Genomic DNA, 144,179 nt, shown 5'->3' with positions numbered 1-144,179 from the left:
GGCACGTGTGTTTACTTTGTGGTTGTTTCACAAGACGATCAGTTATGCCTCGTAGACAACAGCGAACATCTTTTGATCAAGTATCCGAGTTCGACAGAGGAAGGATAGTGGCTTACCGAGATTGTGGATTATCATACAGAGAAATCGCTAGTCGTGTTAGACGAAACCAAACAACTGTAATGCGGGTATGTGACCGTTGGATGCAGGAGGGTACGACGGACCGACATGTTCGATCGCATTCACCTCGGTGCACCACTGCACGTGCTGATAGGCAAATTGTGCACATGGCAGTGACGGATCGCTCAGTGACATCCCGAACCGTAGCACAGCACATTGCGTCTATAACGCATCATCCAGTGTCTGCGCGTACCATTCGACGCCGTTTACAGCAGAGTGGTCTGTCCGCAAGACGTCCATTGCTTCGTCTACCATTGACGCAGAACCACAGACGTCTCCGTCGCCAATGGTGTGATGACAGACGGATGTGGACGGCAGAATGGAATGACGTTGTCTTTACTGACGAGGCACGCTTCTGTCTGCAGCACCACGATGGTCGGATTCGAGTGTGGAGACACCGTGGAGAGAGGATGCTGGACAGCTGCATTATGCACCGCCACACTGGTCTTGCAACGGGTATTATGGTATGGGGTAGTATTGGATATTACTCTCGCACGCCTCTAGTACGCATTGCCGGTACTTTAAATAGCCGGCACTACATATCCGAGGTGCTGGAGCCAGTTGTCCTTCCTTACCTTCAGGGCTCGGCCACAGCCATATTTCAACAGGATAATGCGCGACCACACGTGGCACGTATTGTCCAAAGGTTCTTCGTCAATAACCAGATTGAATTGCTTCCCTGCCCGGCTCGCTCTCCGGATCTTTCGCCGATAGAAAACATGTGGTCCATGGTTGCTCAACGAGAGACCCAGATTACATCCCCAGCTGCCACACCAGATGATCTTTGGCAACGTGTGGAAGCTGCTTGGGCTGCTGTACCCCAGGAACACATCCAACGTCTCTTTGACTCAATGCTGAGACGTGTGGCAGCGGCGATCTCCAACAATGGCGGCTACTCTGGCTACTGATTCTGGCAGGAACCACATGTCACAGACGTCTGTAAACGTAATCATTTGATACTTGGTCGACATGTTATCTACAAAATAAATCTTGTTGTGCTACCTCTTGTATTTCTTGGTGTTGCATTTACGGTGGCCAGCAGTGTATTATAGTTCCAGAAAAAATATTCAAGAGAAACAGCATCACAAATTGGTTAGTCCACCTCTGGATCTTCCACAAGCATTGATTGGTAGAGTTGTTTGGTGCCCTCCTGAGGGATATTGTAGCACATTCTGTACAATTGGCGCGGTAGATCACCAAAATCCAGAGCTGGTTGGAAGGCCCTACCCATAATGCCCCACATGTTCTCAATTGGCGAGAGGTTTGGTGACCATACTGGCCAAGGTAAGGTTTGGCAAGCACGAAGACGAGCAGTAGAAACCCTCGGCGTGTATGGGCACACATTATCTTTCTGAAATGTAAGCCCAGGATGGCTTGCCACGAGGGCAGCAAAACGGGGCATAGAATATCGTCGACCCTCCGCTATTCTGTAAGGATGTAGCAGATGACAACCAAAGTGATCCTGCAGTAAAAAGGAAAGGCCTATACCATCATTCCTGGTTGTCAGATTGTGTGGCTGGTGAAAGTCAGGTTAGTACTCCACTGCTGTGCAGGGTGTCTCCAGACACATCTTTGGCCTAGAATCTCATTGACTGGAGTGGAACTGTTTCGCTGATGAGTCCTGCTTCGAACTGAGCCCTGATGACCAGCATTGTGGGCAACTACGGTATAAAAACGGAAAGCAGTGTTCAAACGTTACATTCGTGTGGAGTTTTTCAAGGACTTTTGCGCCTCCAGGTGGTATCGTAGGGCTTCTTGATGTCAAAAAATATACCTATTCAGGGATGCCTGTGCATAAAAGCCTATCATAAAGCAGCTTCCATTTGGGGTAAGTTATCAAAATTTGAGTCATACTTTCTGGAGCCACACTGAAAGAGACTAAGGAGCTGCCTGAATTCCAAGATCGAGACAGGGCGGTGGTTGACCATCCACTCTGAGCTCCTCTCCATGTAGCTAGTGAGGGAAACATTCTGATAACTACTTGGGCATGTACGAGTCTCCCTGGCTTTCAGGAGAGGAATTAAAATGGCTTCAATTCAGAAGTCGGAAATTGCCCTGGATGGGCAGGAATTGTTTTCTCTGGCCTGTGAGGCGCTGTAGCAAGCTGTAATAGACACTATTGTGACCAGGTGACATCTCATGAGCTGTGGACAATGCTGAACCCATCAGTGGTGAAACTGACGTCCCCAGCTGCCTCTATCAGTGACCACTCTGTTGTGATGGTCACTCTGGCTAAATATTCTGATTATGTCTGGGCAATGTCAAACTGGCTGTCTGGAGTCTTCTGTTCTGTATTATAGCAGCTACAGGGCATATCTCCCAGAACCTTCTGATGATCTCTCACAGACTGTACTTTCAGTGGAACAGTTTATGGCATTCATGAGCTGTTGCCATGACCTCTTCTTGCTCTCTCGACCTCGTCTTGCTCTCTCTAATAATTCAACATTTTGCCCTCACCATCCAAAAGGCTGAGAGGTTGTCTGTAGTTAACCAACCCTTGAAACTTATGCAGAATCACCCAACAGGTCCTCATTGCAGTGTGGCATTCATCACTCTGCCAAGGAACAGGCTGCCTTTTTAGCCAGCCCAAGAAGTGTGGAATGGACACTTGAAAGGCACAGTGGATCATTGTAGTAAGGTTATCAGTCTAGTTCTGTCACGGTATTCAGACACAGAAAATTGTCTCTACAGTATCCAGTTTGCCTCATGGAGCACCCATCATGGTGTTTTTTCTTTTTTTTTTTCCAGCACTACTCTGTCTAGAAGGTGAATCCAGATTGGGAATTGATCACTTGAGTGAAAGTCATTGATTGCTTCATACTGAGCAGTATGTGCAAGGGTTAGAGAGCATGCCAAGAGATTAACAGCAGTTATCAACCCTTTTAACAGTTCTGATATGTGTGCTCTGCCTCCTGTACAATGGACATGGATGTGGCAAAATTATAAGACTCTGTATTCCTCTAGATTTGAGGTAGGTGTTTGCAGAGCCCCAAGGATCATCATATGCATTAAAATCTCACATAGGGGGAAGCATTGCATGAGCTGAGTGATGAGTTCATTAAGAGCCTCTGTTCATTGAGAATCTCATGTGGAGGCAGGGAAGAGGGAACATATTGCCAATTATGACAAGCAAGCACTGATATAATGGCTGCTCATAGGCTGGTGGATGGGGTGAGATGCAAGGAATGGTACATGCTGTTCACAAATGCAGTGACTCCGCCTTCAGTTGTCTACACTACGGATGTAGCCATGAAGCTCAGAGACGTCAGGTAATTTAAAATGTGTCTGCCAGAGTCTTATACACTTTTTTCTTCCTTGAGCTAGAAGTCTTAGTTCATTCTCACTTCTGCTGCACCCATTCATGATACATTGCAGTATGAAATCCATCTTAGCATTGATATTTTCCTTTGTCTTTTTGCTTACTGTTCCTCCATAGGGGGAATTTGCTGCAAAAGGTGAGGAGGGTAATTTGAAGAACTTTCTGGTTCCCTCAGACAGTTGTCAACCATCATAGCATTGTACCTACAACCATTATCTGATTTATCAGACAAGACCAAGGTCACATGGTCAGATAGTTTCGGACCTAACCATTTTTGCCTGTTGTTTTTCACTCCCAGCTTGGATTTAGGGAACAGTGGCAACACTATTTTATCAATAACATTTTTCTGTTTGTCTTTTTTTAGTCCTTCATAAGGGTGCTTTATTCATAATGACAGTGTGTTCTGTAGCCACCATTGTTTGGCTTCTGGGAAAGCCTACTGGTGTAATCAGTGATGCAATTCTGCAGGTAGATTTACAGCTGCAGGTTCTTGTCCTCTGCTTGGCTCTCAATCTCTGGCTGCCAATGCTAGCCTTTGCTAAAGATTGCTTCACTCACAAGGCAAATGATTTCATGAGTGTAGGTAACTGTGTAATTTTGAACACTTTCTTTGCTTCAGAGTGGAAGAACTATATAGCCTTTATTTCTTCGAATAAAGAACACTCTTTTCTGCAGACTGAATGATTTTGGAAGCAGTTTACACACTTGGGTGAGGCAATGTATTGAGAGCTTAACTGTGGGCAGCTGAACCACATCTTTCACATATAGCCTGACCTTTGCAAACGATGGTGGTGTGACTGAAATGTTAACATTCCAAGCAGTGCATAGCATTAAAAATGTAGTGCCTAACTTCAGGGTGGATAAAACCTGCTGCAATGTACTTGGGAAAATTCACTATGAGGAAAGTCAGAGTAAAAGACAGTGTCCTCTCCATGTTGCCATTTAATCTTTTCATGGAATTCTTTATTTCAGTGAAACTTAAGCTTCTGTATTCCTGGTGTAGGTCTTTCACATCGATATTAATTATATTACTACAGGTTACAAATCCCTTACAATAATTTAAAGCTGTGTGCAGCTCCCCTCTTGAGAGCATACTCTTAAGGTGATAAGGTATTTGACAGCTTGTTTGCATGAGTAGCCATCATTTTCTCACCCAGGCGTGTACCATTATGCAGCTTATTGATAGATCACAATTGCCATGCAAGTCCCTCTAAAGCTTGATTTATGCAGAAAGGTTACAGCTTCTCACGTGTACATTTTACATGTTTAAAAATGATGAAAATGTTATTCAGCACAGAATGTGGTCTGTTACTGGTGCTGATAGACATTTCTCGTGACCTAGCAACATGAGGTAGTCTTGGGGTTTTGGTGATAACAGATCATTGGAATCATTGCATGTGTTAGAAAGAAATCTAGGCTTCATGAACATCCCACAGGTAGCTAGGGAAATAAAGATTTGCTCAGACAGAGCACCACTTGCTTGTGTAAGCCATCTACAACTGACATGCAACAGATTCTCCAGAGGTTGCCTGCTAGCAACCATTTCATCTCAACAGACATCCACTTATTCAGCACATTCCACACCCCAAAGTTGAAGATCTTTTTTTATCATGGTTAAGGCAAATCTTTCCTTCTCATCCCATCTGATAAGTCTCCCCTGACCTGCAGTTCTGGGTGACCTTCCCAAAATATGCCCCTTTTACTAGACCTCTCCAGTCCTTTTCCTTCACCCCTCTTCCTTCCCCTTCAACCCTTCTGCCTGAAGAAGGAGCCCCTGGCTCTGAAACATTGCCTACTTATAACTTTCTTTTGTGTGTGTATTCTGCCACTGCATGGTGAATAGATTTTTTTATCCATCCAATTCAATTATTTTGTCAAATATTGATTCTTTTCATTGTTATAAAGTTCCTATCGGATACACTTCCACAATTACTGGAGGATATCGCACTGGACACAAGGCAGTCTGTATGATACAAACATGGCAGATGCCCACACATTCTGCACAATGCTAACAGATCTTCTTAATATAATATTAGGAAACAATGACAATGACAGAGGCAATGAAATGCCATTTAAGGGGAGTTGGAACGCCCATACTGCCTGCTTCATTTTCAACAAATCGTCAGTATTATTTCTAATGGCCATCCCGTAATACTGCTGTAGTTCATCAATCATTTTGTCTGTCAGTCTGCCTCTTATGGTTTTACCATCAGAAAGTTTCTTGTCTCTCAAACTTTGTTTCAACATCCTCAACTTGGTGCCCATCCTCTTCTGAACATGACCATAAGGCTGAGAAGTTACTACACTGTTATATGATTTTAAGTCTCCATCACCTAAGAACTTAAGAGTAACACACTCCCCTTCCATTCACAGAGCAAATAAAAATTTCAGTAGTTGCAGAGGCCTCCATACCACCAATTGCTCCTTGATAATTTATGTCACAGACATGCCCTTCTTCATTCCCTGATTTACACTTATAACAATGTTTGGTTAAAATCTGGAAATCTATTACCTTTCTAGTACCCACACTGGTCACAATAGCAACAGAATTCTTAGAACTATAGCCGCACTTCTGCCAAGTGCCATCAAAAGCTACTGGTATGTCCAGAATGAGAATTTCACCCTGCAGCAGTGTGTGCACTGATATGAAACTTCCTGGCAGATTAAAACAGTGTGCTGGACTGAGACTCGAACTCAGGACCTTTGCCTTTCGCCGACAAGTGCTCTATCAACTGAGCTACCCAAGCACGACTTATGGCCCATGCTCACAGCTTCAATCCTGCCAGTACCTCATCTCCTACCTTCCAAACTTATCAGAAGCTCTTCTGTGAACCTTGCAGAACTAGCACTCCTGGGAGAAAGGATATTGCAGAGACATGGCTTAGCCATGGCCTCGGAAATGTTACCAGAATGGGATTTTCACTCTGCAGTGGAGTGTACGCTGATAAGAAACTTCCGGGCAGATTAAAACTGTGTGCCGGACCAAGACTTGAACTCTGGACCTTTGCCTTTCATGGGCAAGTGCTCTACCAGCTGAGGTACCCAAGCACAACTCATGACCTGTCCTCACAGCTTCTGTGGGCAGAAGAGCTTCTGTGATGTTTGGAAGGTAAGAGATGAGGTACTGGCAGAACTGATTCTGTGAGGATGGGCCATGAGTCGTGCTTGTGTAGCTCAGTTGTTAGAGCACTTGCCCACGAAAGGCCAAGGTCCCGAGTTCTAGTCTTGGTCCGGCACACAGTTTTAATCTGCCAGGAAATTTCTAGTGGTATGTCAGTCATACCATCATTTATTTCAACAGCCTCATTTGCAGCAACCTTCACTGACTCACATGCAACAGATTCCACAGCAGCTCCAATAAATCCTGCATACTTGTCAATTTTACAAGGTGAGCATGCCAGTGTGTTCTTTGCCAATAGATCTCAATCCATAAAACCACCTAACATTTACTTCAAATAATTACCTTTACACTTATCTGAATTCCAAAATGAAAGAGTATATTTACAATTGGCACAATTAATAAGTTGCCTAGCTAGTCCATTTGATACCTCACTGTCTTCATGTAAACTAACTGGCCCTCCACATATTTTGCAACACACACATTCATCTAACACCCTTGTAGGATGTGTAAATCTATCAGAATATAACCTAACCTACCATTTACATCACTTTTGTTTTCAGAAAACTGTGTAACACGTCGTTTTATTTTAATCTTTGAAGCACTAATGGGTGTTTCTCTAGATGCTGACGAGTTTGCCTGTATTTCATTGTCTGTAACTTCACACTCCACATGTTTAATGCAGTGTTTCCCTTTATTCGAAAACTATTACCATGTAACCCAAGTTTCTTAAAAACACTTTTTATTGGCGCCATACTTTACTTTTTGAGAGATTTACCAATCTATTCATTACTTTTCCTCGGAAAAACATTAGCACTTCGACATACAACGCATGTTTATACTATGAAACATTATCATCCTGTTTTTGACAGTGTTACCAATACAAACACATAATTTAACCTTTATAACACAGCAATCCACAGCCTCCTATTTAAAAAAAAAATTACCAATTTTATTAGATCTTGAAGTAATGCAGGTAAAAATTTTAACATTTTCAACTGGTGTAGATTACACATAAAAAAATAAAATAAAATACTTTGCATGTGAGTTTGTGTGTGATGTATATATCATTTTATTCGAAAAATTGTAAATTTTTATAAGGAGATAAAAATCTGAAAATGTGAAAAAAATTCCGTTCCAACTCCCCTTAATATGGGCCTATGGTGTGATTAGTCCAAATTAAATTTGTCTGCCCACAATCTACATCATGTATCAGTGCTCAGGATCAACATTACAAGTGTGTAATGTAACAGTCATAATAAAAAAAACATATGCACCATTGCTGAGTAACATGTTTGCTTACATTTGGCACACTAAGTCAGATGTTTGTGAGGACTCCTCTAATGACGGTGGGACAGTAGGCTGTGGCTTTGTTATCTTGTTACTGCCTAATCAAGTCCCATACATTATATAAAACGTGAGTTTGGTAAGATGTATGGCCACCTGAACTGTTCATATTGTGCTGTGTAACTTACACTTTCATAAAAATGAAGTATACCATTGAAAAAAAGAATGTGTTGTTTAAAACATGAATCCATTATATCATACACACTATTAATGCTGAAGGCAGGTTGCATGTTCATCATACACACAATTCAGACGTAACTGGATCATCAAGAATTTAAGGTTAGTCAGGATGTTTACTAAGATCACAGTAGCAGACACATTTCTGTCACATATCGTACGAATGGTATCATCAGTTGATATTTTCTTGCAATCGTTACGGATTTCAGAGAAAAGGCAGAAGACATAAGAAACAAAATAATCCACATTACACTTGACCCAGTGGTTCAGAGTAACAGTAAAGAAATTTGAGGAATCAACAGTGACTGAACCATCAAAACTGCATGGAAGTAAGTAGGTATGAACATGGCCACTGGTGCAACCATGAACATGTTGCATCTGGCAACAGTGTTGCCCAGTGACTGCAGGATCCTGTGGTGCTGCATGACCAATAGCCTCAATGGCAGCATCAGCACTAACCACTCTAACACCAGAAGAAACTCCAACAGGATCTCCAACTGCCTCACTAGGATCAGCAGCAATCTCACCAACAGCAGATGCAACTAGTTCTGGCCTAATGGCCTCAATATCGACTTAAGCCTTAATCTTCCTTCCTTTGCAACATGTCCAGCATCGGCACCAACCATACCAGAAGCACAAAAAGTTAGAAGAAGCACGGAACAGCCAAACCATTTCATTAGCATGCTGTTTCAGAATGTACAGGGCTAAAGTAAAAAATTACATGAACCTAAAATCTTATTAAGTGATAATCTAAGTCACAACTCTGTATTTTTTATCAACGAACTCTACTTACAGGAGCCAAAAATTTGTACAGCTACAATTGTTCATTTTCAGATGATCAGAAAGTCTTACAGGGAAAGATGTGTAAGCATTTATATTAGAAAACACCCTAATTCAAAAGAAATATAGTTTTACAAGTTGAAATGCACAGAAAATTTTTTGGATACTGTAGCAGTGAGCTGACAATCCATTGTATTGTAATTGTTTGTACACACAGATCACCTGCAGACAATTTTCCCTTATTCTTAATAAGTGTAGAAGATATCGTAAATGATCTGAGGTATAGGGTGATTTCAACATCAATATTAAAACTGTTAGTGCACAAAAGGATCATTTGATAAACTGGTTCATATTGTGTAACATGGAAGTAATAGTACATGAAGTTAATAGGTATGGATATAGGCTACATGTTGAGGTATGTACTGGACTCTAGAGTAATACACAGACACAAAATTCACATACTTTATGTTACCAGCTACACACTTGTATACACCAACAAAGACTACAATACTGGTGATAAAAACATAGAAAAGAACAGAGCAAGGGTACAGTGCACCAATTTAAAGTAAGATACTAATGCCAACTTAATTAACACATTGACAACAACTTCCTGGTCCAAGACACAGACAACTTGGGATTAGGTATCTCGGATTTTTTAATAATCCCACAGGTACGGCAAAACACTGGAATGTCGTGGACTATTAGCTGAACAACTGATATCACAGCAGATTTATTATTCTGGATGGCCAGAGGCAGCTCATCCATAACAGGCTTAAATAAAGGTTCAGGCTCAGAAATGCTTCCAGTATCAGAATTTATATCAACTATCATCTGTTGTGTTTGCTCCCATAGGTGAGACTTCACCATGGGATGGACAAGACAGAATGGCACAGGACATATGCAATGTGATATGACTGAATGTGGGTCACAAATAACATTTTTGTTTTGTGAAATAAGAGAAAACAATAAGCAGATTACAATTATCAAATAGGCATGAGCATCTACTCTCCATGCTGACTGCTACGCTGAGCACCCAGGTGTGATTTTTGGTAATGTCGGGGATCTTTCCTCAATGGGAGGACTGCAACAGGGTTCACTCAGGCTTGTGAAGCCAGCTGAGAAGATACTCAAGAGAGCAGTAGTAGCTCCAATATCAAGAAACCTGTCAACATATGGGTGAGTGGTGTGTTGACCACATGCCATTTCATACCATGTCCAATGATGCCATTGGCAGAGGATGACATTGCAATTGGTAGGGCTTGATTGGCCGATGTATGGCAGAGTGAAGAACTTTCCCCTACCTTTTTATCTGTCATCAGTTACGGGCATTGCATAGGTTTCAGAGATGGCACTCTTAACACAAGAAATGAATGACATGGATCTGCATGTTCCCTATGAAAAGTACCTTTCAAATCATTTACAAAATACATAGCATTTCCTTCCTTTTATACAATTGTGCTCTTTTGCCATGATCAGTGTTAATTATATTTCTCATGCATATAAAATGTCTCACATGAATGAATGATTCTTATCAGGTATTAACTTTGGTCTTGTGGGAACCATATTGTGGTTCCAAAGAACTACTCTGATCAATCTAAATGTGGCATGGGATGGACAAGACAAAATGGCACAGGAGATACGCAATGCGTGACGACTGGATATTGGTCACAAATAACAGTTCTATTTAATGAAATAAGAAAAAACAATAAGCAGATTACAATTATCAAATAGACATGAGCACCTACTCTCAATGCTAAACAACAAAGAAACAAAAATATGGATCCACATAGGAAGTGAAGACCTGCACATTAATATGAAATTTAATATTTTGAAAGTACTCATTCCATGACTAGTACAGTTAAACTAAGTCTAAAGCTAAGAAACATATATACCATTAATCATAATCTGAATCACATATGCAGGAAGACAGTTCCTAATGATGTCTGGTAATAACAGATGACTTGTGATTCCACTACTGATGTAGCTAATTTAACCTTGTATTTAAGACAGTCTTGGGCAGAACCCTCCTGTCATGGTCACCCCAACTACTCTACAAATGTTCACATGCAATAGCATTGTTCAGTGAATAGTGTTCAAAATAATGGCTCAGTCAGTACACTGTGTCTACTTATATACAAATTCATAACATCGACACTAGCATGCTGAGTTTAGTGAGGAATAGTATTTAGACTGGTCAGAAGACACATGTTGCGCAGTTTTGGCTCTTGGCCAGCTGATAACAGAATTAGCATATGATTAATACCATCACAGCAATTTGGCAGATTCCTTTAATTGAGTTCTCCATGTATGCGAATCAACTACCTTTTTCAACTACTCTAGATCTTTTCTTCATCTACCACCAGTTCAAAGGCAATGCAATGGGCTATGCATTTCAAAACTGACTCACTCACTATGCTGTCTTCTTGCTTGAACCTAACTAAACATTCAGCTTGCCATTAATTATCTGATGGCATTTTCTAACAAACTTTAATTCATAGTCACTGGCAAAATGTATGTGGACACAGCCATCATATGCACTGCTTGGTGCCTCCATGGGAAATGTAGTCAAGAAGTAGTTCCCTGCTGCATACACTTTGTGGGAAAATTATGGCTTGACAAAAAGGTAAGTGCAAGATATAACTGCTGTTCATTGCTACATGTGATCTGCTGTGTGTGCCGGATTAAGTATCATCTGCCACAGTGTTAGCTCATCTGCTATAGCAGATAGGTGGTGTGCACAAAAATTTATTTGTGCATTGCATACAGCCCCCACCCCCCCCACCCCCCCACCCCCCGATGGATATGGTGGCCACACCCGGTGTTGATCAGCACTCTGTGGTGAGTGAGCACTCTGTAGTGGGTAACAGCTTGTGTGGTGATGGCAGATGCAAGTGGCATTGTACGTGGCAACCTCTAGATCCCATGGTAAGGTAGCTGCAGGGTGACCATCACAATGCCAACTGAGGAGGGATTGTAGAAGTGGGTTGGGTGGCCTGCAGAGTGTGTGGTGGCATCCTTGAGCCGAGGTATGTAGTACAAGGCAGATGACCCACCGTGATACCCAAGAACATGGAATAGCATGCACCACTGTGTGCCAGTGGCAAAGGTCTCTGCTGTTGTAGCCTCTTGCTGGAATTGTGGGCCATGCATTACCAAGTGAGTGAAAGCTGGTGTAATGGTGTTGGTAGCCCACTACTCAGTGTTCGCCATGTAGAGCTGAAGACATGCAACCCAGGTAGGATGATGGTGTGTGGGTCCAGCACCTGGAGCATGGTGGCAGCAGGTGCTGTGGGTGGCTCTGCCGAAGTAGGCATCTGGCCGACACAGCATCACAGATCACGTGTAGAAACAAACAGTAGTTATGTTTTGCACTTACCTCTTTGTCAAGCCTTGGTTTTCCCAGAAAGGTATACAGCAGGAAACTTCTTATTGACTGCATGTCCCATGGAGATACCGAACAATGCGCATGGCGGATGTGTCCACATGTGTTTTTCCAGTGACTATGAATTAAAGTTCATTATGAAATGCCATCAGACATTTACTGGCATGCTGAGTGATTAATTAAATTGAAGCAAGAAGACAGCATAGTGAGTGATTCAGGTGCAGCACGGCACATGCGGCAGGTGTCGTGGGTGGCTATGCTGAGGTAGGTGGTGGTGGGAGCAGCAGCATGGCTCCCAACCTGGTGTCCCATGCATTGCCTACTGGGTCACCAATAGTGGTTGAGATATTGATGGCAGCTCGATCTCGACATTAGGTGATTCACAGGGGCTGGGAAGGTCGAGCATGTAGGCCAGCCTTAGACTGTCGATGGAGACTGTATTCAGGTTACTGTGGAGGTGCACAGGAGAAGTCTCCTCTCATCCCTTGTGCATCAGGAGTGGATTGGAGAACTGTGGGTGGAGAGGCAGATGGTTGGCGTCAACTTGAAGCATAACATGTGTACACATGCGGGATGGGTCCTTGTGCATGAAGGACTCACACTTGCCATAGCACTCAAGGATGCTAGGCAAAGCCATGCCAAGCAGTTGTGTAGCTGTTGAACAAAGCCTGTAACATGGATGGTAGTCAGCAGGGACTGGTGCTCAATAAGTGTCCTAGAATAGCAAGTGAATTCCCATAGAGAACTTCAGCAGCAGACATATCTAAGTTGGCTTTGGGGGGCCACACAAAAACGTAGGAGAACTAGCAGCAGGGTGGTAGACCAAGTTGTGGTATGGCATGTGAGGGCATCTTTTAATGTCCTATGAAATCTTCCCACCCTTCCATTAGAAGTGGGGTGCTAACTAGTTGTAAAATGCATGAGCATCCAAATGTTGCAGCTAGAGTTTTAAATAGGCTGAAAGTGAACGGTTTTCCACAGTCTGCTGTTATGTGGAGGAGACGCAAAAAGCATGAGACCCAAGTGTCCATGAAAGCTGCAGCCACCCACTCGCTGTTTTACTATTAATAGCAATGCCAACCACAGTCAAACTTAAAACATTACCTTGAGGCAAACCATTCTTTTGTTCAAAGCAGTCAGAGAGGATATCTCTGACTCCATATCTGAAATAATGTAGTGAGAGCAGGAATTGTATAAATCAAGAAGTGTTCAGAAGTCACATTCGTGAAGCTTTTAGAGGATTTTTGCCTCCAGATAGTATCGTAGGCTTTCTCAGTGTCAAAAAATATACCTATTCAGTATATTCAGGCAATGGTATGGGCTCTGGCCACTGAATGAACCTGCTGATGACAGTGGGTATGTACCTGTGGCAGTTTGATAGTGTTAGGGATTCAAAAAGGTCAATATGCACATGCGAAAACTGGTGGTCAACGGGAGGGAAAGGGATGATGAGAGTGCAGACGTGGTTACCTTCTTTGGCACATTGACAAGGGAGACAAGAGTATGGACAGGTGATGCAGTCCCTTTCTACACTGATCCATATGAAGAACTCTCATACAAGTGCCATGGGTGCCCCAACACTGGGGTGAGACAGGCTATGGAGGTGCTCAAAAGACAACCAGTGGAAGTCAGGAGGTAGGTAGGGGCATATATGTTTCATGGGGCTGTCTCGGCAGTCGGAACTCATGCAGAAGTAGCACCAGATGTACAGTACCACATCAGGAACTGTGTACAGCCATAGGTTGAGGCTGCTGCTGGGTTCACTGTACAACTTTTGTAGTTCAGGATCAGCTGCCTGGGCGGCTGCCAGGGTGCAATGGTGCATGAGCGACTAAGTAAGACAGTTGGTGACAATGTTGTTGATGCCTGCCATATGTTGTATGTCAGTCATAAATTGCACCATATATTCCTGCTGGTAGAACTGCTAAGGGGAAATTTGGCTGCTGTCTTTTTGGCAGAAACCTGTGGTAAGATGGTGGTGGTCAGTGAATACCATAAAGACACGTTCTTCAGTGATGGGGGAGAAGTATCCTATCACCTCAAACATGGCAAGGAGCTCATTGTCATAAGTGGCCCAAAGCTCCTGCAGCTAGCTTCATAGAAGAAAATGCCAGTGACTACCATGAACCTCCGACACATTGCTGAAAAACAGCACCAATGGCAGATTGCGGGGGGATAGATGTGTGGGGGTGGCTAGAAGGGCAGCATTGGAGAGGTCTTGTTTTGTTAAATCAAAGCTGTCTGTTATTTGCACTGTGCAGGGTACAAGTCTGTTCCTCTAGCGCTTGTATGCCAGGTGCATTCCTCAGGTGACATCGACAAAAATTTGAAATTCCAAGAAATCTTCGGTGTTCTTTGAATGATTTGAGGCATGAGTATTTGGCAGTGGCACAAATCTTCTGATGCAGTGTCCCAGGAAGTTGATCTACAGAAAACCAAAAAAAAAAAAAAACACTTTTCAAGGTTGATAATCACTCCCATCCTCTGGAGGCCATTGCACGAGTAGATGAGGGTATCACCCAAGTACGCAAAGTGACCTGAGGTGCTGCACAGAATGTTATTGAGGAAGTGCTGCCAGGTCTGGGTGGCATTGCAGAATCCAAATGACATAAAAACGCTTTTGAATAGACTGAAAGGCATGATTATCACTGTCATTTCCATATCTCTGGGGTGACCGGAATTTGCGTGAATGTTTTAGTGCTGTCTGCCATGCTGAACACAATACTACCCAACAGGTTGTCACTGTAGCTGTGCTATAGAGAATCCAGATAACAGTTTGGAACTGCATGGTGTTGAGGATGCACAAGTCACCGCAAGGGTGCTGAGTTCTATCCCTTTTGGAAACTAGGTGCAAGGCAGAGGCCCATCGGCTCTTTGAGAGGTGCAACACCCCAGCAGTGATGGCTACCTCGATTTTGGCCTTTGTGGCCCAGTGGAATAGTGGAAAGAGGCAGGTTTGCAAGGAAATCAGGGGTCCGAGAGTCATTGCAGTGTGGTGCGTGTATCATGGTGTACATCTGGGGGGAGGGGGGGGGGGATTGCTGGAAGGGCAGATGAGAAGGGGAAATTCAACAAGGAAGTCGGCAGAGGAGCCAGATTAGTTGTTTGATGGAGCAAAGAGTAGTGGAGTAGGACTGACATGGAATGGAATGGTGGGAGGTGGCATCGACAATACAGTGTTTTGCCAGGTCAAGAAGAAGGATACAGTGTGAAATAAAATCAGTGCCAAGGATGAGGTCCATACCGTTAGCCACAGTCAAAGTCCACGGGAAGCCTCTGCCAAGGCCTAGGATGATGGGTTAGGTGTGGGAGTAGCAGTTTGTGACTGCTGAGCCACTAGCTGCAGTGGGGAGTAGGGAAGAAAGTGAATGGTGGCCAGCAAAGGGCAATAACTGGTAAGGGAACATGGATAGGTCTGAATCAGTGTCAATGAGGTAGGGTATCAAGGAGAGTGGGTTACCACAGTGAGGGGGGGAGGGAGGGGGTGCATGAGTATTATACCAGGGGGCACAAGGGAGGGGTAGCTGGTGAGCAGGTGTATAGAATAGCCATGTGATGGATGTCTAATGCAACTGGAGGGATGTGGTGCATGATGAAGATGACTTGGAGAAGTGAATTTGGAGGTAATGACAGGAGAGAGGAAGTGGAAACTTTTTGGCAGAGAGTGTGGGGAACGTGGGTTAATGTGTGTGTGTGTGTGTGTGTGTGTGTGTGTGTGTGTGTGTGTGTGTGTGTGTGTGTGGCCAGCATGGGAGCACATTGCACAGCATAACCTGCCATACAGAGTGACTGCCCACCCTATTAAGATCCATGTCTCACATTTCGTGATGTCCAGGGGACCTTCATAGATTATGGTAACTTCAGTTAACTATTGTTTTTGAATAAAAATGTCAGTCCTGTTTGTCTCATTATGTATTTCTTTCAATTACCTTCTGTACTGAAGATGATGATGAGTCCCATACTTCTTTACAGAGCATAGGGGAGCTTCTGTACTACACTGTAGCAATTCTTTCTGTGTATGGTTCGAGTTTCTTCGAGTTATGTTGTTTGGTAGTGACACATCATGTGAAAGTTACTTTCATCCTTCAGTTTTTTGCAACAATGTATTATCCTTTGAAGTCTCTGGCAGTTAGCCTTAACCCTTTAACTGCTCTGGACGTATTAAAAGTGCACGCCTTTGTACCTGTTCCTGTGCGCTCTGAACGTGTTTACGTGTGCCACCAATCCTTCTACCTGGTACTCTGAAAGTGTCTATATGTAGACACATTCAGAGTACCAGGTAGAAGGACTGGTGGCATGTGTAAACACATTCAGAGGACACAGGGACAGGTACAAAGGCGCACGTGCTAACACGTCCAGAGCAGTTAAAGGGTTAATAAACAAAATTACTCAAAGTCAGTAATTGAAAGAAAATCAGTCAGAGCAATAAAACTTTGTGAAATGTGATGCCAACACAGGATTAGAAAAGCAATAAATAATGAAATAGGATTAAAAGACCATGCTGTAAGAAAATGGAACTATACACAATGTTTATGATGAGAACACATATGTGACTGCCTTCACATTATAACGAAGGTTTTCTTATGTGGTAGACTCAAATTAATGTGACTCTCAGTTGGTGTGGTATGAATGGATTTTTCAACAGAATGTCATGGTTTGAGCACTCTCAACGCTGGATTCCAAGCCTTACTTAGCTGGAAACTGCTGTATTTATCATGTAGATGAGTCTCAAAAGACGCTTCTAAACACAACCCCAGAATGTATTGGCCTGTTTTAACAACTTCGTCCTGTGTTGGTTGCTCCTACGAAGGAAAATATATATAGATCACACAGTTCAAATGATGCAGGAAATATATCCATGGCACAAGCTTTACATAGTTAAAGAACAGCCAATAAATTCAGCTCTCCAAGCAATACAACATGAATTATAGTGGGAGCAAATTATTAAAACAAGTGGAAACATTTCATGATTGTACCCATCAGGCTACATGATGAGCTGATAAATAAAGACAATAGTTTCTAGCTAAAAAGAAAAAAGTTTGAGTTATGCAGAAATGTAGGACAATGTGATGCCGCACTAACCATATGAATTACCTTAGAAGACAGGATGAAGACAGGCAAACCTACATTTATAGCATTTAACAATTTAGAGAAAGCTTTTGACAATGTTGATTAGAAGACATTCTTTGAAATTCTGAGAAAGAGAAATTTGTTGACATCCATCTTCTTCCTCTTTACATACACCTGCATTAATTGGAGACCCTCTTGAGGTTTCTATCTGTACATTCAGGATAATCTGAGCAACTTCTATAGCAATTCTGATCCAATTTTCACTAATAGATAGCTCAATTTATGGTGAAGGTTTATGTATATAATTTATACACATTTTGTGAAAATTAGCTGAACCATGTGAAAATGATGGCAATGCCTCTATCAGTGAATGGCAGAACTCCTTGGAATCATGTATACATAGTGCACTGGCTGCCTGGTTGCAACAAATGGCCAGTATGAGCTACAGCTGCTGGGAGGCCAATGTGAGCTAATGCCAACTTCCTAAATGACTTGTGATGCAGGACATAACAGATATTAAGCTTACAAGCTTCACTGCCATGAGCATTCACTCCAAACTCCTATTAAAAATGGAACACATATTTCCTAAGAACTTTATTGGGGTGTACTGCTTTAATTATTTAAGTTACATGAAAGTTACGGTACTCAGTTACGTATTATTGTTCTTTATATTTTTATTATAATTCTATGCTGAAGACAGTAGACAAAATTATTTCTGTGCCTATAAATACTTAGTACTACTCATGCAAAGCCCAGGCAGGTCACTAGTCAAACATAAATGTAAGTGGTAGGAAGAGTTTTCTGAAGGTATTTGTGTGGAGGTAGCTTTGTACAAAAGTGAAACATGGACAATGAGAAGTTCAGAAAAGTAGAGAGCAGAAGATTCTGAAATGTGTTGCTACAAAAGAATGTTGATAATTAGTTGGCTAGATTGAATAACAAATAAGGCGATACGAAATTGCATTGGAGAAAAAAGAACTTTCTGGCACAACTTGCCTAAAAGAAAGGATTGGTTGAGAGGACATATCCTGAGGCATCAAGAAATCATCTGTTTGGAAATGGAGGGAAGCTTGAGGAATAAAAATTGGAAATGGAGACCAAGGCTCGATCACAGTAAGCGGGTTCAAAATGGATACACACTGCTGTACTTATGCAGAGATGAAGAGGTTTGCACAGCATAACCTGCCATAGAAAGTTGCATCTTCAGTCTGATGACCTCAACAGCAACACCTTCAGCTCAACAAATAGGGCTTATAATCCTCCTATGAAACACATGTTCAGCAAGATCTAACAGAGATGCAATTAATACCATTTCCCCATCAATCTTGGTGATTGCAGAGATGTGTTATAAGCCTAACTTCCGAATTAGATCCTCCAGATGCAGCATAATTCCAGAAGACCAGATTGATGGGAAGGATGACACTACCTCATTCATCCACAAATTGAAAGCATGCTAGCAATTAACAACAATGTGTACACTGTAAATATGATCACCATTGTAGCTCATGATAGCACACACAAAACCACTACCTGGCTAACTCACAAGCGTTTCATTACACTGTCGACTGAAATAAGTCACAGTGCAGAAAATTTTCTCACAGATTCAGGCACCTTACTTATGGTGATTGTAATGCTCACATTATAGCATGGAGGTGCTAGGCAACAGACTGAAGTGATGTGGCACACTTCCATTAACAGAAGGCCTACATCTTGCATAGTTAAATGGCATTTCACCCACAATGATAGCACCACTATATCAGATAAACTCAGTGATAATAAATAATGCCAAATAAGACTTCACTTATTGCAAAGGTAGGCAGAAAACAGGTAATCTCGGAACAGCAAGTACCAGTAAAATTGAACTGTATACCGACAACCAATGACGAAATATAGCCACTGAATTTTGGTGAACAAGCAGTCAGATTTTTAATTTTAATTGTACAATAAAACCAGGAGCAAAATTCAGTGCTGCTATGTCAATGAGTCAAGAAGAAATTTCCTCATTGAGCAAAAAGGACTTTTCCATACTCCTGGTAGGATCAAATGATGTTGCTAGGAACGAAAAAAACGATCTCTTAATCTCGCTAAAAAGAAAACTGTATGAGCTGAGAGGAACAAATATTGTTTTTTCAGTGCCACACCATTATGGCTTCATAGAATTGTCTTGTGTAAATAAAGAAATTGAAACTGCAAATAAAGAGATGCAAAATATTTGCAAGCAGTTTGAAAATGTAACATTTGTGAACATCAGCAATTTAGGGAAAAGATTTCATACAACACATGATTCTCATCTAAATTTACTTGGAAAAAATGTAATAGTAACAAAATTTTAGAACTAGTAAATAAAATCTCAAATGTGCAGTGTGATGATAGAAAAGTCATACCTCTCATGGACAGGAAATGTGTGTTACCTGGAGACTCAAATGTGAAATCTGCTGTCAGTGAAGCTACACCTCTCCAAGACAAATGTGAAATTTTATTAATGCAAGTGAACACCTCAAATGTTAACAATTCACAGAAAGGCACAGCAGTTGTGGAACAACAAACACCAGAAATATGTGAAACAGCACCAGCACCATCATTATCATCAGAAGCAGCAACAACAGCAATAGCAACAAGAACAGCAGCAGCAGTAGCAGAACCAGCAACAACTGGAGCAGCAACACAGCAATGCTTAAAGAGGAGCCAAAGGAAAAATACATCTGTGTCATTCAGTGATAATTTTTTATGGTTTCAAGTCAAGAAGAAAATAAAAATACGAAAAACCAGCCTGCTACCTCACAGATAAGTCACAGCAACATCTTATTTTTAAACATTCAGGGTCTTGAAAGTAAAGTTGAAATTCTGGAGGACCATTGCCACAGAATAAGTATTCTTTCTTATGTCTATCTGAACATTGGCTTAAACCAGAACAAATACAATACTATACACCAGAAGGTTACAAACATGGAAATAGTTTTTGCAGGTCTTAGTACCGTAATGGTGGTACTGTTATCTATGTTTCAAATGAAATAGAGTGTAGAGCACTAGATATTAGTTGGGCATGTGTAGAGAAACACTTTGAAATTATTGGGATCATATGTGATATAATGAAACGTATCATAGTATTTATCTACCATTCCCCTGACTCAGACGATAAAACTTTTTTAGATAATTTAGACAATGTACTCTGCTACATAATGAAGTGGAAACAATATGTAACTGTAATTGGAGGAGACTTTAATTCAAGCTTTGATGTAACATGTAACAAACCCAGTGTAAACACGTTACTGAATATGCTAAGGCAGCACAACTTCCATAATGTAAATTCAGAACCAAGAAGACTAAAAGCATGCTTGGATAATGCTTTTGTCAACTGTGCTCATGATATGTACTCCAACAAGGTAAAGGAATTTGTTTTCTCAGACCACTCCATGTTAACAGTAGGGTTAAGACATTTTATAAAAGAGGATGAGAGCAAGGCTGTACAAAAGTTAACAAAATCTAATACCTTAATATTAACAAAACACAATCTCAGAAAACTAACACACCAGCTGAGCATAACAAACTGGGACAAATTATTTCAAAACTGTGATTCCAGTGCCCAAATAGTTTATGAAACATTCCACAGTTACTTAACAGGTACTTTAAAAGCCCATCTTGTTCAAAAGAAATATCATAAAACAAGAAAGGGTAAATTGTGGTATACCAAAGAACTGGAGAATCTAAAAAAATAAGCTACTGCTGTTGAAGTGCCTTGCCAAAGTAAACAGTTCTAATGAAATTAAGGATCTCGAAAAAACCACTAAGATCTGTACAAGAAAGAGTTACAATTGGCAAAACAAAGATACAACACAAATCTCATAAACAACAGTAAAAACCAATGCAAAACAGCCTGGTCAGTAATTAATACTGTTAAGAGTGAAGTCAGTACTCTGACAAGACAGTCCCAATACCAGCAGATACATTCAACAAATATTTTGTAAGCTGCACTGATGATCTCGAAACGTTGATCAGTAAACACAATGTAACATGTATAGATTATCTTAAGAGTGCAAACATAAATCATAATAGGGTCAGATCATCATTGAAACACTTTAAAGAGGTATGCCAACATGAAGTTCTTAAAATAGTCCAAGAAATGAAAAATTCATACAGTACAGATATTTTTAATATGTCAAACAATCTATTGAAAGAAATCATACATTACATTGCAGCACCATTAACATATTCTATAAACCTGTGTCTTATAGAAGGGGTTTTTCCTGATCCTCTCAAACTATCCAAGGTGACTCCAGTCTTTAAGAAGGGTATCAAATCAGGTCCTGCAAACTGCAGACCAATTTCACTAATTCCAGTACTAGGAAAAGTCTTTGAAGGCAAAATATATCAGCAGATGTATGAGTACCTAGAACTAAATGATATGTTAAGTGCATCACAGTTTTGTTACAGAAAAGGAAGGTCAGCTATACATGCCATAGAGCTCTTAGTCAGAGACATTTTAGCAGCATTCGAGGACCTTGCTCACACACAGGTAACCTTATGTGATCTGAGCAAAGCCTTTGACTGTGTTGACCACTCACTTTTGCTCTCTAAACATGAGTACTATGGAATATGTGATAAAAGTTTAAAACTCATCAAATCATACCTCAATAAAAGGAAGCAGGTGGTGAGTTCAGGAAGTTGTCTGTCAAACACACTCGAGATTCAACACAGAGTGCCACAGGGATCTAAATTGAGACCACTTCTCTTCCCTGTGCACATAAATGACTTACCAGGAAATATAGATGTAAAGACATATATGTATGCAGATGGTACAACTTATCTATCTGTAAACCATGTATTTGATAACCTTGTAAGTGGTTTGCAATTGGCAAAAGAAAATGCAACATCATGGTTTAATGCAAATAGTCTGCTATTAAATGAGGAAAAGACCCAGAATATGTGGTTCAGTCTATCAAAGACTACAAAAATAGAAAAACAAAAGACAAAGTTTTTAGGTGTCATACTTGACAACAGTCTAACATAGAACTCTCATGTTGATCACATAGTGGTTAGGTTGTCAAGAGTTATATATTTGTTGAAGAGACTGATGTGTTGTGTGACATTTGAGTACATAAGGACAGTGTACTTTGCCTTTTTTCAATCTGTTTTATGGTATTGGTTAATACTCTTGGGAAACAGCAGAAAAATAAATGAAATTATGGTGATCCAGAAGAAAGCAACAGAGTAATGGCTAAGGCAGATAATAGAACACATTGTAAACTATTGTTCATTAAATATAGATTTTAACAGTTATTAATTTATATATTCTTGACAGCATTAACTACATACTTGCTGAACTACCTAATTTAAGTGTAACAAATCAAGTCCACAGCTCGTGGTCGTGCGGTAGCATTCTCGCTTCCCGCGCCCGGGTTCCCGGGTTCGATTCCCGGCAGGGTCAGGGATTTTCTCTGCCTCGTGATGACTGGGTGTTGTGTGATGTCCTTAGGTTAGTTAGGTTTAAGTAGTTCTAAGTTCTAGGGGACTGATGACCACAGATGTTAAGTCCCATAGTGCTCAGAGCCATTCTTTTTGTAACAAATCAAAGGCATGACTACTATACAGGAATCTGTACTTCTCTGCTGTTGCCACAAAATAGATTAGCTAAAACTTACAATAGTCATAAGTGTATGGCAATTAAAGTACATAACAAATTGTCTAAGAGTGCGTCAATCAAGCCTGACAAATTATTGAAAGAAAAACATACATAACTTCTTGTTGACTAATCCATTCTATTCATTAGAAGAATTTTTAGAAATGCCCAATATCAACTTAAATAAGTAAAAATTTATTTTGTAAAATTAATAGGTTAAGTGAACTGACAAAGGCTATTGCATGTAATAATGCTGAATGACCAATCTGAATCTGGTTAATATTTCCATCTGTTCTCCATATCTAGTTCTGATATGTGACTGGGGATACTTGAAAAGCTCACATGGTCACATCATTATCACTTCCTGAATAACTCTGATGATGAGCTCACCTCCTCCACTCCAGATACCTTGGCTAGGCAAATAGAAAAGTGACAAAGCTAAGTATGAAAGTTATTTGATACAGTGGAACCTCAGACAGCGAGCATAATTCATTCCAGAATCTTACTCATAGTGCAAAACACTCATTAAGCAAAACAATTTAACCCCTAAAATTAATGTGAAATAAAATAATGCATTCCATGCAGAAAAAGTACTAAAAGTTTTATCTTATTCATGTCATTTATTCAAAGAAAATTATACATACAGTATTATGCACTTTGGTTATAATAGAGGGAAACATTCCACATAGGAAAAATATATCTAAAAACAAAGATGATGTGACTTACCAAATGAAAGTGCTGGCAGGTCGACAGACACACAAACAAACACAAACATACACACAAAATTCAAGCTTTCGCAACAAACTGTTGCCTCATCAGGAAAGAGGGAAGGAGAGGGAAAGACGAAAGGATGTGGGTTTTAAGGGAGAGGGTAAGGAGTCATTCCAATCCCGGGAGCGGAAAGACTTACCTTAGGGGGAAAAAAGGACGGGTATACACTCGCACACACACACATATCCATCCACACATATACAGACACAAGCAGACATATTTAAAGACAAAGAGTTTGGGCAGAGATGTCAATCGAGGCAGAAGTGCAGAGGCAAAGATGTTGTTGAATGACAGGTGAGGTATGAGTGGCGGCAACTTGAAATTAGCGGAGATTGAGTCCTGGTGGATAACGGGAAGAGAGGATATATTGAAGAGCAAGTTCCCATCTCCGGAGTTCGGATAGGTTGGTGTTAGTGGGAAGTATCCAGATAACCCGGACGGTGTAACACTGTGCCAAGATGTGCTGGCCGTGCACCAAGGCATGTTTAGCCACAGGGTGATCCTCATTACCAACAAACACTGTCTGCCTGTGTCCATTCATGCGAATGGACAGTTTGTTGCTGGTCATTCCCACATAGAATGCGTCACAGTGTAGGCAGGTCAGTTGGTAGATCACGTGGGTGCTTTCACACGTGGCTCTGCCTTTGATCGTGTACACCTTCCGGGTTACAGGACTGGAGTAGGTGGTGGTGGGAGGGTGCATGGGACAGGTTTTACACTGGGGGTGGTTACAAGGGTAGGAGACAGAGGGTAGGGAAGGTGGTTTGGGGATTTCATAGGGATGAACTAACAGGTTACGAAGGTTAGGTGGACGGCGGAAAGACACTCTTGGTGGAGTGGGGAGGATTTCATGATGGATGGATCTCATTTCAGGGCAGGATTTGAGGAAGTCGTATCCCTGCTGGAGAGCCACATTCGGCATCTGATCCAGTCCCAGAAAGTATCCTGTCACAAGTGGGGCACTTTTGTGGTTCTTCTGTGGGAGGTTCTGGGTTTGAGAGGATGAGGAAGTGGCTCTGGTTATTTGCTTCTGTACCAGGTCGGGAGGGTAGTTGCGGGATGCGAAAGCTGTTGTCAGGTTGTTGGTGTAATGCTTCAGGGATTCCGGACTGGAGCAGATTCGTTTGCCATGAAGACCTAGGCTGTAGGGAAGGGACCGTTTGATGTGGAATGGGTGGCAGCTGTCGTAATGGAGGTACTGTTGCTTGTTGGTGGGTTTGATGTGGACGGACGTGTGAAGCTGGCCATTGGACAGGTGGAGGTCAACATCAAGGAAAGTGGCATGGGATTTGGAGTAGGACCAGGTGAATCTGATGGAACCAAAGGAGTTGAGATTGGAGAGGAAATTCTGGAGTTCTTCTTCACTGTGAGTCCAGATCATGAAGATGTCATCAATAAATCTGTACCAAACTTTGGGTTGGCAGGCCTGGGTAACCAAGAAGGCTTCCTCTAAGCGACCCATGAATAGGTTGGCGTACGAAGGGGCCATCCTGGTACCCATGGCTGTTCCCTTTAATTGTTGGTATGTCTGGTCTTCAAAAGTGAAGAAGTTGTGGGTCAGGATGAAGCTGGCTAAGGTAATGAGGAAAGAGGTTTTAGGTAGGGTGGCAGGTGATCGGCGTGGAAGGAAGTGCTCCATCGCAGCGAAGCCCTGGACGTGCGGGATATTTGTGTATAAGGAAGTGGCATCAATAGTTACAAGGATGGTTTCTGGGGGTAACGAATTGGGTAAGGATTCCAGGCGTTCGAGAAAGTGGTTGGTGTCTTTGATGAAGGATGGGAGACTGCATGTAATGGGTTGAAGGTGTTGATCTATGTAGGCAGAGATACGTTTTGTGGGGGCTTGGTAACCAGCTACAATGGGGCGGCCGGGATGATTGGGTTTGTGAATTTTAGGAAGAAGGTAGAAGGTAGGGGTGCGGGGTGTCGGTGGGGTCAGGAGGTTGATGGAGTTAGGTGAAAGGTTTTGTAGGGGGCCTAAGGTTCTGAGGATTCCTTGAAGCTCCGCCTGGACATCAGGAATGGGATTACCTTGGCAAACTTTGTATGTGGTGTTGTCTGAAAGCTGACGCAGTCCCTCAGCCACATACTCCCGACGATCAAGTACCACGGTCGTGGAACCCTTGTCCGCCGGAAGAATGACAATGGACCGGTCAGCCTTCAGATCACGGATAGCCTGGGCTTCAGCAGTGGTGATGTTGGGAGTAGGATTAAGGTTTTTTAAGAAGGATTGAGAGGCAAGGCTGGAAGTCAGAAATTCCTGGAAGGTTTGGAGAGGGTATTTTGAGGAAGAGGAGGTGGGTCCCGCTGTGACGGAGGACGGAACTGTTCCAGGCAGGGTTCAATTTGGATAGTGTCTTGGGGAGTTGGATCATTAGGGGTAGGATTAGGATCATTTTTCTTCGTGGCAAAGTGATACTTCCAGCAGAGAGTACGAGTGTAGGACAGTAAATCTTTGACGAGGGCTGTTTGGTTGAATCTGGGAGTGGGGCTGAAGGTGAGGCCTTTGGATAGGACAAAGGTTTCGGATTGTGAGAGAGGTTTGGAGGAAAGGTTAACTACTGAATTAGGGTGTTGTGGTACCAGATTGTGTTGATTGGAATTTTGAGGTTTTGGAGGGAGTGGAGCTGGAAGTGGGAGATTGGGTAGATGGGAGAGACTGGGTTTGTGTGCAATGAGAGGTGGTTGAGGTTTGCTGGAAAGGTTGTGAAGGGTGAGTGAGTTGCCTTTCTGGAGGTGGGAAACCACGAGATTGGATAGTTTTTTGAGGTGAAGGGTGGCATGCTGTTCTAATTTGAGGTTGGCCTGTAGGAGGATGCTCTGAATAGCCGGTGTGGATGTGGGAGAGGAAAGATTGAGGACTTTTATTAAGGATAGGAGTTGACGGGTGTGTTCATTGGCTGCGTTGATGTGTAGGTGAAGGATTAGGTGGGTGAGGGCAATGGATTGTTCAGTTTGGAACTGGTATAGGGACTGATGGAAAGAAGGGTTGCAGCCAGAGATGGGAACTTTAAGTGTGAGGCCTTTGGGGGTTATGCCAAATGTCAGACAAGCCTGAGAAAATAAAATATGCGAGCGTAATCTGGCTAGGGTGAAGGCATGTTTGCAGAGGGAATGTAAATAAAACTTAATGGGGTCGTTGTGGGGGTGTTGTGAGGGTGACATGGTATTAGAAGGTGAAAGTGTAACATGAGGTTGAAATGAAAATGAAAGATAAAAATATATGGGGAGAGATAAAGGTGAACTAGAAAGCAACTGGAGATCTGGTATGGAAAAAGGCGAAAAAGTGTTGGTTAAGTTGATCCTGTGGTGAACTTGGGTTGGTAGACAGCGATGTGCATAAAGGTTAGGTGGTTGTGTTGCCGCTAAAACACGTTAAAGGACGGAGAAATTCGGGAAAATTTCGAAAAAACGTGTAAATGTATTAAAAGGAGTGGTGTTGTGGTGAAAGATTACGACCCTTCCAGGAATTTCTGACTTCCAGCCTTGCCTCTCAATCCTTCTTAGAAAACCTTAATCCTACTCCCAACATCACCACTGCTGAAGCCCAGGCTATCCGTGATTTGAAGGCTGACCGGTCCATCGTCATTCTTCCGGCGGACAAGGGTTCCACGACCGTGGTACTTGATCGTCGGGAGTATGTGGCTGAGGGACTGCGTCAGCTTTCAGACAACACCACATACAAAGTTTGCCAAGGTAATCCCATTCCTGATGTCCAGGCGGAGCTTCAAGGAATCCTCAGAACCTTAGGCCCCCTACAAAACCTTTCACCTGACTCCATAAACCTCCTGACCCAAACGACACCCCACACCCCTACCTTCTACCTTCTTCCTAAAATTCACAAACCCAATCATCCCGGCCGCCCCATTGTAGCTGGTTACCAAGCCCCCACAGAACGTATCTCTGCCTACGTAGATCAACACCTTCAACCCATTACATGCAGTCTCCCATCCTTCATCAAAGACACCAACCACTTTCTCGAACGCCTGGAATCCTTACCCAATCCGTTACCCCCAGAAACCATCCTTGTAACTATTGATGCCACTTCCTTATACACAAATATCCCGCACGTCCAGGGCCTCGCTGCGATGGAGCACTTCCTTTCACGCCGATCACCTGCCACCTTACCTAAAACCTCTTTCCTCATTACCTTAGCCAGCTTCATCCTGACCCACAACTTCTTCACTTTTGAAGACCAGACATACCAACAATTAAAGGGAACAGCCATGGGTACCAGGATGGTTCCTTCGTACGCCAACCTATTCATGGGTCACTTAGAGGAAGCCTTCTTGGTTACCCAGGCCTGCCAACCCAAAGTTTGGTACAGATTTATTGATGACATCTTCATGATCTGGACTCACAGTGAAGAAGAACTCCAGAATTTCCTCTCCAATCTCAACTCCTTTGGTTCCATCAGATTCACCTGGTCCTACTCCAAATCCCATGCCACTTTCCTTGATGTTGACCTCCACCTGTCCAATGGCCAGCTTCACACGTCCGTCCACATCAAACCCACCAACAAGCAACAGTACCTCCATTATGACAGCTGCCACCCATTCCACATCAAACGGTCCCTTCCCTACAGCCTAGGTCTTCGTGGCAAACGAATCTGCTCCAGTCCGGAATCCCTGAAGCATTACACCAACAACCTGACAACAGCTTTCGCATCCCGCAACTACCCTCCCGACCTGGTACAGAAGCAAATAACCAGAGCCACTTCCTCATCCTCTCAAACTCAGAACCTCCCACAGAAGAACCACAAAAGTGCCCCACTTGTGACAGGATACTTTCTGGGACTGGATCAGATGCTGAATGTGGCTCTCCAGCAGGGATACGACTTCCTCAAATCCTGCCCTGAAATGAGATCCATCCTTCATGAAATCCTCCCCACTCCACCAAGAGTGTCTTTCCGCCGTCCACCTAACCTTCGTAACCTTTTAGTTCATCCCTATGAAATCCCCAAACCACCTTCCCTACCCTCTGGCTCCTACCCTTGTAACCGCCCCCAGTGTAAAACCTGTCCCATGCACCCACCCACCACCACCTACTCCAGTCCTGTAACCCGGAAGGTGTACACGATCAAAGGCAGAGCCATGTGTGAAAGCACCCACGTGATCTACCAACTGACCTGCCTACATTGTGACGCATTCTATGTGGGAATGACCAGCAACAAACTGTCCATTCTCATGAATGGACACAGGCAGACAGTGTTTGTTGGTAATGAGGATCACCCTGTGGCTAAACATGCCTTGGTGCACGGCCAGCACATCTTGGCACAGTGTTACACCGTCCGGGTTATCTGGATACTTCCCACTAACACCAACCTATCCGAACTCCAGTCAACTCAAAGCAATGCTTGAAGAGTGATTTAGTGCAGAGTTTTTTAATCTGTTGGTCCATAGGCTGGAGTAACAGAGTGGTGTTGGGAGGCAGAAATTGGATCTTGATGAACTGAAATTCTTTAGGGAGGTGGTCTTGTAGGCCTAGAGATTGGGAAGGAGTTTTGTCCATAACAAGCAAGACATGGAGTGGCAGTTTCATATCAAGCAAATATTTTTTCACCAAAGGACCAAACACTTCATCGATCCAATCACAAAAAAGATCGCATTTCACCCAAGCCTTGTTGTTGGACCTCCACATCACATTTAACCTGCTCTTCTGTGCTTTACACTTTTTGATGGCTCGTGGAGTTTCTGAATAGTAAACAAGCAGTGGTTCAATTTTCAAATCGCCACTTGCAATTCACAGAATAGCAGTGTGAGATAGTTTTTCATTGGTCTATGACCGGGCAATGCATTCTCCTCTGCTGTTACAAAGATAAGCATCTTTTACCAGAATACATCCATCTCATCCCAATTACAAACCTGTTGTGGCAGATAACCCTCAGAATCTATAAGCATCTTGAAGTTGCTAATGAAGTTCTCTGCTGCCTTTGTGTCAGAGCTGGCTGCTTCACCATGCCTCACAATGCTGTGGATGCCAATTCTTATCTTAAGCTTCTTGAACCACCTACAGCTTCCCTTAAACACTTCTTAGGCCACTGAAGACCCTCGTGTCTTCTTAACAAGATCAGAAAAAATCATTCTCATCTTCTCACAAATGATGTTCTCGTTAATAGTGTCATGTTGCAATTGCTTTTCATTTATCCATAAAGAAGCAACCTTTCGACATTATCCAGAATATGAAACCATTGTTTAGATACTTTAGAAACTCTTGTAACTCCCTTTGAAGCATCTATCTCCTTAATATTGTCCTTGGATGGTTCATTGATTTGGTGGAGGGGACCAAACAACATGCTCATTGGTCCCATCAGATTAGAGAAGGATGGGGAAGGAAGTCAGCCATGCCCTTTTAAAGGAACCATACCAGCATTTGCCTGAAGTGACTTAAAGAAATCATGGAATCCCAAATTAGGATGGCCGAATGCAGGTTTGAACCATTGTTCTCCTGAATGCGAGCCCAGTGTGCTAACCAGTGCACCACCTCACTTGGTTCTTGTTATAACTGTGAGTGACTGACAAGCAGTGCACGGCAGAGAATGGAGATGCAAAGCCACCAGGCAGCCGCGGGAGGTATCACCAGCAACAAACAGACAGGACAGATGAACAAGTAGAGGACAACAGACACTGCGATCAACCAGGACACAACATGAGGTAAGCAAGCAAGAACTGAGGAGATAAACACAGTGAGACAACAACAATGCAGGAACACCCCAAACAACAGTATGAATCCTAACACATGGAACTGGAATGCAGTAGGCCGAGATGCACACGCAAACTATGGCGAGTACCTGACTGGCAGGGTAGTGCCATGCAGCTGCCTAAATACATGACTGCGAGAAATGTGATTGGCTGTGGACTTCACGTGGTATGGAGAGTGGCTTTCTTGTGTGGCGAAGCTCATGGCGCAGGCACGCGCCAGAGCACAGAGACCCCTAGTGGGTATCCAGGTCCATCCTCTCTGGCACACATTCAACTTCCACACCTTCCAACCTTGTTCTACAGGATAGTGCAAATAGATGATGTAGACTGATTGTATGTGTGTGCTAAATCAGCAATGCTCACACCAAGTTTGAGTTTTTCAGTGATTTCACGTTTCATTTCCAAGGTCATTTTCTTTCTCTTGCAGTTGTCTTCTTGTGGCTTTAGCCTCAGGGACATTTCTAAGAAGGTTACTAAAATTTGCACACGAGAAGCACTGTGTGAACACAAGTTTAGAAAAATGTGTGATCACAAGTTGCACGAAGATGGTAGCAGAAAGAGAGCTAAACCCAGCCTGCTGTACGTACTTAAGCCATTGTTCATATGTTGCTGCCAATAATGGAAGCTGTTCATATTGTTGAACATTTCCCCCATTATGTGCGAACGGCTGGTGACGTCACACTGAATCATCATCACTCATCATGTGAACCGTCACTCATTAAGCAAGTCATTTGTTTACAATTTCTTTTGTTCATTATGCAAACTGCAAATTGTGGGAGGTACTCATTAAGGAAGGTTCCACTGTTTGGGTAAAAGAGGAAATGACCACCTTCTTGAGTGTATGGCATATTATTGGTTCATGGATGCAATGACTTCAAAGAAACAAATTCATCAACCTGCTTCATCTTTTTTAAGATGAAATTGGGTAGGAAGTATGTTTTTAGAAATTTCCTTTAACAATGGAAGATAGTTCAAAAAATGGGGAATGCAGATCAGAAGGTGCAGTAAGCTTATTTCATCAAAATATGAGGTGAATTAAAGGCAATGTAGATGAAATGCTGCTAGATCTTGACAATGACGTTATTTGTATCACAGAACATCGTTGACACAATAAAGAAATACTAATGCTCCCTTTGGAGGAGAATATCGCATGTGATTTCTGACCAAAGACTCACCCTATGATGCTCTCATTGTTATTGCATTAGCTAGACTTTATTGCTGGATATTCATTTGTAACGAGTCTTTGTACGCTTGGAGAAATTTATAAGTTAAGTATAGCTTCTGTTTACTGTACTTACTTGTTCACTAATCACTTCTGCTCCTGTCCAGCTTTCCTGCGACAACAACTACTGCACCACTCTGTGTCTCACCTCTCCTTACCATCTGTATGAAGTAGTATGCAACAAAGTGACACTGTCAATATTATACTAGGCTAACTATATATTTATTATACTACATTAAACTTTATGGCTGCTCCCTTTTAATTCCTTCAGCACATCCAGCACTTACTATATCTGTGCCCAATGCACATCTTTTCCCCTTACTTGGCTTTCTCCATGCTTCTAGCCTTCCTTAAACTCTAAAAAATATGTTTCTCTCCAGTATTTATACTGACTATGGCTACTGTCATCTTGGACTCTCTCCTCATATTGCTTAATCTCACATCATCTCTCAAGGGCCTCTTGCCTTGCTCGTGCACATAGAACTTCTAACACTCTTTTCCATACTTACAAACTAAAAATGATACTCTTTCTTTCTTAGCAAATTATCTTCAACATATCACCTTTAACACTACATGGTCTCAACCCATTAAACTGTTATGATTGACATCCCATCTGTCTAGCTGGTGTTTCTTTTTAAACCTTTGTTTTGAAACAACTTTCAGAACTTTGACCTTGCAACAACAGTTTCCCTTACACATTCCCAGCAAAATCGTCCTCACCAGAAAACTAAATATAGCACTGCCATTCATAAGACTTGGACAAGAAGTCCCATTTATTCCTTCCACTGTAACACTCATTACAGATTTAATTCCCCTCAAAATGAATGTTTTTCTAGTATTCCTAGTCACCCAAAGCAACTTCCTGATGCCTGGTGGCACTATACCATGTGAATTATGTCTCAATGTATTTGTACATGGTTTAACTGGTTTGTCCCATATGTCAGACTTTCTCGTGACAGCTCTACACTGCCAATAGCTTTCTATTGCTGAAGGTTAACTTTGGCATGATGTTCAGTCAGAACATTTCATTTGAGGCTCACGATGTATCCTATACCCAGTTTGTACTCATCGCATACATCAGATTGTGGGTATGCTGTAAACAGTTCACTGCAAATCTCAGCTGATTGCCTGATAAGGCTCTTGCACAGTACTTCTTTTCACACTATATTCAGAACCTCTTGTGTGGACTTGAGATGTTACAGCCTGGAAATGGCTAGCAAAAATTTTAACAACAGATATGGCTGTGTATGCATGTCCTGTTGCAATTATAGCAGCTGAATAGGCGAGTGTTGCGACAGCCAAGAGGGCTTTTTTTTGACAGCTGTAGGGTCCATGCTGAGATCAACAAGCTTTATGGTGTCATGAGTAGGTGGTGGCACCTTTGAGGTATGATGACTGGCAGAGCTCAGAGTATGAGAAATCAGTCCTTTATGGTGCACTTTGAAGAATATACATCAGTGCTGACTTGACTGTATAGAGAAAATATCAAATACTGGAAACTCTAATAAAAACTAAACCCAATCAGTGACAAGAGAAGCCACTAACATGGTTTCAAAGACAAAATTAACATGAGGGTGTGAGTGAAGATGCACCATCACTAGGAGATTTAGTTTTCAAGTTATTTAATATTAAATGCTTTAGATATAAAGTAATCTTTAAAAAATTAATAACTCACTAATGCCTTCAGCAATTTATGCAAATGTAAAGTCTATGTATAGGTATCAGTGAGTACTATCGAATTGTTATAGTATATTTTTTGTGAATATTACGTGTTTTAAATAACAAGCCAGAATGTACACTCCATACTTGAAAATTTGAATTTTTTCATAAATAACACATGAACAGTGACAGCACTAGCAGCATTAGCAATTAGGGATGTATGACTATAATTAATTTTAATTGTATAGTTTTATTGAATTTACAACAAGGCAAAATAGTGTCCACATGAACAAAAACACTATTTGTGATCAAACCATTAAAGATACAGAGAAACTACAATTGGCATTCAAAAGCTGGAGAAATTTGTGTCTCAAATTCATGAAGAAGACATATACCAGGTGATCAAAAAGTCAGTATAAATTTGAAAACTTAATAAACCATGGAATAATGTAGATAGAGAGGTAAAAATTGACACACGTGCTTGGAATCACATGGGGTTTATTAGAACCAAAAAAAACAATGTATTGCTAGATGCGTGAAAGATCTCTTGCATGCGTCCTTTGCTGATGATCGTGTGCTCAGCCACCACTTTTGTCATGCTTGGCCTCCCAGGTCCCCAGACCTCAGTCCATGCGATTATTGGGGGTTACCTGAAATGTATCGTGATCGACCGACATCTCTAGGGATGCTGAAAGACAACATCTGACGCCAATGCCTCACCATACTCCGGACATGCTTTACAGTGCTGTTCACAACATTATTCCTCAACTACAGCTATTGTTGAGGAATGATGGTGGACATATTGAGCATTTCCTGTAAAGAACATCATCTTTGCTTTGCCTTACTTTGTTATGCTAATTATTGCTATTCTGATCAGATGAAGCGCCATCTGTCGGACATTTTTTGAACTTTTGTAATTTTTTGTTTATAATAAAACCCCATGCCATTCCAAGTATTTGTGTCATTTTGTACCTCTATCTACATTATTCCGTGATTTATTCAGTTTTCAAATTTATACTGATTTTTTGATCACCCGGTATATAACATCAGATTTATAGTTTTAAGTGTGATTTTGGAAGTCAGAAGTGTGTGAGCTTGACTCACATTAGTTTAAGAGTAAAAATAATGGTGGACATTTTCACCCAGACTGGAACTTTGCAATCATCTGGCAGTCTAGGCTGAGATCGATGATACAGAATGTATATGCAGCTGAATGTTGACTTGTATGTGTATCAGAAATATTTTTGTTGTTGTGGATTTGTAATATTTTGTGTGTGTCAATTGTAAATGCTGTACAGCATTTTCAATGTGTGGATCCTGAAAATTTCAGGTTAGGAGACTTAGTCTAAACTTTAAGAACTTTTCTGCAGTCAACTTTAAGGGTGATCGGCACTAGAATTTTGTCATTTCAGTATTATGGAACTTCCACTTTAGATTTGTGGTAAAGCAACTTTAACTAATGTTCATGTATTTTCGGATGTTAGCGGAAACGTATGATGTTGGTCAGTTTGTTTAACCTCCCACACAGACAGTTATTATTTCAATAAGAAATGATTTTGAATTGTGGGAAGTGACACCATGTTTTTCAGCAATAAACTTACGAAAATTAAAACACTGAGAAAAGTGAACATTATTCACCACAAATGTCTGCTTGCATATATTGAACATGTGACTGAATTTATTTAGAATTAAGGTGACAGATGCATTGGTTTGACCCTGGGCAGAAACATAGCCAACATTTTAGAAATCCAACCACACATTAAGGAGTGTTTTTTTGCTTTCCAAGTTTTTTATTCATGTTGATGGACATGGAGGTTCATTAATTGGTGGAAGCTCCACCATTCCTCAATTATTTATCTGTTATGAATTAGTAAGGAGAACAAATATCCATTTTCAAATCATGTCAGAAAAACCTGTCATTGTCATGATGCACATTGTTCACAGTATGGTAGGCAAGGTCAAATCCAAATAGTATGTTTACAAGGCACCCAAGGCTCACACCGGGCTAGTCCTCAGCTGCAGTGAACCATTCAGGAAGTTCATGTTGTGTCTGCAATGCCATTAGCGCCAGTGCAAATGGAGTCTTGCATTTCCGCTTCACAAAAATCTTCTGCTGTAGTACACAGGCAGAAGAACAAACTTTTTGTTGAATTAAGAGTTGCTCAAAAGTCAGTTAAATTTCAGTTAGACATGGGTGCATCTGTTTCCCTAATCAATAAAAACCCGTATGACAGGATGAGTTTCCCACAGTTTCATAGGCCTACTTCCATTGTGCTTATAACAAACACAAAATAAAAGTACCTGGCGTGTGCAGTTTGCCAGCAACTAACCATGATGTTACAAAATATGTTTCAATTTATGAACTCAAGTTCTGGAAACAGTGCAAACACTTGTGGTTTGTTCAACCTGTGCATACAAGACAATGTGTTACAATTTGGAGTGTCAGTGCCTCATACTAATGTTTCCTACTCGTGTAATAAGTACAGGGACCTGAGTACATGAATCAAAACATATTTTGAAACATCATGGAAAGTTGCTGGCAAATTGCAAACACCAAGTTTTGGACAAGTTAAGGATTTTGAAGCACACATTACAGTTAAAGACAATGCACAACCATGATTTTTTCATATAAGGCCTGTCCTGCATGCAATACACAAACCAGCTGCTCAGGAACTGCAACCATGGAAAGACAATGGTATTATACAAACTGTTTCTGCAAGTCAGTGAGCATCACCTTTGGTCATTCTCAAAAAATGTTTGTTTCAGTGTGCCCATTTTAAATCCATAGTAAACCCACAAACTGTCGTGGATTCCTCTCCCAAGACCAGAGGAACTAATGGACAGATTGGGATAGGGCAGATTTTTCTCCAAGATAGATTTACGTAAGGCATATTTACACTTACCGATATTTTATGATCACCTCTCTCCCGGGATTGCACCAGTTTCAAAGGCTAACATTTGGAAATGCTTCAGATCTTGCTATTTTAAGTGGTTCCTGAAACATTAACAACAAAATTCCCTTCTTGTACAAACGATTTAGATGATATTGTTGTCGTGGGTTGCACATCTGCTGAACATTTAGCAAATTTGGACAGCCTGTTTCAAGTTCTTTTTGCAGTTGACTTAAATTGAAATAAGAAAGAGTGATTCTTTCATGAAGAACTTGAATATTTAGGACATATTATAAATGGACAGAGTATTCATAATGCTGATTCGCACTTGTCTGTGATTAAAGATCTGGCAGTGCCCACACCATTAAGGATCTCCAAGCTGTTAAGGTGGAGCTAGTATTTTATATTAAATTCATTTCAAATGCTCGGTAAATTGCTGGTCTGATGAAATGGCTGTGCCAGAAATGTGGTCCTTTTGTCAGGTTGCAAAAACGTCAGGATGCATTCCAACAATTGAAGGACCCATTATTAAGTTACTGTCATGTGATTCATTTTTAGCCAGCTAAGCCTTCTGTGTTAGCAGTGGATGCATCTTCTTATGGGATTAAAGCTGTGCTCACCCATAGAATTGGTTCATCTGATAGGCTTATTGGGCTTACCTCAAAAACTCACAACAAAGTGCAATGTAATTACAGTCAACTCAAAGAAGAGGCACTCACCACTAACTGTGGTGTTACCAAGTTCTATCAACACTTGTATGATCAAAAGTTCTATTTGATTACAGGTCATCAGCCTTTAATGGCCCTGTTCAATCCTTCCAAGCCTATCCCACCATGGAAAGCAGAAAAATTGCAATGTTGAGCCTGATGTTGTCTAATTATCAGTATGAGCTGTTGTGCGGGCCCATTGTGCAACACTCAAATGCTGAATTGTTGCCTTGCTACTGATCTGTAACAACATAGCATTTGATTCATCTGCAGAAACATGTAATTAAATTGATACTCAGGATTATGAAATTCTTCAAAATTTTCTTCTCAATTTTCGGTGTACTGCTGCAGCAACTGCTTCCAACCCAGCTCTTTGGGTAGTTTTTGCAATATGTTTACTGTTGGTGCCCATTTAGTTTAAAAGAAATTTCCCACCCAGTGGTGTGTCACTATTTTTCACACAATCAGGCTCTATCTGTGCGGTCAGGGGTTCTGTTACTGCATTCAGTGAATTATGATCCATGGGTTATGATTTCTCACTCTCTCCAGCAGAACGTTTTGTCTTTGTTGCACCAGGGTCATTGAGGCATAGTCTGGAAAAAACAATGCACCTGTCATCATTGTACTTGGCATGACATGAATGCTCAGGTAGAGCAAATGACCTCTCATTGTAATATTTTATGTTCTCTTGGGCCCGCACCATAGTATTCTTCGGTATAAGATATTATGGAAATGAATGCTTCAAACCAGCTGGTTTGGAGCATTCATTTCCATAATGTTTGATTGTAATGTTTGTGTAGAACATCAATCAGCTCTAACGTAACACTTTTTGACTGGCCACATCCATCCAGACCATGGCAACACATCCATGTTGATTTCATGGGTCCATTCTGGAACATACAATGGCTGTTGTTGGTAGACCCAAATAGTGAATTTTCTTTTGTTGTCCCTATGGCATCCACCATAACTGTATGTAGAGTATTGGAGTATAGTCTGTGTCTTCTATTTTTGTCTTGAAGGTGTTCTTGAGGGCCGTGTGTCAGAGAATGAAACACAATTCACACCAGCCAATTTTTGGCTGTTTTTTGTTGCCAGCAGCACGCACCACTTAACTACTGCACCTTTTCACCCTAAGTCTAACAACAAAACTGAACAGTTTATCCAAAAGTTCAAAAGTCACATGGAAAAACTCCGTTCCTCCCACAAATGGGAGCAAGCCTTAAAGATTTTTCTTTCCTCCTACCATTCCTTGCCACATGTTTGGAAATCACTGGCAGAATTATTACATGGCTGTCATCTTGTGCCCTGTTGCCTCTTCCCTGCCACAGAAACAATCTGTTCTGCCAGATAAGACAAAGTTCCAGCCACAGGATGAAGTCTTCTTTAAAGTTTTTGGTAAGAAACAGTTTAGGAGCATGATGTCATCATACAGGTCTTGGGCAATCATTTTACATCATTCAAGGTTCCATCTGGCTGCATCGGTGTCACCAGAACCAGCTGCAGCACTCTTAAGTCAGTGGTTCTGCCGCAGAATTTTTTTCCACAGACCCAGCATGCCAACGCAGTCTACAACAGCAGTTATATCTGTCTCTCTGCTAGCTGCAGCAAGCACCATCCAGAATGATGTCCATGAAGATCGACATACCGCCGCAGCCGATGCTGTCACTGTCGCTGATGTCAGTGCCCATCTTGTAGGCTGAGCTGATGTCCTTGGAGGTACTGCCCCCAGACAGCCATCACGCCAACCCAGGAGATCTAGTTGTTATCCACCCAACAACAGTGTCTGCATCAGTGGATGTGGGCATGCACCCTGTGGCCAGTTTTTTGACAAGTGTTGCAAGTCACTCACAAGGTGGATACCACGGTGCAGATTGGGTGCTGCAATCAGTTCTCATTCCACTCTCTGTTTCCTCATCTATGTTCACATTCAGCCCTGCCCCACCACCACAACCACCACCATCACATGACACAGCATTACATGATGATAGTGAAGAGGTTTGGGGAGGAGGAATGTGGTGTCATCTGAAGAACAAGGTTACAATGTAAGGTTGGTAGCTTGCAATAGAACAACAAGTAAGCATAGTCGCTGCTAGATGCAACAACAAATGAGAAATTTGGCATAGACATGCCTTCTAGAGTTCCATACTCCAACTCTGGAGAATGCTTACTTATGTAGAGTGGAGTACCACTCAGCCCAGTCTGTAATCACTGCCGAAAACAACAGCATTGTCTTACCGCAGTACAAGTAGTGTGAGGGTTATATTAGACAGACTATGCAGCATAGTTAATAGACACTTGTACCATGAGAGAAGAGACTGTTGCCTTGTTCTGTATCAAATGATACAACAGTATTCAGACATAGTAACGAAAATAGATGACATTCCTGTGGCAAAGGGTTGTTACAAAGTTAAGTATTTCATCTCGTTCAAGTTATAATAAAGTGGGGTATTATTTTATATGTATTATAGTACTAACTCAGGCTCCTTCAGAAGTAAATTTCATCCAGCTCAACATTATTAGCAATGAACCATGCACCTTGCATTGGTGGGGAGGCTTGTGTGCCTCAGCGATACAGATGGCCGTACCGTAGGTGCAACCACAACAGAGGGGTATCTGTTGAGAGGCCAGACAAACGTGTGGTTCCTGAAGAGGGACAGCAGCCTTTTCAGTAGTTGCAGGGGCAACAGTCTGGATGATTGACTGATCTGGCCTTGTAACACTAACCAAAATGGCCGTGCTGTGCTGGTACTGTGAACGGCTGAAAGCAAGTGGAAACTACAGCCGTAATTTTTCCCGAGGGCATGCAGCTTTACTGTATGGTTAAATGATGATGGCGTCCTCTTGGATAAAATATTCTGGAGGTAAAATAGTCCCCCATTCGGATCTCCGGGCGGGGACTACACAAGAGGACGTTGTTATCAGGAGAAAGAAAACTGCCGTTCTACGGATCGGAGTGTGGAATGTCAGATCCCTTAATCGGGCAGGTAGGTTTGAAAATTTAAAAAGACAAATGGATAGGTTAAAGTTAGATATAGTGGGAATTAAAAAAGTGCAGTGGAAGGAGGAACAAGACTTTTGGTCAGGTGATTACAAGGTTATAAATACAAAATCAAATAGGGGTAATGCAGGAGTAGGTTAAATAATGAATAAAAAAGTAGGAGTGTGGGTAAGCTACTACAAACAGCATAGTGAACGCATTATTGTGGCCAAGATAAACACGAAGCCCATGCCTACTACAGCAGTACAAGTTTATATGCCAATTAGCTCCACAGATGATGAAGAATTGATGAAATGTATGACGAGATAAAAGAAGTTATTCAGGTAGTGAATGGAGACGAAAATTTAGTAGTCATGGGTGACTGGAATTCGAGATTAGGAAAAGGGAGAGAAGGAAACATAGTAGGTGAATATGGAATGGGACTAAGGAATGAAAGAGGTAGCCGTCTGGTAGAATTTTGCACAGAGCATAAGTTAATCATAGCTAACACTTGGTTCAAGAATCATAAAAGAAGGTTGTATACATGGAAGAGTCCTGGAGATACTAGAAGCTATCAGATAGATTATGTAATGGTAAGACAGAGATTTAGTAACCAGGTTTTAAATTGCAAGGCATTTCCAGGGGCAGATGTGGACTCTGACCACAATCTATTGGTTATGAAATGTAGATTAAAACTGAAGAAACTGCTAAAAGGTGGGAATTTAAGGAGATGGGACCTGGATAAACTGAAAGAACCAGAGGTTGTACAGAGTTTCGGGGAGAGCATAAGGGAACAATTGACATGAATGGTGGAAAGAAATACAGTAGAAGGAGAATGGGTAGCTCTTAGGGATGAAGTAGTGAAGTCAGCAGAGGATCAAATAGGTAAAAAGATGAGGGCTAGTAGAAATCCTTGGGTAACAGAAGAAATATTGAATTTAATTGATGAAAGGAGAAAATATAAAAATGCAGTAAATGAAGCAGGCAAAAAGGAATACAAATGTCTCAAAAATGAGATTGACAGGAAGCGTAAAATGGCTAAGCAGGGATGGCTAGTGCACAAATGTAAGGATGTAGAGGCTTATCTCACTAGGGGCAAGATAGATACTGCCTACAGGAAAATTAAAGGGACCTTCGGAGAAAAGAGAACCACCTGTATGAATATCAAGAGCTCTGATGGAAACCCAGTTCTAAGCAAAGAATGGAAAGCAGAAAGGTGGAAGGAGTATATAGAGGTTCTATACAAGGGCAGTGTACTTGTGGACAATATTATGGAAATGGAGAAGAATGTAGATAAAGATGAAATGGGAGATACGATACTGTGTGAAGAGTTTGATAGAGCACTGAAAGACCTGAGTCGAAACAGGGCCCCGGGAGTAGACAACATTCCATTAGAACTACTGACAGCCTTGGGAGAGCCAGTCCTGACAAAACTCTACCATCTGGTGAGCAAGATGTATGAGACAGGCGAAATACCCTCATACTTCAAGAAGAATATAATAATTCCAATCCCAAAGAAAGCAGGTGTCGACAGATGTGAAAATTACCGAACTATCAGTTTAATAAGTCACAGCTGCAAAATAATGACACGAATTCTTTACAGATGAATGGAAAAACTGGTAGAAGCTGACCTCGGGGAAGATCAGTTTGAATTCCGTAGAAATGGTGGAACACGTGAGGCATTACTGACCTTATGACTTATCTTAGAAGAAAGATTAAGGAAAGGCAAAACTACGTTTCTAGCATTTGTAGACTTAGAGAAAGCTTTTGACAATGTTGACTGGAATACTCTCTTTCAAATTCTAAAGGTGGCAGGGGTAAAATACAGGGAGCTAAAGGCTATTTACAATTTGTACAGAAACCAGATGGCAGTTATAAGAGTCGAGGGGCACAAAAGGGAAGCAGTGGTTCGAAAGGGAGTGAGACAGGGTTGTAGCCTCTCCCCGATGTTATTCAATCTGTATATTGAGCAAGCAGCAAAGGAAACAAAAGAAAAATTCGGAGTAGGTATTAAAATCCATGGAGAAGAAATAAAAACTTTGAGGTTCACTGATGACATTGTAATTTTGTCAGAGACAGCAAAGGACTTGGAAGAGCAGTTGAACGGAATGGACAGTGTCTTGAAAGGAGGATATAAGATGAACATCAACAAAAGCAAAACAAGGATAATGGAATGTAGTCGAATTAAGTCGGGTGATGCTGAGGGAATTAGATTAGGAAATGAGACGCTTAAGGTAGTAAAAGAGTTTTGCTATTTGAGGAGCAAAATAACTGATGATGGTTGAAGTGGAGAGGATATAAAATGTAGACTGGCAGTGGCAAGGAAAAGCGTTTCTGAAGAAGAGAAATTTGTTGACATCGAGTATAGATTTAAGTGTTAGGAAGTCGTTTCTGAAAGTGTTTGTATGGAGTGTAGCCGTGTATGGAAGTGAAACGTGAATGATAAATAGTTTGGACAATTAGAAATAGAAGCTTTTAAAATGTGGTGCTACAGAAGAATGCTGAAGATTAGATGGGTGGATTACATAACTATTGTGGAGGTATTGTATAGAATTGGGGAGAAGAGGAGTTTGTGGCACAACTTGACAAGAAGAAGGGACCGGTTGGTAGGACATGTTCTGAGGCATCAGGGGATCACAAATTTAGCACTGGAGGGCAGTGTGGAGGGTAAAAATTGTAGAGGGAGACCAAGAGATGAATACACTAAGCAGATTCAGAAGGATGTAGGTTGCACTGGGAGATGAAGTACTGGGAGATGAAGAAGCTTGCACAGGACACAGTAGCATGGAGAGCTGCATCAAACCAGTCTCAGGACTGAAGACCACAACAACAACAACAACAACAACAACTTCCCTACAATGATGACCATAGTGGTGATGCTGGAGTACAGCAAATTTTATTAGTTTTTCACCTATGATTTGCATACAACAATACTATGCTACACACAACAATGCAGCAATGACAAGGATAACAGAATGTTGGACAGATCGTGCAAAATACTGACCTTCAGTGCTATCTGTGAAATTTTCACCAGCTCAGACACAGGATTAAAAAGTGAAAGTGTCACCCCAAAGTGTCATGTGACCAACACTGTCAAAGGTATTACTGGATGTGATTAATAACCACAACAACAAGACTTACTCAGTCATTTTATTCCATACAATCATCGTGCATTGCAGCAACAAGATTTTATTCTTGCAGTGCATCTGGTTTCTAATGATGGGCACTTGCTCATGTTATCCGTACCATCCACGCCAGTCACTGGACACACCGACCTGTTCACTGTCAATTACAGAGCCCAAATGGTTGGGCACGAAATAAGTACCATGGTTCCTTCTGCATCACAAACACCGAAGAAATTTTGTCCATTGAGCTTGTGCCCATGCAACAGGAACACAATATCTGCGAGGTTAAGTTCAGACACGGAACGATCCCCAAACTACCAACTTTCCAACCCAACCGTGCAGCCACATGGTTCCACATTGTTGAAGTGATCCTGCAGAGCCATGGCATTACAGACAATATATAAAAATCTGAAGCATTATTGAGCAACATTTCCGAGCATGTGCAGTTGATCAGAGATGTCGTAAGCACATCACACATTACATTATGAGGCACCTAAAGGTGCAATCCTACAATGCTTTGTTAAAACACCAGAACAACAGCTATGTGAAGTTATATACAAAAAGAAGATTGGCCCACAAACACTTTTGCAATTTTGAAGAAGTTGGTGAGCAATATTGGACCCTAGCATCATGCCAGACTTGTTCGTTTGGATGCTACGATTACCTCCCTCAACTACTGTCAGTGCTAATTATGAGGGAACAGGACCCAGACTGATATCAAGCTAAATTACACAGACAACAAGAAGCAATTTCAAAACACAACAATACTTTGGATTTCAAACCAATCGCCATGCCATAGCAGCCACATTGCAAAACAACTCTGGACAACAAGCCAGCACAAGTGTTGCCAACAACAGTCAACTGCAGGATAACGAGCCACAGACACATGAAGACCTCCCTCCCATTGTAAACAATAACAGTGCAACAACTGGTATGGGTGCGCGGGCTCATCTTTGCTGATTACACACATGCTTCGTTAGCAGAGCATGGAACTGTCAACTTCTTACAAGTTCCTTACCTCCGACAGTGGCCCACAATGGATGCACAGGACTGCCCAATGAAATCAAGATGCCTACTGGTACACAATGAAAAGAAACACCAAAATAGTTTGGCTATTTCTACACCCGAGTCCCAACTCCACGTCTTTGATCACATGTCAAGGAAGCAGTTCTTGGTGGATTCAGGATCACCAGTCACCTTCATCCCAGGTAGAGCATCACTGGCGGTAGGATCTACACACACACAACTGAGAGCAGGTAATAATACAACCACATGACAATTTGGAACCGTCAAATTAATGGTAAATCTTGGACTGGCAACAAAGTACACATCGCAGTTCATAATAGCATAAGTGTGTGAACCAACCTTAGGAGTGAATTCATTCACCATTTTTACCTTGTGCCACAGCTAGTGACAAAAGTATTTAGGCAGACCAATTCAGGTGATACTGTATACGAATATGCTGATTGCACAGAAGAACTTCACACACCATATCTGCAAACTTCTACTCCAGCAGGCAATCTGAATCATGTACTATCAGACACGATAGAGAGATACAAAGCAGTCAAGCACTAAAGAATTCTACTATTCCAGGAGAATGCAAAACTTAAAAACTTAGATACAGACAGCAGAAGAAGAATTACAGAAGGTGAAAGGATAGCTCACAAAACTATAATGCAAACAGCAACAGCCACACACTTCAGCATCAACAGCAAAATCATACATCACAGCAGCCAATTCAACAGCTGCATTTGAGCACACCATGCTGAGAGCAACAGCCACACTCCTCGCAGAACATTCAGGTCAGTCAGTGCAGTATTCAAAATGTGCAAGTGCCCCCATTGTGTGTTACTCGTATCAAACAACCACTACACAGACAGAGGCCACAGCGGGGAGTCAAGTACAATACTTTGCATCATATACACACTGTACCCAAACTGTTGGTGCACTTTAAAGTGGTGCACTTAGTGCCAGGTAGACTGCACACAGCTAAAACTGTTACAGATGAGCAACTGTGCTCAGCAGTAGTGCAGCCATCAGACAGTTGGTGAGCCTCATCCACACATTTAGTACAGCAAAAAGTCAGTTCTTATAGACTTCATGTTGACTATTGGGCTCTCAATGCACAGACAAAACTCAATATATATCCAAACCCGATTATCTAAGACATTAAATCACTAGTATGTGCCATCATTTTCAGCATAATAGACTGCAAAAAAGCATGTCCGCAAATTCCTACAGCAAGTGAAGACATGCCGAAACAGGCTGTCATCACTCCGTTTGGATTCTATGTATTTTTGTTTATGTTGTATGGGTTAAAAAGTACTGCACAAGCATAGCAGCACTTCACTGACAAGCGTTTCATTATTCCAGTTTCCATTTTGCTTGTCTTACCTAGAGGACATCTTAGTTTTCTTGGCTTCCCTGCATGAACATGAAGAACACCTTTGCAGGGTTTTTAATACTTTAGAGCAGCACAGCATGGTAATAAATGAATACAACTTGGAGTCATTTTCTTAGGATGCCTATTAAATTAGGCAGGTGTCCACCCCATGCAGGAATGTACAGAATTTCTGCAAGCACTACCTAGACCTCCCAATTACTAGGAACTGAGGAGATGTGTAGGGGCAGTGAACTTCCACAGGCATCATTTACCTCAGGCAGCAGCACTACTGGTACTGCTCACTGTGCCCCCCACAGGAGAAAAACAAACAGGGGAAACAACCACTGAAGTGCTCCCAAGCAATGCAATGCACTTCTGACAACATCAAGCTATGCTTACAACAGGTAGTCACATCCCATACCTGATACTTTCTCTATCACAGCTGATGCAAGTGATACAGCCATCAGTGTGGTGCTACAGCAATTCATTGATGGCAAGCAACAACCACCACAGTTTCCATTCACAGAAACACTCATGCACTCACAACACAAATGGTCACCGTTCGATCGTGAGCTGTTAGCAGTATATTAAGCAGTATGCCATTTTAAGGCTGAAGTGGAAGGCAGACAGTTTACTATTTTTACAGATCGCTACACACAAGCAGAAGCAATAATAAACCCAGGCAGTGACTGTTCACCCAGATGATTTCAACATCTTGACTCCATCAGTCAGTTCACAACAGATGTGCAGCACATCGAGGGAGCCAAAAATGTGGTGGCCAATTGCCTGTTGTGAATCAATGCATTGCCCATTTGCATAGATTATGAGGAGCTTGCAGCAGCATAGGAACAAGACCCACAAATTCAAGAGCTTTTGCACAATGTGACACCAGTCTCATGTTCACAGGCTTGGAGAAGCAGATTTGGTGTGACATTTCACGGGGCAGAGCCCATCTGTTGGCACCTTCGACTACGTGGAAACATGTCTTTGCTTGCGCTGACTGTCTCACCCAAAGGGACAATCCTGAATGAAACTGGTAACAGACTGTTTCACGTGGCCAGGAGCAAAAAAGTGAGTGAAGTATGTCAGCAGAACAAAACAAGATGCCTCCCCTGCCCTAGGCCAGTTTGACATCCCTACAAGCAAACTACAACATGTTCACTTAAACTTGGCTGGGTTCCTTTTGGAATTAAATGATTAGAAATACATTCTATGACTGATTAATTGCTGGGTAAAGGCAGCACCACTGGCAGATATTACCACAGAATCAATTAGCATTCATACAGCTGTGGCTTCTAGATTTGGATGTCCGTGCGGATTACCACTGACCAGGGCTATCAATCTGAGTCAGCCCTGCTCATGGAACTATGCAGGCTTTGTAGTGCAAGGCCCTTTTGCACCACCACCTACCACCCCCAAAGCAACAGGTTGGTAGAGCAATGCCATTGCACTCTTAAGGTAGCTTAATGCCACTGGGGATAATGGTGCAACACATTTCCTTGGGTGTCATAATTCAATGAGGACTTGCAGGCATCACTAGCTTTAGTCATTTACAATGAGCATTTGCATCTCCCAGCAGAATTTTATGAACCTATCGGACCACCGAGCATGTCAGAGTAACCACAAGTAGTCAGCAGAGTATGAAAATAGTCAGCAGAGTACGAAAGCACATCGCATGGACCCACAGACCACTGCCACAACCACACAGCATACCAAAAGTTTTTTTTGCAGAAGGCCCTCGTGCATTGTGATTATGTGATATTAAAGACACACACCAAATGATTGACACAGCAACCCTCATATTCAAGGCTACACTAAGTTCTCCAAAGGGGAGACAACACATTTATCATTTTACTGCATGATGAGCCTACAATGGTCTCCGTTCATCATTTGAAACCAGCCTAGATCCTCAACAATGATCCACTCACACATTGGTCAGACAGACACTGTTGCGAACATGCCAGAGGAGCGTCAATCCCCTTCACAGCACTGCATTGAACAAGAGGTGTTGCCTCTAGCTTCTGCCCATACCCATGCATCCAGACGATAAACAGCAATTCTGTTTCGGCCAACCCAGCCATCCATAATGGACTATAGAATCACATTCTGGACTAAGTGAACGCAATGTGCTTTTCCCCACTGAATCATACTACATACTATGGAGCAGGGGGGGTGGGGGTGGGAGCTCTCTGGGGACTGCAGACTGCAAAGCAGTCAGAAACATTGCAAATGTACAACCCCTGACAAAGTAACCCCTCATGCATCCTCCTGAGGTGGGTTAACACAGACATTCTTTGCTTCCAGAGGTCTGGCTCTAACTATTGGATTGTAAATACAGCTTTTAACTGGCGCAGTTTTCTTAGCAAGATAATGTCTTTTATCAACTGCTGTTTCCATTTGCTTACTTCTAATACCTTCCCTACAGTGATAGCTACAGAAGTAATCCACTGAATTATTGATCCATACCACTGATGTAATTTGTAACAGAATTTTGGAAAATATAATGTGATCTTGGAAACAGCTGAAATGCAGCTCCATAGCCCACAATAGTTTATAAAAAGAGTGTCACTATTTATTCATTTATACATGTTTTGGCTATGGCAACTCACAACCAAACCGTCACCTTCCAATTTCACCACTTCGAGCTATGCTATCAGTATGTCTCCATGGTCGCAACTGATGGTGATGTCTCTGATTAAGGCAGAGCAGCTGTATCATGGACTTCTACATGCCCCGCTTGTGTAATAAGATGTTTAATATGAAAACCCCCAGGTGAGTAATATGATGCCTGGATGTAAGTTGATGCCAATCTTAAAAAATAAAATTACGAAATAATAATTTTCATCACCTGTTTTTTGAACAATGCACTCCATGTTTCCCCCCACTCTCTTTAGTTGTCTGACAAAAAAACTGCTAGCAGCAATGTCTACATCTATATAGATATTCTGCAAACCACTGTGAAGTGCATGGGAGAGAGTACATCCCACTGTACCAGTTATTAAGGGTTTTTCCCATTCCATTCATGTACAGAGTGTGGAAAAATGATTGTTTAAATGCCTCTGTGTGTGTTGTAATTAATCTTATTTTTTTGATCACTGTGGGAGTGATATGTAGGGGGTTGTAGTGTATTTCTAGAGTAATCGTTTAAAGCTGGTTCTTGAAACTTTGTTGGTAGACTTTCTTGGGACAGTTTCCGTCTATCTTCAAGAATCTGCCTGTTCAGTTCTTTCAAAATGTCAAAGACACTCTCTACGGGTCGAACAATTCTACAATTCTGTGACCATTCATGCTGCCCTTCTCTGTATATGTTCAATATCCCCTGATAGGCCTATTTGGTACACACCCCACACACTTCAGCCATATTCTAGAGTGGGTGGCATGAGTCATTTTTAAGCAATCTTCTTTGCTGACTGGCTGAATTTCACTAGAATTGTACCAATAAACCAAAGTCTGCTACCTGCTTTACCCACAACTGAGTCTATGTGATTGTTCCACTTCATGTCCCTACTAAGTGTTACACCCAAGTACTTGTATGAGTTCACAGATTCCAAGTGTGACTCACTAACATTATATTCATAGGATACTATTTTCTTGATATTGTGAAGGGCACACTTTTACATTATTAAACCTATAAAGCAACCTGCCAATCATTGCACCACTTTGGAATCTTCTCAATATCTGATTGAATATTTGTACTGCTTCATTCAGACTGCACTTCATTGCAGATAACTGCATCATCTGTGGAACATCTGTGCTTGCTATTAATATTGTTCACAAAATCATTAATATACAACACGAACAGCAAGGGACCAATCACACTTCCCTGGGGTATGCCTGAAGTTACTTCTACATCTGTCAATGGCTCTCTGTCCAAGATAACATGCTGTGACCTCTCTACCAAGAAATCCTCAATCCAGTCACATGTTTCATCTGAAACCTCATATGATTGTACTTTTGATAGTTAAGTGTGGATGTGGTACTGAGTCCAATGCTTTCCATAAATCAAGAAATACTGCATCTACCTCACTGCCTTGATCCATGGCTTTCGGGATGTAATATGAGAACAGTGCAGGTTGGGTTTGACATGATTGTCTTCGAACTAAGAATGTGGTCGTTTAAGATTCTACAACAAACGGATGTCAAGATAATTGAATAGAAGTTTTGTTGATCACTTCTACCAACATTCTTGTAGACAAGTGCAACCTGTGCTTTTTTCCAAGTACTGGGTAGTTAACAAAGCTGCAAATTGGGTATAGAATCTGATGGGGAGTCTATCAGGTCCTAAGGCTTTGTTCAATTTTAACGATTTCAGCTGTTTCTCAACACCAGTGACGTTAATATCTATTTCACTCATCTTTTCAGTGGTACAAGTATTAAGTTGGAGAATATTCCAGGGTTTTCCTTTGCAAAGGAACATTTGAAGACAGAGTTAAGTGTTTCTGCCTTTGCTTTGCTACTCTCAATTTCATTTCCAGTTTTGGCCATCAGTGACTGGACACTAACTTCAGTGCTAATAACAGCCTTCACATGTGACCAGAATTTCTTTGGGTTTTGTGAAAGATCATTTGATAATATTCTGCGACAGTCATTGAAGGTTTCATGCACTGCTCTCTTGACTGCCAAACACATTTCATTCGGCACATCTCTGTCTATAGCCATGTGTTTTGTTTTATACCTATTATGTAGTAGTTTCTGTTTCTTTAGAGTGACTGTATACCATTGAGGATCTCTCCCTGAGGAGAGGACTGTCCTACTAGGTACATGTCTATCTAGTGGATGGTCAACTATTCTTTTAAACTTGAGCCATAGTTCCTCTGCATGCTTCTGTCCTGCACTCATTGAGGTATGACACTATTCTTTCTCTGTCTAGTTTGCTGAACATAAAAATATTTCTGCTCGTTTTAGTTGCCCTTTGTGTGGTGTCACTGCCAGATACCACACTTGCTAGGTGGTAGCCTTTAAATCGGCCGCGGTCCGTTAGTATATGTCGGACCTGCGTGTCGGCACTATCAGTGATTGCAGACCGAGCGCCGTCACACGGCAGGTCTAGTCTAGAGAGGCTCCCTACCACTCGCCCCAGTTGTACAGCCGACTTTGCTAGCGATGGTCCACTGTCTACATATGCTCTCATTTGCAGAGACGACAGTTTAGCATAGCCTTCAGCTACGTCATTTGCTACGACCTAGCAAGGCGCCATATTCAGTTACTATAATTACTATCTTCAAGAATGTATTCAGAACAGATAATATTGTTAATCATGTACCGTCAAGAGCGACGTTCATCATTAATGGATTAAAGTAAAGTATCAAACTAATTACGTCCGCTTTCTGAATTCTCATTCCTTGTTATGTTCCAGACCTCACGTCAATATAGTTCTTCCCTCCTCACGCCAGCGTGCGTGAGCTAAAATGCGTGCATTTCGGCTTCCACTCATAACACGATGTTGGCTCTTCTGCTAACACAAAACTTTTTGTGTCTTTGTATTGATTGGTGCTAAAACTAACTCATGGTCACTGATACCAGAGTCAATGTGAACAAGCTCAAAGAGGTCAGGTTGGTTTGTTGCCATTAATTCTAATATATTTCCATCATGAGAGGAGTTCTGAACTATCTGTTCTATGTAGTTTTCAGAGTTGGCATTTAGTAACATCTCACAGGATGGCGTGTCATGCCTAACACTATCAAAACTATATTTACCACAACTGATTGTTGGATGATTACAGTATCATTAGGGAACTTATGTACAAGCAAACTGAGGTTATCCCTAAGTTTTTCAGTTACACTAGGAGGAGAATATGGTGGTCAATACAAGGGGCCTGTTTTAATGTTTTTCCTGCCTTTGATACTTAATTTTCCCAAACAATTTCACGAGCAGCTTCAATTTCTATCTTGGTGGATTTGAGCTGCTTCTCTACTGCAACAAATACACCACCTCCATTTCCCTATCCTTTTGGTATACACTTAAAAATTTTCCTCAAAGATTTCACTACTGTTAACTTTATCTAATCTGTTTTCTGTGCCTAATATTATGCAATCTTTAGTGCTTTTTATGAGCACTTCAAACTCTGGCTTTTGTTGCAAATGCTTCGGCAGTTAACCACTGGGGTTTTGATACTCTCATCTGCAAGAGGCAAAAAAAATTTAGTGCCCCTCACACACAGTCAGCTACTTAAGCAGCTGCCTCTAATATGTAGTGCACATTTCCCATTTAGGGAGGCCCTACAACTCTCAACATTAGGCCTATATCATAAGCCTAAGAAGTCACAGCATATCTTGTCACAGAACCCTCAGAGGCTCTTGTTCAAGTCTTCCACTCAACTAAGAAACAGGTGGCCACATCCTGTACTGTGAACAATGCTGCAGGCAGGGAACTTCATTGAAAGTCCTTGAGCAAGGCTGGTATTTTCAACCCTCTCTGCTAGTCACTGGAATGATCCAAGTATGGTCCCATAGCCTCTACAACAGGCTCATTTGTTCCAATGACTGCCAGAATAGCCTCTTCAGCATGCTGAATGAGGTCTCCAGGCATACACACTAAGCGTACCTGGTGTTCTGTGCCATCCCCTGCTGCCATATCCCAAGGATACCAGTATTTGTAATACGACTGAACTGTCGATTATTAATAGACCTCTACCATTTTGTGTTTGCATCCTCTTGGCATGGTACAAATCATGTTTCCTCAGAACAGGTGAAAAAAGTTCCACTGGCTTAGTTTCAAGTTCCAGTGAAAGACGACACCGTCCCTGTCAACACTGTACAGGACCCCTAGACCCAACATGCTTGATAACTAGGAAAATAGTATTATTTTATACAGAAATTCTTTTGGTATGCACGCACGCGACATTTTAACATGCTGTTCTACTTATGGGCTATTACATATTCCATATTTAACTCCCGGTATATGAAGTGGCACATCGTTTACAGGAAGTCAACCAGCGAACGCGCGAAACAATCATTTCCTCCAGTTGTGATTCTGTAATTTAAGTTGCTTTCATTGTCGGCTAAGTGAATTGTTTACGGTAGGTATAAGGGAAATCTGATGCTTATACGATGCAAAGAGTGATGATAAATTATACGACCGTGTACATTATTGACGAACCATTTACAACTGCATTTGAAGTTGATCTTAAAATCGCTTATCCAAATTTCTATAGACACAGTCTGCACATATAGTGAAAACGTAACCAATGTGAAGGCCGGCGGTTAAGAATACGATCAAACAGCTCAAAATTGCATCAATAATATCACGATCATCTCGAAAAAATGGATTCAAAATCTGAAATTTTTATGTACGATATTTGCTCCGATCACTTCGCTGTGCAGTGTGCACTTTCTCTGAGACATTGGTTTACTGTTAACAGCAGAGCAAGTCATTTCGTGTGGAAAAATAAATTTGTTGTATGGTCGATCATTAAAGTCGTGTACAATATTATATAAGAGAATGATACTGAATATTACGAAAAATAAGTTGCAAACACTGTCCCATTTCGTCGTATGTTTTTTTATTGACATTTGTAGTTGAAGAAGCTCACTACCAGGTGGCAGTATAGAAAGTAGTTCGTTGATGATGTGTGGTACATCTGTTTCGTCAAACAAAACAAGATAAATACAGTGCACTTTGTTGTCATTCTTACACGGAACAACTAGAAATGCGGGTATAGTTTTCAGTCTTGTTGTTCATACTTTGTATTCTGTCGAAAAGTTATTTGACGATATGTTTGGAGCTACGTCATATGGATATGACAAGAGCATTCGTAAACATTAAAATTACTGAAAGTGTGAAAGCTTACAAAAATTAACGTCTTCTGTTATTTAACAGGTAGACAGATCGGACTAGCCGATGAGCTCCTGGTTCGTCTGAGAGCCTTAACATCGCAAGTTCTACAATGGCAGAAGGGTAACCAATACATTTTGAAAGCTTATCAACATTAGCCAGTGTGCATCGGGTTACTCGTTTCAAAACCATAAATAATATTTACTTTCAGATATTAATGTTTATTACAGTGTACACTTTGTAGATGGATTCTGATGCTGCTGATAGCACTAACTTTTTATAGTAGTGTGAATTCGCCTTCCTTTGTAACATTTTATGAGGATGTTATTGCTACGAATTTGAATGACAGTGCTGTCCATTTCGTGTCCGTCACTGTTTTGTGTGTGTGTGTGTGTGTGTGTGTGTGTGTGTGTGTGTTTTTTTAAGAAAAACAAAGAAACGTTATGTGCAATAAGGTCGACAGAATTGATTTTGGTTGTTGGTTCCCACCTCCACTTCTCCTTTTGCTTCAGATTCTCATCTTCACACACATTATGTAGAATATATTATTTTTTTACACTCTTTATTCTGTAGGACATAAGGAGGTGAACATGATAGAGCCACAATAATTAAAATGTCTATAATGTACCATTCCATGACATAAGTGGCAATTATTTCTGTTTCTATTGTTGTGAGAGGTGGAGGGAAACAGAGAAATGTGACATGTTTATTATTATTTTTCCGAGAAAATGATAAAAGGCAACAGTCATAGGTTGGTATGAATGTCATGTACGTTAGTAGTGTTATTTGGAGTTTGTATTTCTTACCTTTCCCAAGCTTTGGGTGTAATGCCGACCGTAAACAATAGGGTGACTTTGCATTTGTTGCTTCGACAAAAGTATTATCAGGTGCAAGAATTGTATTGTCTCTCACAAAAGCCTTCTTATTCACCTCGGACCCTTAATCAATGTCCAGGTCCTTAAGTAAGCCATATCATCACTCATCGAGATTTAATAAACACTTCTGAAACCATAATGAAAGGCAGATTTTATAAGTTAAACCTATAGGCATGCTTTTTCTGTTATTATTGAAGAGGGCATTTATTAGTTCTAGAAGACTTGCTAAGTCCACCTCATAGCCATACCTGGGTGTAATATGCTGAATTGTCAAAATTGCTCTCCAAGATGTTTGAGGGAGAAGTCCTATCATTTGTTAATATAAAAATTCAAAAATTCATGTAACCAATTTTTATTAGGTCACTCTTTTTCCTTTTGCTGTTGCAGCTATATGTAATTTTTTTCTGTTGGCGTTCTTATTTAGTTACCACTGTTCACCCATGAATTTGCAATAGTGAGCAGCTGGAGAATGTAGATTCTGAAAGAATCAGTTTACTGGCTATTATTTGTATTTGAACTCTCTCTCAGCAGTGTAACTATAAGTTTTTCTGTTTTATACGACACATTATTTGATTTAAATATCTGTTGTCAAGATTTATTTATCTAACTCTTGTTCACAATTTTGTAGAGTTACTTTCTTGTGTTTCTCGCCACAACACAATATGTCCACATTTCTCAGATTTCATTAACATTTTTCAGTTAAGTTATGAAACAATTGAAATGTCACAGAAAGTGGGAGAGCTAAACATGACTTGGTGTGACATGTGAATATGACTTTGTGTGACATGGATCACCAACAGCATACAAAATGTTGGAATTAATCTCTCTCTCTCTCTCTCTCTCTCTCTCTCTCTCTCTCTCTCTCTCTCACACACACACACACACACACACACACACACACATGCATAGACTTCACATATCACAGAGTACAACAAACATAAATAAGAATGTATGTCCCACAATGCAGAAGGGTCAGCTCTGTGTCTCCATTTGATGTGAATTTGCACTTTGTCAGGGTGGAAATCCGTATGGAGGATATCGAGCCGTTGTTGTCTCAGTCTCCCATTAGATTGTTTACCACCCACTTTCAACGAAAACCCTTATTTTGTTATTATATCTTGGTCTGCTCGAAGTACATATCCATGCCACAGCAGACGGTTCTTGCTCGTCTTCCCAACAACAGGTGCCACTCCATACTATCTGCAGATTTCACCATTGGTCATGTGACCATGACTATCAGGCCAGATGTACACCGAAGCATTTCAATTTCCATTGTAGCAAGTCATTGGTCCAGTTCTTTTGTTGCTGTCCGACATTCTGCACTGTACGAGGCAAAGGGGTGGATTGCAGAGCGGTGTATTTCCAACTTGAGTTGGTCAGGGACTTTCATATCCCAGATCACATCAGCCATTGTCCACCATTTAAGTTACACATTGCTAATGTGGTTTGTGATGTCAGGAATGGGGAATTTGTCAGTAACGATTTTTGAGCCATGGTACTTGAAGTTTGTCGTTGCAAAGTTAATACTATCTGTCTTGACAGTGTCCTTATTATTTACATATGTTGTTGAGTATTTAGTTTTATTTGTTTTGAGGGATAGACCAGAGTGTTCAAGGTGGTTATTCCATGTTTGAACATATCACTGAAGGTCATTCTTGTTTTCAGTAGTCAGTAGAGCATCATTGGCATACAGCATGGACGGATACTGAGGAGAACCTCTTAATGATCTGTTTGCCCAGAATACATTAAAACTTGAGGCTAAATTGTATATTTTTGTTGTATCAGTATCAGGTCTCACATTGTCATTCCGTAACAGATTTAGATTGATAACCACACTGAAAAGAGAGATTAGAGTTTAAGCTCCGTCATGATTAGAGACAGCACACAAATTCAGATGGTATACGCTTGGGAGAGGATATCGGAAGTGCTATTCAAAGGAACGATCCCAGCATTTGACTTAATTACTTTTTCAGACTTCCCTTAATGTGACATCGGAGAGAGGTGTGCTGACAGCGGTGTGCCCAATAACAGCTCTGAACACAGGAGTGACATCATCTCATCTTTTCAGACAATCCCAGTTCTGTGTACAAAATTACAATGGACATATGTCTGTGGAGGCTCCAAGGCGAATGAGCATTGCTAGATTGCTTTCATCATCATTATACGAGCCCAGCACTATGGACAGGAAAAACCGACCAGTTAAAACTGATAGTGCTATTTTAGTTCTGAATAATGGTGTTTTTTGTTTTTTACTGATAACCGAGTTAAAAAAAAAAACATTTTTATCAATTAACCATAGCAGCAATGCCAAAATTTTCATTTTTAAATAAACCTTTTCTTTAAAAAAAAAATTTATTAATAAATTCTGCATTGGTGTGAAATATAATGTAATTATAGAAAATAGTGAAAGCCATTAGTGCTGTTTTAATAACGATGCCGACAGAAATGAGCAACAAACACCTGGTATAAGATTTGCTAAGCATTGCTGACACAAGAAAGTCCCAGTTGCCGTGTGTCATGGCCTAAGGTACGTGTGTACTTGTAGTGTGCAAGACTTGCACCCAACTGGACTACGCAGTAATTTCTCGCTGTCGTCGCCAGATGTCCATTGTATTACAGAATGGCACCAATCCTAGTATGGAAATATTTTTATGAAGTGACATAGCAATATACAATTGTGTCACATTTCAATGAAATAATAAAAGAGGAAGGAAATAATGGCAACAGTAATAAATTAAAAACTTAACAATAATTGCCCCTTAGTATACAGTAAAAATACACTCCTGGAAATTGAAATAAGAACACCGTGAATTCATTGTCCCAGGAAGGGGAAACTTTATTGATACATTCCTGGGGTCAGATACATCACATGATCACACTGACAGAACCACAGGCACATAGACACAGGCAACAGAGCATGCACAATGTCGGCACTAGTACAGTGTATATCCACCTTTCGCAGCAATGCAGGCTGCTATTCTCCCATGGAGACGATCGTAGAGATGCTGGATGTAGTCCTGTGGAACGGCTTGCCATGCCATTTCCACCTGGTGCCTCAGTTGGACCAGCGTTCGTGCTGGACGTGCAGACCGCGTGAGACGACGCTTCATCCAGTCCCAAACATGCTCAAGATCCGGAGATCTTGCTGGCCAGAGTAGTTGACTTACACCTTCTAGAGCACGTTGGGTGGCACGGGATACATGCGGACGTGCATTGTCCTGTTGGAACAGCAAGTTCACTTGCCGGTCTAGGAATGGTAGAACGATGGGTTCGATGACGGTTTGGATGTACCGTGCACTATTCAGTGTCCCCTCGATGATCACCAATGGTGTACGGCCAGTGTAGGAGATCGCTCCCCACACCATGATGCCGGGTGTTGGCCCTGTGTGCCTCGGTCGTATGCAGTCCTGATTGTGGCGCTCACCTGCACGGCGGCAAACACGCACACGACCATCATTGGCACCAAGGCAGAAGCGACTCTCATCGCTGAAGACGACACGTCTCCATTCGTCCCTCCATTCACGCCTGTCGCGACACCACTGGAGGCGGGCTGCACGATGTTGGGGCGTGAGCGGAAGACGGCGTAACGGTGTGCGGGACCGTAGCCCAGCTTCATGGAGACGGTTGCGAATGGTCCTCGCCGATACCCCAGGAGCAACAGTGTCCCTAATTTGCTGGGAAGTTGCGGTGCGGTCCCCTACGGCACTGCGTAGGATCCTACGGTCTTGGCGTGCATCCGTGCGTCGCTGCGGTCCGGTCGCAGGTCGACGGGCACGTGCACCTTCCGCCGACCACTGGCGACAACATCGATGTACTGTGGAGACCTCACGCCCCACGTGTTGAGCAATTCGGCGGTACGTCCACCCGGCCTCCCGCATGCCCACTATACGCCCTCGCTCAAAGTCCGTCAACTGCACATACGGTTCACGTCCACGCTGTCGCGGCATGCTACCAGTGTTAAAGACTGCGATGGAGCTCCGTATGCCACGGCAAACTGGCTGACACTGACGGCGGCGGTGCACAAATGCTGCGCAGCTAGCGCCATTCGACGGCCAACACCGCGGTTCCTGGTGTGTCCGCTGTGCCGTGCGTGTGATCATTGCTTGTACAGCCCTCTCGCAGTGTCCGGAGCAAGTATGGTGGGTCTGACACACCGGTGTCAATGTGTTCTTTTTTCCATTTCCAGGAGTGTAGAAGGTAGTTGATCTGCTGCTTGTATCTACATAATGTGCCTCTCTATCTGCTCGTAGCCCTTGAAAGCTGATAAATTAACATGACACACAGAATTCTTCAACCTCTAACTTTTATTTTATTTGCCTCATTAATTTAATATTTTTATTTTACACTTATGAGGCAAACATTGTGATTACCTGCTTAATAGCTTGTTTGTCCATCTTTGGAATGAAATACATCACTGTTTCTGAGTATCGGTGATTTGACAGTTTGTTGGTAGGTTTGTGGAAGTATGTGGTATTAGATGTCTATGCACAAATCATGTGGTTCGCATAAATAACGGGCCACTGGCGTGCGTATGTGGTGATGGTGCCTGATAGGAACCCAGATTGATTCCATAGGATTTACATCATGTGAATTTGGTCACTTTTATATTGCTGGAATATAACATCGCCATCGGGGAAGACATCAAGCACAAATGGATGCGGTGGTTTGCAGATGTCAGCATGTCTTTGATTACTACCACAGGTTCCATTCAAATGCAGGATAGTGACTCCCATAGTGCAATACTGCTCCCGCCATTCTGTGTCCAAGAGCGCAATGCATGTTTCAAGTCACCGTTCACTTCGATGATTTTGGAGATGACCATTGACGTAGTGTAGCAAAAATGTGATTCATTAGAAAGGCTGACAAGTTTCCATTGATCGACAGTCAAATCCCAGTGGTCCCGTGCCAACTGCAATAACAATTGATGATGTTGTTGGGTCAAGATGGGAAAACATAGGGGTGGTCTGCTGTGGAGTTCCATGTTCAACAATGTACAATGAACAGTGTGCTCAAAACACTTGTGCTTGCACCAACATTGTGCCCCGTTGGCAGAGATGCCACAGATCACTATCTATCCTACTTTACAGGGCAGACAAAACTCCAAACCACATGTTCTGTGAAAAGTCATGGATGCCCAACCATTTAGAGCCTAGTGGTAGCTTGACTGTCCTCCTATTTCATTCTGTAGATGCTCACAAAAGTAGCATGTGAATGGTTGACCAGCTTCGCCATTTTCGAGATACTAGTTCGCAGGTTCTTTGTAATAATAATAATTTCCCCTTTGTCAAAGACGCTTATCTCAATGATTTTCCCCATTTGCAGCCCATCTCTTCGTTAGGGTGATCCCCCATCCATATCTGCTCCACTTGCACACTTTCGTTACTGCATCATGTGCCCACAATGCCACCAGATGGCATCCAATGTCACAATGGGCACTGGTCATAATGTTTTGGCTGATCAGTGTGTGTATCTTGAAAATGAGAGAGTCAGAATTGTTCAATCTTTGTTCAGTTTCTACATTAATTACAGGAAATAATAAGAATAAAAAACAAAAAAAATCATTTGTTTCAGAAATAAGTAATTTTAAGCAGTTTTAACAATTAGGTTAAACAAGTGCGGAAAAAAAGATATAATCATAAACTGATAGTTTCAGTGGTGACTGCCATCCCGAGCCAGCACATTGGCATGATGATGTCAGGTGCCATTGGGTACACGACACGATCACTTCTGGTTTGAATATCCAGTAATTTTGCACCACAGTGGTTACATTTCTGATGCATTATTAAAGCCAAAGATTGTGTGTCATTGTTGATGTCTCTTTAACAGTGTCTTTCAACAAGATAACACAAGATCTCTTGTTGGCCTTGCTGCCGTTACCTATCTCAGTGCAGATGGTGTTAGACTGTTACCCTAGCCAGCACATTGATAACATCTGGTCATGGGCTTCAGAGAGACTGTCACACAACCATGTGGCAGCCTCTATGTTTGATGAACTCTGGCATAGCATTAATGCAACGTGGAATGACATACCCATATAAGGGTCCAAGTAAATTTTAAATCAATACTCAGCTGAGTTAGAACCACTGTTGCTTCCAGAGGTGACAGCTCTGTTTAACAAATTTGCCACCTGGTATACCTCGGACACAAAAACAAATGTAATAAAGTAGTCTCTCTATTATACTATATGTGCACAGTAGGTAACATTTGGTTATTTGGTGTATCCTCCATAGTGTTGCAAATTCAGTGGCCTGTAGTGTCTTAGGAGATCCTCCTGCTTTCCTCTTCAGTTTGGTATCAAGATTATTATATGTTTTAGATGCCATTTTTCATGCATCATTTTGACATGTTGATACCATTGTGTTGTTTTCAGTATTTTTGTTTGAGTATCAGTTCTTATGTGCTTATTCCATAGAGTAGCTAGTTTGCCATCGAGTGCCTCCCAGTGTGCCAGATACGAGAATGTTCACCAGATATGGAGGGTAATAGGGAAATAAAATCAACAGAAAAGACCAAAATTGGCATCTGTTGCCCTGCTGTGTTGGTTTACAGAAGGTGAAAGGAAGAAAACCTTGAAAGACCACCATATGAACCGTTGGCTTTTAAAATCTGTGCATATGTTCAAGACTTTTACTTGCATTAATTCCCACAGTGTCTCATAAGGTACAACAGAGTGCAGAAGTGTTTTCATACAGCCTTTACTGAATTGATAAAGACCTCGCATTCATAATTGAAGAAGATGTTGCACAGGGGCTGCTTGGATTTCAGTTCCAAAATCCAGCAGGAAAACAACTGTCCCATATCAGTGTAGTAATTGCATAATGACTTTTCTGACACTATGGATACAGAATCAGGTAGTGTTATGTGCAGCAAAGAGATAATTCTTGCTGTATCATCTTAGGAACTGTGTTCACTTTAATGGAGAGAATCAATTATGATACCCTTCCTAAAATGGTTCCTCCTTTAGCATTTACTCTAATCCAACACTCATATGTTGCATAGGGAAGACCCCGAGCAGATGGTGAACTGTCACATATTGTGGATACTGGAAAGGAATGAACTCATCATTCTTTTCCAAAGTGGGTTCAAGAAATATCATTCCATATGTTTTCCTCCTCCTCTCAAAGACAAATGAAAATGATTATTTGCTCAAGTGAGTGCCTAATTCATGTCAAAAGAAACATCACTGGAAAAACAGTAAAGCAGATGCTACATTCAACCATGAAACTAAACACACTGTGTTGTACAATATCCAGGGAAGTTGTTACATCTTACAACAGAAAATTTTCCTACATATAAACCGCCCATTAGCTACAGCCTACGAAATTGACAAAACTTATTACCCTACATATTTACGCAGCTTCTCAGCTGAAGATTCTGTGGCGGGATGTCAGTTTTATTGAAATGCTTTCTTGCAGAGAGATCATTGTACCACTGATTAGGAGACACTCTTAGGCAAATGTAGACAAGAATGAATGTATTGTAAATGTTGCTCACCTTTGCTGTGAACAGTATGAATGATTCAGTGAAAAGTGTTTGTGGACATTTTTATAATTGGCCCCTCTTTCTACAGTCTTTCAGCCAAATGGTGTGTGTACATTCCTCATTTGATTTGCTGCTCTTACATGGGCCATGTTTGCAGGTAAAATTACAGGGTTATAAGTTCCATGTGCTACGTAAAACAATTTTTTTCACATAGACCTAAACACATTTCAGCATCGTTGTGCTGTTGGCAGTGGGTTTTCAAATCTGCAAAATGTGAACATGTTTTAGGTGACAAATAATCCACAAAATGGCTCTGAGCACTATGGGACTCAACTGCTGTGGTCATTAGCCCCTTAGAACTTAGAACTACTTAAACCTAACTAACCTATGGACATCACACACATCCATGCCCGAGGCAGGATTTGAACATGCGACCGTAGCAGTCGCACGATTCCGGACTGCGCGCCTAGAACTGCGGGACCACAATAATCCACAAAAATTAGGCCTAAACAGTTATTGTTTGATTTTGTCATCACCTTACTTTCACATTATAGGATTATGCGGGACCCTCTGTACGGTATTTGGTACATTAAAATTATGTCTGTCCTAATTTTAATGAATGAGAACCATTTTTTAATGACACCATTCTCTATTTTTAACGAGTCAGTTTGTTTTCTGTGTTTTGTATTTGACAAAAGGCTTGCATGGCTATGACACTTGTGGAACCTTAAAATTAGAAAGCCTAAGACATCCATAGGTGAGTTATATCTGACATTTCAAGAAAGGGAGAAACCGATCAAATAAAGATTTCTTAAAAAAAAAATTCATAATAAAGATTTATAATTTTCTAGAACACATACATTATAAAATATTAAAATGTGGTGACTAACTTCTGTTGCTAAGCAAAAGAACAAGTAAAGAACAGAAGATTGCCGAAAGTTAAATTTTGCTAACTAAACTTTGAACTTGCAAAAGTTTGAACGTGAGGAAACAAATATAAGTAATAATCTATCACTCATCGTAACATATGTCAGCTTATAACGTATTGAAAACCATGCATCAAATGATGTCGAACTTTTTCCCGCATATTTTTCTTATATTCTCTTTGTGTCAGTGTCCTCCTTGTATAATGTTTTAATCTGCATTGAAATTATTGTTCTTATACATGCGGTGTGATGTAATTGTGTATACTTGTGGGCCAACTACTGGCCTTTATGACAACTTTGTCCTTTGCAAGTACACACAGCATGTTTAGAGGTCATGCTACATGCTCAGTAGGTCACAGTCAAATCAGACTCACTGGACACACAAACATTTCCCAACTTTGATGAGTTACTTGGAATGGCGTTGTATATAATTGACTGCAATCTCATTAAGCTTGGTGTTGTAACTGCGACCAGGACGGTCGCGGGGTTGCAATGACGGAAAGTACGGCGGGACCTGCGGAGAGGCCTGCGAACAACACGGCTGAACAACAGAGTCACAAGGAAACAAAGACGTCCGCTTGTACACGAACCAGGAAGTAAGCAGTCTAGTGCAAAGCGAGGTGTAAACCGACATAAGCGAGATAAGACTGACTGGCTGAGTGAGAGGCCGGTGCTTAAGTACGCTATTGGGGGCGCCGCTATTGGTCGCTGGGACCATGTGTTCCACTGTGGCGCCCTCACACTAAAAGCGGGCCAGGAGGCGCACGCCGCCACAGCGTACGGCGCGATGGTGCAGAGACCTCTATGGGTCTTCGACGTCCATGACGTCTAACGCGGTTCAAATTCCGCAGTGCGTGGCACCAGATTTGGTACATTTGTTTTCCTATATTATTGCTATTTTTATCTTAATAATAATTCTCCTTAATTAACATATTTGTGTCATTTTGCTTAGTCAACTGAAACTAGTCATCACATTTTAATATTTTATAATGTAAGCAGTGCAGACAATTATTACAAATAAAATTTTCTTGTTATTTTTTGATATATCCTGAAGTGACTCACTGGGAGGTCTGGGTTGCTGACATCTTATGAAGTGTTCATGTGTGTGTATCATAAGCCTTAAGGCATCAAGGTAGTCAGCCAACCATCTGTAAAAAAGCATAATCACCATTTGCAGATTAGGCCGTAGGCCTGTTCTGACTGGACGACTGCTGCCTTAGAAGGCAGTACGACAGGACTGATCTGTAAGGTGCAGTCAAATGAAAATGAGATGATTGAAAAAGGTAAGTAAACTGTTTATTATTTCAGAAGTAATCGCCATAACTGTTAATAAAATGGTCAGTGCCCATATGGAAAGATGTTGGCCATAAAGGCTTCCCAACGAAACTTCGGCAGCATAGTCGAACCAACCTGGACAATATGTGGGCTCTCCCACAAATCTTCCGTACAGTCCCAATCTCTCCCCATACAATTTCCATATATAGAGCTGTTTGAAAAGAAGAAACAGATTTCAAACATTTATTGCTTACAAACTACAAAAAATAGAAATACAATTCCAACATTCTTGGAAAGAGGAAAGTTCAAATTTTCATGAATTTAGTGCAAGCATCATGTGTTACAAGACAAATATCAAAACAGTGGCTCATTTCCTGCCACATACGAAGCAGCTGGTCTCTCGTTATTGAATTCACATCTTCAACAATGTGATGTTGCAGGCATAGGGGGATAAAAACATGGTCTTTTACATAACACAACAGATAAAAGCCACAAGATGTGAGTTCTGGAGATGTGGGAGGCCACCGGCAATGAAGTTCACCTGTGTGACACCACTGAAGGATGTTGAATTGAAAGAGGAAAAGCAGAAGATGAACTTAATTGCAGTGGCCTCCCAGGTCTCCAGACCACACACCTTGCAACTTTTTTATCTGTCGCTTTACTTAAAAGACCGTGTTTTTATCCCCACTATGCCTGATACCTTTGAAAATCTGCAACATTGCATCATTGCAGCTGTGAATTCAATAACGAGAGACCAGCTGCTCTGTGTGTGGCAGGAAATGAGTCATTATTTTGATATTTGTCATGTAACATATGGTGCTCTCATTGAATGCATAAAAGTTTGAATTTTTCTCTTTCCAGGGACATTGAAATGGTGTTTCTATCATTTGTAGTTTGGAATCAATAAATGTTTAAAATCTGTTCCTTCTTTTTGAATAGCACTGTATTTGGATCCCCTGAAGAAAGACATTTGTGGCCTTAGGTTTGCTTTGGATGAAGAGGTGTGGGCATGGTGTAGTCGTGGTTCCATAGGCAACTGCAACCATTTTTCAATGAAGGCACTGACTATCATGACTCACAATGGGATAAATGTATTACAGTTATGGCAATTACTTTAGAAATAATAAACCATTTACTTACATTTTTCCATCTTGTTTCGTTTTCATTTGACTGTCCCTTATTTTTTAGAAATGTGCTTTGTGACCATGGTCTGTCCCCTTGAACAATTCCAAGAAATTTTTGTTCTGACTTACATTAATCAAGTATAATTTTATAACTGTTAAGTAGAATTGCTGCTGGAATTGTAACAAATAAATCTAATAACAAGACAATTTAATAAACGGTCTTTCTCTTTTATTGATTTATTCGCTTAAACTAGCTTTGAATGTCTTGGATAACATTGTTATACATTTCCTTATGTCCTTTCCTGGCTTTTTGTGTCAGTTTATGGACTAAAAAATTGAGAATCATACTTCATGTAAATAAAGGTCGACTCAGTTATTCACCAGAAAAAAAACTAACCAGCAGACACATCCAAATGTTTTAAAATTCTTTAGTATGTAGAATTCACACTAAGGAGCCCAGTACAAAAGAAATGCAGTGACAAAACACAGCAAGGAAGTTTACATGAAAAAGGTAGCCTACTGTTCAGTATTTTGTATATTAAGCGTTTGAAAGAAAAGTACTAAACTGAAAATTACATGTAGACCCTAATCGTTTTTCAAAATATCGTTGGATGTGAGATCTGCCAGTTTCACAAAACACCGTTTTTCTCAGTACCCAAACATGGTTCGGCACCACTGTGCCATCATCAGTGGGTTTTCACATTTTTTTTTTAATTTTTTTTTTAATTCTGCAATGTGGACATTTTTGTTAAATGATTATAAAATTATGTGCATTTTTAGTTCAAACAACAGATCATTTCTTTTGTAAATATCTTTACATTTGGTGTGCGTGAATTTTCTGGATCACTTGTGTGTTAATTACTACAGGTAGCCTGTCATCTGCAATCAAACAATGTTGATGAGAAAATTTTTTGCTGGGACTTAACCTATCTTCTAGAATGTAATTCAGTTTTTCACAATGTTTTCGCACCTATATTCATTTTTACTTACGTTTTCGTGTGGCAAGTACTTCCATTCTCCACATAATGCTGAGGTGTTGTGATGCACATGTAACTATAACAAATATTTTTCACAAATAACGTAGTAAAACACTTTTCCCTTCACCAGAACACAGTGTGATTGTGGTTTGTTATGTGTACTAGCCCAGTCAGTGTTTATTTGTTCACCAGAGAGTTAGGCACCAAATTTGAATTTTGTTTGCATTTTATCTTGTGTGTGTGTGTGTGTGTGTGTGTGTGTGTGTGTGTGTGTGTGTGTGTGTGTGTGTGTGTGTGTGTGTAGACTTTATCCGTTTGTGCTGTTTTTATTTGTAAAGTTCCTTTAATGTGTTAAATAGTGTGCGCTTGCAGAGTGTAGTGTATAGTGTACTCCTTTTAATTCCTGTTTTCCTTCTGCTATTTTGTTGCCCAGCCAGGCATTCCCCCAAGTCCTTTTTTCCTTCTGCTATTTTGTTGCCCAGCCAGGCATTCCCCAGCAAGCTCGACAACAAATACAGGAACACCTTAATGAAGCTACTCTCAATATACAGTTTAATAAAAATTGCCTAGCTAATAATGTAATACCAGGTTATATTAAGAATTCTGTAAATAGCATGTCATCTGCACCAAATAAAGTGAAAAAGAAAGTGGAGATTTTGTGGCTAAAGCAAGAAATTAGGGAACTCTGTGCTAAAAAGCAGGCACTCAACACTGAACTTTACCAAACACATTTAGATTTGGCCAACAAATTTACAATACCATCTCGCTTTGAGGAAATAACAGAGAGAGAAAAGGCATATATTCAGAAAGTAATGCAAGAAAAACGAGAGAAACACAGCAGAAAACTCAACAGAATAATCAACAGCACAAACACACCTAGTAAAAACAATCTCAACCAACAATATAAGTTCCATAACAGAAAAGTTAACCTAACTGACATAAATCTTACCAAACAAGAAAAGAGCCTAGTAGAAAAAGGGCCAAAACACAACATTAACACATACATATCACACAAAACAGTAGAAAATCTTATAACGGAATCAGAACACATCATACAGGAACAAGAAAGACTGAGCACACCAAATTTTAATGCAAACTTGACAAGAGAATTATTAGCTGCAGAAATAACACAGATAATCAGCAAACACAAATCCACAATTCTTTCTAATCAAAAAACGTCAGAGGAAGTCACAGCCAGCAAACTTAAACAAAAATTAAAACAGAACAATGCCACAGTAACAAGAGCAGACAAAGGGAATATTACTGTAATTATGGATGAAAAAGAATTCATAGAGAAAACACTAGATTTTCTCAAAGACAACAATATCACAAAACTGATCTGTGACCCAACAGCAAGATACCAGAAAAACATTCAACAGACACTGAGAAACATCAATAATACATTCTCAAAAGGACAGGTAAAGACGATGACACAGAAAAATCCAAAAGCACCCACCCTAAATGCCCTACCAAAGGTTCACAAGGATAATATCCCATTAAGACCAGTCATTAACTTCCAAAATGCTACATCCTATCACCTAGCCCAACAAACAGACACACTACTGAAAAAAGTATTCATATTTGATAACAACAGGAATCTGGAAAACTCGAAGGAATTCATAGACAGAATCAAGAACATACACATACTGGACACAGCAACCCTCATATCATTCGACGTCACATCAATGTACACCTGCATTCCAATAAGTGAAACAATCAACATCATCACACAAAGATTAAAACAGCAAGGAAACATACCAGACACACACACATCAATGAAATACACTACTGGCCATTAAAATTGCTACACCACGAAGATGACGTGCTACAGACGCAAAATTTAACCGACAGGAAGAAGATGTTGTGATATGCAAATGATTAGCTTTTCAGAGAATTCACACAAGGTTGGTGCTGGTGGTGACACCTACAATGTGCTGACATGAGGAAAGTTCCCAACCGATTTCTCATACACAAACAGCAGTTGACCGGTGTTGCCTGGTGAAACGTTGTTGTCATGCCTCGTGTAAGGAGGAGAAGTGCGTACCATCACGTTTCCGACTTTGATAAAGGTCGGATTGTAGCCTATCGCAATTGCGGTTTATCGTATCGCGACATTGCTGCTCGCGTTGGTCGAGATCCAGTGACTATTTGCAGAATATGGAATCGGTGCGTTCAGGAGGGTAATACGGAACGCCGTGCTGGATCCCAACGGCCTCGTATCACAAGCAGTCGAGATGACAGGCATCTTATCCGCATGGCTGTAACGGATCATGCAGCCACGTCTCGATCACCGAGTCAACAGATGGGGACGTTTGCAAGACTACAACCATCTGCACGAACAGTTCGACGACGTTTGCAGCAGCATGGACTATCAGCTCAGAGACCATGGCTGCGGTTACCCGTGACACTGCATCACAGACAGGAGTGCCTGCGATGGCGTACTCAGCGCCAAACCTGGGTGCACAAATGGCAAACTGTCTTTTTTTTTTCTTTTTTTTTTTTTTTTTCTTTTTTTTTTTTTTTTTCGGATGAATCCAGGTTCTGTTTACAGCATCATCATGGTCGCATCCGTGTTTGCTGACATCGTGGTGAACGCACATTGGAAGCGTTTATTCGTCATCGGCATACTGGCATATTACCCAGCTTGATGGTGTGGGGTGCCATTGGTTACATGTCTTGGTCACCTCTTGTTCGCATTGACGGCACTTTGAACAGTGGACACTACATTTCAGATGTGTTACGACCTGTGGCTCTACCCTCCATTCGATCCCTGCGAAACCCTACATTTCAACAGGATAATGCACAACCGCATGTTGCAGGCCCTGTACGGGTCTTTCTGGACACAGAAAATGTTCGGCTGCTGCCCTGGCCAGCACATTCTTCAGATCTCTCACCAATTGAAAATGTCTGGTCGATGGTGGCCGAGCAACTGACTCGTCACGATATGCCAGTCACTACTCTTGATGAATTGTGGTATCGTGTTGAAGCTGCATGGGCATCTGTACCCGTACACGCCATCCAAGCTCTGTTTGACTCAATGCTGTACCCGTATCAAGACCGTTATTACGGCCAGAGGTGGTTGTTCTGGGTACTGATTTCTCAGGATCTATGCACCCGAATTAGGTGAAAATGTAATCACATGTCAGTTTTAGTATAATATATTTGTCCAATGAATACCCGTTTATCATCTGCATTTCTTCTTGGTGTAGCAATTTTAATGGCCAGTAGTGTAACAACCATACTCAAGACAAGAACATCACAAAATTATTTTGTATTCAACAAAGAATTTTATTCTCAACACCAAGGACTGCCAGTGGGATCACCAATCAGTGGCCTCCTAGCTAACATATTCATGAACAACCTGGAGAACAGGATCTTCAGACACATGATAAAACCAAAGAACTACAGAGTCATATATTGGTACTGTTATGTCGATGACATAATATGCCTGATTGATGAACCACATACACACATAGAACAGCTACACAATGAAATAAACAACTTACACCCAAAAATTAACTTCACATTAGAAACAGAAACTAACAACACACTACACTTTCTAGATCTCACGATACAAAAAACAAACAACACACACAACTTCACAATATTCAGGAAACCGACAAACACAAGCACTACCATTCACAACCTATCATACCACCTATTGACACACAAGCATGCAAACTTCAGATTCATGCTCCACAGATTAAACAGAGCACCCATGAACAAACAGAACTACACACATGAACTAAACACAATAAAACACATAGCAGTAGAAAATGGTTATACTACCCATATGGTAGACAAGTTAAATAAAAAAATATGCAAACAGTCCAAAAATGAAAACACCACACACACAGAAATCCCCACCTAGCACAGAACAACACAAAACACAAAGAATGACCGCACACAAGACACAACAGAGCAACAACACACACACAAAACGAAATGGCACATACTCACCTACAGTAACAAGATTGTTTACAAAATAGACAACATATTAAAGAAACAGGGAATCCAGATAGGATACGGGATGGAGAACACAACACAGAAAAAAATCAGAACACAAGAAACACCCATGAATAAATTTAACAGATCAGGAATATATGAACTCACATGCAACACTTGCCAGTCAGTGTACATAGGACAAACATGCAGAAACTTCAAAACAAGAAATTCAGAACATATCAGAGCTTTAAAAAGCAACAGCTCCCATAGCACATTTGCTGACCACCTTGTAGCCAACAATCAGTACCCAACCACAGTAGTAACAGACCTAAGAATACTAAAATCCAGCCACAGCCTATACAGCAAACTTACCATCGAGGAAAACATTCATATACAGAAGGCAATAGCAGAAGGAAAACAGGTCTTAAACAAATACACTACACTCTGAAAGGGCACACTATTTAACACATTAAAGGGACTTTACAAATAAAAACAGCACAAACAGATAAAGTCTACACACACACACACACACACACACACACACACACACACACACACACACAAAGATAAAATGCAAACAAAATTCAAATTTGGTGCCGAACTCTCTGGTGAACAAATGAACACTGACTGGGCTGGGACACATAACAAACCACAATAACACTGTGTTCTGGTGAAATGAAAAGTGTTTTACTATGTTATTTGTGAAAAATACTTGTTACAGTTACGTGTGCATCACAACACCTCAGCATTATGTGGAGAATGGAAGTACTTGCCACACGAAAACGTAAGTAAAAATGAATATAGATGCGAAAAACTGAATTACATTCTAGAAGATGGTTAACTCCCAGCAAAAAATTTTCTCATCAACATCGTTTGGTTGCAGATGACAGGCTACCTGTAGTAATTAACACACAAGTGATCCAGAAAATTCATGCACACCAAATGTAAAGATATTTACAAAAGAAACGATCTGTTGTTTGAACTAAAAATGCACGTAATTTTATACCCATTTAACAAAAATGTTCACATTGCAGAATAAAAAATAAAAAAAATAAAGAAAAAAAAAACCATTGATGGCACAGTGGTGCCAAAACATGTTTGGGTACTGAGAAAAACGGGGTTTTGCATAACTGGGGGACCTCACATCCAACAATTTTAACTGCAAACACAGTAAATACAAGGAGCTGCAAACCAAAATAATGGATATTTCAAAATATCGTTTGCTGATGTGCGTGTGATACTGCTGTGAGCCGTGTTGCATACATTGTGGAGTAGCAGGTCTTCAATTGAAACTCCATCAGCAGCAAGTATTTGTTATCACATATTTATTATTTCTGGAAGATTATCAAAATTCCTTATATTTGTAATATTTATATGTTCTGGAATAACAAATATTTGTATAAATATCAGCACTGTCCATCCAGGAGCTCAGTTCTGTTCCATTTGTATTTGGGGTCACTAATAAGTGTGCTGTCAGTGCCAAGTGTTGTACTTTGTTGAAGATCCTCCATAATAGTTTGGAGTTAATTGCTATTGCAATGAGATATTGTTTGGTTCATATGCTGGGTACTTCACAATATCTACCTCACTGTGGGCCTAATTAGACAGTGTAAATGCTGACACCGACTCAGGGAGCAAATGGAATACAAACAGTACATTATTCAAGAGGCCCGTATATTCAGGAGACCAGTAGATTCCAAGCCAGCAGTAAGTCAGCTGCACACTAGGCATCCATGAATGTTTTCTGAAGATGCAGGGCGGGATCCAACAAAATGAGTGAAGGAATTCGACCGAGTTGCCAAATACAACACTTGGATGACATGATGTGTTTGGCAAATGTGTACTTTTACTTGGATGTCACAGCCCAGTACTGGCTTGAGAACAGTGATGAGAAGTTCAACAGCTGGGACAAATTCCAGGCAAAACTGAAGAAAACATTTGAGTGACAATCAACAGCAAGTCTGTTTAGCAGAAGAGTTGAAGAACATGGTCCAACATGATGGTGAAACAACACTGTCTTTCATACTGACTGTTTCGGTCCTTTGCAACATTCTCAATCTGAATATGACAGAAGCCAATAGGATCACCATGTAGATGAAAGGAGTTGTGGAGCACATGTACCAGGCTCTTCTGGTAAAGCATGTCACAGCCACGGAACAATTCATCATGTTGGACCAGTGCAGTGAGGAAATGCAACAGAAAAGAGTCCTGAGTGTGGTCCCGGTCGCAGTTGTGGAAAACCACTATTACTTCACCTTTTTCTTATGCCAGGTAGTAGGAGAAGAGCTGTAGCATTTTATGACAGCCAGACATGTTGAACCTTCTTCTTCTTCTGTAGTGGTCAATCCAAGGATTGGTTTGCAACAGCTACAATGGCAGCTTGTCTCCATTCTGCGTGTCTTTCATCTTTTCTCTTCATTTCTTTATATGTGTTACATCCCACATCTTTCACGATTTGATCCATGTACCTTAGCCGTAGTCTTCTTCTTGGTCTTTTTCCCTCGACATATCCCTGTAAGATTGTGTTAAGGAGTCCTGATAGATGGCCTGTAAATTGCACTCTTCTATTAACAATGAAACTCCAGAAGCTTCTCTTCTCATCTGCTCTTTTCAGAACCACTTCGTTTGTGACCTTGTTGATACATTTTATTTTGAGCATGTGTCTGTAGCACCATATTTCAAAAGAATTTAGCTTCTGGTCTTCCTCTGTCCTGAGAGTCCATGTTTCACAGCCATATGATTTCAAAAATCACACACATATGATTTCAAAAATCTTTTCCTGATTTCAAGGCTGATGCTCTTAGATCAGGGGCGGGCAGCAATCCTGCACGTGTGCGGTGCACTTGCACGCGTGCAGTGAACAGGTGTTCTGAGTGCACACAGGGGCAAGCTGGCCACCCGCTTATCTCCCCTCCCCACGATACCTTCTGTCCGCTCCTTCCTCTGCAATGCGTTTTGTTTCCTAGCTTGCTTTATTGAATGAAGCAATAAGATTAGTAGGAGTGCTTGAAAGATATCGTGGTTTGAAAGAGTACCTACTACCTACGATACGTTTTATTTAATTATCACAGGTGGAGTGGAACAAAATAAGGTTAGTAGGAGCACTTGAAAGATGTGTTTTGAAAGAGTACCTATTACCTACGATACATTTTATTTAATTATCACAGGTGGAGTGGAACAAAATTTCTACATACAGACAAACACAAACAGTTACTTAAATTTTCATCACTGTTGTTTGCTCTTAACCGACACTTACTAATTCAGCAAATGGTTTTCCAGCTCTTGCTATATTAAGCACAGTCTTATAACTTGCATGTACTGCTGGGCTATTATTGTTGTCGTCCTGAAAAATTGAAAACAGTGCTCCATAAAATGTTAAATCAGTTAAATGAGAGACATGACGAAAGGAAGTCGCAGATCTCTCGTGACCACAGCAACTACGACAGATTCATCTAGTATCGCCAGATCGCTTTTCTTAAGCTCAGTCAATTTCCCCATCCGCTCAGAATCCGACAATAAATTGTACTCGTCCTCGTGAAATTTGTTATAATGGCCTTCAATACTAAACTTCCGCTGACCAGCGAGAATACTGCAACATATTAAACGTTTAGAATTTTCACATTTTTGCACAAAGAAAAAACGATTCTCCCATACTTTTTAAAAGATAGCAAATCTCCACTTCTCAGTTTCCTTGTTTCACTCTGCATTTTCCGGTTCTTGAAACACAACGTTCACTACGTAGTGGTCGCTTCGCATCAACGTCCGCAGCTTAGCCTGGCACTACACTGCAGCAACCTGCCGGCTGTTGCCCACTGCCCCAGTCGACGATTGCATGCGAGCAGCACACGTGCAGAGCTGTGCGCTCATGAGCCGCGTGCAACGTTTGCCCACCCCTGTCTTAGATGTTAAGATGTTTTTCTTCTTGTTAAAAGCAGCATTTGCTTGAGCAATTCTACTTCTCACTTCTGCCTTGCTCCTTCCATCCCTGGTAATATTACTGCCCAGATAAGCAAATTTATCAACTTGTTCAAGCAGTTCATTGCCTACATGAACTTGGACTATCACTTGATCTTTTTCGTCGCATGCCATTACTTTTGTTTTTGCTTTATTAATTCTCATATCATATTCTTCCCCCATAACTTCATCCATTCTATTCAGTAGGACTACAAGATTGTCTTCACTTTCAGTTAGGACAGCTACATCATTGGCATATCTTATCATATTTATTCATTGGCCATGAATTACTACACCTGCCTGTGAATTTTCCCTTACTTTTTTCAGCACCTCTTCAATGTATAGGCTAAAGATAATGGGAGATAGTACGCAACCTTGTCGGACACCTTTTTTTTATCTTCACCTCTTTTTGTTTTGTCCGTCCACGGATAACTGCTGTCTCGTTTTTGTACAGGTTCCATATAATTTTTCTATCTGTATAGTCTATTCCTACTTTTTTGGGTACCTCAAACATCTTATCCCATTTAACATTATCAAAGGCTTTCTCTACATCTACGAAAGCTATGTACGTTGTCAGGTTCTTATCTAGTCGTTTCTCTATTATTTGTTTTAGAGCAAATATTGCTTCTCTGGTTCCTCTATCTTTCCAGAATCCAAACTGGTCTTCGGAGAGTGTAGCTTCGACTTTTTCTTCTATGTGTTTTAGGATAATTGAGGTTACTATTTTAGAGGCGTGACTAACTAAGCTGAGCGTCCTATAATTTTCCCATCTTGTAGCATTTGCCTTCTTTGGAATCAGGATCATAATGTTTTTCTCAAAGTCTGTAGGAATTTTACCCAGCTCGTACATGTTGATAACAAGATTATACAACTCCTGATTCAGTTTTGCTCCTCCAGATTTCAGAAGTTCAGCTGGGATATTGTCTGTACCAAGCGATTTGTTGTTTTTCAGTTTTTTCAGAGCTAGTTCAAACTGTTCCTTTAATATAGGTTCACCTATGTTGTGTGCATCTACTTCTGTTTCTTCTTCCATGACGTTTTCAGATAGTTTTGGTCCGCTGTACAGTTTTCCTATATATTGTTTCCATCTTCTTGCAACTTCATCGTCGTCATCCAACATATTGCCATTTTCATCCATCACAGCCCTACACTTGTTTCTTCTGTCTCCAAAGAAATGTCTGACACATTTATAGGCCTTGTCAATATTTCCCTTTCTCATGCTGTCCTCAGCTGAAATACAGAGATCATCAATGTATTTTTCACTTGCTTGTTTTGCCTCTCTGTTGATTCTGTTTTTCAGACTCTTGTATTTCTCTTGGTCTTCCCTCTTCACAGAATTTTTTAATTTCCTTCTTTCTTCCATCATATTTAGTAGGTCATGTTGAACCAAGTACACAATAAATAGCAGCCATGAATGTAGAGCCCATACATAATAGAGGTCCTTAGCACCAATATCCAAGACCAGTCGATTGACCATGTAGAATTGACTTGGCCAAATTGAACTTGTCAAACAACCCCAACACCTGATCGACATAGGTAGAGCCAACTCCTCTGCCTATTTTAACGCCTGCAGGAAGACACACATTTGCAGGATGGAGGACAACACACTGGTCCCTTTTCACTGTGGATGCCATGGACATGTCCACTACTGCAGAGAGAAAAGAAGTGTGTTCAGTGGCTTACACCACAAAATGACAAGCAACAAAATAGTCGTATTCATCCCAGTCAACTGAAGACAATTATAGTTTATCTATGGGTCAAAGCTTATCACCATACTTTGCATAATGTCACATCTGAACATGCCATTGTCATTCCCAGACACCCCACACAGGTATCAGCTTCTCAGATAAGCACTGAATTCAGGAAAACTAAGCAAGGCCACCATCTAAGGAGGTGAAGGCACCACTGGTGAAAATTCTCTATGGATGATAGTTATCAAGATGGCAGTAAGTCTCATTGGTGGCCAACTTGATCAGGTACTAATTGACTCAGGGGCTTCTTTTTCTGTAATGTCAAATGCTTGCTGTCCCCATCTGAAGAAGACTGTGTTTCATAATATGAAAGTGACTGTACTGAAGGTCACAAATGGGAAATAATACAGTCAACAGCAACATGTATTGGAAGAATAATTTCCAGTGAGAGAATATGACCCTTTAAATTTGTTGCACTTCATGGAACATGGCAACGTCGAGGACATCATTCCTTGAATGGTTTTGTAAGTGCTACTTCTCTGGAGAATGGAAAAGTTGTTGATGTTGAGTGTTTAAGTACTGCCACACGTGCCATGGTAACACTGAAGGACATATTGAACATCAGTGATCTAAGAATTATGATGGTTTCATTGGAGGTATAAAGTGTGATGGAGCTCTAAAAATATTTCAGAGGTCAGTGCCTATTTATAATGTTAGATATATGAAGTACCTAGGTGATGGGGACTCAAAAGCCTTCAATAAAATTAATGAGTTCGATGGTGATACCTTGGGAACAAAACTAGAGTGTTGTGGACATGTGCAAAAGAGGAGGGCTGCTAGATTGAGGAAGCTACGATGAGAAATGAAAGGAAAATTGCTGTCTGATGGAAAATCTCTGTCTGGCTGTGGCAGATTGACAGAAACTGAAATAGACCTCCTTCAGAGTTATTATGGACTGGCCGTTAGATGAACTGCACCTCTGAATGATGTTACAGCAATGAGAAAAGCTGTATGGGCCACCTACCTTCATAAGTTGTCCACAGATGACCACCCTGTTCACAGACTTTGCCCTAAAGGAGCGGATTCTTGGTGTGCTTACCATGTTTGTTTGTTTAGATTCTAATACGTAGCCCTTTGCTTCTTGACTTCAAAGGCACAACCAAACCATAACACCCAACAAACAAATGCTCCACCATGGTGGGTGGAGTGATTTATTCGTCTTGCGATTGTCCAGAGCTGACGTGACTTAAACTTCATCTGCACATTCAAGAAATAAGAGAGCACACAGTGGGACGTTCTACACTTAACAAGTACTTGAACTATCTTTTCAGTTCTCTTTTGTTGGCCTAAGAGGATAAAAGTGGAACATGTTATTCCGAAGGATCCCATTTTACACCATAACAGTGAGGTCTTTCTCTTTATTTCTTTACATTCGTTTACCCCCCATGAACCATGGATCTTGCCGTTGGTGGGGAGGCTTGCGTGCCTCAGCGATACAGATAGCCGTACCGTAGGTGCAACCACAATGGAGGGGTATCTGTTGAGAGGCCAGACAAACGCGTGGTTCCTGAAGCGGGACAGCAGCCTTTTCAGTAGTTGCAGGGGCAACAGTCTGGATGATTGACTGATCTGGCCTTGTAACACTAACCAAAACGGCCTTGCTGTGCTGGTACTGCGAACGGTTGAAAGCAAGGGGAAACTACAGCCGTAATTTTTCCCGAGGGCATGCAGCTTTACTGTATGGTTAAATGATGGCGTCCTCTTGGGTAAAATATTCCGGAGGTAAAATAGTCCCCCATTCGGATCTCCGGGCGGGGACTACTCAAGAGGACATCGTTATCAGGAGAAAGAAAACTGGCGTTCTATTGATCGGAGCGTGGAATGTCAGCTCCCTTAATCGGGCATGTAGGTTAGAAAATTTAAAAAGGGAAATGGATAGGTTAAAGTTATATATAGTGGGAATTAGTGAAGTTCGGTGGCAGGAGGAACAAGACTTTTGGTCAGGCGAATACAGGGTTATAAATACAACGTCAAATAGGGGTAATGCAGGAGTAGGTTTAATAATGAATAAAAAAATAGGAATGCGGGTAAGCTACTACAAACAGCATAGTGAACGCATTATTGTGGCCAAGATAGACATGAAGCCTATGCCTACTACAGTACTACAAGTTTATATGCCAACTAGCTCTGCAGATGACGAAGAAATTGAGGAAGTGTATGATGAAATAAGATAAATTATTCAGATAGTGAAGGGAAACGAAAATTTAATAGTCATGGGTGACTGGAATTCGGTAGTAGGAAAAAGGAGAGAAGGAAACATAGTAGGTGAATATGGATTGGGGGTAAGAAATGAAAGAGGAAGCCGTCTGGTGGAATTTTGCACAGAGCATAACTTAATCATAGCTAACACTTGGTTCAAGGATCATGAAAGAAGGTTGTATACATGGAAGAACCCTGGAGATACTAAAAGGTATCAGATAGATTATATAATGGTAAGACAGAGATTTAGGAACCAGGTTTTAAATTGTAAGACATTTCCAGGGGCAGATGTGGACTCTGACCACAATCTATTGGTTATGAACTGTAGATTAAAACTGAAGAAACTGCAAAAAGGTGGGAATTTAAGGAGATGGGACCTGGAAAAACTGACTAAACCAGAGGTTGTACAGAGTTTCAGGGAGAGCGTAAGGGAACAAATGGCAGGAATGGGGGAAAGAAATACAGTAGAAGAAGAATGGGTAGCTCTGAGGAATGAAGTAGTGAAGGCAGCAGAGGATCATGTAGGTAAAAAGACGAGGGCTAGTAGAAATCCTTGGGTAACCGAAGAAATATTGAATTTAATTGATGAAAGAAGAAAATATAAAAATGCTGTAAATGAAGCAGGCAAAAAGGAATACAAACGTCTCAAAAATGAGATCGACAGGAAGTGCAAAATGGCTAAGCAGGGATGGCTAGAGGATAAATGTAAGGATGTAGAGGCTTATCTCACTAGGGATAAGATAGATACTGCCTACAGGAAAATTAAGGAGACCTTTGGAGAAAAGAGAACCACTTGTATGAATATCAAGAGCTCCGATGGAAACCCAGTTCTAAGCAAAGAAGGGAAAGCAGAAAGGTGGAAGGAGTATATAGAGGGTCTATACAAGGGTGATGTACTTGAGGACAATATTGTGGAAATGGAAGAGGATGTAGATGAAGATGAAATGGGAGATATGATACTGCGTGAAGAGTTCGACAGGGCACTGAAAGACATGAGTCGAAACAAGGCCCCCGGAGAAGACAACATTCCATCAGAACTACTGACGGCCTTGGGAGAGCCAGTCCTGACAAAACTCTTACCATCTGGTGTGCAAGATGTATGAGACAGGCGAAATACCCTCAGACTTCAAGAAGAATATAATAATCCCAATCCCAAAGAAAGCAGGTGTTGACAGATGTGAAAATTACCGAACTACCAGTTTAATAAGTCACGGCTGCAAAATACTTACGCGAATTCTTTACAGACGAATGGAAAAACTAGTAGAAGCCGACCTTGGGGAAGATCAGTTTGGATCCCGTAGAAATATTGGAACGCGTGAGGCAATACTGACCCTACGGCTTATCTTAGAAGCTAGATTAACGAAAGGCAAACCTACGTTTCTAGCCTTTGTAGACTTAGAGAAAGCTTTTGACAATGTTGACTGGAATACTCTCTTTCAAATTCTGAAGGTGGCAGGGGTAAAATATAGGGAGCGAAAGGCTATTTACAATTTGTATAGAAACCAAATGGCAGTTACAAGAGTTGAGGGTCACAAAAGGGAAGCAGTGGTTGGGAAGGGAGTGAGGCAGGGTTGTAGCCTCTCCCCGATGTTATTCAATCTGTATATTGAGCAAGCAGTGAAGGAAACAAAAGAAAAATCCGGTGTAGGTATTAAAATCCATGGAGAAGAAATAAAAACTTTGATGTTCGCCGATGACATTGTAATCCTGTCAGAGACAGCAAAGGACTTGGAAGAGCAGTTGAACGGAATGGATGGTGTCTTGAAGGGGGGATATAAGATGAACACCAACAAAAGCAACACGAGGATCATGGAATGTAGTCGAATTAAGTCGGGTGATGTTGAGGGTATTAGATTAGGAAATGAGACACCTAAAGTAGTAAAGGAGTTTTGCTATTTGGGGAGCAAAATAACTGATGATGGTCGAAGTAGAGAGGATATAAAATGTAGACTGGCAATGGGAAGGAAAGCGTTTCTGAAGAAGAGAAATTTGTTAACATTGAGTATAGATTTAAGTATCAGGAAGTCGTTTCTGAAAATATTCGTATGGAGTGTAGCCATATATGGAAGTGAAACATGGACAATAAATAGTTTAGACAAGAAGAGAATAGAAGCTTTCGAAATGTGGTGTGCTACAGAAGAACGCTGAAGATTAAATGGGTAGATCACATAACTAATGAGGAGGTGTTGAATAGGATTGGGGAGAAGAGAAGTTTGTGGCACAACTTGACTAGAAGAAGGGATCGGTTGGTAGGACATGATCTGAGGCATCAAGGGATCACCAATTTAGTATTGGAGGGCAGCGTGGAGGGTAAAAATCGTAGAGGGAGACCAAGAGATGAATACACCAAGCAGATTAAGAAGGATGTAGGTTGCAGTAGGTACTGGGAGATGAAGAAGCTTGCACAGGATAGAGTAGCATGGAGAGCTGCATCAAACCAGTCTCAGGACTGAAGACCACAACAACAACATTCGTTTACTGCTCAGAGACTGTATCACTAGTGGAGACTCATTTTCACACTTAACAAAATCCATACAAATATTCTACTATCAATAATAATGTACACATTTAGATGTTTAACTTGCTAGACACTTAGGTGCTCCATAATATCACTGAAGTTGGTAGGCATGAACAGCTGTTTCAAATTCTGAAATATCTTTGATTGTTTTATGTTGTATTTGAACAATGGATATGGATATTCTAGGTTAATATTGCATGAATGTGTACATTAATATGACACATGTTGTCCTTGTATTAAGCTGACAAATCTGATATTGTAAAATGATACTTGGACAAATAAATTACTAAAACTAATACATGACTCTCAATTCCCTGACCTTTGCCAGTTCATGCAGCTAGTTCCAGTAGTTGCTGCCAGTAAAGGTATATCAGACAAGCAGTACACTTCGTACTGGTAATCACCTCATGATGTCCAATTTTTCAGGGATTTAATTATTGCTTCTAGCCCTCTCATATTTTGTTTATGTATGTTATTGTTTGCCTGACAAGTGTATGTATTGTATGTATGCATCGTTATTTAATGGTGCAAAATTCCCATGTACACTGTTAATAACTGATTGTAAATATTTACGAGAGTAATCCCAAAAGTAAGGTCTCCTATTTTTTATAAGTACATAACTCTGTTTGTGTGGCAGTTGGTCACACTGTTATGAAGAGTGCTTCACACTCTGTGTGTAAAAATGCGCACGCTGCGCTGAGGCACTCAGTCTTGGCTTGGCCGCCTGCCTTTGAGAATGGAGCTCCTGTTGGATGTTACCGCCAAGTGCGAATTGTGCGCAGTTATTCGGTTTTTGAACGCAAAGGGCGCTGTGCCAATTGAAATCCATCACCAATTGACAGAAGTGTATGGTGAGTCGCGCATGGATGTCAAAAATGTTCGTAAGTGGTGTAGAGAGTTTGCAGCTGGTCGAACCGAAATTCACGATGAACAAAGGAGTGGGAGACTGCCAGTTTCTGAGGAGACAGTGTTGAACGTTGAGCAAAGCATGTGTGAAGATCAGTGGATCACCCTGTATGATCTCTGCATGTTGGTTCCTGAGGTTTCCCAAAGCACTGCTCACAGAATTTTAACAGGAACATTGAACTACCGGAAGGTGTGCGCAAGATGGGTGCCACGCATGCTGACTGAGGACCACATGCAGCGACGAGTGGATGCCTCCCGTGTATTTCTTCACCGCCTTGCTGCTGAACAGGACAACTTTCTGGACTCAATTGTCATGGGTGACGGAACCTGGGCATTCCAGTTTACCCCTGAGACCAAGCAACAATCACGCCTGTTCATAACTTTCTGAACAGCATGGCGGCAAGCTGGTATGACATGGGCATACAGAAACTGCCACAGCGTCTACAAAAATGCATCGACAGAAATGGTATTACGTTGAAAAATAGCTAAATGTTCAAGCTGTAAACTGATGTAAACCATTGTAGAAATAAACAGGTCTATGTACTTATAAAAAAATAGGAGACCTTACTTTTGGGATTACCCTCGTATCAGATATTTTACACACTAGTGTGATGGGATGTGCTTTATGGCTTTTGTGCTATTTGTACCGGAACAGGAAAAGGGAAGAGTGACAGTGGTACACCAAATGCCTACATCACAAACTATAAAGTTGCTTTAGGCGTCAAGACATGGATGTCTCAGTTTCCCCGATCTGAAGTTGGAAACACGTGTTTACACTCCTTGAGAATAAAATCAGTCACACATGAAAAATGTTTGAAGAAGACAGCTCTTTAAATAATATTGTTGTGGGTGGTCCACACTTGTATTTCTCCAATGTGTCAATCAACTCATCCAGTCAGTAATTTGTGGACTTGTAATTTGATGTAGAATCTGTATCATGATTGTCATTGTAATGAAGTTTGCAATATGTGTGTTTAAGACTTGCAAACAACTTTTGAACATTCACATAGTACTACCTAAACTAAGAATGTGTTGAATGTGGAAAATCTTGGATTACATTTTACTTTCTGTGTGCTGTCTAAAAATTTGGATGTATCACTTGTGAACTGAGTTCTTTAAATACAAATATTTTGTTTTCTTTTCTAGGGGTGGAAACTGGTGGGATTCTTGGTATAATGCAGCTAAATCCAAGGTTTGTACATTATACAGTTTTTCTCACCAGTGTGACACGAGAAAAGTGTTTTTTCATGTACTACAGCACATGTTTTAAAAACAATAAATTTTGATTCGCGTAAAATACAAACTCACTTAAAATCACTATCACACTCCCATTTTCATTCAGTTTCACTTATACCCAGTTTATAAGAATGTAAAATGTCAACTATGTTAATGTGAAACTCCACTCCATTAGCCCTCAGCACAGTCTCTTGTCTTTGCTAAGAGCAAATCATGGAAGTAATGGGATTCCATGTGTTATCCAATTCATATCTGCTGTCCTGGTTGATAAGGTTTTCTGGCATGCCTGTTTCCACATGTTAGTTAATAATGGAACCCCAAACCATTGTGACAGTAGTCAAAATTTTTATTTTATCATATTCTATTGCATACCCAGTGGCTATACACATCTATAACAGATAGTCACAAAAGGCAAGTGCCGATCGGTGTTCTGTGCAATATTCTTGCACAGTGCATGTGATCTGATCTGTACAAACCATACCACATTGGCAAGGCATTTTATAGACCTCATTTTTCCCCAATAATAAATCATCTTTCACCAATCCAAGACAATTTGCAACCTTAGTTGGTGGATGGGAAACCACTTTAAATTTTTGGAAGATGGTGCTTATCTTGATCAAGAAGTTATCACCACACAGAAGGAAAGCTGTGTATATTGTTCGTATATTCTCCTAATGAGTGTTGAGTTGTGTTGCAACAAAATGTCCATTAATTTGGCCTTTTTCATGGGGCTACACTAGGAAGGCATTTTATCTGGTTCCACGGTTCTTTTCTCAAAATCCTCCATAAAAAAGTTGGTCACTTAGGAAGAAATAGGACTTTCCATGATAACTTTGTCATTTTGTTCAAAAATGCCTTGGCAAATAGAAAATAGGGCGAGGTAAGAGCATGCTGGAATAAGGTTATAAGGTTTGCCTGAAATTTATTGCTGATCAATGCCAAAAACACTGAATGGGATCCTTGTAAAAAGCGAGACTGCATTAAATTGCACAGAGCCCCTGTGAGTGCAACCCACCAGAGAGAGGAGTCTGACATTTCTGCCACAGGAGGCATTGCTCACTGTCAGTGTGATCGACCTTAAAATTATGATCCCAGTGCACATTCCAGCTTGCATAGCACACTGACAAATTGTACGAGACGAATGGTTGATGGCAGTCTTTGATGGCTGACCTGAAGGTGAAGATGTCTGCAAGTGTCCAGATGAAATATTGTGTGTGATAGTAGACAATGACTGGTTGCAATCTCTGGACGTTATCAAACTTTGTCATTATTAAAATGAACTGTTTCAATTCTAATTGAGCTGTAGAATAAAGGCTATAATAATAATGCAGGGAAGTTTGGTTGACTGATCACTTACAATTATCACTAATTTAGGGAGAAGTCAGGCATGTCACAAAATCTTGAAGGTCGTACCACAGTAATCTCATTGTCTTTAGAGACAGAGGACAGGTCAGTTGGTTAACAAACACCTGCCCTATGGTCTCAGTGTAAAATACATTCCATGAAAAGTAGCATACTGAAGTTTGTACTCACAAGTGCCACAAACTGGAGAATGCACTCACCAAAGGAGGAAAAGCACATGTAACTGTACTGTGTCTTAATCATAGAGAAGCAGTTTATTTTACCAGCTGCAGTTTCATTTCCACCACTATGATCCTTTTCATACCACCACTGCTTGACCCATATATCAACAGTGAGGACATAAAACATATTCGGATGGCGTGTTGAGCTATTGGACTTCTTTCTTACCTACCATATCTGCTACTTCATTTTCCTGAATTGAGAGAGAGAGAGAGAGACATAGAGAAGGTAATTCAGTGATAATACCAGTATTTGAACAGGTTTAAAAATGCAATGTTCATCCTGTTTCTCTAATCCAGTTGATTGGTATTTAGCTTCCTTAATATGATATCTGTGAAGGTTAACATATAAAATAGGCTGGAGTTATACGTACAATGACTGTGGCTTTCGATAAGCCATTGGTGGTACACTGCCTTACCAAGACAAGTGGTGTTATGTTGGAGTGAACTTTTATATGCCTAGCTGCTGGTAAAAACACCATGATATCCTGTTCTATACATAAAAACATTTCCAATGAGTTAGGTATCTTGTCTGGGAACAATAATATGCCAGTAACAGGAGAGTTAAATGACTCAAAATGTATTCTTGATAATTGAGAGGAGAGTAATTTTGAAAAGGTGTCACCCAACATGTAGAGTGGAATCTGGCAAGCACTTGAGTAATGAAACACTATTGTGGAAGCAATCACACCAGGCTACATGCACATACTGTCAACAAATAATGATTATAGTCCAATTAAAAGTACTTGGAGGTTGACAACTATCAACTTGCCACTACAGTGTTGCCACATCCACTGATCGCTACCACTCAGTGATACACACACACACACACACACACACACACACACACACACACACACGGTGGTTCACTTAACAAATGTTGTTAATAACATGGAGCAATATTAGAAGCAGCTGCAGTGAAGTGTGACAGAATGGGAGACGCTAAGTCGACAGATGATTTTAACTGACCCATGACTGAACTGCAGCAGATGACATGTTTTTTAGCCATATAACCACAACCTCATGATGTGCAACATATTTAAGAAAATGGCAATTAACAGTCTGAGGCAGAACTAAAATCATGATCTCTTTGTTCACTGCACTTAAGCCTAACCTCTACAAACAAACTCAAGACAGAAAATTGCCAGTTACAGTGGTAAAAGCAAACTGTAATTTCTCATTGTCATTGGTTACCTGAAGCTATCCTCACACTGGCTACACAGGCTACCATGTTGCCAGCCGATGAGCAACCTGGTTGGCACTTGGTTGCAGTTTATAGGCAATACAAGCAGATTCCAATCGAAAAAAAGAATGGTAGGAAGGAAAAGTAAGAGCAAATGAAAAAGTCAGTATGATGATGAAAATGATGTGGTAATGGATTACAAAAAGAAATACATTTAAACCAATTAATTGAATAAAAATAATAGTCAAAATCTTTTGATTAGCTTTAGAAGAATAAAAATTTCACAGCATTTGACAAGATTCAAACCTGTGACCTTCCACACATCAGGTTAACACACTATCCACTGTTTTATGCCGCTACATGGCAAATGGTTGTTGTATTTGATTCAGTCACAATCATTAATTGCAGACTTCAAAAATCTGGCTTCTTACAGTGTCATGTGAAATTCATATAATGTAAGCTGATCTCTGTGATTATCTTAACTGTATATGTGATGCTGAATCCCGTATTGTGTGGAAGGATCCAGTAGTGTTTGGCTAATGCTGTGTATGAAACTTGTATATTTCGTTAACGTGTGTGTGTGTGTGTGTGTGAGAGAGAGAGAGAGAGAGAGAGATGAAAGATGAAATAAAAGGGCCACACCCAGGATTCCAGATCCAAACACATCCAGAAAGAAAGCTGGACAAGGAACTGGAAGTGAATTGACTAATTTTTGTGGCTTTTTGCAACTGCACCTGTTCGGGACTGACTCTGGTTGGAGAAAACCATCTGTTGTTGTTGTTGATGATTTCTGCAGTAGCCACCAGAAAGATCGCGGGAGGCGCACATCAGCACGGCGCGTCATGGACAGTAGTTGCCGCAAGTAAAGTCCCGTCCACCAGAGGGCACGTAAGAATTCGGCCGCGCCCTCTGCCGGCGGAACAACAACAACTCAGGCAGCACGGGCCATGCCCAGTCAGTTTCACATCGGGCATGCGTAGCAGACAGTACCTGGTCTACACTATGTGAAGTGCGACGGACAACGTTAATCGTGTTAATACACAATTGGCGACGAGTAGGGTTGTTCTTTTGCGTGTTGCATCGTTGTTCCAGTTTCGCAGCTTATCCACGGCATGGAGGATTTAGTGCAGGTTTTGGTTGAGCAGCAGACGGAGCTCTTGGCAACCATGAACCAAGCGCTTCCAGCGTTGCTCTCCACGCAGTCTGCTCCAGTGCCGTTCCCTCCTCCCTTTCCCCCATATGACGAGACAGCGAAGGATTGGGACACATATGAACATCGCCTTCGGCAGCATTTCCAGGCATTTCATGTTGCCGATGTGGAGGTATGTCGTGCTCTTTTCTTGTCTTGGATATCTGCCTCGCTGTATCAAGTGTTGCGGCAGCTAGCGCCGTTGCAGGAACCCTTGTCCTTGTCTTTTGACGCATTGTGTTCATTGCTGTCTTCATATTATTGCCGCCGCACGCATGTTGTGGCACCTAGGGTCGAGTTCTATCAATGCAAGGAACAGCCCCATCAGTCTTACCGGGCGTGTGCCGCTACCCTGCACGGTCTTAGTCGCAAGTGTCATTTTGTCACGGAGCAGTCGCGAGAGTCGTAAGCCCACGTTATGGTGCGAGACGTCATTGTTCGTTCGGCCCCTGATAGGGAAGTCCGGCAACGGGCCCTGCAGTTGGAAGACCCTTCCCTTGAGGAAGTCCTGTCCATTGCTCAATCGTATGAAGTCACTCACGCTGCAGGTCAACAGTTGGAAGCGTGGTGCGACGTCGCGGCGGTTCAGGGCGGTGCGGCCGCGTCCACTGCGTTCGGGGTGGACGACGTGCGAGCGATACAAACCGGCCATTACAACTGCTCCCGCATGGTGCGTACACAGAGTTCCAGCCGCCGGCCCCTGTTACCGTCCTGTGCGTCGTGCTATATACATCATGATCGGTCAGAGTGCCCCCAGCGTTGGGCCGTTTGTCACAAATGTAATAAAAAAGGACACATTGCTCCGCTAACCTTTTTGGATTGGATGCCTTTCAAGCTTTCGGTTTTTCTATCGCAGACACCATACAGTTGGTCTCCGAAGATGTTCCCTATCAATTATTGGAATCTTTGACCTCTGACTTTAAGATTAACTTTGAGGAGGGCCTGGGGCATGTTTCAGACTTTGAAGCTCCCTTAACATTGAAGGCGTCGGCTTGCCCGCATTTTCTACGCGCGAGGCAGATCCCCTGGGCTCTCCGCCCTCAGGTAAAAGCAGAGCTAGACCAGCTGACAGCCCTTGGGGTCATTCTTCTCATTTCTTCGAGTGAGTGGGCTTTACCCCTCATTATTGTCAGGAAACCCTCGGGAAAATTACGTCTTTGTGGCGATTTCAAGGCCACCATTAATTCCCAATTGGTGATGGACACCTATCCCTTGCCTCGTTCTGATGAATTGTTCCCGCCGTTGCGAGAGGCCAATATTTTTTGAAAATCGATCTTTCGGAGGATTATCATCAGATACCACTTGATGAGGACTCCAAACGGCTGGCCTTCGGAATATCCAGTGCCCCAGCGATATTTCACCATTATCTTGATCATGTCACGTCGACAATCCCTCATTGTATTAATTACCTGGACGACATAATTGTCACAGGCCGCAGCACGAAGGAACACTTGCACAACCTTCGAACCCTCTTTCTCAAATTCAGGTCTGTGGTCCTGCGTTGCAACCTGCGTAAGTCAAACTTCTTCCAACCGTCCATTGAGTATGTGGGCTACACCATCTCTCGGCACGGCGTCCAGCCACTAGGAAGTTTGGTCCGAGGTATCGTCGACCTTCCGCGGCCTGCTTCGCTGAAGGAGTTACAAGCTTTTTAAGGCAAGATTGCCTATTACCACCGGTTCATACCCAGGGCTTCCACCATAGCCCGCCCCATGTACTACCTTCTGCGCAAGGGTGTTCCTTTTGATTGGTCGCCTGCATGCGAGCGAGCGTTCACCTCGTTGAAGGGCCTCCGCACGTCAGCACCTTGTTTGGCTACTTTTGACCCCAATAAGCCATTGGTTTTGGCTACAGATGCTTCGCAGTATGGGGTGGGGGCGGTCCTGGCCCATCGCAACGCGGATGACTCCGAGCAGCCACTGGCGTTTGTGTCTAAAACTCTTAGTCCCGCGCTGGCCCATTACTCCCAGGTGGAAAAGGAGGCTTCGGCCATTGTCTACGCTGTTACCAAGTTTCACCCTTTTTTGTATGGCACGAAGTTTCAGTTTATCACTGACCATAAGCCATTAATATCATTATTTGGCCCCGCCTCTCAGATTCCGGATAGGGTGGCCCACAGACATGACATTCATTTTCGCCCTACCAGACAGCATGCCAAAGCCGACGCTCTTTCCCCTCTTCCGGTGGGCCCGTATCCTAAGTTCGATGAGGAGGAGATTGTGTTTTCATTTGGATGTGGCGTCCCACCAAGCGGTTGATGGCTTCCCAATCACTAGTTCTAGAGTCGCAGGGAAACAGCAGCTGACCTGGTTCTCCGGCAAGTAGTTCACCTCGTTCAGCAGGGGTGGTCGTCCCGAACTCCAGGCCGGGCCTCGGACCCTCTTCGTAATTATTTTGTTCTACGAGACTGCCTCTCAGTCTTGGAAGGAGTTCTCCTGGCTACCTATGATACATCTCCTTGCGTGATTGTTCCTGCAAGTTTGTGAAGGGAGGTTCTCACGTTATTACATGAGGGGCCACTGGGGTGATTCCCATACTAAAATCTTGGTTCGCAGACATGTGTACTGGCCCGGTATTGACAGAGAAATTGAGCACTTGGTGGCCGCCTGTTCCCAGTGTGCGAGCCAACAGGCGTCTCCCAGGTCAGCAGTCTCTTCATGGCCGCCTGCAACCCAGGCATGGGAACGTGATCACATAGATTTTGCAGGCCTGTTTCTCAATGGCTTTTGGCTCATTGTCATTGATGCTTATTCCCGATTCCCATATGTGGTTCGCTGCTCCTCAACCACTTCGGAAGTTGCAATCCAGGCACTCGCAAAAATCTTTTCTGTGGAAGGTCTGCCAGTCACCCTGGTATCGGACAATGGACCTCAGTTTATTTCGCAGACCTTCCAGGATTTTTGTAGGCGCTTCGGTATTTGGCACGTTTGCTCTCCCCCCTTTCATCCACAATCGAATGGGGAAGCCGTGCGCATGGTGTGCACATTTAAGACGCAGATGAAAAAGTATGTGCACGAATTTCCTGCGGAGGAGGCGGTGACGTTTTTCCTGATGGCATACCGGACCACACCGATGGGAGAACACAGCCCCGCAGAGCTTCTCCATGGGCGCCAACCTAGGACTCTGCTGCACCTCCTCCAGCCTGGTCCTCACCAGTCTTCGCAAAATGGGGTACCCGGCTTTCCACCGGGTGTGTCGGTCTGGGCACGTGGGTTTGGTCGCAATCCACGCTGGATATCGGCGGTGGTCCTGCGCCGCAATGGCCGCTGGCTCTATACCTTGCAGGCGGGGGACCAAGAGGTACGTCGTCACCAAAATCAGCTACGTCCACGTTTGGGCACCCACCCTCCGACCCCTCAGGCGCCTGCTTCCCCATTGCCGTCACCCGTGTTGTTTTCTCAGGGGACGCTACCGCCCCTTCCACCTGTGATTCCGCCACACTGCGATGGTTCTCAGCCTTGGTGGCCTCCAGTAGCTCCAGCACCGGCATCGCCATCGTTAGAGATGCTCTGGCGAGAGCCAGCCCCCCTCGCAGGCCTGGTTTCTCAGGAGGCTGGTTCACCTGTGGTCATGCCTTCCCCATTGTCCCTGCCACTGGGTCTTGCCCCTCCCAAGGTGGAACGGGATCCGGAGTTAGACAGCTTGTCGTCCTTTCTGTCCTGGGCTCCAGTGGTGGGACGACGTGGGCTCTTCGTGTGGGTCACTTCCAACCGTATTCGAAGGTTCCAGCTTGAGGGTTGGCAGATCCCCCCGACTCCAGCATTACAGTGGACGTGGAGGTCATCGCTACTGCACGACGCTCCACCTTCCGACACAGTGGATGGAATGTTATGTACTCCCAGGGTCTTGTTCCGACTTCGGTCTTTCAGTGCTCTTCAAATTCTTCATGCAGTATCATATATCCCAGTTCATCTTCATCTAAGTCCTCTTCCATTTCCATAATATTGCCCTCAAGTACATCACCCTTGTATAGATCTTCTATATACTCCTGCCACCTTTCTGCTTTCCATTCTTTGCTTAGAACTGGGTTTCCATCTGAGCTCTTGATATTCATACGAGTGGTTCTCTTTTCTTCAAAGGTCTCTTTAATTTTTCTGTAGGCCGTATCTATGTTTCCCCTAGTGATATATGCCTCTACATCCTTACATTTGTCCTCTAGCCATCCCTGCTTAGCTATTTTGCACTTCCTGTCGCTCTCATTTTTGAGACATTTGTATTCCTTTTTGCCTGCTTCATTTGCTGCATTTTATATTTTCTCCTTTTATCAGTTAAATTCAATAGTTCTTCTGTTACCCAGGGATTTCTACTAGCCCTCATCTTTTTACCTACTTATCCTGTGCTGCCTTCATTGTTTCATCTCTCAGAGGTACCCATTCTTCATCTACTGTATTTCTTTCCCCATTCCTGTCAATTGTTCCCTAATGCTCTCCCTGAAACTCTCTACAACCTCTGGTTCTGTCATTTTATCCAGGTCCCATCTCCTTAAATTCCCAAACCTTTGCAGTTTCTTCAGTTTTAATCTACAGTTCATAGCAAATAGATTGTTGTCGGAGTCCACATCTGCCCCTGGAAATGTCTTACAATTTAAAACCTGGTTCCTAAATCTCTGTCTTACCATTATATATCTTCCAGTATCTCCAGGCCTCTTCCATGTATACAACCTTCTTTCATGATTCTTGAACCAAGTTTTAGCTATGATTAAGTTATGCACTGTGCAAAATTCCACCAGACGGCTTCCTCTTTCATTCTTTACTCCCATTTCATATTCACCTACTACGTTTCCTTCTCTTCCTTTTCCTACTATCGAATTCCAGTCATCCATGACAATTAAATTTTCGCCTCCCTTCACTATCTGAATAATTTCTTTTATCTCATCATACATTTCATCAATCTCTTCATCATCTGCGGAGCTAGTTGGCATATAAACTTGTACTACTGGGTAGGCACGGGCTTCATATCTATCTTGGCCACAATAATGCATTCACTATGCTGTTTGTAGTAACTTATCTGTGTTCCTATTTCTTTATTCATTATTAAATCTTCTCCTGTGTTACCCTTATTTGATTTTGTATTTATAACCCTGTATTAACCTTACCAGAAGTCTTGTTCCTGCTGCCACCGAACTTCACTAATTCCCACTATATATAACTTTAACCTACCCATTACCCTTTTTAAATTTTCTAACCTACCTGCCCAATTAAGAGATCTGACATTCCAAGCTCAAATTCATAGAATGCTAGTTTTCTTTCTCCTGATAACAACGTCCTCCTGAGTAGTCTCCGCCTGAGATCTGAATGGGGGATTATTTCACCTCCGGAATATTTTTCCCAAGAGGATCCCATCATTTAACCATACAGTAAAGCTGCATGCCCTCGGGAAAAATTATGGCTGTAGTTTCCCCTTGCTTTCAGCCGTTTGCAGTACCAGCACAGCAAGGCCATTTTGGTTAGTGTTACAAGGTCAGATCAGTCAATCATGCAGACTGTTGCCCCTGCAACTACTGAAAAGGCTGCTGCCCCTCTTCAGGAACCACGCGTTTGTCTGGCCTCTCAACAGATACCCCTCCGTTGTGGTTGCACCTACGGTATGGCTATTTGTATCACTGAGGCACGCAAGCCTCCCCACAATTGGCAAGGTCCATGGTTCATGGGGGGGAAAACCATTTACAACTTGTGAAGTGTCAACTCTCAAGGAATTTTAACTGGACGTTAGTACTAAACGATTCACTTTAATGGTTATGGGAATTACCTTATGTTTATAAGAAATCAGGTACTATTCACTGCTATTTCATCTAATACTTCAAACAACACACTGTCTGACCAGTTGTCGATACAGTGGAAACCTCAAATGCTTACAAACATTGGAGTTAAGTGAAATTTACCTCCTTTAGTGCCAGTATTCTGATAGATTATTGGAGAAGTGGCTAACAGGGTATTCTTTAACTTTGCTTTTTAATATATGGGGAGTTTCAGTATCCTACCTGATGTCTACCAGCAACATATAACAGACTTTCACACCATAATATATAACTTTATTCTGAACCCTAGACCGACATACATTGTCTTCTTGAAAATTCTTTACTTTTATTATTATGGATACGAATTGCAGGATTCATCATCAATTCACTCATTATGAACCACAGATATCATTAGGGAGTTAATACGTGATAATTGCAAGACCCCTGAAGAGGTCTGTGCTAAATATTTGGTTGTCAGCTTTATGCAGTATTTCTGCATGCTCCTTACAGGACAACAACACATCTCGTCATTCCTCAGCACTTAAGTATCCAATTTCGTTCCACATTGATTCTCTTGGATGATTATCATAAATTTTTGTCTACTCTTCATCATTACTATATTGTGATCAGAGTCTATACCTCCTGCTGGGTATGCTTACAATCTGATACCTGATTTTGAAATCACTGTCTGACCATGATGTAATTCAGCTGAAATCTTCCAGTGTCTCCAGACCTTTTCTAAGTATAACTCCTCCTCTTTTGATTTTCAAGCACTAAATTCACTATTACTAGCTGAATCTAACAATGGAAAATCCAGGATGGAATATGACAATATTACAGAAAGGATAGTTGCTATTCACCATAGGCCTATAGAGGATGTGCTGAGTCACAGATAAGCACAACAAAAAGACTGTCAGAAAGTAAGCTTTCAACCATAAAGGCCTTCATCTGAAATAGACGAAATACAAACACACACCCACACACGCATATTCAAAGCAATTGCAAATGCAAAACCTAACTCACACACACATGACCACAGCCCCCAACTGCTCGGACGTGACTGCAAGCAGCAGCGCATGATGGGAGAAGCAACTGAATGGTGATAAGGAGAAGGCTGGGATGGGGAGAGGGAAGGATAACAGAGTAGGGGTGGGAGCATACAGGGATGAGGTGGAGTGAGGGTAGGGCATCTGGGTGTAGATGCAGTTGGGAGGTTGGACAGAGGGTGCAGTGCTGGCAAGGGCAGGGGGGGGGGGGATTAGCTAAAAGGAGAGAAGTAAAAAGGCTTTGGGGTGTGTTAGTGGAAGAGAGGGCTGTGTAGTGCAGGAATGGGTACAGCGAAGGGGCTAGATGCATAAGGACAACCATAATTTGTTTTTATCATCAAAATTTCCCCTGTAACTAATTATAAATTGTAACATTCAAAAATCTTGGGTGAAGTAAGACTAATATGAAAGAAATAATATGAAATAAGAGAAGTTGGTATTCACTACATAGAGGGTGCAGTAAACACTGTCTCAGGTGGAGTAGGTAGTGAGGGTGCAGATGATGCTGGGGGGGGATACAAGGGTACGGGTGGGGGAAAACGCTGTTGTGTTGCCTTCTGTGGGAGCATGCAGGGATGTGGCGGGGACAGGATAGTGGGCTGCTATGGTTGTGTCAGTATAAGTTGATCCCTGATGGCTGCAGTGAGCAGGCAATGGCAGCTTGAGCTGCTACCTCAACCAGTAACATAAGGTTTTGTAAACACCTCTATGGCAACACCTCAGTGTTGTTACAGCTCTGCAGATGGCTTCTGTTGTAGCCTGCAGCCTTATCACTTTGCAGTTGAAAGATGGAAACAGTGCTGCAAGCTGTCAGGGATCATCTTACGATGTCTCAACTGTAGATGCAGTATCGTGAGGCTGTGCTTGGGTGAGCCTGGGGGGAGGTGATGGCGAGGGGAGGTCCGGAGAAGTGAAATGACTATGCAGGTGAACTGGGCATCAGAAGATGTTTGTGAGGTTAGTGTGGGAGAAGGGAAGAGGGTGGAGGCTGGTGGGGACAGGCCTAGCAAAGGTTGAAGTCAGGGGGTTTATAAAAATGAAGGTTATATTGCAGGGAGAGTTCCTGTCTGCACAATTCAGAAAAATTGGTGTCAGTGTGAAGAATCCAGATGGCACAGGCTTTCAAGCAGTTGCTAAACTCAAGCATACCTTTTAGTGGAGCACACTCAGCAACAGGGTAGTCCAGCTTTCTCTTGGTCACAGAGTTTGGCAGTCGCCATTCAAGCACAGAGATAGTTGGTCAGTGGTTGTTCCTACATATAATTCCACCCAGTGGTTGCAGTTAAGTTGGTAGATGACATGGCTCCTTTCACAGGTGTCCCTGTTTTTGATGAGGTAGAAGACGCCCGTGGGACTGGAGTAGCTGATAGTGACAGCGCATATTTGAAAGGTCATGCATCTAGATTTAATATAGGAATGGGAGCTATGTGGCAAGGAGTTGGCTATATGGGTGGAATAGAGATAGATAAAGATAATATGTAATTTGAGTGAGTGACAGAAGACTGCTGTAGTAGATGTGTTGAAGGATATTTGTCATTTCAGGACACAATGAGATGCCATTGAAATGTTGTTGGATAATGTCATTTAGTTGCTCCAGTCCTGGGTGATGTTGAGTCATGAGATGGGTCTCTCCTTTGTGTCCGGTTAGTGGGTGTGTGGTGGGTGGTAGTGGCAGGGGAGACAAGTTGCAAAGGGCAATTTCTATCCGTGAAGGACTCGCCAAGACCTCTGGCACATTTGGAGAGAGATTGCTTATCACTGCAGATGTGGCAACCACGGATGCTACGCTGTATGGAAGGGACTCTTGGTGTGGAATGAATTGAAATAGAGATATTGCTGGGGGTTTGTTGGTTTGGTGTGGACGGAGGTACTGGCGGAACCATCTGGTACATTTCAATATGCATTGAACTCGTGCCCTCCATTGTTGTACAGCTATTCACATTTATTACAAGGCCCATTAATTAATTCAACTTAGTTTCTAGTCAATTAGCCACTTCAATTTTACTTGGAGCTACTTTGTATCCTCTTCCTGTCCCCTTTCCTGATTGTAAATTGATATTGTCCTATGTCTTTCAACTCGTAATTTACAGTCTATTCCTGGAAATATTCTGGTTGTATCCATTTCACATCCTTACAAATTGTTACATGCAGGTTGACTGATTCCAATTGTGGTTCATTGATATTGTAGTTGTGAAGTTTTTTGGCTTTGTGATGTGAACATTTTTACATTTCTTAAGATTTAAAGTGAGTTGCCAATCTATGCACCACTTCGAAACCCTGTCAAGATCTGACTGAATATTTATGCAATGTAACTGGATAGATAAAAAATCTACTCACCAAGCAGTGGCAGGAGGGCACATGTATATAAAGGTTAAGGGAATTCGCAAGATTTCAGAGTCAGTGGCTCCTTCTTCTGGGAGGAATGTTGAATAGGCAGGAAGAAAGATGAAGAAAAAAAACAACGGACGATATTTAGGAAATGGAAAGGGTTTGGAAAAGTCCCCTAGAAACCCGTGTCAGGGGATACTTATCAGATGGGATGAGAAGGAAGGACTCTTTCCGTACCTTCTCATCCCTGAACATGTAAATCTTTCTTCTTGTTTTAGTTCCCTTTAGTACTTTGGTAATTATTGTTGCCTCATGATGACTCATATCTGTTTCACTGTGGACGTCCTTAAATGGGTCATGTCTATATGAGCCCATTAAATGTAATGTGTTTTCATCATATGTGGGTTTCTGAACTTCCATTCTTGACATTTACTGTTGTTTCACAGGATGTCATGTTGTACTCTCCACTTTCAAAACTAATTTTCTCCAATTGATTATGGGATGATTAAAGTTTCTGACAATGATGATAGTGTGATTGGGAAACATATGTATTAGTGAACTGAAAATTTTAAGCTGCACTTGGATGTGAGTCTCATAGTTGATACAAAGATACATTGTTAGAAAAATCTATTTATGGTAATAGCACTAGCCTGCTAACAGCCAAGGATAGTCACCACCTCTTGAAACAAGTGACCACACTTCACCTTAAAAAGTCCAATATGTCCCATAGGCAACAAATCATCAAGTAGCTGTAAAAGCCTGTAAGGTAGCACAATTTACATAGTTGATATTTGTACTCTTAATTTTATTTTGTGTTCTAAATGACAGTTAGTTTATTAGGATCAATGTCTTTATATGTATTTATTTCTGTATGTATTATTAACTGGAAATCACTAAGCAGTGCAAATTAATGCATTAGCTGCTTTTAGCACCTTTAATAATGATTTCATTTTTCTATGCAGTCTGCAGAAGTGCTGGAGTTTGTTAAAAGAGACTTGGATGAGTTTTCAACAGCTGTCAAAAGTGAAGCGAGTAATGTTGTCACCAGCACTACCTCTGCCCTGAAAGATAAATTGAAGGCAAGTACTACGTCAGTATTCACATTTGGGAATTTAACCTTTTTTGTATGTGCTATAGATGTTCTCACCCATGTGGGGTTCCTACAGTTGTCACCGCATCCCACATATGTGTTGATGTGTTGCTACTGATGTCTGTCTTCCCATGCTTCCTCATCTTCTATTTCTCTTTTTCTTGTGGTCTCTCTTACCTCATCTAACTGGGCAACCTTTGGTCTTCCTCTTCTTCTTTCCAGAGGATGGTACATAGAGATATTCTTTGGACAGCTGTCATCTGTTGTTCAGTTGTATGTCCATACCAGATAAGCTGCCTTACTTCATACATACATACATACATTAATCCTTGTTCCATAGATCATGAATATGACATTTAGTAATGATGCGGAACGTGTCACTTTAACATAAGTTCTATCTGTGATGCTTTCATCAGTCTGGGTTATTTACCTAATTATTGTATTACTGACATGATCTCGCTGATGTGTTCTACACAATCCTCCGAGATATTCTATTTCTACAACTCTCAATTTGTTGTAATTTTTTCCAGTAAGCTCCCAGCACTTCTATCTGTAAATCATCATTGGCTCTACAATACTTCTAAAGAACATCTTCCTTTCTTTACAACTGAAAAGACCATAGCATAGAATTTAGCTTCTGGATTATTACTTTCTCATGGGTACTTGTTGTATTTTCCATATGATTGTTCCATCTTCTGATGAGAGTTTAAATTTGTTACGTGCCATGAAGTTATTATCTTTCCTACGTTTCCTACATTTTCTCCACTGCACAGATGTTCAGTTTTTTTTTTTTTTTTTTTAATTATTCTGTCCTCACTTACTGTATTCTTCAAATAATTTTCTTAGCATAAACCAGGTATCATCCTTTTCACTGGCCATCACTACCTAATCATCTGCAAAAAGCAAGGTACACAAACATTGAGTCTCTGTTATCTGAATGCATTTTCTCACATATTTCCTGTTCCATAAGTCTTAAGTGTTTCTGGAACAATGTAGAAGACAAGCAGCACCCTTGTTTTAATCCTCTTGTAATTTTAAAAGGCTGTGACAAAATGTTATCCCCATTTTGTTTAGACACTCTGTAAACTTTTACAGGTTGCATATACTTCTAGCATATGCCTTCTTGAGATCTATGAATAACTGCACATGTTCATATTGAAAGACCATGAGTATTTTCCTCTCTTCCTATTTTTTATGTTTTAAGTCCATTTTATGTAATGAAGAAAATGCTAGGAAAGAGGTACTATCAGATTGTAGCTTTGATTTGGACTGTGTGGCTTGCCTACATTGCTCAAATGGTAAAAATTTGTGTGCAAGAAACCAAGAACCTCGTATGGATCCTGATCAGCCAGTGTATTGTTCAAACGTGCAGACTGTTAGAGATGTGTAACCTCCAATATTTTTCTGGCATCTCCACTTTATCTTAAAAGATTTGATTTTCAGTGCTGCTCGTACACCAAATGCATGCATATTACTACAGTTTTAAATTTTTTGCGCCAATTTTAATCATTTGACACTAGATTGTTTTGAGTATAAGACACGTGGTATAAGGATTAGAGGAAACCACTCACCATGTAGTTGAGATGTTGAGCAATCAACAAGCACACAAGCAAAATTAAGTTGTCACTAAACTTTCAGGTAGAGTACTCCCTCAGAGTTAAGAAAAAAAGTGCCCCCTCCCCCCCCCACTCTCTCTCTCTCTCTCTCTCTCTCTCTCTCTCTCTTTCTTTTGTTTTGCCCTCACCTTTCCCAACAGAGAAGTGAATGAATGAAGATGAAAATGTGGCAATAATTAGAGTTAGCAAGCTTCCAAACTATAGTTTTGAAAAAACATGAGTTTTTCCTTAACATGTGAAAACAACAGAATTTTGCGATAGGAATGAGGAAAAGGGATGAATATAGAGGGTTAATAACTATGGGTGAGCGGTTAGTGTGTAACTGCCTTAGGTAGAAAATTTGGTTGGCTTCCAGTTCCACTATAGATTTTTCCTTCCAAGGAAGACTGAAACAGTCTGTATTCAGTCTCATTAGGTCATTTGAGAAGCTTATTGAAGGAGACATAAGCTCCCATTAATGACTGCAAGATTGCTGTAGTAATTAAATTCCACTTCAGTACAGCTTTAAAATGATGTCTTGCACAGATTATGAAGCTTTGGTAAAGAGAGAATAGGTAGAAGTTGTGGTGATATAGGCATGTGATGCTTTCAATAAGTAAGAAGTAGATCGGAAACGGCAGTTGATCATTTGGTCTTAAAGGCATGTAAAATTTGCCCTCTGAAGTTTATTTCCTTATCATTCTCCCATCTTCTGAGAATTGGAAAGATAAGATTGTGTGTGTTTCATTCATTGTATCCCTCTGTCACTTGTTGTGACACCTGACTTTTAAGTGATAGCATGCCTAATCTCAAGATGAAATTACTTTGCAGCTTCAAAGTTGGACACATGTTAGTAATGCGATCTATTTCAGGTGGCCGTGGTGTTAAAAAATTATCACCTTCATCTGTGTTTGGTAGTGAAAATCTTCAAATACACTCTTAATTGAATTTCTTGTTCCATGAGACAGGTACACAAAATACTGTCATAACAATATTAAAAACCTCAGCACCTATGTCATAGCCACAGTTATCTTCTTCTTCATATTTTTAACAGTGTCATTAGTAATGAGGGAGTTCTCTCAACCCTTTCAGACCATGAATTGTGTTCGTACACTCTCTGTTGACTATGTTTTTATTGGCTATATGTTAAAAGTTAAAACTGTGTGCTGGACTGGGTATCAAATAAAGGCGTCTGGCCTTAATGCAAAGTACACACACATAAGCCACAAGAGCTGGCTCACTGCTTCTATCTGTCATTGGCTCCTCTCTGTTCCTTCCAAATTGCATAATTTTCTGTTATACCTGTTGGTGGCGGGCCGAAGGGTGTAGTGGTTTGGTGGCGGGCCGAAGGGTGTAATGGTAACTGTTTAATCGGTGCGTCTGCTGATCTTACTTTTCTTCCCATATGCCGTACACCTTCACACAGTTGTATTTGTCCACCTCATTCATTTTTATGTTCTCTTGTCCCAAGGCAGAGTTCCAACTGCAGTAATCCATGCAGACACTATTCTACAGCTGTTTATACTTTATTCTATTCTACACCACTGTTTTAATGTGTTCCGCAAAGGCGAAAACTGCTAATTCAAATTTTGTACATTCGCAATCAAGCATCAAACAGCAAGGAGTTGCAGGTGCTGTGACATATAAATTTTTCCTCTCATTTACAGCTGGATGAACCAGAATCAACAGCGAACACAGTGAAGCGTAGTTTCTCGTCATTCCTGGGCCAGATGAGTAATGTGCTGAATCCAAGTCCACAGGATGACGACGAGGAAGCAATTGTCATATTTGATGCCGAACCTGTCCCACTTACAAAATTTCAGGTCAGTTCACACTTGTCAAGTATATTTACTTTGAGATTTGTGTTTGTCGCTTTTTATAATTTTTATATGTTAAGTGCATTAAATTGCATTCTATTTAGATAAATTAGAATTTTTCTGAGCTGTTGAAAGAGTCAGTTTAGTACAAGTTTAAGAAGAGGAAAAATATGCCCCTGTTGATTTTCTGACCCAATAATGTTGCTTTTTGATTACTGTAGGAATTTCATTGCAACAACAAATTTTCTAGTTCAAAATAAACATTTTCATAAAAAAACACAATTTAGTATTTCACTAGCATTTATTCAATAGTAAATACATTGATGATCACCCAAAACTTCACACACTTAAGCAACTATAGTTCGTATTGACTTGCTGGGGTTGTTATGCAGAATTCAAGTGAGAGACATCCCAGAGGTTTTTGCCAAACCTTAACAAATGACTGTTTAGTGTGCAGCAAGTGCTGTTCAGAGTCCAAAACACTAAATGCCAATGACATACAGATCATTGCTTACTACTACTACTAACAGTATTGTATGACAACACCCACTCACCCTTATTTCATGGTTGTATGTATAGTCGTAAGATGGATCATCTTTATATTATTGAAATACACTTCTACAGTATAAGTAAAACATAGATTGTTACTCACTGTAAAGATGACATGTTGAGCTGCAGACAGGCACAACAAAAAGACACTTACACATTAGCTTTCAGCCAAAATCTTCCTCAGAAAAGGGAACACACACACATTCATTCACACAAGCAAGCATACGTCACGCACACAACTGGCATCTCTGGCAGTGGCAGCTCAGACCAGAATGCAGCTATCATGTAGAAGGGAAGCAGCAGACGGGAGGGGGATGGGAAGGGATAACATACTTAATTTCAGTGGCTGCTTCAGTACCTGAGCCATCTGGATCCTTCCCTCCACCACCAGCTTTTCTGATCTGCGCAGATGGGAGCTATTCTTAAAACATGTTCTCTGCTTTTGAAATGATCCCAGCCTCGCCTTACAGTAACGTGTTGTTGCCACGCCATCCACCTTTTCCACTCCTTCTGGTCTATCACCTCCTCCCTGTTCTCGTCTCCTCACCCTCTTTGTGTGGAACCCTCTGCCAGCACACCTGCCCGTCTTCCCCTTTCCCCCCACACTTCTCCTTTTCCCACCCTCCCTCCTTCAAAACTTCCTGCCGCCACATCCTCCCAACACTGCACCTGTTGGCAGTCTAATCCCTGAACAATCCACCAGAGAGCACCCTTCTCTTCTCCCTATCCGTACCGTGCTTTCCGTTCCCCTTTCTTGCCCCTTCCAGATTGCTGCTTCCATTCTACATGACAGTTGCATGTAGCATTCCAGTCTGAGCTGCCAGAGATGGCAGTCACATGTGGGCGAGGTGTGCTGTCTTGTGTGAATGAATGTGTGTGTGTGTGTGTCTCCTTTTCTTAGAAAACTTTGGCCAAAAGCTAATGTGTGAGTGTTTTTTGTCGTGCATGTCTGCAACTCAGTGTACCATCTTTACTGTGAGTAGGAAGCTGTCTTTTCCTTATAATGCTGATATTCCAACTGGAGTTTCCATTGTTTAAAATGACTTCTGTCTATTAAAACTGCAACACCACAAAGATGGCCTACAACAGAGATAAAATTGGCATGGAGTGTACATCATATTTGGATATGCAAGTAGTAAACATTTCAGCACTATCACACAAGATAAACAGGAGTAATGCCATTTACATTTTGTGTGTAATGAACAACTGAACAGTGGTTGTCGGAATGAGGCAGTGGCAGGATTGTGGCTTATCGAGACCGTGGTTATCGTTCTGAGAAATCACTGGTCACATCTATGGAGATCCCACAACCGTTGAGTGACTATGGAATGAACCATAACTTAAGCTCTCAACAACTCATTTTTGCTCAGTTCCATGACAGGACTGAGACATAACACTTCAGGGTTCAGCTCCTGGCATTATGGTGTGGGACACCACTGGGTGCTCAACAAAATCACCTCTCTCTACACATAACAGTATTACTATATTATAAATGTCAAAAATTTTGATGTACTTCTATATGAGAGTAGAAACAAAAACTAACTGCAAGGATGCCAGTAACAATAAAAGCAAGAGAAAATAGTCAGGCACTGGCTTCTGATAAAAATATCTGTCACAGAAATGGTCCCCCCCTCCCCCTTCTCTCCCCTCCATACTTCCCAACATGCCTCCTTATTCTAACAGATCAGGAAGTGCATGCTAAACAGGAGCACAAAATCTACATGCACCTTACTTATAAGTGGCTGGCATTTGTAGTGGGATGTACATGCCTTCATAATAAATATAACATTATCAGTTGTCTCTGTATGAGAAATATTCAGGCATATAAAATACTATACTTATTAATTATAAAGTAAGTGTTTTTGGTTTGCGTCTAGGATGAAGTGTGGTGTTACAACAAATCAAGTAAAGCCCATTTGCAGAGAGCCCAACACCATTTGGAGTTGGAATAAAAGAGAGCATCACTGTGTTTATCAGTGCCAACAAGAAGGAAATGAGGGAATTCCAAGACTTCATAAATTATCCTACAGATTTGACACTGTATTTCAGAAATAAATTTAGTTTCTCCAAACAATAACTGGGGCCAGAGACTGATATTTTGTAATCGCCTTCCAAATTCCAGTAATTCAAACAACATAGAAAAAAAGGAGAAAAAGGAACTAAAGCACTTGAAGTTATGAATATTGCCGAACTGAACATTATTTTGTGTTGCTTTAAGTCAGCCAGATGCTGAATCTGTTAAGCTAGAGGTGTGTGTGGTATGCGAAAAAGCAGTTACAAGTTGCAAAATAAATTTTATAGGTACAAAATCTACTTGCTAAGCAGTGGCATGAGAAAACACATATGAAAGTAATGGAAATGTGCAAGCTTCTAAAGTCATTGACTCCTTTTGGCAGAGGAGTTAAAGGGAAAGGAAGAGGGATGAAGGAAAAGGACTGGTGAGGTTCAGGAAGTGCAGAGAGTTATGGAAAAGTCACCTGAACCCCCAGATCATGGGAGACTTGCTGAATAGGATAAGAAGGAAAGACTGTGTGTGTGTGTGTGTGTGTGTGTGTGTGTGTGGTATGTATGCAAACGTGAAAAAGCAGTTACAAGTTACAAAATAAATTTTATAGGTACAAAATCTACTCACTAAGCAGTGGCATGAGAAAACACAGATGAAAGTAATGGAAATGTGCAAGCTTCTAAAGTCATTGACTCCTTTTGGCAGATTTATTATTTTCGAGAATAAATTTGGTGTTACTTAACAACTTCTGCAACTCTTTGCAGAGTTCTTCTACGTCTTAATCAAAGTGTAAGCATTTTGGTGTGTATGTTTGAATTATTTCCATTGAATATTTTTCAGTGTCTTTTTTAACACAAGTCTTGCTAATATGTCTGAGATTTATTCAGTATCTGCAATAGATTTATTCAGTATCTGCAATATTTTTAATTCTTTTATTTATAGTGAAATTTGTATCTAATTTCCTCCCTGCTCTGTTCCTCTGTAATAAAACACATGTCCTGATGTATCTAGTTGGTTTCCATTTTTTGCCACCCTTCTGATAACCCTGCTGTATCCTATTTGACCATCCACCTCCACTAATCTTTCTTTGAATCTGTAAGTTCTGCAGTGTATTGCTGCTAACTATGGTGACAGCAGCCTTGGCTCAGCGTGAGTGTCTCCCAGTCCCAGAGTGTGGGATCAACACAAGAAGTCTCCATTCAGTACCATCATTTAACAGTCATTTAGTTTGTATACAACTTGTTATGTATTCAAAGCTAGTCTGAGAGGTTGTAGACATTTGCTTACCATGTTGTCTGCTGTATCCTTTGGTGAGTAGCCCACAAAGAAACCTGTCAAGATGGCTACCTTTTGGCCGCTAACAGGTGCATGTTGTGAAATCTTTATTGTTATGGTGCTATGACCGTACCAATACAAGTGCTGCATTTGCTTGTAAATCAAATTGTAACATCCTTTAGAATTTTAAGTTATTTTTCTCTGCAAAGTAATTAACCACTTTTGTGTGTATTCTCTCCTGAAAACTGTTGATGGAGACTGGCTGCCCCTGAATTTATCACAGTCTTGGTCTTACTCGCACTAGTTGTTTAAGGGAGGTTCTGGAGTAGTTGATGCACTTCAAGTTTGTCTGAGTCACAGAATCCAGGAAGCTCTAGAGTTGATTTTCCTGTCAATTTCAGTTAGCTGATCTTACTATAGGCAGCTAAGAAGTAGGATTTCCTACATGGGCAGCAAGTATTTCATGTAGTTTCTGACTTTGGGAAGTTTCCCTTATGGAACAGGCCAGGTAGAATTCTGTTGTACAATACAGTACTGCTTGGAGCACTCTATTTTGGGGACTTCTTGTAGTCATATGTCTTTTCATTGTGAAATGTTATTTTAGATACTGAATTTGTAACACCCATTGAACCATTTATGAGAAAGACAACACGGCTCCTCAAAACAATGTTGTACTTGTAAATGTGTTCATTGTGTTAGTTGACAGCAAATTGTACAAAAATAAAGTCAGCTTCTAAATTGTACAAAAGTAAAGTCAGGTTCTGTTTTGTTTGTTGATAATATTGTCTTTGAAGTTAGGGTGATTGCTGTGTGTTTGTTGCAGATGAGTTTTCTTTCCGCTTTTGCCTTTCTGGTCATACGTTAAACTAGTTTTCATTGGAAGGAGGAATGGAGAGATAGTACTTATGTTTTTGAGTCAGTAGTTGAGTTGAGGTGTGTGCGTGTGTGTGTGTGTGTGTGCGTGTGCGTGTGTGTGTGTGTGTGTGTGTGTGTAGTGATGAGACTAGGTTGTGAACCACAGTAGAGCAGGAAAATATATTGGTAGAATATGTCGATGAACATGAAGGCAGTTGAAATTACAACTGATTATGAGTGTATTCAACTTGTATTTTCTTCCTGTGACTAGTCTGATTTCCAGGTTCATGTTTACAAGTCGATTTTACTGTATTATGTGAATATATTTAGACACACAGTGGATTTAAATTGTTGAAGCTTGTATAATGCTGAATTTTGAAAATACCTTGTCATTTTATTCATAGATTATTTTTTCATAATGTGTACATTTTATTTATCAAATACAGGACGTGTAATTCACACTCTCTTCTGATATACAATGTAAAATTTTCAGGCTAAATTGCATTCCACAATTCTTGACCCCAACACTTTTCTTACTGATCCTGATGAGAAATATACTCAGCAATATGAAGCTTGGCTGGAAATTATTGAAGATCAGTTAACTACAGAGCGACTTTCTAAGTTGATGGCAGCAAGTCCAGATTTGCATCAGCAGTACACAAAACTTGTTCCAGAACAGGTATGTCATGCATATTGTCCTTCTGGCACTTCTGTATGATTCTTGTTACGTAAGTGCTGTCATTTTTTTGTAGCAAATCATTCAGTTTTGTTAAATTCTCTCAGTTCTTCTTACATCAATTTGTTTCTTATAGAAAATGTCACTCTGCAGCCTCTGATAAAAGTAATGTCTATATCATAGGTGTCCCACATATTATTCTGGCAAAGGTACCTATTCCGGAAAGCGTTGCTGGAAGACGAGGAAGCAAGAAGAGAGGCACTTGAAAGAAGAGCTGAGAGAGAAAGAAAAGCAGCTGAACAGTTCCAGTGGGAGAAAGGTATGTGAAACCCGCTTTTGTGTTCATGCTTATTTTCACATGTATTTACTAGTAACTAGAACCTGTGCTTCAAATAAAATTAATAGCACAAATTTCTTACACACAACAGAATATCTCATCAAAGTAAATAAAATTTTGAGCACTATATCATCATTTACAGAGTAAATAACATAGACAACATGTGACATCAGATAACCTTCTGTAAGAAATGGACCCGTAAGGAGAACAGGAGTGGTTGAAGGTAACTGTAAGGTGCTCTAAATTAAGTAGGCAAACTACGTAGTGACTTGGAAGTTTGACTAGTTGAAGATAACTAAAGGACATATACTACTCAGACAGGCTGTTCAGTGAGATAGGCACTGTACAATGTGGTCTCAGTTGTTTTCCTTTCCTTTCCTTCCCAATTGCTTTAATAGTGAATTGCTGCCCTCTGAAAGTGCAGAGTAATTACTTCATGTACAGATAAAATCAAGTAAAGTAAAGGCTCAGGAAACATTTTTAGTAAAAGCCTGGATTTTTTTAAACCCTTGTCTGGTTTATGGTACTTCAAAAGAAGATGCATCTTTAGAATGATACTAAATAAAGCCCTTGAAATATACTCTTGTTACATCATCATCTTTCTTCTTACCTGTGTGGTCACACTGAGGGTGCGTATTGAAGTAAATGCATTTAGTAGGCTATATTAGTCAGTGAATAAACTGCTTCTCAACTGATGTGGAAAAAAAAAAAAAACTATTTTAATTTTTGTAATATTAATGGTGCCAAGAACTGTACAAGTGACTCACTCAATATGAACCACACGTTATGGATACACTTATATAGATGAGCTACATTAGACAATTGCTCAGTGAAATCACAGAATAAAAATGTGTCTCACATGTTCTCAGCAGTTTTTGTAGACAAAACTAGGTAACTGTTTTGGAAAACCAAAAATGCAAAATCCCACAAGAATAATAGAAACCTGTGCAGTAAATTATACAAACTTGTGGGCTAATTGCTCTATAGTGTCCATTTACTGTGATCTACTTAGCATCATACATGCTTTGATATTGGCAAAACATAACAAGTGATTACAACATAATGACATCATACTGAAGAAAACCTATGAAAGGTGAAGGTAGTAATATGTTTGTTAAGAAATGCAGCACAGATAGGCTCACTGACAAAATGCTGGCCAATATGCACACTATTTGTGGTGTCAGTGAATACAGTGAAAGAACAGCACAATGACACTGGGCTGTTTCCACAGCAACCCCAACCACGTCACAGCACTGTTGCATCTATGAAGAGGTGTTCTGTGTTGTACGATTTTGTGATCCCATATTACAGATTTATTAACTGTTGTCAAGGTATTTTATAGAAACAAAGGTAATTGGGGTAAATCATAACTACAAAATAAATCATAACTACATGTAACAGCCCATCAGAGAGCACTGAGCCATTGTAGCAAAAACTAAGAAAGTATCCCTGAAAAAGACTCAAATTTTGTTGGAGTTCTGGTTCAACCCTTATTTAGAGGGTGCACCGCCTGAGAGTCATCAGGCACATTTACCCCAGTGTTTTGGCAGATATTTTCAATTTCGTTTTTACAATATGCAAAGGAGTCAGCCCAAACAGATACTGCTCATCACATCCCTCATGCTTTGTCCAGTATTGGCAGAAAGTGTCTGTTTGTTTCCCATTACAAACAAAATTATTTTTAAATTTGAATTTCACATTGCATTTGACAGAGCAGTCCCCAAATAATTCTAGTGTATGATACTTGTTTTATCTATACATATAAAGAGGGACAGTTAAACACAAGGAGTGACCAGAATACTCCTTCAGTGACAGCACCAAATTGGCCCGCACTGACTGCTACCATGATAAAGCAGTGCTGTTCAGTTCCTGCTGGAGGACTGGCTATTCTTCACATTTTACTGTCCCAGTTAGTACCTTTCGATAAAACAAATATTGTACTAGAGTGGAGTGTTGTATTGAATGGGCACATAAAATTATGCTTCAAAAATAATTTTGATTGTAATGGAAAACAAATTGATGCTTTCTATCAACACTGAGCATCCCATGAAAAACATAATGAGCAGTATTTGTATGGTCTGACTCCAGCTGCACATTGCAAAAATGAAATTGAAAATATCTGCCAAAACACCATACAAAATGTGCCTGATGACTCTAAGGAGGTAGAAATATAGGGTGAACCAGAACTCTACTGACAAACTTTCAGAATATAATTTAATGGGATAGAGAAAAAAAATTCTCACCTTGTGGGGACAGGACAAAACGTATATAAAAGATATCAAAATGTGCAAGATTTTGGAGCCAATTTCGTCTGTCTTTTGGCAGAAGGGCTGAAGGGAAAGGAAAGGGATGAAGAAAAAGGACTGGCGGGGTTCAGGAAATGGGGAGAATCATGGTAAAGTTACCCAGAAACCTGGTCAGCAGAGACGTACTGGATGGAGGGACATTTCCATAACTCTCCCCATTTACTTGCCACCAGTGCGAGAACAGCTCAGTATAGTGTTGTCTTGCCGCTCTTATGTCGCATTCTGTGAACCCATACATGAGGTTTTTTCCTTCATCCATCTTCCTTTCCCTTCAACCCTTCTGCAATAAGGAGGAGCCACTGTCTCCAAATGGTTGCCCATTCCAACATCTTTTGTATGTGTTTTCTCCTGTTGTGACTTGGTGAGTAGATTTTTTACCTGTCCAATTAAGTTATATTGACGAACTTTCAGAAGTTTTTCAGGGATACCTTCTGAGTATTTTGGTATAAGGGAGTTACTGAATTTTATTTTGTTTCTTGCCTGAATTAGCTTTTTATCTGTTTTGCACTGAAAATAGTGGGTAGTATTGAAGGTGTCAACCATACTGGCAGTGTGTCTTGTTTCTATTCACTCATAGTACCTGCAGTTGATACGAATAATGCCCTTCTTACCTCAATGCCCATAAGTTTCCAGCCGGCCGGGGTGGCCCAGCGGTTCTAGGCGCTACAGTCTGGAACCGCGCGACCGCTACGGTCACAGGTTAGAATCCTGCCTCAGGCATGAATGTGTGTGATCTCCTTAGGTTAGTTAGGTTTAAGTAGTTCTAAGTTGTAGGGGACTGATGACCTCAGAAGTTAAGTCCCATAGTGCTCAGAGCCATTTGAACCCTTAAGTTTCCGTTCATGCATTCAGTACTGATCAGTTCTTTGTAGGGTTTTGTTGTCCAGCAGTTGTGCATTAACAATGATACATATCAGTACTATGTTTAGATTTGCTGATGAAGAGTTGGCCAATATTCACATCATGTGTGGCTTCACTGAATGCGATAGAACAACAGCATGACAACGCTGTGCTGAGCTGTTCTCGCACCTGTGGCAACCACTTCACAATACTTTTGAGTCTGGGAGCTCTTGCATTACTGTTGTAAGCATCGTACATTTTAGTTATTGCGTATCATAGACTTCTTCACTGTTGTGAAGGGTATTTTCACAGAAACAATGATGACTCCAGGTACAAACTGAATATATCACAATTACATTTTTACTCTTTAATGAGCTGCCAGAGACCGTAGGTCTCTTGTACAAAAATACTCTGGACAAATTCCTAAACAACATCAGAAAGTTTGTCAGTGGAGTTCTTGTTCATCCTGTGAAAGAGACTCCATGTTTCTCAAGGAATCTGATGTAAGTTGCCTAAAACATGCCAGTGAGAAGACCTAGAAAATTTGATTGTTACATACAGTCTTATGACTACAGTCAGTTTTCCTAACTCGAAGTTCTAGCACACTAATTGACAATATTGTTAGAGACCAAGGGAAAGCAAATAATGGGGTAAAACTGTGGATGGTCTCTCTGATCGTGATGGGCAAGAATTAAACTTGTGAAGAAATGGGGATATGATTCAGGGTTTCAAGTCGGCCTCCAGTATGTAGAAGGGGGACATATCTTTAATGATAAAGGTTCTAATTATAATTTGTCTAACAACAAAATGAAAGGGATCTGCAAAAAAAAAGGGGGGGGGGGTGTCACATTGATGAAGATATCTTGAAACAAAAATGAGAACTGTAAGGAACCAGTAACTACACCCTTACCAAAATTAAAAGCGATGGAGCCAAATGATATTGAATACAGTCTCAGCTCTGTCACTCAATAATCCATTGCATTACTGTAGTGCCAGACTTCCTGCAGTTTTTATTGTTCACAGATGAGACCTCATGATGGTGTTCTCACCTACTACAAATGGCCCTGCTTGAAGTTTTGAGAATCCCTAGGGCACACTTGTCTCAGATCAACCCCACTGATTTTATCAACTTGCAGGCTGGAGTGCTAAAACCTCAACTGATAGGACCTTATTAGCTACCCCTTGTTCATTGTGTAAATTCCCTGGTGCTCATCCACAGTGTACTGTTAAAATTGTTGAGATTTGCAAGAGGATGCAGTTTTGACATGATGGTACCATATCCCAATTTGACATTAATATTGATGAAAACTTGACCAACAAATTGTTTTTACCATGAGATTACATTAGGATGCTGGCATATAAAACCCCAATAGGAATAGAAGATGAAATGGTTGATAGGATCCTAGTTGTCTGTCTCCTTATACAACAGGCAACTATGACAGTTGAGAGTTTTATGCCCATTGGAACACACATACCAAAACTGGTAGTAAAAAAAAAAAGAGTAAATTAAAAAATATTTATTCATATTTGACCATTAGTTTCCTGTCTCAAACTAAACATTCCACGTGGGAAAAATATATCTAAAAACAAAGATGAGGTGACTTACCGAACAAAAGTGCTGGCAGGTCGATAGACACACAAACAAACACAAACATACACAAGCTCGTGTCTGTGTATGTGCGGATGGATATGTGTGTGTGTGCGAGTGTATACCTGTCCTTTTTTCCCCCAAGGTAAGTCTTTCCGCTCCCGGGATTGGAATGACTCCTTCCCCTCTCCCTTAAAACCCACATCCTTTCATCTTTCCCTCTCCTTCCCTCTTTCCTGATGAAGCAACCGTTGGTTGTGAAAGCTAGAATTTTGTGTGTGTGTTTGTGTTTGTTTGTGTGTCTATCGACCTGCCAGCGCTTTCGTTTGGTAAGTCACATCATCTTTGTATATAATAGTGGGAAACATTACACGTGGGAAAAATGTATCTAAAAACAAAGATGATGTGACTTACCAAACGAAAGTGCTGGCAAGTCGATAGACACACAAACATACACACAAAATTCAAGCTTTCGCAACCAACGGTTAAAAAGTAGATGACCTATTAAATAGCACACTCTACATCATGTATTTTTAAAAAATTATTGCGCCACCTCTGTTGTAAATATACATTTATATAAGGCTAAAAAGCATCTTATTTGTCATTATTATTTATTGATAACACATGGCAGATCACCATCCATCAAATTAAAAGAAAACCTGTTGAAACTGGTGAATGGCAATGCCTACATTGATTCAGTAATGTTGCTCCATCAGCATAGAAAGGTGAATTATCCTGTTTCATGGGGATTTTATTGTTTCTACCTAAGCTTTGCCCCTTCAAAATAGGTTCTACATTTCAATGGCTTTCTTATGACAGGACATTCATGACAAAATTAAAAAAGGACAAGGAATACTGTAAATATTATAAACATTGGTGGGTTTTCTGTTGGGTTGTAGCCCAAGGAAACACTCTCATTTCTGTAATACTCAGTATATTTCATACAGACGTCCACATTACAGCAAATCATGTAGCGAACTGAACAATCAAGATGGCATGGGCTGTTAGGTTCAGAGTCAAAGAACTTGTGGTGTCGGAGATACGTAGTTTGTACTTGTCAACGCCCCACAGACCTCCCCCATGCCCCAGCCCCCCTGCCCCACAGTGCGGAGTACGGTTTGAGTGCAGTGGAATGGGGGCGTGTACAGCGGTGTAGGTGATGAAGGGAGATGGCAGTGATTTGATGGGGATGCCCATCTCCGGAGGTTGTTGCAGCAGGGACCACGCTGGGAGATCAATGTGGAACTTTTGTAGGTGATGTGGGCGGACGAGGCATTGGCCCGCCCATGAAGATGGAGCAGTGTCAGGAGTGATTGTGTCCCCCATGTGATCGGCTGGCAGCATTCGAACTCTAACCCTCCGTAAGGGGGTTACGTAGCTCAGAGAAGCATGTGGTCAACCCCACGCTGGAGCGGTTAATTGACTGACGAACTGGGCCCCGGTTGGGTGGGGCAAGTTGTCTTGCGGCAGGATGAAGATGTGGTTGTCATTAATGAGGATATTGACATCTTCCACACGTTTGGGCGATACATCAGTTTGTAGAACCACTAGAGGCAGTAGGGGGGAGGAGGTAGAGAGGGCGAGAACCCAAGGAACAGTTTTGGTGATGCAGACGCATGTTCGGGTGAGGGCTGCAATGGTCCTCAGTGCTGAGAGGCCGCATAACGTCGTAAGGTGTGAAAGTTGCTGGTTTGAGGTGTCCCAGTTTCACGAAGTGGAGAGAAACAGTGAGTGGCAAATCATTAGTCCGGATGTCCTCGTATGGGCCTGAATATGGTAGGGCAAGTGGGGCCCGGACAGTGCTGTTCTGGAGAAAAACAAACTTGCATGAAAGTAGATCAGAGGGCACACAGGAGTCGGGGGAGTGGGGGGGGGGGGATATAGCTGGACAGGGGGACATGGAAATGTTTGCAAAATGAATTCGGATCCAGCTTATGATGGCAGGAAGGAGGGTGAGTTTTTTTGGGTTAGGTAGGCTGTAACAGCTCCCTAAGGAAGAGGCCAGGGTTTTCACCATAGACGAACTCATACGTGGTACTCTCGATATCTGGTTTGTATGGTGACCATAGGCCGAGGAGTACCCACGGGAGGAGCTTGGTCCAAAGACGGCCATGAAACTACAGTGCTGTCTTGAAAGTGCGATGCCATCGTTCTACCAGTCTGTATGGTTGGGGGTAGTAGGCAGTCGTGTGACATTAGTTGATACCCCACAGCTGGCAGAGTTGGTCAAGGAGTGCTGATTCAAACTGCCGACCGTGATTGGTGGTGACTGTAGTGGGGCAGCCGAAGCGGGAAATCCAGGAAGAAACAAAAGCCTTAGTCACGGTTTCGGCTGTTATGTTGGTGAGAGGTACGGCCTCTACCAACCGAGATAAACGATCGATGCAAGAAAGAACATAACAGAAGCCTTTGATGGGGGAAGGGGACAAATGAGGTCTAGGCGTATGTGGAGAAAGCAGCCAGATGCGACTGTCAAGTTAGCAGACAGGTGGAACAGTGTGTCTGGTGACATTGTTGTTCTGGCAGGTGAAGCATTTCCGGGTCCAGGTCTGACAATCATACGTTGTGTCTCATGACATGAATCGTTCGGACATGAGGTGTGTCGATGTATTAATTCTGGGTTTTGCTAAAGAATGTAGTCTGTCAAACACTGAATGGGGGGGGGGTCGGATGGGGAGGGGGGGGGGGGGGTGTCGGAGGGTGCCGGTCGAGAAGTCACATCAGACTTCCTTTCCGACACCGGTGAATTTTGATGTAGTGAAACACAGCGAAGTGGAGGTGCTGTTGACAAGTTGCCGTGTATCCTCAACCTGGTTCTGTAGGGACACAAGCTCGGAAAGGTCGACGACTGTTGAGATGGTGGTAATGCGGGAAAGGAAATCTGCAACGATGTTTTCGGCAACTTTGATATGGCGGACGTCAGTAGAGAACTGAGAGATGAAATCGAAATACTGAAAGCATTGGGGGGGGGGGGGGGGGGTTGAGAGGAGAGTTGCATATGGCATCTGCTACTGGTCTATGGTCGATGAGGATGAGGAAAGGTCGACCTTCAACATCAGACCAGTAGTGTTTCACTGCCTCATAATCTGCTAAAAGTTTGCGGTCAAAGGCTGAGTATTTTTGTTGGGCGGCGTGAAAGTTTCTTCAAAAAGAACTGAAGCGGCGTAACCACATCATTGTGGTGGTGTTTTAGGACCGCAGAGTCACTGGCATCCATGGTGATGAAGAGTTCAGCATCCGAGATTGGATAAGTGCGAGAGAGTCTTTCAGGGCCTGGAAGGCTGTGCGCATTGGTTCCATCCACAGAATGAGGCGTGTCCCTGAAGTTTGCTTGCTGGCGTATGTGCTAGTGAGGGCAACCAGGGTGTCGGCTGCTGCAGGCAAATAGCAACGGTAGTAGTTTATCATTCCCAGGAACCGACAGAGCTCTATGTATGTGGTATGGAGTGACATGGATAAGATTGATTGCACCTTCGATTCAGGGGGATGTATACAGGTGGCCGAGACGGTGTACAACAAGAATTGGACAGATTGTTGATGCAGTTGCAGTTTCTCAGTGTTGATCTTGACCCTGTTTGATGAGATAATGTCCTTTACTATCGTGATGTGGAACTCAATTTTTTGCGTCGTCACTGAATACAGACCGACAGCAGGATACTTTGGGAGAGGAGACGGCCGTTCAACCTCTATATGTGTTCGGGTTCGTACACTGGGGTGGTCGGCACAGATGCGATATGCAGTGCCTCAGTGGGCAAAGAGTGCGCCTGCTGGGTACCAGGTGGCGCAGTAGTCTGGGGGTCAGAGCTCAGCCTGCCTGTGCCTGCAGCCAGGCGAGCGACTGGTGCAGGAGTGCCAACCTGTTGTGCGAGCTCCTGCTGGTGGCGATGGTGGGGGAGCAAGTAGACCTGGCCAGCCATCTGCAGATGCGAACCGATGGATTCCAGGGAGTGGGGGAGGAGATGAACCTGGAGATCTGCAGGCAGTTTTGATAACCACACCGACCACAGGGTTTCGTCTGGCATCATCTGGTCACTGACCAGGAGCTGTAGCTGGTGCCAAAGCTGAGATGGGTTGTGCTCGCCGAGATGTTTCTCGTACAGTATTCGCAGAATGACCTCTTGTGGGAAACACTAGAGGTGCTCAATGATAGTCTGTTTTGAAAAATCGTGTTTCGAAGTTAGCGGCAGCATCAGAAATAGGTCGCAGATCAGGTCTGTGTGCCCTTGCTGTTGAGTCATGAGGCACAGGAATTCTGAATTGTTGTTGGTGATGTGGTACAGTTTGAACAAGTTCTCCACCAGTGCAAACCACATTGCTGGGTTGTCCTCGGATAGCGGGGACAGGGTCGGTAAGCAGCCTGATGGTGATGACAAAGGCAGAGCTAGTTCTGTGTCTGAGTAGTGTATCATGTGGATGCTGGACCGGCATAGTCAATGCAGATGGCTTTGCATAGATTGTGAGCGAACAGTCTGTCGGAGCGGATGAGAATGGTACTGAACCACTAGTAAATGATGCTGTAGAACTGTCCGATGCAATGTTCATGGCCTGGAAGTCCGATGCGGAAGGCATGGCCAGCACCATGTGAAAAGAAAGTGGGTGAACGGCTGCAGTCAAAATCCCTGCAAGTTTACTTGTGGTAGTTGGGGGGATGGAAGACAACACCGTTCCTCACAAGCATCTTCTAACCAAACTGAGTGCCTATGGAATATTGCCCCAGTTGTGCGACTGGATTCGTGATTTCCTGTCAGAAAGTTCACAGTTCGTAGTAATAGATGGAACACCATCGAGTAAAACAGAAGTAATATCCGGCGTTCCCCAAGGAAGTGTTATAGGCCCTCTATTGCTCCTGATCTATATTAACAACGTAGGAGACAATCTGAATAGCCCTCTTAGATTATTTGCAGATGTTGCTGTCATTTACCGTCTTGTAAAGTCATCAGATGACCAAAACAAATTGCAATATGAGATCTGTGTGGTGCGAAAAGTGGCAGTTGACCCTGAAAAAGAAAAGTGTGACGTTATTCACATGAGTACTAAAAGAAATCTGCTAAATTTGGATTACGCGGTAAGTCACACAAGTCTGAAGGATGTAAATTCAACTAAATACTTAGGGATTACAATTACAAATAACCTAAGTTGGAACGATCACATATATAATGTTGTGGGTAGAGCAAATCAAAGACTGTGATTCATTGTAAGAACACTTAGAAGGAGCAACACATCTACTAAAGAGACTGCTTACACCACACTTGTCTGCCCTATTCTGGAGTATTACTGTGCGCTGTGGGACCCATATCAGGTGGGACCGACGGATGATATTGAAATATGAAATAGTTCACAAGAAGGACGGCTCATTTTGTGTTATCGCGAAATAGGGAAGATAGTGCCACAGACGTGATACATGAATTGGAGTGGCAGTCATTAAAACAAAGGCATTTTTCTTTCCGACGGGATCTTCTCATGAAATTTCAATCACCAGTTTTCTCCTCCAATTGTGAAAACATTCTGTTGGCACCCACCTACATAGGGACAAATGATCATCACGATAAAATAAGAGGACTCAGGACTCGCACCGAAAAATTTAAGTGCTCATTATTTCTGTGTGCCGTTCATGAGTGGAATGGTAGAGAGACAGCTTGAAGGTGGTTCATTGAACCCTCTGCCAGGCACATAATTGTGAATAGCAGAGTAATCACGTATATGTAGATGTAGAGGTAGAAGAGTGGACGTGTGCAGAGCAGCACAGTAAAATGTTCCCACTGGGCTGTCAACATGACAAGCCGGGGCATGTTCGGAGGGGCGGAAACCACAGTTAATATCAGTATGCAGTACGTTGTTCACATCAGGTGAGGGCCCTTAAAGTGCACTGAGGGGCCGAATGGTCACTGGGGACAGAAACTGGCCTGGAAATGTTTGTGATGTACACTTGGCATTATGCACTCTGTAAACCAATGAAGTGGCAAAGCACTCAAGTGTTTCAGGAGCCAATCGGTGCATGTGATCTGTCCTAACAAAGGCGAGGTTGTACACGGCAATGTTGTAACGGTTGTCCGGCGTCTGATACATAGTTTGTGCATGAAATGCAGAATCCACATCAGCATGATGAAATGCAGGAACATTGCTCTCCTCATTATCATTTTTGAAATGCACGTGTCACTGCACACTCACTGCAGAGGCAAAACCTGAGTCTGCAGTCACTTGTTGCACTGTCAAATGGTGAAAGTGTAGAGGCAATGAGACTGCAGGAAATGTTTTGTAGAATCCAAATGGTGGTGAAGTGACGAAATGTCCCGTTGTAGGTGCAGGAGCTTCGATATCCACGTGCTGCACAGCAGGATACATGGCCAAGCAGAACGAATTAAGGCATAAACAAAGCCGGTGCGGTAGATGCAAAAATACTTGCACTACGAGGAAATGGCGTGCGAATTCTTGCTCAGGTTTATCACTATGGGATTTCTGTTGCGTTGTAGCCCAAGGAAACACACTCATTTCTGTAATACTCAGTATGTTTCATACAGACCTCCTGTTACAACGAATCATACAGCGAACTGAACAAGCAAGATGGCATGGGCCGTTAGGTTCAAAGTCAAAGAACTTGCGATGGCGGAAGTGTGTAGTTCATACTTGTCGAAGCCACACATTCAACATGCAGCCATATTTACATATAAATTTGTGATATGAATGTAAAATGACTCACTCCACATCCTTATGATTTATCGAGCAGATGATCCATGGAACTTGAAACTAACAAACACTCAATTAGACACAATGTGTAGTGTAAGAACTAGTAGATTTATATTATTTTCACTGCTTTGTTGTTGCTTGCTAATGAATTAAGTATGATGTGCAGGAAGCCAACTATAGCTCATTTTAGTAGAATCTAGTCATAAATCAATGTAAATTTTTCTAAGGCTCATCAGAATTTGTAATAAATATTAGTATTATTAATGTTAATTTCTAGTAAATTAATGCTTTTGTCAGACTGTATCAACTTTTTGTAATTATGACTGAAATAAGAGTATTAATGGCATCATTTAATTTGAATTAGTTCTTCACAACAATGCTTTCACTGGACTTCTTACAGAACAAGACTTTGGACCCAACATAGAGCTTTCAGAAGAGGAGCAGATACGCATATTACAAGAATATGAAAAAGAGTGTGAAGAAAAAAGACTGAAACAGGATCAGGAGACCTTGCTAGATTCCAGTTTTAAATTCAATCACTACTCAGATATAAATGGCAGTTTGGTACTTCCAAGCTCATCTTTAAAAGATGACATTGTTGAAACAACAGATGACATCAAGAAAGGATACTGCGACAAAGACTCAGATGATATTGATTCATTAGAAAAGGACTGTATTGGAATGTTGCAAACTAGAGAGAAAAAGGACATGGTTGTAGTTGGATATTCTCCAAGTGGTCATACTTCATCTTGCTCTGGTGACAAAGGTGTGTAGACTGATAAGTGTTATTATTTATCTTAACAGTTGTTGCAGTAGTGGAAATACTTGAATACAAACAGTGGAATGATTGAAGGTAAGCTCTTACCATGTAGTGGACGTCCTGAACCCTAGATGCTGAGTGAGGTGGCACAGCAGTAAGACTGTGGACCCTCAGGGACACAGTGGTTCAAATTCCAGTCCAGCAAATGAGGTTTAGGTGTTCAGTGGTTTCCTGAAATGCTTAAAGAAAATGCCGGGATGGTTCCTTTGAAAGGATGTGGCCAGTTTCACTTCCTGTCCTTCCCTAATCTGAGCTTGTGCTCTGTCTCTAATGACCTCATTGTTGATGGGACGTTAAACCCTAATCTTCCTTCCTTTCTTCTGTAACATTAAATTCATGCTACATGTTATTTTACACGCTGCAAGACGCTATGGGATATAAGACGTAACATGATTTTTTGGCAGTTATTCAAAAAAATAACATTTTTACCATCTTTATTATTAAATTGCAAAGTCAGATTTTAAAAAATAATCTCAGTTTATAAAACTGAACTGACCTTTCAAATCCCTGAAAGTCGTCATCTGGACTTTCTTCTTCTTCTTCTTCTTCTTCTTCTTCTTCGTCATCGTTATCATCATCATCATCATCATCATAATCATCATCCTTTTCATATGTGAGATGGTTTTCACTGCCACTGCCACACTTTTGAAATATTGAATAATAATGTCTTCTCTCACACTAGGCCACGACTATTTTGTCACTGACACACTTGTTTGATTGTAGGTCATTTTACACCTCCCTTTAGGCATGAATTCATGTTGGGTTTCATCCGTCACCCATTTTTTCCAGTCCTCTCTCGTATACACTTTAAATGGTTTATTTATCGAGACATGAAGAGGTTGCAGTTGTGAAATTCTCACAAAATAACAGCAAGTTCTGTATTTCCCTGTCCCAGCTTCTCTTTCACCGAATTATTCAAATGGCCATGAAACTGATCTTGCACAGAAATAGAACTTTCTTCAGTAACACACCTTTAATTCTCTCCCACATTCTGTTCATCTATAATTGCATACCAGCGTCGTCCATGCAGCTCTTGCCATGTACGTGAACACCACCAGCTGGCGAAATTTCTGAAGGTTTTGACATTGTTTCGTGCTTGAAAATGATCATTGGATTAAGTCTAGTACCGTCAGCACAGCATTAAAGTACAACAGTGTAGTTAATTTTTTCATGTCCATTTGTTTTTATAGTTACAATTTTAGTGCCTTTCGTGGCAATAGATCTGTTACTCAGCACATCCAATGTCACAGGAGTTTTATCCATGTTTGCTATTTGGCTTAGTTCATCAGCGTTTTCTTTCAATGTTGAATAATAAGGCAGTGGAAAGACAATATTTCCTCTTCATACTCTTGTGGCATTTTCTGAGATTTTTGGTTTTAGTTTGCATGCTAAGTCCATCATGCTTCATAAATCTGTAGCAATAGCTGAAGAGTGTGTATTGGAATAATTTTTGTGTTAATTCCACAGCCATTTTGATGGTGTCCCTGAATCCGTTTTAATATGTCATCTTCCAGTTTTGGCCATTTTGCATTCAGTCCTCTATTTGCACATTTAGTCTTCCTCATTTTTTTCAGTTCTTCTTCAGTAGCCTGCCAGTCGCAAATGGTTTTTTCTGTTGATGGAGGGCCAAAATGCCATTCAGCTGCTTTGTTTCCATATTCTTCTGCATATACTGTAACTTTTGATTTATAGCCTGCATCCTATGAATACCTTTTACTTTTTTCCATTTCAAAGCTAGCTACTTACAAAAATATTATTCTGTTAATGATAACACAAATCACTTACAATCTAGGTTCACCGGGACCGTAGACTGCAATGATGCATCACAGGCTAGGCAGTGTTCTGGGTTTGCGTTGGCTGTTCGGGACGGTAACAGTGCTAGCAAACTTGTGAATCCCCGCGTCACACTGGTGCACTGCTGCTACCAGTTGAATCCAGTGTTGTCAGATAGAAAGAGGCTTCCTGTGGCATGGAATATATGACCACTTTTAAGACTGATGGGAATTTTAAATTGAACACTGGACATTTTTACATTAATTTTGAGTATGAGATGCACCTGAATTTTGAAGGAAATTTTTCGAGGAAAAAAGTGCATCTTATAGTCTGTAAAATATGGTAGTGGACACTTTTAGTGTTCTAAAAAAAGGCATGCTCAGTGATCTCTGTCTTTTCCTTTGTGTTTCAGCTTCTTAAATTCTGATATGGTTTCTGTTCACCACCTCATCCTTGTTGTGAGTGAAAGGTTTGATGTGAAGACAGGAGGCGTGTAGTTTACAAGCTTTGGGGTTGTTCCTTTAGCAACAAACATCCAACAAGCAGATGTTTGATAAGTGACAGGTGATATTAATGCCCTTTTTTGTATGTCTTGCTGAATCGTGATAAGCCTAAGCTTTGAAGTGTTTCTCTAGGCTTTGCAACTAGTGTTTAAGGAGAATTAACTGATCTTGTCATCACACACACAAAATTTGAACAAAATATCTGCTGAATTTTTGTTTCCATCAAAAATCATTATTTATTGCTCAATATTAGTGTTATTGCCTTTAGAGTACTCCCCGTGCGATTATATGTATTTATACAAATGCCTTTTTCAAGCTTTGAAACACTTACGGAACATTGTTACACTTCTTTTTGGCTCCAGTAATAGGATGAAGTCACATGTGTTTGTTTATTGAATACTGGTGCTGAGACATTATAAAGTTGTTTTTGTAAGAAGAAAGGAAAAGAAAAATTATGAACAAACATTAAAGTGTGATCTGGAACATTATCATGGCACAGTTGCCATGATTTGTTTCACACAAACCCAGGAATTTTCCTTGGAAACTTTCATGCAAATGCAATAAAAGTTCCATGTTGTGTTCTCTATTCGCTGTGCGACATAGTGGCAAAACTAATCTCTACACCATTAAAATCAAAGAACATAGTAAGCCTGCTCCTTGTAAAGGATCAAACTTACAAATGCCCCCCCCCCCCCCCCCCCTTTATTCTTCCAATCTTAGGCCAGTAGGAAGCTTACATGGGGATGATTGTGTCTTGGTTTTGAAATTACGTTCATCACCAGTTACTTCTCATTTGAGCATTTGTTGATTCAGGAACTGCAGCTTGACATTCATTTGACACTGCTTTTGGTCAAAATTCAACAGTCTCAGCACAAATTTTGCTGCCATAAGTTGTATGCTCAACACATCTAAAATAATTGCCTGGCATGAGTGACACAAAATGTGGACAGCATCAGCAACGTCTATGTAATGATTTGGCACCGAGACATATCAGTCGCAGAGCAATGAATTCAATGAGATCGCACCAAAGGGGTTGAAAGCTGGGGCAGCTGGCCTAGATACCAACACCTTGCACACATGTTTACGGTGGGCTCTGCAGATTGCAGCTGGGCTTTCCTGTGTCATGCATGCAAAGGCGGCAGCTCATTTCTGCAGCTGGGTGATCTGGATTTGTATATTCCCTACACTGGCACATTAGCCTCGTGTCTTGTTACCTGCTCTTTTCTGCTAAACAACTGTACAGCTTGGTGAGCCGCTGCAACTCCCTACTGTCACACCTGAAGATGATGGGCACCACCCTTGTAGAATACTGCACAATTTTCATGATACTTGAGAACCTTTCAACTCAGTAATCATGTTCTTCATTTTTTGGGGTTTTCATTGTTTGCTAATGTGCTGGGATGTTGAAAGCTCTCATTATTTTCAGTATCTTCTCTGACTTCTTGGAAACATTTCTAAATTATTATTTGGTCCTCACAATATTTACTAAATTAACATTGAATGTTTTTGGTGTGGTGCTGCAGTTTTATGCTCTTCTTAAATTAAACTGAATGCAAATTATTTGTTCCATTAAGTCTACAGACTAGATATCAGTGAGCATGCCAAAACAAATACTATCTTTTTGACAGTTGACTGGAAAAGCAAACATCCAGTAGGGTCACCAATTCAGAATGCATTTCGAACCAAGCATGCCAACACACTAACAAAAAATTGTGTCAACAGAAACCAAAGTGAAACAAATCTTTTCTCCTCCCCCCCTTCCCCCTTCCCCCTTCCCCCTCAAGCCTTGTACAGTCCTGTCCTTTATTATTTGTGCCTGTGACTGACATGAAGCGTAAAATTTCTTTCACATTTCGTCTTCCATGCTAACATCAGCTATGATTTACCATAAATAAATTACAGTTTTTTGCTACCAAATGAAGTGTCATAGTTGTTAAGACACTGTACTCGTATATTGGAAAAGCCATGTTCAAATCTGTGGATGGCCATCCTGAGTTAGGTTTTCCATGGTTTCCCCGAGTAATTTCAGATGAATAGTGTCTTCAAACAGGCTTCATCCAGTTATCTGCTCCATAGATTTACAGTCAGAGGATTGTACTTAATCTTCTGTGACCACAAAGTCAACAGGACATTGAAGCCTAGATTTCATTTTTCAGTTTCAGAGCTGACAAATATTTTGTGCGACTAGGTTCTGGGCACATGTGGCAGTATTGGTGCAACAACAAAATTATTACTCTTCCGAAAGTTTCCCGTACACTTGCTCAAAGAAGTTGTATTGTTTGGGTTGTTGGATGTTTGAGTCCAATAAAGCACCCCTAAAACCTTCAAACTCCTTATGTATTTTCACTGATAGCTAGGAAGAACTGGAAGAGAGAGATTGAAGGCACACTTTAATTTAAAGAGCTCGATCCTGAAGGAAGGAGATGGTTGTGCACAGTTTTTTCTGAGATAAGACATCAACTATAGGAAAAAAATTGGGATTTAAAAATTAAAATAAAAGTCAAGACTGAAAGAGTTACTGCAAGTGAAGATAATGCTCTAACTCTTCCCCCTTCCACCATCCATTCCCATCTGTGGCACCAAGTCTTATTCAGGCTACTATTTTCTCATTCTTGTTTATGTTCGTATCCACTGTTCAATGCCTCCAGTATAAAATGAGTGGAATATCTTTACTGGTTCCAGTGTTTGTATCTCAACAATTGCTTTTATGTTTTTTACTCATTTAAAGTTTTTGGTACAGTAGCTTTTAGTAGATTTGCGTTTTTTGTGGACAAAAGGAGGAAGAAGAGCGTTCCTTACAGCCTGTGAGGTATATTAATTCCAACTGACATTCCTGTGATTCAACTTTGTGAGGTCAAAATTGTTTGACTTGATGGTTGCTACTATTTTAAATATGATATGGTAGTCTGTTTGCTTTCTTTGTTTAAGATATTTTACTTTCATAATTTTGCATAATAACTTTAATAATGTTGCATGTCTCTTCAAGTGTTTTATTTCGCTGTCAAGAGTGAAAACTGAATTGCTGTCACTATGTTTTGCATGCATAAGAACAAGCTACCCGAAGTGATGGTGGCATGACACTAACAGACAGTTGGCTGCCATACAGAATCACTAGTTTTGTTTCTAGAGGGGCAGTTGAATGAAAAAGAATGGGTAAATGTAACTGTAATTAGTATTGTTTATGAATTTCAAGAATTCTTTTTTAGTTTCAAGCTTTGTATTTTTCACTAGCAAATATTTTCTAGTCCAGTTATTTTATTGCACTATAAAACTTTTTTTTAATCTGACACTTAATTATATTTCATGTTTCTGAAGTTAAGTGCTGTTATGTAAATAGAACAATACTTGAAAATAAATTTTTATTTTAAAATCCTGTATAATCATTGAATCACTTTATTTTTTTCTCTTTCACATAAGTTTAGTATTTTTCTGTTACACAAGTGCTACAAAACACACAAGGCACAAAAACAGAAATGTAAAATCATCAATTGCAATGTGCATATAATTTTTTAGTACTTATGTAGTGAAAATATGCATGCAAAGAAAAAAGCCGGAAATGGTGGAAAACGTAAATTAAAATGTATTCAATTTGGAAATATTTAGTTATCCTGATTTGGGAAATAAGTAGTTGGACTGTGACAGTGATAACCCTAACTTTCAAGGTGACACTATATATTTCAGGTAATCTTGACACATTTTGAATGCCTGGGTTCACCCTTGGTCTTTGACACTTTATTATTAGTATTCATCAGATTTGAGCAAAAATGTAGTATTTGCAAATGTGTGTATCATAGGAAAATATTATTCGTGATGTGAATTATGTCAGAAAAGCTATTGCTTGATGTCTGTGAGCACCTTTAATAGAATATGATGACTTTATTATAGTATCTGTGTGTAATCAAATAAACTTTTGGCCATTTGATATAGGATCTCCTTCTTTGATCATTGTTGTCTCTGTTGAGTTGAATTAGTGATACAAATATCAAATTAGTTGCTCAAATTAAAAAAAAGACAAGTAATTAATAAGTTCTCATCATACTGTTGAAAAGATGAAAGACAGTAATGTGTATTGTAGTTATAATGTGGGCCCGCATCTCGTGGTCGTGCGGTAGCGTTCTCGCTTCCCACGCCCGGGTTCCCGGGTTCGATTCCCGGCGGGGTCAGGGATTTTCTCTGCCTCGTGATGGCTGGGTGTTGTGTGCTGTCCTTAGGTTAGTTAGGTTTAAGTAGTTCTAAGTTCTAGGGGACTGATGACCATAGATGTTAAGTCCCATAGTGCTCAGAGCCATTTGAGTTATAATGTGAACTATAAATTGAATAACCATATCTCAGATCCTGATTCTAGAACTAGAGGAGCTGTATGTATAGCAAGATGTAGGTTGTATGATGGGACAAAGCAGATGCTACATGTTACATACACTTAATTAATATCAAACATCTTCAGTGGTGGTAATATCTTGAATATTATTCATGGAGGGTCATATATCACGAGAACAAGTTATCTGTCATAGTAAATGAGTTTTTGCAGTACTTTTATTGATAATTGTTACTGCTAAACTTTTATTGTGAGAATTTTGTAATAAGTAACAGGAAATTCACAATATTACATGAAGTGAACATGCTAGGTATTTCAAATTACTACAGAGAAAAGATACATGCTTTGAGAAGGTATTGACATTTACGAACAGATGTAATAGTCTGTGCATTGAGAAGGTCAAGTGATATAAGATGATGAAAGCTCTACCTGTGGTTGCCATAGAAGAATAAGCATTTGTAAGTCTTTTGTAGTCGTAAGTTGTAAAACCTCAAATTATTCATATAAGAATGTTATAAAGACATGTTGATAGTTGAACGTGCAAAATAAAAGCATACAATGTTGATAGATGTATTTTAAACTGTCACATATATATATCTTTGATTAGAAACACTCTGGCCATCCCAGCATGGTCATTCCTAAGCAGACTGCGAGAGTGTGTTGATGCCATAATATGTGAAAACTAAACTAGTTCTATAGCAACGTTTTTTTTGTCCCCCCCCCCCCTCGAGAGTTATATTAGCATATTCACTCTTTCTACTGTGATGGAAGATGTCAAGTACTGAAAACTGGGCACTTCGTTAATTTTGGGATGTTGAATGACAATCCGAGGTTAATGTGCACAGTGACTTTCACAATCTTTATGATATAAAATCCTGAAAGAAATTACTTCATGGCACGGGGTAAAAGGAAACTGGGTTAATCAATTTTAGCCACAAACAAAAACACTCTTCAGAGTGACTGAACACACTTTACCAGCCCAAGGAAATGGTCATGCCTCACCCCTCCACTGCTAAGGCCTCTTCTGCTGTGTTAAGAGTTGTTTGATTTACAAGCAGTATCAGGAGAGGAGTAAATCTGTGTAGTGTCAGGTACAGTTGAGCACAGTGCAGTGTGAAAATGAGAGCCTGAAACCAATTGTAAAAAGCCATTATAGTTGCCTTTAGTCTAGATATGTTGTTCTCCTTCACAAGAATACTCACCTACACGTAACAATTTTAATTGCCATCCTGGTTGATTCCAGATTGTACAGCATCCCCTATACAGTTCTGTTCCCGCCTCTTAGTATTACTCTCTGTCTAAACTCCCAAAAGACAATTTGACAGTCCAATGATTTTGGAGTGATGATGGGATCAAAGAGGTAATGCATTGTATATCTTGTACTTTTCCCAGCAGATAGAATATTCAATAATCTTTCAGGCATACGTCTGAGACAGATATTTCAGATATTAACCACAAAGCAGTCTTCAACACAAATCAATGACTGAATTAAAACTACGTGATGCAGTGGTATATATGCCTGCTTTACAAATAAGACAGCCGACACAGTAGTGGCAGTCACAGACAAAATTTGTGTATCGAAGAATAAAATAAAGCAAGCACCAAGTCAGCAAATGCAAGGTGCTCACTAATTATGTGATTCATGATTGAAATGTATGACATTGCTAGAATTCCAGGTATTCAAGACCTAGAACAATAATTCCTCTGACAGTAGAGGTGTGGAATGAGTGATTTCCACCAATTGTGGGGCCAGAAACACTGTTGTCATTGTTGAGCAGATGGTCCGCCAAATGTATTTCTACAGCTTCCATGACCACTGAATGCCAATAGGATGAGGCTGTGGCCAGTATCTTGACTTCCTTGTGATCCATGGAATGCCCAGTGGAAGTGTGAAGTGCAGTCACTTCCAGTTTGTTGGATTTGTTAGCCCTGTATAACTTTTACCAGTCTAAGAAAGAATTTCATGAACACCCATCTTCGCAAAACCAGATCAGTTTTCACAGATCTGTGAAGAGCTGCTGTCTTAGCCAGTTGGCAGAAGATCACGTTCACTTTATGCTGCTTCATTGTTCTGACAATTTCTGAAGAAACGTTTCCCGCATATGGAAGAAAGGCTGTAGAATCACACTTCTTTCTCCTTCATCTTCCTCTTTCTCTGGATGGCCTGATGTTTGCCCTGTAGATCTCTCCATTTTTATTGACAGCATGAAAAACAGACCCGTTCGCCTGGAAGAGGTCATGGTGAAAGTATATTTTAAGAACTTAACCCATTTAATTGCTCCTGCAAATATATAAAATGTCTTGACAAGTAATAAGTATAACGTAAAATCATTTTATGATCATCTGATCAATTTTTATCATTTGCCCAATAACATAAAATGTCTGAGAGGTAATAAATCTAACAGAAAATAATTTCACCTGCAAAACAACTAGTCCATAAATAATTTTTTATTTAAACATGTGTAGCCTGTAAAAAAAAAAGCACTATTTTTAAGTGCAGCTCCATGAGTATGCGATTTAGGGACTTATAAATTGACAACATGTAGCTATCCACTGGAACAAATAAAGTGTACATACCCTATGATCTGTGGAACATGTAACTAACAAACAATTCTTTTCAGTGTGCTAAGTCGCTACCTTTTGTCTCTTTGTTCATTTAAAATTGTATTTTGAACAATGTTGTTATAGCTACTTCATACTGACCTCAGAGAAATGTTAAGAAAGCTGAGTATGCAAGTATAAGTCCTGTTGTTATTCTTAAGGCACACATGCAAAATTCACATAGACCTTTCTTTTTTACTATTATCATGTGAAATTACTAGTTACTGTATCAGTATGTCTTTCATTGATTCTGAAAGTATTTATTGTAATAACATATCTTAAAGAGAGTAAAAAATCATGGTGTCACTTACGACATAGGATGCATATGCTTGTTGTTGAAGTATATACACAAAATAATTTGACATGTAAAATTACAACCAAATTTTTTATTGTCAACTTTTGGTTCCCATTGCTGGATTACGCCATGCTTTATGCTGTTAACCCAGCTTACTGCAGCCCACGATGTTCAACACAGTAATGAAGTTTGAGGTAACATTTTTGTATGTGCAGATTATTTGCATTAGATAGTAGTTTTAATAGACAGCTGTGCTATTTGTATGAACGTTATATTTGGCTGAAGAAATAATTTTCTGATTGTCATCCATCTTGCTTAACTTATTGTACTTATCTGCACATTCATACTGATAAAACTGTAGTCTTGAACTGACAACGTTACTTTTTAGCCACCCCAATTTCTATTTCTTCCATAAAAGAATGGTTTCATTGTACTACCTGCTTTTTGGTAGATGTTGGATCAATAATAGCTCATGAGACAAACGTTGCTGTTCCACGTGCAGGTACATGCCGTCTCTTTCAATCACAGCCTAATAGCAAAATTTGTCCACCTCTTCAAGAGCACCTCCCTCGTCCTTTTTAACATACTTATTATAGCAACCAATCAGCTTCCATTTCAGTAAGCAACTGACTCTATTCCTGTTCGTATTTGGTGACCATTAGTCAACTGCAGCAAATCAATTTTGTGTGTGTGACAGACGATTCGTATACTGAGACAGTCCTTTCCTTTTCCCACTGCCTGCTCAATATACAAATTAAATATCGGTGGTCACAACCCTGCCTTGTACCAATCCCATGTTTGGCCTCTGGTACCATCTGTCAGTACTGAACACCCACACTTGTTTCTCGTAAAGAGAATGGACAGATATTTTATTCCTCTAGTTGATACCCCACTAAGAATGGAAAAACTTTCCTTTTTCTTCATTGTCAGAAGCCTTCAACTCTCCAAATACAATGTGTCTTTCATTATTCGTTTCCAAAATCTTCCCTCTATCATTTTCTTCAGTACCGTACACAGCGGCTTCTGCCAAGGCCGCTCTACCACTGATAATCTTGTGTCCCTCGAGTCTGCCATCCGAACAGCCTTTTCCAGATGCAAACACCTTGTTGCCGTCTTTTTTGATTTACGAAAAGCGTATGACACCACCTGGCGACATCATATCCTTGCCACATTATATGAGTTATATGAGTGGGGTCTCCAAAGCCCACTCCCGATTTTTATCCAAAATTTCCTGTTGCTTCGTTCTTTGTGTGTCCAAGTTGGTGCCTCCCATAGTTCCCCCCCCCCTCCTCCACCCCCCATATCCAGAAGAATGGGGTCCTGCAGGGCTCTGTACGAATGTCTGTCTATTTTTAGTGGCCATCAATGGTCTAGCAGCATCTGTAGGGCCATCCGTCTCACATTCTCTGTATGCAGATGACTTCTGCATTTCGTACTGCTCCACCAGTACTGGCATTGCTGAGCGGCGCCTACAGGGAGCCATCCACAAGGCACAGTCATGGGTTCTAGCCCACGGTTTCCAATTTTCTGCCGCAAAGTCATTGTGTTATGCACTTCTGTCGGCATTGTGCCATTCATCCAGAACCAGAACTTTAACTTAATGATGCTCCACTAACTGTAGTGGAGACATATCGATTCTTAGGACTGGTTTTCGATCCCCGATTGACTTGGCTTCCTCACCTTCGTCAGCTTAAGCGGAAGTGCTGGCAGCACCTCAATGCCCTCCACTGCCTGAGCAACACCAACTGGGGTGCAGATCACTCTACGCTGCTGCAACTCTACAGAGACCTTGTTCAATCCCGCCTTGACTATGGGAGTGTGGTTTATGGTTCAGCGACACTCTCAGCATTGTGTTTACTCAACCCAGTGCGCTACTGTGGCATTCGCCTAGCGACAGGAGCTTTTACTACAAGTCTGGTGACCAGCGTCCTTTTGGAGGCCGGAGTCCCTCCATTGCAGGTTAGGCGTTCACAACTGCTCGCCAGTTACATTGCACACATTCGTAGTTCTCCAGTGCATCCCACCCACAGCGGTTCATCTCCCGTGTGAGCGCCAAGGTCAGGGCTTCCAATTGCAGTTTGTGTCTGATCCCTTCTTTCCGAACTGGTGTCCTTGCCTTTACCACCTATACTTTGAGGTCCATTCACGTACACCTCCATGGTGTACACCTAGGCCGCAGCTTCGCCTGGACCTTTCACATGGTCCAAAGGACTCAGTTAATCCCGCGGCTCTCCGCTGCCGTTTCCTCTCGATTATTGACATGCACCGAGGCCACGAAGTAGTTTACACCAACAGCCCGATGACTGACGGTCATGTCGGCTTCGCTTATGTCTGTGTAGGACATATTGAACAGCTTTCCTTGACCGATGGCTGCAGTGTTTTCACTGCCGAGCTGGTGGCTATATCTGTTCATGCCCTGGGAAGTTGTTTCTTCTGTGTACTGACTCCTAGAGCAGCCTTCAAGCTATCAACCAGTGCTACCGTCATCATCCTTTAGTAGCAACCATCCAGGAGTCCATCTATGCCCTGGAACGGTCCGGTCATTCAGTGTTGTTTGTCTGGACCCCGGGTCACGTCAGAATACCAGGCAACAAACTTGCCTACAGGCTGGCCAAACACGCTACGCGGAAACTGCTTATGGAGATCAGCTTCTCTGCAACTGATCTGCATTCAGTACTACACCGCAAGGTTTTGCGGCTTTGGGAGACGAAGTGGCATAACCTCAGCACGCACAACAAACTGCGTGCCATTAAGGAGACTACGAATTTGTGGGAGTCCTCCATGCGGGCCTCTCGCAGGGAGTCTGTGGTTCTCTGCTGGCTCCACATTGGCCACACTTGGGTGACACACGGCTACCTCCTGCACCACGATGACCCACCTCAGTTTCGGTGCGGCGCCCGGCTGACAGTGGCCCATATCTTGGTGAGCTGTCCTCCTTTGGCTGCCGTGCGACAGACTCTTCAGTTATCGGACTCGTTGCCATTAATTTTAGCTGGAAATGAGTCATCAGCTAATTTAGTTTTACGTTTTACACATGACAGTGGGTTTTATCATTGTATACAAGTTTTAGTGCATGCCCTTTGTCCCTTTGTGTTCTCCACTCTAATGCTTTTAGGGTGGATGTTTTAATGTGTGGCAGAGTGGCTGGCTTTTCCTTTTTAATCTCGTGGTCGACCAGCCACTGCTCTCTTTTTTATACCCCTTCTACCTGTTTCTTGCTTCTCTCTGTGGTTTTCTTTTCCTGTTTTGTCCATAGTAGTGTTGGTTGTCCTTCTGTCGTTCTCCTGGTTCTTCCTTTCTCCTGTTATTGTGCTGTACATCTTCTTTCTTTCCTTCTTTCCCTTGTGACCGTGCAGTTTGGTTCCCCCCTCCCCCATTTTAAGCCAACAACAGTACCGTACACAGCTCAGATTACTGTTGATGAAGTTTACAACTGCTTTATAGTAAACATTTTAAGTCTTAATATTATAGGGACCCATATTACGTGAGTTCAGAGTAATGAAACTGAGTAAGGTGGTGCAGTGGTTAGCACACTGGACTCGCATTCAGGAGGAAGACTGTTCAAACCCACATCCGGCCATACAGATTTAGGTTTTCCTTGATTTTACTAAACCACTCCAGGCAAATGCGAGGATGGTTTCTTTGAAAGGACACAGCAAATTTCCTTCCCTATCATTGCCACATTCCGAGCTTGTGCTCTGTCTCTAATGACCTCTATGTTGACAGGATGTTAAACCCTAGCTTCCTTCCTTCCTTTTCAGATTAATTAAAATGACCTAGTGTCATAAGTTGACTTGTGCACTAAATGAAACATTACATGTAAAATTCCCTGAGGTCCTGCTGAATAATAAGCTAAAATGCAGTTAACGTATGAATCAAAAAGATCAGTTCAACATGTTATGCACTTACACATACCAGTTTTTGTGTTGGCATGAAAACCAGGATGTTGGTTTATTTCACATACTTTCACTCCCTGCTGTCTTACAGGATTATTTTCCGAAGCCATACAGCTAAACTAAAGAAAGTATGCACTCAGCAGAGGTGAACAGTAGGAATACTGTCAAATAGATAACCGAACATCTTGGAGGGGCCTTCTCAGATGTAACGGAATTTTTGCACTTCCCAGTACTACATTTACCTCTTAAATTGTGCGTTACTAAAATCAGTTTCAGATGAATTGTGATTTAAGCGACCATAAATCAGTACAGGAAAATAATGTATGTGTAAAATTTTCTGTGTTGTGTAGGTTCAGAGTGGGAGTATGTATTCTGGTACAAATGTGTTGATTGCCTTCCTGTCTGGTCATTGCTGTAGTCTGATATCTGGTCTAAAAGAATAAACAGAGAATCTCTGTAAATTCGAAAGAAAAAGAATCATGTACCTGGTGGTTAGAATTAAACTTTCACAACTTAAACCATTGTAGACGGAGAACTATTTACAGTTGGGTACCCAACTTTATAAAAATCATGTTCAGACTGAGTGCTGCACAGTTTGTGTTATTAGTAGTATTAGGTGCCACTACTGGTATTCGTACCCCAAGGAACATGGACATGCAGCTTGAATAGCACATGTTACTGTGATCTGCTTCCCAATCATGTGATCCCTGTTCTGTGGGGGAGAGGTGCTTCGGACTATACTGTTTTGATGGATTTCCACCTCACATTGTTCGTGAGGTCACTCAGTTACTCCATAATACATTAGCAGAAAACTGAGTCATTGGTTGATCATTCCAAATTTCTTGGGCACCAAGATCACCAGTTTTGAATAGTACATGTGATTTATGGCTGTGAGGTTACCTGAAGGACAGGGTTTATCAATGAGATACTGACACACATTGAAGGCTGAAGATGAGCGTAGCGAGGGAGATAGCAAACATCCCATCTCAGATATTTCAGGCAGCTGTAGAGCAATCTCTCTAGTGCAGTTCCAGGCTGTCATTGATGCATATAGTCATCGCATTGAACATAAAAATGGTACTCAATTAACAAATTTGAAAATTAAAATGTAACAATGGAAAATCCAGGATGGAATAATGGGCAAGTGAAAAACAGGAAAGAGGATAGACACTGAGTATAGCAATGTGCTGGAAAATAGTGACAAAGGAAAACATTACTGGGTTACAGGATGGGAGAAAAGCCGTTAGGCAAAATCAAACAATTGAAAATCCAGAATGGAATAATGGGTAAGTGAAACACAGGAAAGAATAGAGAGAATGGACATTGAGTACATTAACACATTGGAATTTAAATGCATTAATAGCAAAAGTTTAATTATAACCACCCTGTAATTTATTAGCCACTTTATTTACAAATTATCTTATTGTATACATTCAAGAATTTAAGATATCCACTAACTGCGTGAGAAGTAAATATTATCATTGAAAACTGGCCTCTGTTTTTGTGGCACATTGATAACTGTTGATGCGTGATAAATATCAGTCTGGTCATACAGCTATGCGAGGACAATGGTGGGAGACAAATAATGGCTATTTAATAGAAATGAGGAAGCAGCACAGTTCCTTTTGTTTCGTTCCTTCCTTTCTTTTTTCCCCAAAGTAACTGTTTTTTATTTAATTTTACTGTGTGAAGTTGAAATTAAGTAAACAACCTAGATATGCAAAGATTGAGATACTTGCACAAGATATTCTAGTGTGGAGAGCTGCATCCAACCAGTCTTCATTCTGAAGACAACAGTAACAACAAGTAATCCCAGAGGGTTCTCCATCATAATATGATCAAATGGCAGACAGTGAATGAACGAGTGAATGAAAGGCCGACTTCCTGCTCCATTCCCGTGATCAGTCTTAAATGACCTCAGCTGCCATGGAAAACCTTCTATTTTTTTCCCAGTCATTGTTCAAAAGCGAAATTCCTCAATGTTGTTGCTGTTTTGGTGAAACCACAGTGCACTTCACACTTACCATTCATCTGTAATATATAAATTTTAATGCACACAACTTCGTCTACATTAAAAACATCCACTCTCACTGTTTGATTTCTCCAGGTTGTAACTGTGCCACAATAGTCATATCCTTTTGTGACTTGCAAGTACACAGTATTTGAGTTGAAGCTCTTCATACCTTTTGTATATAGTGTGTATTTTCCCAGTGACTCTCAGCCAACACTCACCTTCTGTCTTTTGTTGACACCAGTTTCCGCAGTCCTGTCGCATTAGAGATAGAGAGAGATCTGTTGATATGGTCACATTGCATTTTATTTATTACCTTAATTCCTCTTTCTGTATGGACTTGGCTGCCAACAGCCTATTATTTGAAACAAATGACGGAACAAGCTGGCACCACTTGTTAGATTCACAATGTAGTTGCTGAATAGACTATACTGTCTAACACTCTAAACTTGGCAGATGTTAATGTCATTTGGACTCTGTCTGATTGCACCAACAGCATAAAACTGTATAATTTTTATAATGCATTTCTTTTTCATGGACTTATAAAACTTGTACAAGGCTTTCTCAACTTTCAAGAAAACTTTTGTTAACAAGATTTCTGAAAAGGCTAAACAGATGTTGCAGTTGAGTGTTGAAATGTAAGATGAGTGTAGTACTATGGCGAAAGTTCATTGAAGAAGAAAATACTACTAAGACTTCTGGAGAACCACAGGGTGTCCAAAAACAGGCTGAAGTCTACAAAAATGGGACAGCCTTGTACAAGGACAGATCTGCTGACAGTAAAAGACAAGGCTGTTATTACTGACAAATATTCCCTGGATGTAGTGTAATTTATACATGGAAAATAAGTGGAGCAACTTCGCATTCCCCCTTTCATCCCATACATCCTAGCTTTCAGCTGCTGTTTAAAAAAATAATTTCAACACACATCAAGACAACTCATGTTAATGAAGAATTCACAATTTTAACATTGCTGTTTTTGTTTCAGAAAGTAATGATGATGACTGGGAAAGAGAATTTGACATTGAAGAGAGTGATCTTGAGGCAACAACAGAACAAAAAGGTGTCGAGAGTGTTTCTGGGTGATAAACTATACATTTCACACTATTATAAATCATGGTTGTGCCCTGATATATACAGGAACATGGTACCTGTAACATTATGGCTCCATCTATTGAGTTTTATCAATTGTTGTTCAGAAGCAAAATTGATATATTCATTTAACTTCTATGGTTATTCTTTGTTATGCATGAAAGACAATATTGTCAATTTTCTTTCCTCCGATTCAACAGATGAACTGTGTATACAGACAGGAAGGTCTTACACAGTGCAAATGCTCACTTGTTTATAGAAAATAATTTCTTTTCTTCTGTGTTTGTTTTTACACTTGTGTTTCATATTTGTAGATAGACATTTTTAAGTTTTTTGTGTGAATTTTAAAATTTATCTCATGGATTTTATCCTTTGTTATGTATGTTAAGGAGCACAATTTTTTTATATGTATATTGTTTTGTTACTGGAGACATTGTTTATCAAATGTTATTTGCCTGCTTTACTGTTTGTGCAAGAAATATTTTAAATGTTAATGAATTGTCCTAGCAGAAAGCTTTACTGGACAAAATATGTATGACAGTTGTATTTGTACAGATATATAAAATAAATCTGTAAAATGTTTGTGCATGCTAGATTCCTGATTGCAGTGACATCATGTGGGCAGAATTTCTGAGTTGCTCAATACCTCTTCATTCCTTGATCTAAAATCAACTTGCAGGAAGATAGTAGATCTAATATATGGTACTTCATCATCAACCGGAACATCAATGCTTACCTCCTGTACTGAAACTTCTGGTACATACATTACTCCATGAATAGCAAAGTAGAGAAGTACATGCATACTGTCAAGATAAAACATTCCCAGACATTTGGCTCTAGTTATTGTATTCTTCTCTTCTATATTATAGCAAGATAATACAAGGCAACAGCTCACCAAATAGTTCAAGTGCTGCGTCGTCGATTGGAACATAAACAAGACTGGTTGCTATCTTTTAGAGGAAGAGGCAGCAGGCACACAGGATAAGAATGCATGTTTTTTAATGTGCTATCATTTTCACACAAAAAAGTGTGTCTTAGTCTGGGCACCCATGATCAACGAATCTACAGTGGCAGATAATTCCTTGCCCACTATGCTGAGGGTCTCACTAAGGTCTCCATAGACAGGCATTAGGCACCCAAACCTAGTCCACAAACAGCTGTCAAGGAGAACACCCCGCCCCCTCCTCCTCCTCGAACCATTGTAACCACAGGCTGGGATTTGCCAGAGCTTCAACTACTTATCATCGTGCCCAGAACTGAGGGGTAATGGAAATGCCATGTGGCTAGGGCCTCCCATCGGGTAGACCATTTGCCTGGTGCAGCTCGATTTGACGCCACTTCGGCGACTTGCGTGTCGATGAGCGTGAAATAATGATGATAAGGACAACACAACGCCCAGTTCCTGAGTGGAGAAAATCTCCAACTCAGCCGGGAATCGAACCCGGGCTGTTAGGTATGACATTCCGTTGTGCTGACCACTCAGCTACCAGGGGCGGACAACTGAGAGGTATCCGACCCCAATCATTTCCACCCATCACAAAGTTGTATTCCGCCACCCAGCCAATCTTCATACCTGGGTCCATCCTGCCACACCTATTCTCAAAAATTCCTTGCCACATGGGTTGTATCTCTGTGCATGCTCCACATGCAAGATTTGTTGATACACCCTCACAGCATGTCGTACTCGAATTCCATCACAAGATATCCTATCAGAGGTGAAGCATAATCAGTACCTTCACTGCATGATAGCAGTGGTTATGTTACTGATGACAGTGCCACTAAAACAAATTTAGTAACAAGGTTTTCTGAAATTCCTCCACCAAAGAAGATGAAGTAAATTTTCCAGAATTGTAATCAAGAACACTGCCGAAGTGAATAACTAGAAGATATCCTCAGTGTAGTGAAGCAGCTCATATCACTTGATAAAGGCAAGACGTTTGGTCCAGATCCTGTAACAATTAGGCTCATTTCAGAGTATGCTGACACTATAGGTCCATACTTAGCAATCATATATGACTGCTCACTCGGCAAAATATCCATACTTAAAGGCTGGGAAGTTGTGCAGGTCACACCAATACTCAAGTAAGGAAATAGAAGTAATCCACTGAGTTATGGACCCATATCACTGGCTTAGATTTTCAGTAGGATTTTGGAACATATACTATGTTCAAACATGATGAATTACCTTGAAGAAAATGATCTATTGACAAATAGTCAGCATGGATACAGAAAATTATAATTCTTGTCGAACACAGCTAGTTCTTTATTACAAGAAGTAATGAGTGATATCGAAAAGGGATCTCAAATTGATCCCATAGTTTTAGATTTCCAGATTACTTATGAAACCATTCCTCACAAGCAACTTCTAATCAGATTGCATGCCTACAGACCATTGTGTCAGTTGTTCAACGGGATTCTTAATTTCCTGTTAGAAACATCTCAGATCATAATAATTTTCAGGTCATTGAGTAAACCTGAAATGATATCTGACGTTGCCAAAGGAAATTTTTATAGGCTAGCTGCTGTTCTTAATCTGTATCATTGATCTAGAAGACAATCTGAGGAGCTGACTTAGATTGTTAGCAGATGATTCTGTCATTTATCATCTTGTAATGTCATCAGAAGGTCAAAACCAATTGCAAAATGGTGTAGACAAAATATCTTTGTGGTGCAAGAGTTGCCAATTGACTCTAAACAGTAGAAATTGTGAGGCCATCCATGAGTGTACTGAAATGAATCAGTTAAATTTTGTTTGCACACAAAATCAGGAAAATTTAAAAGGTTGGAGCAAATAGTGGTAACTCCATGTTGGAATATCAACAATATTGCAAAAAGGATAGATAGCTAATGGCGATCATGTGTGCCTGCGGTGTACTTTGTGTGTGTGTGTGTGTGTGTGTGTGTGTGTGTGTGTGTGTGTGTGTGTGTGTGTGTGTGTACGTGCTTTTCTGAAAACGGCTTTGACCAAAAGCTAAATGTGTAACAGTCTTCTATTTTGCGTGCTTACAACTCAATGTGTTCTCTCTAGGGTTAGTAGAAATTTGAAGGTTGTCAATTCAACTAAATACCTAGGGATTACTATTACAAAGAGCTTGAACTGGAATGATTACACGGATAATGGTGAGGGGAAAGTGAACAAAGAATCCGTTTTTTTTTTGGTAGAATATTTAGAAGATGCAGCAGGTCTACTAGACTGCCAGCACTACTGTTGTCCATCTTCCTAAATAGTACAGTTGCAATTTATGGGATCTGCATCAGATCAAATTGACAGACAACATCAAAAAAGTTCAAAGAAGGGCAGCTCGTTTTGTATTATTCTGAAATATGGGATCTGCATCAGATCGGATTGACAGACAACATCAAAAAAGTTCAAAGAAGGGCAGCTCGTTTTGTATTATTCTGAAATATGGAAGAGAATGTTGTGGATATGACATGTGAGTTGGGGTGACAATCATTAAAGCAAAGGCGTTTCTCATTGTGACAAGATCTTTTCACAAAATGTTTTCTCAAAATGTGAAATAGGGAGGAATGATCTTGGAAGTAAAAGAAGAGAAATCAGAAGCCGCACAGAAAGATTTAAGTGTTCATTTTTCCTGTGAGCTTTTTGAGAGCAGAATGGTAGAGAATTAGCGTGGAGGTGCTTTAATGAACCCTCTCCAGGCACTTAGTTGTGAATTGCAGAGTAGCTATGTAGATGAGGCAGGGCTATTTGTGAAAGCAGTCACATATCAGCTTTCTGTAATTTGTGCACAGCATTTTGTGTGAGAATGGCCATCACCCAGGTGTCAGCTCAAATGTACAGCCACCCAGAAACTGTGACCAAGAGCAGAATTTACTGACCAGTAGTGCAACACACTGCTGAACACAATGTTCTAGATGTCAGTAGCTGCTTCAAAAATCATGTCATTTGGTTTCTTTACCCCACCCCCCCACCCAGCGCCAGCTCATGTGAGTTACATAGATGGGAATTGTACTTGCAACACGTCCTTTGATCCTGCAACCCTACTTGTTCATTGGTGCCAGATTCCTGTGCCGTACACCTTGTTGCCTCTCCATCCCCATCTGCTCAGCTGCAGTGCTGGCAATATGTGATCAGCTTGAGTAACGTAGCTGTACGGGTGCTCATTCAATTTATGTGTCACTAGTGAATTACAAATTTTCTTTGTAGTACTTTTCAAACTCCAGACTAGATAAAATCTTAAATATTTATTTGATAGCGTTGTCTACTAAATCAACATTTGTTGGGAGTTACAGTCAGAATTTATTGTAAATTGACTATACATCAAACAAGAGATTATTGGTTAGCATGTCTTTATGTTAGGCTGACATCCAGTTATGAGTCTGACATTCAGTCACCTAAACAAGATCCTATTTCAAACAGATTCAATATACACCGACATTATTGTAATATGAGGATTGACTGAAAAGTAATGCCTCCACCTTTGTAACTCTTCAGCTGTTGGCAGCATTGGTATGCGGCAGGTACTGGCTTGTTCCGTAGCCTCTTCTCTACAGCTCCAGTTGGCAGGAAGCCTTATCATAGAACGGTTGTGTTGTTACAATGTAAGGTATGGAACCCTGTGCAGACGGTCAGTCAATGCGATTTAAGCAACATGCAGTCATTGAATTCTTGTGTCACTCCAAAGGAGATTCATCAGAGAATGAAAGCAGTTTATGATGATTGTGTTGATGTGAGTCCTGTGCATCTTCATTCTCATAATGCGAGACAAGTTCCTGGCAAATTTCAAGCCTGTGCACTTTCATTTCAGGAGTCAGCATTCGGCGTACCCATCGTGCACAGATCTTCCGATAGCCAAGCAAAGCAATAATGTGACCCACACGTTCGTGTGAAATGCTGATTGTGCTTGCAATTTCTCTCTGAGTGATACGACGATCATCCTGACTCAATCTGTCAACATTTTGCTTGTGAAACTCGGTGGTTGCTGTCACAGGACGTCCAACTCTGTGTTTGTCACACAGGTCAGATGTTCCTGCCTGAACATCTTTAAAGTTAATTACCCAACGACACACAGTACTCACATCAACACAATCACCACAAACTGCTTTCATTCTCTGATGAATCTCCTTTGGGGTGACACCTTCTGCTGTCAAGAATTCAATGACTGCATGTTGCTTAAATCGCATTGACTGACGTCTGCGCAGGGTTCCATACTTTACACTGTAACAACACAACTGTTCAATGCTAAGGCTTCCTGCCAACTGGAGCTATAGGGAAGAGGCTATGGAACAAACCAGTACCTGCCACATACCACTGCTGCCAACTGCTGAAGAGTTACTAAGGTAGAGGCATTACTTTTCAGTCAACCCTCATATAAAGTTCAAGTCATTGATATTCCTTGGAGTTGTGTATGACACAACATTCTCTTTGCTGCACTTGTGATGACAGACAAGCACAGTGCAAGAGCTCTCATTGCCACATTGAAGCCCATAAGTAATACCTCAGACAGATAAATAGAACAACCACAACAGAACATGCTCTATTATATAAGTCTTCATACCTAATAAAGATAGTCCCAGCTCTCTAAATGATTTTCCTACTCAACTTTACCCAAACATATTTATTTACATTTATAGCCTTCATTGAACCACTCTAACCAACTTTATACAAAGAATTTTTCAGTTTCCTGTCATCCCAGTACTGCTTCATTCTCTCATATCTCATCTTTCTTCATCGAAAATCACCCTTCCTATTGTCTGTCTGTTGATTCTCGTTGACAGTCTGGTTTGTATGTCTGTGTGTTTCCTGATTTTGTCAGTTTTGTTTCTTAGGTCTTCCAATGCGATCTGTAGTCATCCATATCTTCCTTGATTTCTGTAATCTACTTTATGTTGCACTTACTATTCCACAATTTTTCTATTATTCTCTGTATGATCCTGTTCTCTGGTGTAGATGTCCAAAAAATGAAATGCATTTCTTCCTGATTGTACTCATTACCAATTCTATTTCCTTGTAGACTGTTTCATTTGTAGCTACTCTCCACTGTCCATCTTTCTGGTACGATTTGTTGATGCACGTTCTGATGAGTCTGCTCTCTGTTTTGAGTATTTTGTCTATTTATGCAGTGTTAGTTGTTTTGAAGATGGCTTCCCTTGCATATGTTATTTCTGGTTAAGTGACTGTTTTGTAGTGTTTTAATTTTGTTAGTTTGTTTATTCTGTTATGCCAGGGGCGGGCAAACGTTGCACGCGGCTCATGAGCACACCGCGCTGCACGTGTGCTGCTCGCGTGCAATCGTCGAACGGAGCAGTGGCGACAGCCGGCAGGTTGCCGCAGTGTAGTTCCAGGCTAAGCTGCGGATGTTGAAGCGAAGCGACCACTACATAGTGAATTTCAGTAACCGGAAAATGCAGAGTGAATCAAGGAAACGGAGAATTGGAGATTTGTTATCTTTTAAAAAGGAATGGGAGAATCATTTTTTCTCTGTACAAAAATGTGAAAATTGGAAATGTATAATATGTGACAGTATTCTCGCTGGTCAGCGGAAGTTTAATATTGAATGCCATTTTAATAAATTTCAGTATGTTGCCGTTCTTAGTGCAATAAAAGAGGAATTTCTCAAGCGATTTGGGGATATGTCTTACTTATCCCAAGGTTTTGAATAGTTCTCGAGACAATCTGCTGTTTCTGTAGATGATATTCATCCCAGTTTGCAAATGGAATTAATAGGTCTACAGCGTAATTCTCGTCTGAGAGACAGGTTCCTTTTGGCAAGACGTGTGACTGATTTTTATCACGACTTTCCCCAGCAAGTTTCCTCGTCTCCATCGTGAAGCCGCGAAGATAACGTCAATGTTTGGCTCGACATACGTTTGTGAGAGGTTTTTTTCTGTTATGAAAATTAATAAGTCTCGGTTAAGAGCAAACATCAGTAATGAAAATTTGCGTAACTGTTTGCGTTTGTCTGTACGTAGAAATTTTGTTCCAGACATTAAACGTATTGTAAACTCCACCTGTGATAATTAAATAAAACGTATCGTAGGTAATAGGTACTCTTTCAAACGATGATTACTTTCAAGCACTCCTACTACCCTTATTCCTTCATTCAATAAAGCAGGCCAGGAAACAAAACGCATTACAGAGGAAGAAGCGGAGAGACGGTATGGTGGGGAGGGGAGAGAAGTGGGTGGCCAGCTTGCCCCTGTGTGCACGCAGAACACCTGTTAACTGCACACGTGCATGTGCACCGCACACGTGCAGAATTCCTGCCCGCCCCTGTGTTATGCCATGTTTGCTTTTCATTGAGGTTATATGTTATGATTTCTCCCAGATATTTAAATTTATCTAAAATTTTCATTTCTTGGTTTCCTATGGCTATTTTCTTTATGAGTGGTGGGTCAGTTAACATGATTACTGTTTTTTCAAAGGACATTCCAAGACCAATTTTCTGTGCTATTTCCTGTAGTGAGATACTTGTTGTTTGGTTTCCTGAATACTGCTGGACAAGAGAGCAAGTTCATCAGCAAATCCTAGACAATTTAAACTTATGTTGTCTTTGGGTCTTCCAATTTGGATGTTCTTTGGGTTAATCGTGTACCATTCCGTCATTATGTATTCTAAAGCACAGTTGAACAGCAGGGGTGCCAAGCAATCTCCATGTCTTAAACCTGTTTTTATGATGAATGGCTCAGAGAGTTCCCCCCTGAACTTGACTTTTGATATGATGTTGGTTGAGGTGAGTTCAATCAATTTGATTAATTTTGTATGGAGCCCAAAATTTTTTAAGATTTTTAACATTGAAGGTTTATTGGATAAAGTCATATGCTTTTTTAAAGTCCACGAAGGTTATTACAAGAGGTTTATTTCATTTCTTGTAATATGCTATGGTTAATTTTAAAGTGATAATCTGTTCTGCACAGCTTCTCCAAGGTCTGAAGCCTCCTTGGTATTCACCTAATTCTTCCTCTAGTTGCTCTTTGATCTTCTTGAATAGGATTCTGGAGAAAATCTTGTATGTGCAGTCTAAGACAGAGATACCTCTGTAATTAGCTGGGTTGCTTTTCTCTCTCTTGTGGAGTGGGTGGTTTATGGTGGTGGTTCAATGTTCAGGAAACTTCTCTGTTGCTCTTCTCCGCATGCCTTATAATTTTTCATCTCTCTGAGTGCCATTTCCACCTCTTGGATTGTTGGACGATTTCTGAGATCAGGTGCGAGTCTTGATAGGTGTGTCTGTATTAATTGCGAAAAGTTCCTGGGGTTCTTCACAATTCAAAAGTTTACTAAATGCTTTTGCCATGATTTCAGTATATTCCTTGTCACTATGTGCCATTTTTCCATCTTCCCTTTTCAGCATTAACATAGGAGGAGCAAATTTTTGTAATTGTCTTCCAAACATTTTGTAAAAGTCTCTGGAATTGGTTTTGTGGTAATTTTCTTCTATTGAGTCGATTAGATCTTTCTGTGATTGTCTCTTGGTTTGCCTGATAATTTGTGTGAACTTTTTCCTGATATGTTAGAGGTTGGTTGCATTTTCTTCTGTCTTGTGTGTTTGAAACTTTTAACCATGCATGATGTCTTTCTTCATGATTTTTGTCACTTTCTGATTTCCACCAGACATGTCTTTTACGTGTGTTCAATGGGGCTAATTTTTCTGCTTGTTGCCTCAGAATTTGAACCAGATCTTCTAAATTATCTGTCAGTTTTATGTTTTGTGTGACTTATCTATATTTATCATTTCTAATTAAATGGTGAGGATCGAAGTTTCTCTTTTGTTTATTGCATTTTGGTTTCTTTTTTAATGGTGTGAACTTAATTTTGATTTTGACAATGTAATGATCTGAACCTGTATCTACTCCTCTTAATACTTCAACATTTTAGATTTGTCTTTGGAAGAATTTGTCCATAAATAAATACTAACAAAGAGATAGAGGGGCTGGCCAGTACTTACCTCAGCTCAGTACAGCCGATAGATACACATAAAACAGAACCAAAAATTTACGTTCCTAGCTTTCGGAACAAATGTTCCTTCATCGGGGAGGAGAGAGGGGAAAGAAAGAGAAGAAGGGAAAGGAGATTCAGTTACTCACAACCCAGGTTATGAAGCAACAGGGAAAGGAAAATAGGGAGGGTAGCAAGGATGGAGGCATGGTTGTCAGAGGGAAGCCAAAGATATTCTACTGTAAGTACTGTGCGAGCATCAGACCAAAGAGGATGCATACAGAAGTAAAGAGGTATAACCTGCCCCATGCATCCCCCCACAACCACCTACTCCAGCCCCGCTACTGGTAAAACATACACAATTCAAGGCAGGGCCACATGTGAAACTACACATGTCATTTATCAACTGACATGCCTGCACTGCACAGCCTTTTACATCGGCAACACAACAACTAAACTGGCTGAGCGCATGAACGGACACAGACGAACTGTCCGCCTAGGAGATGCCCAATACCCAGTAGCGGAGCATTCCCTCCAGCATAATTCTAGGGACCTAGGAACCTGCTACACCGTATGTGCCATTTGGCTTCTCCCACCCAACACCAGTCCCTCTGAACTGCGGAGATGGGAACTTGCACTCCAACACATCCTTTCATCCCGCCATCCCCCTGGACTGAACCTACCTTAAACAACCTCACTCCCATTTACTCTTCAGTCTTCTCCTCTTTCCCTTTCCTCTTTAGCCATTCACGCATCTTTTCATCCTACATAGTTGTGTTTATCTTTATACTATATACCTCTTTACTTCTGTATGCATCCTCTTTGGTCTGCAGCTGGCACAGTACTTACAGTAGAATATCTTTGGCTTCCCTCTGACAACCATGCCTCCATCCTTGCTACCCTCCCTATTTTCCTTTCCCTGTTGCTTCATA

The 144,179-nt window shown here is 41.1% G+C and overlaps 1 protein-coding gene across 1 annotated transcript; it reads left to right on the top strand.

Moving 5' to 3' along the window:
- Positions 1-52,943: 52,943 nt before the first annotated feature.
- On the top strand, positions 52,944-134,933 carry LOC126194654 (BSD domain-containing protein 1-like). The gene is made up of 9 exons (XM_049932844.1): positions 52,944-53,078; positions 53,243-53,320; positions 82,276-82,321; positions 96,391-96,507; positions 99,781-99,936; positions 105,108-105,293; positions 105,474-105,609; positions 117,446-117,811; positions 134,248-134,933. The coding sequence occupies exons 2-9, from the start codon at positions 53,310-53,312 to the stop codon at positions 134,343-134,345; spliced, it is 1,116 nt and encodes a 371-aa protein (XP_049788801.1). The 5' UTR covers positions 52,944-53,078; positions 53,243-53,309; the 3' UTR covers positions 134,346-134,933.
- The last annotated feature ends 9,246 nt before the right edge of the window (positions 134,934-144,179 follow it).

This window comes from Schistocerca nitens, chromosome 7 (genome assembly GCF_023898315.1).
Source record: "Schistocerca nitens isolate TAMUIC-IGC-003100 chromosome 7, iqSchNite1.1, whole genome shotgun sequence".
Lineage (NCBI taxonomy): Eukaryota > Metazoa > Arthropoda > Insecta > Orthoptera > Acrididae > Schistocerca > Schistocerca nitens.
This window is presented reverse-complemented; position numbering and strand designations above follow the sequence as displayed.

Bases quoted from the DNA above. Each gene is read 5' to 3' on its own strand.
- LOC126194654 (XM_049932844.1), top strand. The intron at 96,508-99,780 runs GCAAGTACTACG...TCTCATTTACAG, and splicing joins CCCTGAAAGATAAATTGAAG to CTGGATGAACCAGAATCAAC. The intron at 117,812-134,247 runs GTGTGTAGACTG...TTTTTGTTTCAG, and splicing joins ATCTTGCTCTGGTGACAAAG to AAAGTAATGATGATGACTGG.